The sequence below is a fragment of the Pelodiscus sinensis genome, chromosome 6, assembly GCF_052426305.1.
Source record: "Pelodiscus sinensis isolate ZL-2025 chromosome 6, ASM5242630v1, whole genome shotgun sequence".
In the NCBI taxonomy this organism is placed as follows: domain Eukaryota; kingdom Metazoa; phylum Chordata; order Testudines; family Trionychidae; genus Pelodiscus; species Pelodiscus sinensis.
This window is the reverse complement of record NC_143057.1, coordinates 51499546-51643724: the sequence shown is the minus strand read 5'-3', so window position 1 is coordinate 51643724 and position 144179 is coordinate 51499546. Positions and strand designations below refer to the sequence as shown.

At 44.1% G+C, this 144179-nt stretch overlaps 1 protein-coding gene across 2 annotated transcripts; it reads left to right on the top strand.

The window, feature by feature from the left end:
• The first annotated feature begins 73128 nt into the window (after positions 1-73128).
• Positions 73129-138695, top strand: SLC27A6 (solute carrier family 27 member 6). Of its 2 annotated transcripts, XM_006131869.5 has the most exons (10): positions 73138-74178; positions 83403-83609; positions 91034-91192; positions 91869-91993; positions 110955-111149; positions 123973-124063; positions 129149-129347; positions 130039-130136; positions 132060-132190; positions 138317-138695. In XM_006131869.5, exons 1-10 carry the CDS (start codon positions 73698-73700, stop codon positions 138491-138493), a joined length of 1863 nt encoding a protein of 620 aa, XP_006131931.2. In that variant the 5' UTR covers positions 73138-73697; the 3' UTR covers positions 138494-138695. The 2 variants fall into 2 exon arrangements, with proteins under 2 accessions (XP_006131932.1, XP_006131931.2); XM_006131870.5 differs by lacking the exon at positions 83403-83609 and having other exon boundaries at positions 73129-74178.
• The last annotated feature ends 5484 nt before the right edge of the window (positions 138696-144179 follow it).

Sequence of the window (144179 nt, the reverse complement as noted above, 5' to 3'; positions counted from 1 at the left end):
CCCAGAGGGAAGAAACACAACAGATAATCCTCACATGATCCCTCCCCTGTCACGCCTCTCCAGAGAAACAGAGGTTAGGGACACCATCCCTACCCATCCTGGCTAATAGCCATTGATGGACCTAACTTCTATGAACTTATCTAGCTCTTTTTTGAATGCTGTTAAAGTCCTAGCCTTCGCTACATCCTCTGGCAAGGAGTTCCACAGGTTGACTGTGCATGGAGTGAAGAAAAATTCTCTTTTGTTTATTTTAAACCTGATGCCTATTAATTTCATTTGGTGACCCCCAGTTCTTATATTGTGGGAATAAGTATATAACTTTTCCTTATTCACTTCTTCCACAACAGTCATGATTTTATAGACCTCTATCATGTCCCCCCTTAGTCTCCTCTTTTCTACGCTGAAAAGTCCAAGTCTTTTTAATCTCTCTTCGTATGGGACCCATTCCAGACCCCTAATAATTTTTGTTGCCCTTTTCTAAACTTTTTCCAATGACAATATATTTTTTTTGAGATGAGGCGACCTCATCTGTATGCTGTATTCAAGATGTGAGCATACCATGGTTTTATATAGAGGCATTAAAATATTTTCTGTCTTATTCTCTATCCCTTTTTAGATGATTCCTAACATTCTATTTGCTTTTTTGACTGACACTACACACTGAGTGGATGTTTTCAGTGAACTATCTACAATGACTCCAAGATCTCTCTCTTGAATAATTGTAGCTAAATTAGTCCCCATCATATTGTTGTTCTCATACAAAGACCATTTCAGTGCATGCATATGTGGCACAGCCTTCTTCAAATTAATACCCATATTTAGCAAAAAAAAACCTCATGTAAAATGTTTTTAATGAAGGGCATGTAATTTTCAAAGAACACAACTTGCTTAAATCAAAACATTTCAATAAAATACAATACAAGTTCTTCTCAATGAGGGCTATTTCCATACCAAGGAACCAAATTTGCAGTATATATCACACAGACAGACTGACATCTAGAACTTCAAAAGGAACATAAGATCACTGGAGAACAAATTATGATTTCCTTCCCCCCAACTGATCCAGCTGTAGATGTTGCAGTAAGATTGAAATATTAAAAAGTATCCATTTTGCCACTCAAAATGGATGTAGTACCTATTGTCCAAGAACTTTCCCATTATGTTATATATTTCAGATATGATATGAGCCATTATATTAAACTAGACTCAGAAAAAATGTGATATTTAATTACTAGTCAAATTGTTTCTTAATTGTTCTTGCTGTTATCAATATATATATGACAGCTCAAAATCAAACCACTTTTTTTTATGTTTTCAGATCTTTCAGACTATGCATTGACTTTTCCAAGATGCAACACTGACACTATACTATACTATAAAGAAATTCTCTATTCTGTCACAAAATTAATGAACCATTGCCCTCTTCTGGTTAATCACAAGTTGCAAATAACTGTTCTGGGTGATATATGAAGAAACGTGGCAGTGTATCTGATCCTCTGGGTTAAAAACAATGTATGTATATGTGAGTTTTTGTCTTGGTATCAGGATGAAGCATTAGTGTATAATGCAGATTGTATTAAATTATACTTAGCGGTAAAATACGAAAGATCTTGAGATGCTATATGGCCATATTAAAAAAATTCACCATGTCTATATTTTCCAAGGTGATATAATATTTGAGCCTACCATACACTGGAACCCCCTGTCCTGAGCCTCTCACATCGCCAAACTCCTGCACCCCCACATCCTCAGTCTTTTACCACAACACTCCTACACCATCCACACACCACAAATCTGTGTCCTGAGCCCATTATACTCCTAACCTTCCTGCCTTGAGCCCCTCCCATCCCCCAACCCAAACTCCTGCTCCCTCACATCCACATGCCTGTGGCTTGCTCAGTACCCCAACCTCCACCTGACCCCAACATTCCCCAGCCTGGAGCCCCCACCCTGAGCCAGCATCCCCTCCTCCACATCCTCCTGCCTCCAAATTCCCTCCCAGATCTTGCACCTCTCACCTCTTCCCACACCCAAACCCCTCATTCCCACCCCTGAGCCCACACATCCTGTCTCAACCCAGTGAGGGTACAGCTAGACTGCAGGAGTTTTTCCGGGATTCCAGAGGTATCCCAGAAAAACTCTTCCGCATCCAGGGATGCGTTTATTCTTCCACTTTTTTAGCGGAAGAGCAAACATCCTCTTTCCAAGAGGAATAAGAGGGTTTTCAAAAGAAGGGGTTTTTCTGACATTTGGTCCAGTCTAGACAGGCCAAATGTTGGAAAAACCTCTTCCTACAGGAGAATTGGGGAAAAAAGCAGCAGTATAAGGGTTGGGGATAGCAAGTGATGGAGAGGAGGAGAATAGAGAGGGCAGGGTGGGGCTTCAAGGACGGGGTGGGGTGGTAGATCTTGGCCTGTTCTGTCATTTAAAAAATGATCTTGGGTGTAAGAAGGTTGGAGACCACTGCTGTAGGCTATGTGGAGTACAGGTTTATAAATCATTTGGTATTCTAGGAATGTAAATATTATCCAAAAGTCTTCATGTGAATAAAAAAGTTAGAATGACAGTTCAAGCATATTAAAATATAGTCTATCCTTTGTTACCCTTGCATGAATAAAAGCAGAATCCAGCCCATAGTCTCTTTAAAATACATTCAGGAGAAAAAAGAGTAGTTGCTTAAGTTGCCAAATTAGGTGAAACATTTCGGATCAGTGATAATGCACTTTTTTTACTAACAATTTATTAGGAATAAAAATTATCTTGCACTTAACTATGTATTCTTTTATAAACAGGTTACTTAACATTGTATGTGATTATAGTAAAATTAGTTGGATGCAAAATGACAGAAAGAGTAAGTGTATGTCTAGACTACATGGCTCCATCGACGGAGCCATGTAGATTAGTGTACTCGAAAAAGGGAAATGAAGTGGCAATTTAAATAATCGCCGCTTCATTTACATCAAAATAGCTGCTGCACTGTGCCGATCAGCTGTTCTGTCGACCACAGAGTGTCCAGACTACCGCGCTGTGCCGCCTAACAGCTGATCGGCACAGTGCAGCAGCTATTTTGATGCGAATGAAGTAGCGATTATTGAAATTGCCACTTCATTTCCCTTTTTCGAGTACAGTAATCTACATGGCTCTATCGATGAAGCTATGTAATTTAGACATACCCCAACATTCTAATGCTTGCTATTTTCAGGGATCCGGGGAAACTATTTTCCATCATATTCAGTCTTGATTTGGTATTTTGGCTCAAGATAGTACACTAATACTCAGTAATTACTAATGGAATGTAAATGTGAAGTCCATGTGTTTGCCTAGGATACCAGATGTTAGTAACAGGGTGTGTGTGTTTCGTTAGGTTTTTGTTCTTTGACATGGCTATTCCTTAACTGCATCCTACAGCATTTAAAAAGCTGCTGTTGTATGTAAGATCGTTAGTTTCTTCATCACAGAGTTTTTGCATAATTATAGGATTTTTATTAATTTCTGATCATGATACATAATTCTGTGAAAAAGTGAAGGGGCCAAATTCACCTTAGGTAAAGTTCTCCTGGGTTCAATTCAGTAACCTACATAATTGACAGTTGGAAATCTGGCAGTACAACAAGGACTTACATGATCTGGCTTCAAGCTCTGCCCTGTCCCTTCCTGTCATGGAATCAAATTTCACAGTGAAGTATTTTCCTCAGTAACTCCCCCTTCTTCGGGAAGCTGGTTTCTTAAACTTCAAAACAAATCTACCATTCAGCCTTCCTAGATCACTCACATCCTAATGCAGAGGTTCTTAATCCTAGCCTTGGTGAGGCTTTCTTCCTCATGGGCTTCCTTCTTCTCCAATCTTTTAAGTTTGTTCCTGCTCCCTGTGGGTTTCTCTCTCAGCCTTTCTACCTACTAACTCTAGGAAGTTCCTACATTTTCTCACAGGTGCTATTCTTAATGGTCTTCCCACTCTTTAATAGACCATTTGCTTATAAGTCTATTCTCCCTACAACAGCTCTCCACAGAAGAACACAGGCAGCCTTCATATTCCCTGGTAAGCCTGATTCTTAGTCACATGTGCCTCTCATTACTTTTGTGCTCTACCAGGGAAGGTGAGCTAAGTCTGGCACAGGTGTAGTTGAGCCCATCTCCTGTCAAGGGCCAACTTACCCAGTGACCGGGCCAATGTAACATTCCAGATGGTTCATAATCAACAATCTGACAAATCTGCCTTATGAACAGGAAAAAAAGATTATCTATAAACCAATAGCCATTTTGCCACCATTAATCGAGTCATATATCTAAAGAAATTACAACCTAAGGATTATCTGCAAATTGAGCTTTTTTACTATTCCATATTCATTATTTTTCATGTGATTTATCACCTGTGTTGTTTCACTCTACAAAAACATTCTACCAATACAGTGGATGCAAAAGGAAGACCAAAGACATGATAGGGATGTTACTCAATGAAGAGGGAGAAACAATTACAGATAATGTGTAAATGGCAGAGGTGCTTAATGACTTTTATTTCTGTTTTCACCAAGAAGGTTGATGGTGACTGGATGCCTAACATAGTGAATGCCTGTGACAACGGTGGTGGTGGTGGTGGTGGTGGTGGTGTGTTCAGAAACTAAAACAGGGAAAGAAGAAGTTAAAAATCACTTAGGGTATGTCTACACTTGCCCCCTAGTTCGAACTAGGGAGGCTAATGTAGGCATTCGAAGTTGCAAATGAAGCCCGGGCTTTATTTGCACGTTCCCATCTGGTCACCATTTTTAAATTCCACTAGTCCGAAGTAACTGCCCGCGGCTACACGCGGCAGTGAAATGGTAATTTGAACTAAGTCCTTACTTCTCATGGAATGAGGTGTAACAGTTCATTCGAACTAAGGACTTAGTTCGAATTACCGTTTCACTGCTGCATGTAGCCGCGGGCAGTTACTTTGGACTAGTGGAATTTAAAAATAGCGACCGGACAGGAATATGCAAATAAAGCCTGAGATATTTAAATCCTGGGCTTCATTTGCAACTTCGAATGCCTACATTAGCTTCCTTAGTTCGAACTAGGGGGCTAGTATAGACATACCCTCAGACAAGTCAGAGGTCTTCAAGTTACCTGATGAAATGCATCCTATAATACTGTAGGAGCTGACTGAGAAGATATTTGAGTCATTATCTTTGAAATGTCATGATAGACATGAGCAATTCCAGAAAACTGGAAAAGGGCACATATAATGCATATCTATTAAAAGGGAAATAAAGACAACACAGGCTATGTCTAGACTGCAGGCTTCTTTCGAAAGATGCTCTTTTGAAAGCATCTTTCGAAAGAGCATCTTTCGAAAGATCGCGTCTAGACTGCAGGCGGATCTTTCGAAAGAAAAATCCGCTTTTTCGAAAGAGAGCACCCAGCGAGTCTGGATGCTCTCTTTCGAAGACAGCCTCTTTACATTGAAGAACGCCTTCCTTCGAAAGAGGAGCTTTCGAAGGAAGGCATTCTTCCTCGTGAAACGAGGTTTACCGCCATCGAAAGAAAAGCCACGTTCTTTCGAAATAATTTCGAAAGAACGCGGCTTGAGTCTGGACGCAGGGGAAGTTTTTTCGGGAAAAGGCTACTTTTCCCGAAAAAACCCCTGAGTCTGGACACGGCCACAAGGAATTACAAACCAGTCAACTTAACTTCTGTACAAGGAAAGATAATAGAGCAAATAATTAAGGAATCTATTTGCAAACATCTGGAAGATAATAAGGTCGTAAATAACAGTCATCACGGATGTGTCAAGAACAAATCCTGTCAAACCAACAATCTTATGGGTGTTGGGTTATTTTTTTTTTTTGACAGGGTAACAAGCCTGATGGATAGGAGGGAAGTGTTAGATTTGGTATATCAAGACTTTAGTAACGCTTTCAATACAGTCTCACATGACCTTTGCATTAATAAACTAGGGAAATACAACCTACATGGAGCTAGTATCAAGTGGGTACATAACTCATTGATTAACCATTCCCAGAAAGTAGTCATCAATGGTTCACAGTCAAACTGGAAAGGCATAACAAGTGGGGTTCTGCAGAGATTAGTTCAGTGATCAGTTCTGTTCACTATCTTCATCAATTACTTAGATAATAGCATAAAGAGTGCACTTGTAAAGTCTGCGGACGAGGTCAATCTGGGAGGGGTTGCAAGTCCTTTGGAGGAGAGGATGAAAATTCAGAAAATGATACAGACAAACTGGACAAACGGTCTGAGGCAAATAGGATGAAATTCAAAAAGACCAAATGCAAAGTACTCCAATTAAGTAGAGTTAATAAGCTCCCTGAGAGTTAATAAGCAAAAAATTAAAAAATTAAAAAAAACAGCATGGCCTCTTTAAGAACAGGGGCTGGGCTCTTGTCAGCCGACAGTCGGGGTAGTGAGTGGTGTGTGTGTGTGTGTGTGTGTGTGTTCTATTATACACCCGAGACTTCAACTGCTAGGACACAGGGTTCCTTCGCAGCAGGCAGCCCAGAGAGGCTGACAGGTGCCCCAAAGTTTACAGCAGAGCTTATTATACCCGAGACTTTAACTGCTAGGACACACAGTCCCTTTGCAGCAGGCAGCCTAGGGAAGGCTGACAGGTGCCCCACGGATCTGTCCCCTAGAGGCGACATGATCCAAATGCCCAGCTCTGTCTGCGTCTACCTCTTTGACCGGCTGGAGTTCTTTTGATTGTGTCTGGTTCTGTTACAGCAACAGGAGGAATCAGTTTAAAGCTTAAACAGTTACAGGTTTATTAAAAAGGCTTATAAAGCATATGGTTACAAAGGCTATTGTTCTACTTCTTAACTGCTAGCAAATACAGATCTTAAAATGGTTACAAAGGAAAAGGGAAAAAAAAGGAAAAATAAAAATAAAAATAAACAAAGAAAGCAAAGCAAAAATAATGGTACCAAATGACAGCTTAATCTTTAAAGAGCTCTCAGTCTATGCATGCACTAAGACAAAGGACACATACAGGTACAATTTTTACCCCCTTCTGCATCTCTCGATTCCAGCGTGTCAGGCCAGGACCAGTCACTCAATCCCCAGGAAAGATGAATACCAGGCTGGGTGTCCCCATGTGGACCTTGAGAGGCAATTACCTAACCCAACCAGCAGGTAGATGGTAGACTGACACTCAAATAAGTGTGCTGCTAGGCCCCATCTTTATACCCATGGGGGCACGTATCCTCTTTCTTATCTACGATGCCAAATTGTGCTGGTCCGTCTTTGTGACGCCAGCTCTTACAAGGAAGTTATGAATATAATTTACACTTGTAAGAAAAATAACTAAATTAGGAATGCTGGGCAATCTTTTCTCAGCGAGTGATTTCCCCCCCGCCCCTACCCCCCGAGGACGGTTGTGTGAGCGTATCAATATCAGTGCTAGCCAAGGGCAGTTTCTGCTGCCCTTGCAGGTCAACAATTGGCGTATCAGTTTACAGCCATCCAGGGTCACAGCAGCCAGCATATCCAGGCCTTCTGTCAAGGCTTCAAAAACTATGCTGATTTTATTGCTCTCTGTGCCCTGTGCACTCTGAGGCACCTAAAAGGGGCAAGCACTATGGATGTTGCGTGGGGGGAGGGGTTCCTGTCTGGCTACAGCTCTGCCTCTCCTAACAGGCTGTGGGCAGCTGGTGACCATCTTCTTTCCCTGCTCCGGACCAGACAGCTCCCCTGCAGAACAAGGTAAGTGAGTGGGGGTGGAGGGGTGGGCAGGCCGGGCCTGGTAGCTGAGTGTAGGGTTGCCAGATGTCCGGTATTTTCGCCTCCTGGCCAGGGGAAAAAATCAGAAAATACCGGACATTTTAGGTGTCCGGTATTTTCTGATTTTTTTTACCAGACTGGAGGCAAAAATACCGGACTGTCTGGATCAATACTGGACACCTGACAACCCTACTGATTCCTAGTGCTACCTTTCAATGATTGCTTCCCTCTTCCTTTATGGATTAATTAGCTTTCACTTCAAACACAAACTCACCTGTAATCGTGCGCTGATTCAGGTGCTGAGAGTAAAAAGATAAAATTTAGATTAAAAAAATTAGACTGATTATCACTGGACAAAGAAAATTTACTAAATTAGAAAAGGAACCCTAATGCACAATGCTTCCACGACAAAGAGGTAGATTGGATTATGTAGTTAGTCTTTTCCATCTCTAATTTCTAAGAACAATATTCCTTACTAAGTCTGGGTGGGTACAACTCCATTGGTTTCACAGAAGCTCAGTTCCATTATGGCAGCAGTGAATTTTTCTACCCACAAATTGCACACGTGAATTTAGAAGCATTTTTAGGCCACTTTAAAAATATGGTTCTAATATTGAATGGCTTGGAAGAATAAAAAAATGTTTGGCTGTCGAGAGATCCTGCACTGGAATACCGACCCTGCCACCGGCTGATTGGACAACTCACTTCACTTTTCTGCCCTTGTTTCCCCATCTATCAAAAAGGGATAACAGGTACTCTGCTGAATAATATAACACAGGCTAGTATTCCATTACATACTCCCTTGTTTCACGTGTGTTTTGTGAGGATGCACGGTGCATGTAACATGTAAAACACTGCAAAAGTGCTACATCTGTTTAAAAATAAAAGCCTACATTTTAATATAATCAAGGAAGTGCAATCATGGACCTGCCCTTTCAAAGGAAAGCGCCTATGGAAAGGGCTCTGAGAAGAATCTTCATGGTGACCCTTCCTAATTGTTCCATCAGACCATTTGACTGGGATTTACCATCCAAGATCATATATACCCCTGAAGTAGACTATGTAAATGTCTATGTAAATGTGTGCAGTTGTAGGATGCATGAGCTGGATCTCAATTAGAACTATTTAAATACATGTTCTGTTGTTTCTTTAACCTAAAAAGTTGTGTGAGGTGCTTGGGGGAAGAGTTAATTTTTCACCTCCTGGAAAATAATGCTAACATATGGCTGATGAACAATACTCTTTTCTAATATGTTGATACTTTACTGGACACGCTAGAAAATGCTCCTGATGATCCTGTGTCATCTCATCATAGAGCCACAACCAGCACAATGAACACAGACATATACATTTTCACATCAGGAGGGAGGTAAGATTTTGCCATTAATACAAGAATACAATATTAAAATAGCCTCTGAGATAAACTGATAGGCATATAAAGATTTCATTTTGCAATAAAGCTATTAGACTCTGTGTGTGTGTGTGTGTGTGCTTGACAGGGATAGCAATGCATTTGTTTACTTCTGAGCATAATGCATCTTGGACCATCTTCTGTCCTAGTGTAAGCAAACACAATTCCATTCAAGACAATGGAGATTTGCCCATTTATTACTATTAGTAGTACAGTAGACTTCCGATAATCCGGATCTTTTGGGACCTAGGTGATGCCAGATTATCAGATATGCTGGACTATCAGGAGGTACTATAAGATGGTTATATATATATATATACACACACATACATACATACATACACACACACACATACACATACACACTGTATCTAGTATATACTGTATATAAAGTGTTTAACCCTTTTTATTGTACATAGTGGATACAGTATACTGTAATGTTTTATTTTTTTAACCCTTTTTTACCCTTTTTGCTTGGTTCAGCTGCTGCTGCTGCGTTGTGACTCGTTTTTGCCGAAGCTCACTCACTAGGCTCTTGCCATTTTGATGCCGGACTATCGGGAGTACCGTACAATTGGATGCTGGACTATTGGAGTTTTACTGTAGTTGTATTGCAGTAGCATTAAAGCTTCAGAACAAGGCACAGGCCACAGGGCCTCAATGTGGTAAGCACAAAACCATAAACCCTGTCCTATACAGATTACAATCTAATTAGCTGTATTGTAAAGAAATGCTTAGCTGGAACTTACAATAGAATGGATCTAAATGGATGTTTTCAGTTTCCTCTGTTCTCATACCCTTTTCCTCAACTAGGTACAACCTATATTTTAAAGAAGAAATTTTAAGTAATTGAGGGTATGTCTACACTACCACCCTAGTTCGAACTAGGGTAGTAATGTAGGCAACCGGAGTTGTAAATGAAGCCCGGGATTTGAATTTCCCGGGTTTCGTTTGCATCTCGCTGGGTGCCGCCATTTTTAAATGTACGCTAGTGCGGACTCCGTGCCGCGCGGCTACATGCGGCACGGAGTCCGCACTAGTGGATATTTAAAAATGGTGGTGCCCGGCGAGATGCAAATGAAGCCCGGGAAATTCAAATCCCGGGCTTCATTTGCAACTCCAGTTGCCTACATTACCACCCTAGTTTGAACTAGGGTGGTAGTGTAGAAATACCCTCAGTTTTGGAGTAAATGTAGAAAATATGACATTGTTCCTGCATATAGAAGAACATTGCAGTTTCCTTTGTTACAACCCTATAGTGACTTTTTGTTTGTAGTTATTATATAATTTTTATAATGTTATTGCATTTTATTAATGGAATAGATTCATCACCATTTTCTTAGTATTGTATTCTTTTAGTAACCAGTGGGGTCCTACTTCTGCTTCCAGTTTTACCACTGTAAATAATTACTCAATTCAACTACTCAGTGGAATTCCACTAATATAAAACTGATCTGACAGGAGAATCATGCCCATGTTTTAGCTTCGACAAGAATCCAAATGGCCATTCAAAAGGAGCCTTGACTGTTAAACATTTATTCTGAATCACAATGTAAACAGCAAAGGTTACACAGTGAGGACAAAAAAAATCATTCATTACCAACAGGATTTACTAAGAAAACAAGGGTATATGTCAGTTAAAATGATTAACCACATAAAAGTCCAATGTTGCAAACTGGCAACTTATTGTTAGTGTTCTAACACTATTTTATCACTGGAGACCATGTGATAGAGAAAAACCATTAGTAATTATATATGTGAATTCCTCCCCATCTTGATTACCAAATGGCTCATAATTGTGTTTGATTGCATCTGTATGTGTTTGTTTCACATGCCTAACAACCAGAAATGAAGAGAACAGAGCTGATTGAATAAAGTAGGGAAATATGCACTCCAAACACTTGCTGCTAGTAATAGTGAGATGACTGATGGTGCTCTTATGAGATCCCACCACATTAATAAACACAATGCTGTTCTGCAGTCAATCTCTGATCCCAAAATTGAAATGGAAAACTTCTTAAGGCTCAAACCATCATTCACATAATAGTTACTGAATTGGGGTCCAGAGCTGAAAACTGCACTTTATCACATTGGGTATGTTAAAGCATTAAAAGCCATTTTGCTGCTTCCCCAGCTTCTTTAATACAAATGTTCAGATTTGTAAAGTCTGTGTTTATTAATGTCTGTTACTATAGTATCTAAGGCTCATAAACTGCAGAGTTGGTCATGAATTATCACTTCTGTTTTCATTTGTACTCTAGTAGTGTGTTGTTTAGGACCAATGATCAAAGTTTCAAAATGTTTCTCTTTGGCTGTTCACAGGCAGAAGATGAAAGAAATCTAGTACTGCAGGAAATGGCCTAAGATGTCTGGAAAGAATTCTCGATGAGGTTTGGCTAATGTAAAAATTTGAATTCTGTGGCTCAATAGAAGAAAATATTACTTCTGGTCAACTACATACATAAAGCAAGTGCATGGGTCTGTCTCAAAGGCAAAAAGACACATTTTTTCTAGACTGGCAAACTTTCTCCTTTTTCAAAGGTACAAATAGAAAGAGAATAGGAGATGTATGAAGAGCACACTGATTATTGCTATGACAAAGTTTGCTTATGAAAAAAACAAAAACACCCCACCAAACTCTCATCTCATTCTCACCTGTGTAATTCCATTGAAGTCAACAGAATTTGGCCTAAAATATGCAAAAATATCCTTGTTCTGTAGAAGTGTTCATTCACAAGATCCACTGAAAATGATTTTCACATAGAGTACATGCTATCTTAATTGATGAGAGTCTGATACCCAGTGTAACATTCAATAATAGCGCAGAGCAGACTTTTGATTGGTGCACAAGTTTGGAAATCTGAAAATCTAGATGTAGAACTAACTCACACACTGATTTGTAGTTTGACTTTGGATAACATCACTTAATATCTTTGTGCTTCATTTCCCCATACTTCAAATAAAATAACATCAACCACCAGACCAAGAAGGTCTTCGAACTCTGAGAAAAAGAGAAAAACGTAAATCTCAAAATATTTTCCATATAATTCTTATATATAAGATGCTGGTTGCTCTTTTCAAAGCAGTATAGGACATATAACCACAAATCTTCCACTGACATAATACAATGAAAATCTCAACCACTATTCTTAATGGCACAAATTATTTCCAGGATGATTTACTCTGTTTTCAAATTGAGATGTCACAAAAGCCTTCCTACCATCATAATAATAGAATATATAATAGTTTTGATTTTTCAGCAATTTTAACTTTGTGGAAACAAGGATGAAAATAGGTAACTCTGAACCATCAAACAACTACTCCCTGACTTGAATATCTTTGAGCTACCTGGAAATGCAATTTGTTTTTGTTTTTTCTGATAATCTTAAATATTCAAGACTTGTGTTCCAGTAGTGAAGTGCATCATTTAGAAATGGAAAGCAAGTCTGGGTTTTCTTTGAAGCAGAATCATTATTTTGCCTCTAATCATAGCTTTAAAAAAATACTGCAAGTGAGAATACTCACAAACTCTAGATTTTTTTCTTTGTTGTCCAGCTTTATCTTTACTGTTGTTTGCCAAGAAATAAATATTTTTTTCATTATCTGACAGCAGTGAGGCTTTTCCTCACTGATATATTGGCAGTACATTTGGGACCTGATCAAATAAGAATCTCAATTGGAGACTTTCCATTAACTTAAATGGGGTGTGGAGAAGCCTTTTGTTAAATTCTCTGAAGTCGAAAAGTTTTTCTTGAAATATTTTTTTAAAATTAGTTCTTGCATTCTTCTGAATTGCTGAAATATGATGTCTGGAAATAGAAACCTGTGAAGGATGAACTTGGACGGTGTTTAAAAGTGCACACAGGTGAGGAACAATAATAATTGTTTCCATGTCCCAATGCATTTGTTTCTATATTGTCTTATTTAAAGAAAGCCAAGCACACGAATAATATTGACACTGTTATGTTGGCATCTTTCTTCACACTGTAACACCTCATATACAAATAACTAGAGCTATGTGAATAACTGATACTTTAAGTCAATGACAAAATTGGAAACAAAAACAGTTTCTGAATATGTTTTTGTCAAAACAATATTTAAACAAATGTTTTCAAGTCCAATTCAATGTTCAATTTTTCCTTATTTTTAAATAAGATCATGCTAATCACCAGACTGAAGCTACATCTACATGCAAAAACTCCTTGTGCAAGAGCGCGTCCATGCTGCAAAAGCGCATCAAAAAAGAAATGCGCTTTTGCGCAAGAGAGCGTCCAGACTGCATGGACACTCTCTCAAAAGAAAGCTCTGATTTCTATTCACAGAATAGCTAGTAGAGCACCTGTGCTTTTTTCTATTGGCTCTTTTTGCGCAACCCCCCCCCCCCCCCCGCAAGACCTCTTGCACAAAAAGGAGTTATTCCTTGTAGAAAGAGAAATACCTACACCACAAAAACCCCTCTGTTCTTTTGATTTACTGTAAATTTACTTGCACAAAAACGCAATTGAGATGTGGACGCTCCAGGGTTTTTGCGCAAAAACCCTGTAGTATAGATTTCATACAGTGGAAGACAGCTCCAGCCCAGAGTATTTGGTTTAGCATTTTGATAAGTTATGTGTAAGTTTTGTAATAAAAGCTCCAAACCAAATTAGGCTAGTTACAGCAGTATAAGCTGCTTGGATTCTTGTAAAAAAATCATGTTAATTATTTTATTTTAAACATTCTCAGACATAGCAAAGATAAGGTATTCAATAAATGTTTTGCCTGAAACCATCTGTCTTTGTCACTAGGGTTTTGCTAGGAATCATACAAAACTTTCTGGTCTCAGAGATATTACAGAAATGTGCTGTTCTTACAAACTTAGCTAGTGAAACTTGCTGTATTTATTTGAATTTCACACTGATATTTTAAAAATTTTAAAAATTACTTTGAACACTAAACTCAAATTAAAATTGGGAAGGCATGAAACCATAATCAAAATCTGGCATAAAAGCTCATCATGAAAAAAAAAAAGAGTTTTGCATAGCTCATTCTGGGTTGTGGAGTTTTTTGAAGTTTACATCCTATACAATGTTACCAGCTCCAGTCCTGAGCTCTAACATGATTGCCTGTCCACCTCCCGGAAACAAAAGTTCAAAATAATAATGGAGAAATTAACATAAGAGGCTTTTATGCCACTATGAAGAAAATTACTTGTTTGACAAGGTCTGTGTACATCTGTCCAGAGGGAAAAAATTAAAAAAGCTTCCAAATATTTTTTTTATTGCAGGAACAGCCTGAGAAACATGCCAGTATCCACCATAGCTACAATACAATGAAAATATATTTAGAGATGTAGGTACTGACCAGATTCCAATGAAGTCAATGGGAGTTTTTCCACAAACTTAAATGAACATAGGAGCATGTTCTTGAAGCTCAACTGTGTCTACAGGTAGCAGGAAGGAGCAGTGTAAATGTTGCCTACTGGGAGGTCCTGGAGGATTTCACTGCCTCCAAGGAGAGAAGAGGAGTGAGAATGCATTGTCCTATTGTGGGATAAAATGTGTGCTTTCTCCTCCACACACAGCTCATATGGAGAGAAGTTGGGCCTTCTGGAAAGGTTATATTAAGAGCAGAGCTAGCCTGTAGGAATCATTTCATTCAGAAATAAACAAGAAGCAGAGATTCCTCCAGAGAGGCCACAGTCTATTTATGCACCTCTCATTCCAGAGGGAGAGTCTCATTCCAATGGTGATAGGGGCTGTCGTTGGAGAAGCCTCTAGACACAGAAGCCCTAGCAGCATGTTTCCTTTGGAACCGCACTGTCAGAGTACAGAGACATTCAGTCCCTCTACCAATGGCCCTGTACTACTTGTATAGTATTTTAAATCCCTCAAAATCTGGTGGCCTATGGGCATATATCATAGTCCATTCAAACAGAACTTTGTGGTGATTTCATCCCCTTTTGGTCCTTCCTGTGTCTTTTTCCCACAGCATAGGATGATCAGGCTCAAACTCTGGATCACATTATTGCATCAGGTTTTTAGGAAAGAGAGAAGTAATGCTATGCTCCCCTCTACCATTCACTTCTCCTGATCATGCTAACAGGGCAGGAAGAGTGAGATTGGTGTTTCTAAGGTGCTTTAAAATATAACATGCTATGGCTTAATCTCATTACTATAAAATCTTTTTTGTTCCCCGGGTATAAAGGTGAAGCTGGCCTTCTGGTTGTCTAAGTGATTCTGTTCCAGTGGCTGGCTATGCTGGAAATAAAGAAACCTCAGTAAGGAAACTGCTAGAAGAGATGTAAATTTTGATATAGGGGAGCTCATGGTGATAGTCCAGGCTGGCTTTATCTACTTCACTAACAGGGGATGGGAAACATTTCCAGGTGTAGTACTGAGTTTATAATAAGAGGAGTGAATTACTATTGGATGGACTCACACATACAGTATTTGGTTACTGGGTTTCCCAACATACATTAGTATTTGCTGAATATCAGGTTTGCTTTGTCAGGCACATTTAGGTCCTGATTCAAAGCCCACAGAAGTCTTTTAGTGGGTTTGGAATCAATCTGTGATATATAAGTTAACGGGTGGAAATAGTAACCCAAACAATAAGATAATAAGCTGTGTTTTCTGCTGAATGATTTGTTTGATTATTACTTCCTCCTCCCAGTCCAACCACATCCAGTTTGTCTGTTTTGTCTACCTGTCTCTCATCTTGATTATTAAGTCTTAGGGGCAGGAAGTGTCTGCTTCATTACAAGTTGCACTAGGAACAATCTGGCCCTTCTCCTTGATACTGTAGCACAAGCACATCCACAATATATCACCAGTGGCAGTGACCATCTGATTTTTATTATCATTTTTGAGTGAGTGCCATCAGTATGCTCAGTGTTTTACAAAAGAAAGATAGAAACAGTACCTGGACCCAGAAGATTGGAATTCAGGTTAATTTTTGGGGCACATAAAACACTGTGCCCAGAAGATGTTTATATTTCAATGTCATGTGGTTAATGTTTAACCTGGGATATGAATGTCTTATTACAGTGGGTTGGGCTTAGTGGTCAATGATTAGCTCCAAGTCTTTGCCTACTTTAAGTAACATTTAGGTATTCCTTTCCCATATCATCCATGTCTCTGCATCTTCTCCACAAGCAGCATTCCGTTTGTTCTTGAGCCACACTGACCCTACCCTCAGAGGTTATATCTTGTAAATTATAAATAGACCCAGCTGGTATTATACATAGGTAAGTTTCAAAGAAAGAAGAAGTTAAAGAACAGAAAAGGCCAGACCTGACCTGTTGCATGGAGGGGAGAACCTGGTGCATGCCTACCTTGTGTGTGCCAGGTTGCAGCGTCTTTTCTGGCTCCTCCAGAATCTCCTGTTGAGATTCTGGCTGCACATTTTCATGCACCTGTTTATTTTTGCACACCCATGGCTCGGCAAAATTGCGAGACCTCCTCATCAACCTCCAAAGGCCACTATCGACAATACTAGGAGGAGGATGCTAGACGAGGGTGTGCTCTACATGTGTGGGGCATATTTCTGCTCCCTGATCAGCCGCATCCAGGCAGAGTTCCTCTGGGCAGCATCTGCTGACTCCCTAGACTTCTTCAAGGAGCAGTAGTCATTGTCTGGGGTTCTCTGCTTGGTGTCCACCTGTGGATCCCACATTTTGAACCTCTTACCCTGGTTTTCATTAGCTGTCCCCTGTATTTACTTGGAACCCAGGTCCAGTGATCCTTTCTGCCAGACTGGGGGAGGGGCCTTTAGAAGTGGACAGGCTTGCACCCACCCACCTCCCAGGATTCTCCAGTAAGATCTGTTGTATGAGCCCTCAAGCAAGAGATGGAGAAAAATGGGGGCCTTAGGACAAAATTACAATTCTTGAACTTTTGCAGTGCAGGGGTTGCTCCCTGTCAACTTCCCACAAAGGGGCAAAAAGGCAAGGAAAGGAGAATGTATGACAGGGCACTACTAATAGTACCCTGATTGCTAGAGCCTGCATATCTGCAGATATCTGCTTTATGTCCAAGGTATCTACACCTACGGATATGAATGTGGATATCTGCGGCTCATTTTTGCAGATACAGATGTGAATGCGAATATAAATTTTGTATCTAGAACCTTGCAAATTTGTGGATCTCTGCTTTATATTCATGGGTATCTGCATCTGTGGATGTGGAGATCCCTGGTTCATGTTTGTGGATACAGATGCAGATCATAGAATCATAGAGCTGGAAGAGACCTCAAGAGGTCATCGAGTTCAGCCTCCTGCCCAAGGCAGGACCAATCCCAACTAAATCAACCCAGCCAGGGCTTTATCAAACCGAGACTTAAAAACCTCTAGGGATGGAGATTCCACAACCTCCCTAGGTAACCCATTCCAGTGCTTCACCATCCTCCTAGTGAAATAGTTTTTCCTAATATCCAACCTAGACCTCTCCCACTGTAACTTGAGACTATTGCTCCTTGTTCTACCATCTGTCACTACTAAGAACAGCCTTTCTCCATCCTCTTTGGAACCTCCCTTCAGGAAGTTAAAGGCTGCTATCAAATCCCCCCTCACTCTTCTCTTCTGCAGACTAAACAAACCCAAATCCCTCAGTCTCTCCTTATAGGTCATGCGTTCCAGCTTCTCATCCACTGTAATCCCCAGGTCCTTTTCTGCAAAACTACTACTTAGCCATTCGGACCCCAGCCTGTAAAAATGCTTGGGACTCTTCCATCCCAAATGCAGGACTCTACACTTGTCCTTGTTGAAACTCATCAGATTTCTTTTGGCCCAATCCTCTAATCTGTCCAAGTCACTCTTGACCCTATGCCTGCCCTCCAGCATATCTACTTCTCCCCCTATCTTAGTGTCATCTGCGAACTTACTGAGGGTGCAATCTATCCTCTCATCTGGGTCATTAATAAAGATGTTGAACAAAACTGGTCATAAAACAGATCCTTGAGGCACTCCGCTAGAAACTGCTCGCCAACCTGACATTGAGCTGTTGATCTCTATCTGTTGGGCCCGACAATCTAGCCAGCTTTCTATCCATTTTATAGTCCATTTATCCAATCCATACTCCCTTAACTTGCTGGCAAGAATATTGTGGGAGACTGTATCAAAAGTTTTGCTAAAGTCAAGGTATATCACATCCACTGGCTCTCCCATATCCACAGAGCCAATTACCTCATCATAGAAGCTAATCATATTGGTCAGGCACAACTTGCCCTTCATGAATCCATGTTGACTATTCCTGATCACTTTCCCCTTTTCCAAGTGCTTCAAAATGGATTCCTTGAGGATCCCCTCCATGATTTTTCCGGGGACTGAGGTAAGGCTGTAGTTCCCTGGATTGTCCTTCTTCCCTTTTTTAAAGATGGGCACTACATTTGTCTTTTTCCAGTCATCCGGGATCTCTCCAGATCACAACGAGTTTTCAAAGAGAATGGCCAAAGGCTCCACAATGACATTTGCCAACTCTCTTAGTACTTTCAGATTCATTAAATCCAGGCCCATGGATTTATGTATGTTTAGCTTTTCTAAATAGTTCCTAACTTGTTCTTTCCTCACTAAGAGCTGTCCACCTCCTTCCCATACTGCGTTGCGTAGTGCATTTGTTTGGGAGCTGACCTTGTCCATGAAGACAGAGGCAAAGAAAGCATTGAGTACTTCAGCTTTTCCCACATCATCTGTCTCTAGGGGTGATGTTTTTTTTAAAAAAACTTCCCCTGCGTCTAGACTGCTGCCACATTCTTTCTAAAGTAAATTGAAGGAACGCGGCAGTTTTTTCGACCACGGAAAACCTCGTTTTACGAGGAATAACTCCTTTTTTCAAAACTGATCTTTCAAAAAAAGGCACTATGCACTGCAAACTGCTTTTTCGAAAGAGAGCATCCAGACTACCTGGGTGCTTTGTTTCAAAAAAGCAGATTGATTTTTCAAAAGTATTGGTTATAGTCTAGACGCTCTTTCGAAAAAGGCGTGTAGTCTAGACATACCCTTTGTTACCTCCCTCATCCAGTAAGTGTCCTACACCCTCTCTAATCACCTTCTTCTTGCTAACATGTCTGTAGAAACCTTTCTTGTTATCCTTCACATCCCTTGCTAGCTGCAATTCCAATTGCGCTTTCGCATTCCTGATAACTCCCCTGCATTTTCAAGCAATATATTTATACTCCTCCTTAGTCAACTGTCCAAGTTTCCACTTCTTGTAAGCTTCCTTTTTGTGTTTAAGCTCACCAAGGATGTCCTCGGTAAGCCAATCTGGTTGCCTATCATATTTGCTTTTCTTGCTGAACATCGGGAAGGTTTCTTCCTGTGCCTTTAATAAGGCTTCTTTAAAATATTGCCAGTGCCCCTGGACTCCTTTCTCCTTCATGTAAGCATTTCAGGGAATCCTGCCCATCAGTTCTCTGAGGGAGTCAAAGTCTGCTTTTCTGAAGTCCAGGGTGTGTATTTTGCTACTCTCCTTTCTTCCTTTGGTCAGGATCCTGAAATCTACCATCTCATTATTACTACTTCCCAGGTTTGTCACCCACCTCTACTTCCCCTACTAGTTCCTCCCTGTTTGTGAGCAGCAGGTCAAGCTGCACATGGCCCCTGGTCGGTTCCTTCAGCACTTGTACCAAGAAGTTATTCCCAACATTCTCCAAAAACTTCCTGGATTGTCTGTGTACTGCTGTATTGGTCCCCCAACAGATGTCAGGGTGATTAAAGTCCCCAATGAGAACCAGGGCCTGCGATCTGGAAGCTTCTCTCAGTTGTCCAAAGAAAGCCTCGTCTACCTTATCCACCTGATTCGGTGGTCTATAGCAGACACCAACCAAAACATCATCCCTGTTGATTCCACCTCTAAACTTAACCCATAGATTCTTAACAGTCTTTTCTCCCTCTAAATACTGGAGCTCCAAGCAGTCACACTGCTCTCTTACATACAATGCAACTCCTCCTCCTTTTCTCCCCGACCTGTTCTTCCTGAACAGTTTATACCCTTCCACGACAGTGCTCAAGTCATGTGAGTCATCCCACCAAGTCTCCGTTATTCCAATCAAATCATAGTTCTTTGACTGGGCCAGGGCTTCTAATTCTTCCTGTTTGTTTCCCAGGCTTCTCGCATTTGTGTATAAACGCCTTAGATAACCAGTTGATCGCCCTACCTTCTTCATCCGAATCAGGAGTCCTCTTTTGTTGCTCATTCCTCCTTGTGTTTCTTCCTGGTATACAACTTCCTCATTTACTTCAGGGCTTTGGTCACCGTTCCCCAATGAACCTAGTTTAAAGCCTTCCTCACTAGATTTGCAAGCCTTCCCGCAAAGATGCTCTTTCCTCTCTTGGTTAGGTGGATTCCATCTCTTCCTAACAATCCTTGCGCCCAGAACAGAGTCCCATGGTTGAAGAAACCAAAGCCCTCTCTCCAACACCACCTGCACAACCACACATTTACTTCCTCAATTTGACAATCCCTACGTGGACCATTTCCTTCAACCAGAAGGAGGGACAAGAACACCACTTGCACTTCAAATTCCTTGATCCTTCTTCCCAGCGCTACATAATCTGCTGTGACCTGCTCAAAGTCATTCTTGGCTGTATCGTTAGTTCCTACATGGAGAAGCAGGAAGGGGTAACAATCCAAAGGTTTAATCACATTCAGAAGACTCTTGGTCACATCCTGAATACGAGATGCTGGTAAGCAGCACACTTCTCGAGATTGCAGATCTGGTCGGCAGATGGATGACTCAGTCCTTCTTAGCAGGGAGTCCCTGACCACCACACTCGTCTTATTTTTTTGGGGGTGGTGGTCGTGAAACCACCATCCCTAATACTACGCATCCCATGCCTTCTGGTAAATGGTGTTCCCTTCTGATTTGTTCCCTGAGAGGTCCCTGCCAAAGCATTCTCCACTGCAGTGCCTGTGGAGAGAGCCTGAAAGCAGTTACTTACCTCTACATGAATGGGGGATACCTGAGTTGGCCTTCTTGTCCTTTTGTATCTGTGCATGAGGCTCTACTGACCACTGATGTTGCTGCAATATGAAGATGGCTGTAAACTCAGCTATGAGCAATTAAATACTTTTTTTGGGGGGGGGGGGGGCGGGAGTATTATGAGCACCTGAGTGATAATTGCGGAGTTAATAATATAATTGGAGGGGGATATAAATGGAAAGCATGGGAAATAAAGGGAAGCTCAGAAGGTGAGACTGGGCTGAGGAATGAGAAGTATTCCTATGCTATATTCCTGAAGCATGCTGTTGTACTTTTCAAGGAAGGACTAAATACACACGTGGTGAAAAGATAATAACCACGTGTTGTGCACGTTTGTAACTAAAGTTAAATGAACTGCTCAGGCAGTGTAGTATGCTGAGCAGTGACAAAGGGAGCATCTTGTGCCAGAAAGTATGCTACAGCCCATCAAGGGATGTAATGGACCACATTCTGTCCCATGTAGCACTGAGCTCTGGGAATCTTTCTACAGTTCTTTACTGCCCCCAACAGGAACTGGGTTTTAAAGGTGCTAATTTAAACCCCAAATTAGGGTAAGAGAAGAATGAGACTACAATACAGAGCCAGACAAGGGAAGGATGAGGGAGAAGACATGACGATCATTTGTAGGGGGAAGGGTAATATGTATTAAGAGGAAAGAAAGAGGTTAGTGAAGGACGTAAGAACTGAGGAAAGCTTTTTCACTCATTTACCAGGTATATGGAAATGAGTAAAAACGATAAAAAAACCTGTTAAAGCTTAGGGTGATCGCATAGCAAGTGTGAGAAATCAGAATGAGGGTAGGGGTAACAGGTGCCTCAATATTGGGAGTGTGGCTATAAAATCAGGACATCTGCTCACCCTACTTGAGCTACTTTGTAACAGGAAGAGATGTGCTGGTCTAGATGGAGAATCCTTTAGAACAGCAGTGCCCTCTACTGGGAAAAGTCTTTTGAACAGACTTCTTTATGAGGAAAATATTATTTCTATTTGTATTCCTATTCATGAAGTGCCAAGATACTGACGTATAAAAAACTAGATAAGACTAGATGAATAGTGTCAAGGCCTCACTGCACATTGAAACAACTCTAAACATGAGAAAATTTCCATGGTTCCATTGGACAAGAAGACAAACTATGGGAATCCACTCAGAGGCTTCCATTCCTTGTGCACACTGGAACGGTGTAGATCTGGTTCCATTTATTTGCACTCAGTAACAGCCTGGATTCATGCCACTTCATTTTATTAAACAAAAAGCCTAGTAAAATATAGATAATACTTTCATACAAGCAGTGTCTGACATTGTAAAGAGAACAGTTCTTGTTTTAAACATTTGGAAGTTAAAATTTTAAAAACAGGAAATTTAGAGCATGATTAGGAATTTATTTTATTCTGTATTTATGAAAGGGAGTTCAGACTAGGATGGTGAGAAAGTTCATAGCCTCTAAATAATTTAGAAGGAGGGTATTTCTTTAATGATCTATCTTAACTACCTCAGGCTTTTGAACAATGTTGAACCTACAGCACAAGTTACTTATGTGAAATTACTTGGTTTGTCTCAGTGTGGCTCCTATAATAAAAGCTTCCAATGGAGTGAACTAATTGGCAAACTTATTAGCAAATTCAGTAAAGAGGTCAAGGACTTAATAGGCATAGAGAAATGAGGGAAGGGAAGAAAAAGCAGGAGTAAATTTTTCACAGATTAAAAGAAAAACTTGAAGAACTGAAAAGCTGTCTGAGAATGAAGACTAACAGAAAGCCCTAACTACATTTAAAAAGGCCACAAACAAAAGGCTTTCAAATTTTTCCTTAATGTGGACCACATTTTAGCAATTATTCTACCATATCCTCTCATTTGCTACTGTATATAGTTCTTCTCCATTCATTTGTAATCACAACTTCTCTGCAGCATCTATAGCAATTGTTTACATAGACAGTAACATTCAGAAGAGTGTGTTTTACTGCTTACTGTATTTGCAATGCCTCTGTTGAAATTTAGTGGCTAGAAATAGGACAGCCAGCACCATGCAATCAGTCATCTGTATGCAGACTATCAGGAAGTACTCCATAGACCACAGTTTGAACTTCTGAATTAGAGCTGCTCCCCGAGTTATGAACAAGTTATGGACCAACACTTGGTCCGTAGCTCGAAGTGTTCGTAACTCAGATCCCATAGAGTTACATGGCGACCGCGCTGTTCGTAAGCGCGGATCACCGTTCGTAACTCGGATCCGCATTTACGACCGCTTTGGTCGTAAGTGCGGATGATGGTAAGTGGAGGTGATCGTAACTCGGGGAGCAGCTGTAACTTTCTTTTTTAGAAACATCCACTTGACTGGATTTTTAAATAGAGATGAATTTTTTTTTCTAAATATCCAATTACTGTACTCATTGCATTATTATTAAACTCATGCATGCCAAGCAGGTAACCAAATCTCCCATAGTGTGCTGGACTAGATCTGTTGGAGACCAAAGAAGGTTAAGGATTGTAGTGATTCAAGGGTGGTCCCCATGGCCTGGTGTAAACTACAGTGGAAGTTTGAAATAAGATACACAACTACAGATACGCTGGAGTCGATATATCGTAAATTGCATTTTCTTGCCACCCACACAGCAGGAGCATGGTGACAGCAAACTCTCCCATCAATTTCCCTTACTCTTCACAAAAAGAGGCATACCAGACATCAGCTGGAGCTGCCCTCAGTGTTTGATGTGCGGGACCATACTTGATCTGCTAAATCAAACATCAGAAGATGGATCTCTGGAGTGTCAATCTTCCATGTAGTGTAGTCGTGACCTATGAGTCTTGTACTGGAGGAGGAGGAGGCTCTCAGAACTCAAACATGAAGGGAAGGGATGTGTGGAGATTGTCCCCCCATCCTCAGACTGACTGGGGGTTATTAGCTTCCTATTAGGGGATTCTCCCTTCCCATATACAATATGTCTTTGGGAAGTGGAGAAATAGTCCGCTGATCTTTCTCTCTCCCTTGTTTACCCTATTCCCCTGGGTCCTATAACATCTGAAACAGTGGGGCTACATTTCTACAGCTCTAGACAGATGCTTTTTGAAAGAAAACAGAATTTCTAGGTTATGACGGGGTTAGCAGAGCACTTAATTGGGTACACTTTGTAAAATATTCAGCACTTTCTTGTAGTATCAAAACTTTAAATAATACACATTGTTCACTAACTTATACACATGCCATACAATTACAATAGTCAGTACAGCTAGTGTGACAGGGTCAGGCCAGGGAGCTGCTGCAGAGAGGAGAAAAGGCAGCCCAAAAGGGAAAAACTCCTGTTAGAAAAGCAGAGAACTGCAGCACAATTAGGTGCAGCTGGGAGAGAGCTGGCTCAGGCAAATTGGGGCCAGCTGACTTCTCTGCTGTCTCTCTGAGGGCCTTTAAAAGCCTCATCAGTTGGAGGCTGGAGAGGGGAGTGAGAGGACAAAAGGAAGGTGGTGGAGAGACAGAGAGGAAGAAAAGGAGAGAACAAGTTGGACCAGCATTAGGTGAAGGCAGCAAGGGAGGGAGCCTGTGGGCCCCTGGCTTGGGCTCCCTACCACTGAGACCCGCTGCAAAACCCCTGTAGTGGCTTGGAGAAGAGGGGCCCTTGCCACACGTGGTGCCAGGAGTGGGATCTTGGCTGTGAGGCCTCACAGCAACCCAAATCTAGCTAAGTTGGCCCCTCGCAAAGCAAAGTATCCATGGAGGACCTGGTAAAAGCACTGGTGCAGGCCACGGCAGCTCAACAAGAGGCTACTCGGGTGCAAGCAGCTGCCCAGCAGGAGTCGGTGCGGCTCCAACAAGAAACCAACCAGTTGTTGATGAGCCAAGTAGCCCAGGAAAGGGCCACCCTGCAGGAGGTGGTGACCCAGCTGAAAGCCCTGACAGTCCAGGTACGTGATCAAGATGGGGTTCGACCCTTGCGGGCCAATTTCTACTTACAGAAAATGACAAAAGATGATGAGGTCGAGGCCTACCTCTTGGCCTTCGAAAGGACAGCTTTGCGGGAGGCCTGGCCTCAAGCTCAGTGGGCCAGCATTTTAGCCCCTTTTCTGAGCGGGGAGGCCCAGAAGGCATACCTTGACATGGCAGAGGAAGCTGCATCCGACTACCCCCAGCTGAAAGCAGAGATCCTGGCACGGGCTGGGGTCACGGTCGCAGTGAGAGCCCAGAGATTTCACAATTGGCGATATCGAGATGACCAGGGCCCCAGAACTCAGTTGTTTGATCTGGTTCATCTGGCCCGGAAGTGGCTGCGGCCCGACATCCACAACCCCGACAAGATTATCGAGGTGATCGTTCTTGATCGGTACATGAGGGGTTTACCCCCAGACCTTCGGGAATGGGTGGGCCAGATTGACCCCACGACATTTGATGAACTGGTGGCTCTCGTTGAGAGGCGATTGACAGCTAAGGGACTTTCCCGCAGCCCCAGAGTCGAGGTGCAGCAGAGCAGAAGGTCCACCTTCCCCCCAAGGACCCGTGCCCCTGAAGTTTCCGACCGAGTCCAGACAGGAAGAAAAGAGGCGGAAGAGAGGCCGGGACGGGCAAGAGACCTTGGGGTCTGGACAGGAGAGGGCCAGGGATCAAGACCCAACAGCCCAAAACGAAAGGGGCTGTCCCGCCCAGGTTATAGGTGTTATGCCTGCGGGGAGATAGGGCATATTGCGGTTCAGTGCCCTAACGTAGACGAACCTATGCAATGTGACCTGGGGAACCTACAAAGTGTTCTAGTTAACCTCGTAGGGGTAGCAGTGGGCCCTCATCAGTATACCCAGCCCGTGAAAATGAATGGGGTAGAAACCACTGCCTTAGTAGATTCCGGGAGTGCGGTTACATTGGTCTCAGGGAAGCTAGTGGGGCAAAATCAGCTGACTCGAGCCAAGTACACTGGAGTATCTTGTGTACATGGGGATACTAGTTATTACCCCACCATCCCTGTGGAAATAGAAGTACAAGGGCGGGTTACAGAGGTAACCGTGGGGGTGGTCCCAAGGCTCCCCTACCCGGTGGTCATTGGGCGAGACTTCCCCAGGTTTAGTGACCTACTACCTCGGGACTGGGAGGAGGAGGATAGCTCCCTCCCAGCCTTCCATGAGTTCTCCCAGGACCTGTTCTCGGTGCCTGGGGAGCCCCGGAAAACCCGACGGGAGAGGAGGGCCTCAAAGAAATTGGGGACCATGATCTTGACCCAAGGTCGGAAACAGACACGGGTAGAAGGGGAGGCCTACCCAACTACTAGAGCCGAAGCCCCAGGACAGGATGAGCCTGAAGCAGGGCCCAGCTCATCAAGGGAGGAAAGGGGGCTAGGTTCCCTGGAGCCTGAGCAGGTGAAATCCCCAAGGGAGACCTTTGGGCAGGACCAAGCCAATGATCCACTGTATCAGAATATCCGTAAGGAGGTGGTTGAAGTTAATGGGGTCCCAGTGGAGGGGAGGAACAAGGGCACGGGGCCCTTCTATATAATCAAGGGGGACCTTCTTTATAGGGTAGTTCATAGACAGGGCCAAGAGGTGGAGCAACTCTTGGTACCCCGGAAGCACCAGAAGGCAATACTGGAATTGGCACACAGTCATCTATTTGGAGGACATCTAGGGGTGGATAAGACCCTGGACCGCATTCTTCGGAGGTTTTTTTGGCCTGGGATCTATGTAGAAGTCCAGAGGTATTGCACTTCCTGCCCGGAGTGCCAACTACATGGGCCCCGGCCACACCTGAGGGCCCCGTTAGTACCCCTACCAATAATTGAAATCCCCTTTGAACGGATCGCTATGGACATAGTTGGCCCACTAGAGAAGTCTGCCCGGGGCCATCAGAGCATACTAGTTGTAGTGGACTATGCTACTCGATACCCAGAGGCAGTGCCCCTACGCAACACCCTATCCAAGACCATCGCTAAGGAACTAATTCAAATCTTTTCTAGGGTAGGGATTCCTAAAGAAATCCTAACGGACCAAGGGACCCCCTTTGTGTCCAAGCTTATGAAAGACTTGTGTACCTTGCTCCGCATACGGGCCCTGCGGACCTCGGTATACCATCCTCAAACCGACGGTCTAGTTGAACGGTTTAACAGGACACTAAAAAGTATGCTCAAGAAGGTGGTAAGCCGGGATGGCAAAGATTGGGATATGCTACTACCCTACCTCATGTTCGCGGTAAGGGAGGTTCCCCAAGCGTCGACTGGCTTCTCCCCGTTTGAACTTTTGTATGGGCGTAATCCACGGGGCATACTAGACCTTGCTAAGGAAGCCTGGGAGGAACAGCCCAACCTGGGGAGAAATGTAGTTGATCATGTGCTCCAAATGAGGGACAGGATAGCCAGAGTCACCCCCATAGTGCGGGAGCACCTAGAAAAGGCACAGGAATCCCAACAGGTCTATTACAACCGGCGAGCAACCGCCCGGAAGTTCCAGGTGGGAGACCGGGTGATGGTGCTAGTGCCGACAGCGGAGAGTAAGCTCCTAGCCCAATGGCAGGGGCCATATGAAATAATAGAAGCAGTGGGAGAGGTAAACTATAAGGTTCGCCAGCCTGGCCGGCGAAAGCCTGAGCAGGTATATCATGTCAACCTGCTAAAACCCTGGCGAGACAGAGAAGTGGCCTTGGTTGTGCTGGGGCCACCACCCCAAGGGGAAAACCCACCAAGGCAGGTGGGAATATCTCCCGAACTGACCCCAGACCAACAGGCCGAAGCAGCCGACATGATTGAGAGGAATCAGGATGTGTTTTCGACAGAACCAGGTAGAACTACGGAGGTTTACCATGACATCATCACAGACCCCGGGGTGAAGGTGCACGTTAAGCCATACCGGATACCTGAGGCAAAACGAAAAGAGGTCCAAGCTGAAGTGGAGAAAATGCTGAAGCTCGGAGTCATTGAAGAGTCCCATAGCCAGTGGTCTAGCCCTATTGTTATGGTGCCCAAGCCAGATGGAAGCCGGCGCTTTTGCAATGACTTTCGAAAATTAAACGAAGTATCCAAATTTGATGCCTATCCCATGCCAAGGGTGGATGAACTCATTGACCAACTGGGCAAGGCCCGATTTCTGTCCACCCTCGATTTGACCAAGGGTTACTGGCAGATCCCCTTAGCACCAGGGGCCAAAGAAAAGACAGCCTTTTCAACTCCGGAGGGTCTCTTTCAATACACGGTCCTCCCTTTTGGTTTGCATGGGGCTCCTGCAACGTTTCAAAGGCTCATGGACAAGCTGTTGCGGCCTCATGCCAAGTACGCAGCTGCCTATTTGGACGATGTTGTGGTCCACAGTCCTAACTGGGACACACACATTGAAAAAGTAGAGGCAGTATTGGAGACATTAAGAAGAGCAGGACTTACGGCGAACCCCGCAAAGTGTACAATTGGACTGGCTGAGGCCAAATATCTCGGGTATATTGTGGGAAGGGGGGTAGTGAGGCCCCAGCTCAACAAAGTGGATGCAATACAGAATTGGCCCCGACCAACCCGGAAAAAGCAGGTCAGGGCATTCTTAGGACTGGTTGGGTATTACCGCAGGTTCATCCCCAACTTTGCCTCCAGGGCCTGCCCTCTGACCAACCTGACTAGAGCACGTGGTCCCGACATTGTAAAGTGGACCATGGAAACGGAAGAAGCTTTTAAAGATCTCAAGAATGCCCTCTGTGGCAATCCAGTTCTCATAGCCCCTGATTTTAAGAAGGAGTTTATCTTGCAGACGGATGCCTCCGAAGTAGGACTGGGAGCTGTATTGTCTCAAATGGTGGGAGAAGAGGAGCACCCAATCTTGTACCTCAGCAGGAAGCTTCTGCCGAGGGAACAAAACTATGCCGTGGTAGAAAGAGAATGTCTTGCAGTAAAGTGGGCCATGGAAAGCCTTCGCTACTACCTTCTCGGGCGGAAGTTTACCCTGGTCACCGATCATGCGCCTCTGCAGTGGATGCACCGAAACAAGGACAGAAATGCGAGGGTTACCCGATGGTTCCTGTCCCTGCAGCCTTTCCACTTCCGTGTGCAACACAGATCAGGGACCCAGCATGGGAATGCAGACGGGTTGTCAAGGGTGCATTGTTGTCCGACCCAAGTAACCCAACCCCATGGGGTTGAGCAGAGGGGGGGGATGTGTGACAGGGTCAGGCCAGGGAGCTGCTGCAGAGAGGAGAAAAGGCAGCCCAAAAGGGAAAAACTCCTGTTAGAAAAGCAGAGAACTGCAGCACAATTAGGTGCAGCTGGGAGAGAGCTGGCTCAGGCAAATTGGGGCCAGCTGACTTCTCTGCTGTCTCTCTGAGGGCCTTTAAAAGCCTCATCAGTTGGAGGCTGGAGAGGGGAGTGAGAGGACAAAAGGAAGGTGGTGGAGAGACAGAGAGGAAGAAAAGGAGAGAACAAGTTGGACCAGCATTAGGTGAAGGCAGCAAGGGAGGGAGCCTGTGGGCCCCTGGCTTGGGCTCCCTACCACTGAGACCCGCTGCAAAACCCCTGTAGTGGCTTGGAGAAGAGGGGCCCTTGCCACACTAGGCACAGAAGTCTGTTGTAAATAGACTTTATGGGAGGTCCCCAAAGACAACTTATGGAAGCCTACACGCAAATCTGGTAATTTACTTAGCCTTCATTCAGTAAATTATGCCTGACTGTCTCCCTTCCCTTAATGGTTTTCTTTTTATCTCTACTGTCACATGAAGAAAAAAGTAATCAAGACAACAATGTAATCCTACATCAAACTGGCCCTGGACAGAAGCCAACTGGAATAGTTATGAAAGGCCACATTTCATTTCCAAAAGCTATTCATTTATTCACAATTCTGTTTATCATACAGAAACAAAGAGATGTAAACTCACACATTAAATTATCATTGAAATAAACAGAAGTCACTGTGAACACTATTACAAGACAGCAAGAAAACACCCTAGAAAAGAATGTTTGAAAACAAGTTTCATTACAAGTCTCAGGGAGGTAGTCATATTAATCTGTAACGGAAACTTTTTTTAAAACAAGGAATGATCTTGCAGCACGTTAGAGACTAACAAAAACATATAGATGGTATCATGAGCTTTCATGGGCACAACCTACTTCCTCAGATGAATGGAGTAAGAGATCCTTATTTATTTGTACCCTGAACCCCTTACTCCATTGATCTGAAGAAGTAGGTTGTGCCCATGAAAGCTTATGATACCATCTACATCAGCATTTCCCAAACTATGGGCCGCGGCCTGGTACTGGTCCACAGGAAAAAAATACTGGACCTCATCGTGGCTGCCATGGTGTTCCGGGCTCCCAGAATGCCTGTGCAACACCGGGTCCCCCAAGCCCTGGGCCGGGCTTGGCGGAGGATGCAGCTGGATGTTCCGGGCTCCCAGCAGAGGCGTAGCAAGGAGGAGAGGGGGGCAGTTGCCCCTGGGTGCCACGCTAGGGAGGCGCCGGGCTGGGCTGTGGTGGTGGGGGAGGTGCCGGGCGCTGGGCTCACCTGGACTGCAGAAGGAGGGAGGTGCCAGGAACCCAGTGCTGGTCTCAAGGGGAGGGAGGAGCAGGGAATCAGCACTGGGCTCAGCATGTCTGCGTGGTTTGGGGGAAGGTGCAGGGAAACAGAGTTCAGCTAGGCTGCGATAGTGAAGAGGTGTGGGGTGCTGGGCTGAGCTGGGCTGGGCTGCAGGGGTGGGGGAGGGGAGAAGGTGCCGAGCTCAGAACTCAGTTTGGCTGCAGGAGGAGGGAGGTGCCGGGAACCAGGGCTAGACTCAAGGGCTACGTCTACACTGGCCCCTTCTTCGGAAGGGGCATGCTAATTTTGAAAGTGGGAATAGGGAAATCCGCGGGGAATTTAAATATCCCCCGTGGGATTTAAATAAACATGGCTGCCGCTTTTTTTCCAGCTTTGGGAAAAGCCGGAAAAAAGCGTCTAGACTGGCCCGATCCTCCGGAATAAAGCCCTATTCCAGAGGATCTCTTTGAAGTAGGAATAAGAGAGCCTCCAGAATAGGGCTTTATTCCGGAGGATCGGGCCAGTCTAGACGCTTTTTTCCGGCTTTTCCCAAAGCCAGAAAAAAAGCGGCGGCCATGTTTATTTAAATCCCCCGCGGATTTCCCTATTCCCACTTTCAAAATTAGCATGTCCCTTCCGAAGAAGGGGCCAGTGTAGACGTAGCCAAGGGGAGAGAGGGAGGGAGGGACAGGAAATCAGAGATGGGCTCAGCAGTTCTGTGGAGCTTGGGGGGAGGTGCAGGGAAACGGGGTTCAGCTGTGCTGTGGGGGAGGCATGCAGGGAACCACTGCAGGGCTCAACTGGGGTCAGGTGGATGGGGGAAGGCATAGGGAGTAGACGGGCAGCTCAGCTGGGCTGCGAGGGGCTGCAGGGAACTGGTGCTGCACTCCCTTGGATTGTGGGGGATGGTTTTGGAGGAGGTGCAGGGAACCAGTGGGGATGGGCAGCTTAGCTGGATTGCAGGGGATGGAAGTGCAAAGAAGCCTAGTGGGGGCGTGGGGAAACCAGGAGCCCTGAAATGATCTCCCCTGGCCCAAAATATCCCTCATCTGGGACCAGTCAGGCCAGACCAGGGGGGTCCAACTCCTACACAAGTCCCCTGCTTGCACCCTACCTCCTAGCCAGATACCCTACCCCCAATCTGCTCCTGCTCCTGCCTCCTGGAGTCCCAGTGTGGTGCCAGGTCCCCCAAGCCCTTGCCCAGGCTGGGCAGAGGATGCAGCCGGATGTTCTGGACTCCTGGAGTGCCCGTGCGGCACCAGGTCCCCCAAGCCCTGGCCCGGGCTGGGCAGAGGATGCAGCTGGGTGAAACAGTGAACATTTATTAATTTTTCATTCTTTCTTTTTTGTATGCATTTATATTTTTGGGCTGCAAAAAGCAGTACTGAAAAATACGGGTTCCAAATAAAGTAAAAAGTTTGGGAAACCCTGGTTTAGCCAGCTTTCTATCCATCTTACAGTCCATTTATCCAATCCATATTCCCTTAACTTGCTGGCAAGAATATTGTGGGTGACCGTATCAAAACCTTTGCTAAAGTTGGCACTGGGGGCTTTGGGAGGACCAGAAACAGCTTGTTTGCATATTCATCATTTTCTTAATGAATATGCAAATGAATGTTACCGATCATCCAAAAGCTTGTGAATGGATTTACTGGTCCCCGTGTCAAAAAGTTTGGGAACCCCTGATCTACATTGTTTCATTACAAACAACTTTCAGGAGGAACAACAACAGTTCTAGTGTTGCTACCATGGTTTGCCAATTTCATGCAGATATCTCTCAAGGACTATGGACAATACACTCCACATTTTTAAGGCTACTGAAGCATTTTTTCATATTTTGTAAGTATAGCAAAAGCTTCTGATGTAATGTAGTGTTTGCAGATAGCATTTCAAATATTATTATACATGATGCTTTTTATGCAGAATAATGCATATTTGCTAATACAATTACAAGGCTGTTATTGAACTCAAAATGAGGACATCCTTTCTTATTTTACATCTATTTTTAACAGCTAACCAAGGTTGAAAACAATTTTCCATGAAAAGAGTTAGCTTGCCATTAATGCTTTGATAATGTTGATCATTTCAGACATAATGCATGATTCTGTAACCAATGGGTATAGGGCTTAATGTCAGACATAGATCCATTAAAAATAAAGAAATGTGGTGTGGCATCAAGAAGATGCCCAATGCCACATCAGTGGGAACAGAAACAGTAATATGCACTATGCTTGGTAACAGCTGTTATCTAGTCCCTATTTTGTACAATCAAAAGCAGAATTTAGATGAAAAGCTCTTTAGGGTCCTTCTTTTTGTTCTGTGTTTGTAAAGTCCCTAATGGATAGAGTCCTGGTTTGTGCTAGGGCTCCTAGACACTATAGTAATATAAAGTAATACTTATTGTTACAGTAGAGCCTCAGAATTATAGTTACCAAAGTTACAAACTGACCAGTCAACAACACAACTCATTTGGAACAGACAATACATAATCAGGCAGCGAGGGTGGGGGAAAGAGGAGAGCAAATACTGTACTACAGAGTACAGTACCATGTAAAATATAAACTACTAAAAAACTGACGAAAACATTTTAAAAAAATATTTCACGAAGTAAGAAACTTAGCTTATTTTGTTTAAATCGAGATGCTAAAAATGCTAAAAACTGCATTTTTCTTCAGCACAGTAAAGTTTGAAAGCTGCATTAAGTTAATGTTCAGCTGTAAACTTTTGAAAGATCAATGTTTTGTTCAGTGTAACAAAGAACTCCATTCCTAAGATTTTTTGTAACTAGAGATTCTATTGTACTATTAATTATTAACTTGTTGGAAAGTATCACTGATTGGAATTCAGAAAGAGTGAGGAGGATTTATATGACTTGCTTTGAAAATTCCTTTTAAACTCTCACACAAAATAAGTTAGGCGAAGGAATTAGCCTTTAACAATGCTATCATTCATTTAGATCATCTCAGTGAATGTAAGGTGGCAGCGTTTCAGAACATTACTTACTGTTAAGGAAATAACTAGCCAGTGAGTTTTAATACATAAATGAATGGAGATTCCTATCTCCTAGAACTGGAAGGGACCTTGAAAGGTAAACAAGCCCAATCCCCTCCCTTCACAGCAGGACCAAGTACCATTCCTGACAGATTTTGCCCCAGATTTCTAAACGCCTCCTCAAGGATTGAACTCACAACCCTGCCTATTAACAGCATGCTGAGGTGAAAACTACATGGCTGCGTCTAGACTGGCATGATTTTCCGCAAATGCTTTTAACGGAAAAGTTTTTCCGTTAAAAGCATTTGTGGAAAAGAGCGTCTAGATTGGCATGGACGCTTTTGCGCAAAAGCACTTTTTGCAGAAAAGTGTCCATGCCAATCTAGACGCGGTTTTGTGCAAGAAAGCCCCGATCACCATTTTCACCATCGGGGTTTTTTTGCGCAAAACGGTTCTCAGCTGTCTACACTGGCCCTCTTGCGCAAAAGCATTTGCACAAGAGGGCTTTTTCCCGAACGGGAGAGTCATTGTATTTGCGGAAGAACACTGACAATCTTAATTAGATTGTCAGTGTTCTTGCGCAAATTCAAGCGGCCAGTGTAGACAGCTGGCAAGTTTTTCCGCAAAAGCAGCTGCCCATAAGTATTTCTTAAATGAAAGTAAATTACTTCCTCTAAATTATCCACAGTCTCTAACATTTACTTACGAAACCCATATTGTATTTCAAATATTTGGGTCTATCCTGGGTTCTAATTCCAACATGTTCCAAAGGCAGGTGCCCAAATTTAGCCATCTAAAAAACATGGAGACATCTTTTCAGAAAGGCTAAATACTTGCACATCCATTTAGCTTCCATATGGATTTGAATACCTAATTTTAGGCATATACATTTGAAAATGTTGAGCTAGGTGCTTTTAAAAATCTTAATGCACACAACCCATAAAATGCAATAAAAACAAATGCTTTCTATATAACTATTAACATTAAAATACAAATACTATGTTTAGTGACAGTTAGATTGCACCCCTTCCACTCTGATACTAAGGTAACCAGAGCAGTATACGGCCGTGTCTAGACTGGCCAGTTTTTCCGGAAAATCAGCCGCTTTTCCGGAAAAACTTGCCAGCTGTCTACACTGGCCACTTGAATTTCCGCAAAAGCACTGACTTCCTACTGTAAGAAATCAGTGCTTTTTGTGGAAATACTATGCTGCTCCCATTTGCGCAAAAGGGCCAGTGTAGACAGCTGAGATTTGTTTTCCGCAAAAAAGCCCTGATCGCGAAAATGGCGATTGGGGCTTTTTTGCGCAAAAGTGCGTCTAGATTGGCCACAGACACTTTTCTGCAAAAAGTGCTTTTGCGGAAAAGCATCCATGCCAATCTAGACGCTCTTTTCCGCAAACGCTTTTAACGGAAAACTTTTCCGTTAAAAGCATTTGAGGAAAATCATGCCAGTCTAGATGTAGCCTACATGTTTAACATAGGAATGGCCATACTGGGTCAAACAAATGGTCTCACTAGTCCAGTGGTTGTCAAAGGGGGCCATGGGCCCACCCGGGTAAGCCACTGATGTGCCCACAACATTTTGTTTACCTAAAATCTCTATAGGTACAGAGCCTCGCAGATGCTATTGGAGTCCTGTGCTGCCCTGGAATGGCCTTGATGAGAAGACTTTCCTTTTTATCTCATGACTGCTTGCCTTTTGTATGGGATTTTGTCAAGTCCAAGTACTGTACACTGTATACTTATATAGAATAGAACCCCAGTTGTCTGGAAATGAGGCCTGCAATAGAGCTTATCTGAAAGCAGGTTTCAAGGGAGCCAGAATCCAGGCACTGTAATTTGTGCACCTGGCCTGTCAAAGGCTCTCTGATTGATTGGCTATCCTGCCTGATTTTTCCAACTAATCAACAGACCAGCTCTTAAGCTGGGAAGCAACAGCAGTTCACTGGCTGATCAAAGCATATGCATATGGCTGTGATAGCTCCTGCTTTGGCAATACTGTACCTATCAAACCTGCACGCTCATGCAAAGAACTTGACAGTGATTCAGCAGTATTAAGGTAAAATAACTTCCCAAATTCAAAAACTTCAGAGGGGCAGCAGAGTTAGTCTGTAACAGGAAAAACTTAAAAAACAACAAATAGTCTAGAAGTACCTTAAAGACTAACGAAACATGTAGATGGTATCATTAGCTTTCATGGGCACAGCCCACTTCTTCAGAGGACAGGAGTGTTAGAAGTTCAGCTCTAAGAATAAATAAGGAAAGGAGGAGGAGGGAGGGAGAAAAAAAATGGAAAGAGAGAAAAAGGGAGAGGAAGAAAAACAAGAGAGACTGTCTTAACTACCATAATACAAAAGAGACTGTCTGTTTTTTCTTCCTCCCCACCTTTTTTTTCCTTCTCCCCTCCCCCCCTCCACCTTATTTATTCTTGGATCTGGACTTCTAACACTTCTATCATCTGAAGAAGTGGGTTGTGTCCACGAAAGCTAATGATACCATCTACATGTTTCCTTAGTCTTTAAGGTACTACTAGACTATCTGTTGTTTTTAAAGTTTTTCCCAAATTCACTATGTAACCCTTTTTTCCCTCGCAGGGTTACTCGGGAGCAGGTCACACTCACAAGTGTGTCTGGGAATCTGAAGGTCTTAACATAAAAGAAGATCATGAGTACCCCAGTGGTGATTTTGTTTAGTTGGGGAAAACCTATCCACCCCCTTTCTGCAGTCCTTTGCTCATAAAGAATATACAATGGTGGTACCTCCACCTGGCTGGCACTGTACTCACTTAATGGTGAGCCTTGGGAGCCTCCAGGAATAAAATTATTCCAGCAATAATCTGGATCTAACTCCAGGACAACAATTATAAATAATATACATCTAATTGATTACATGAAAATGGACACACTTTTACTTAACAACTCAAAGACACAGGGTTTAACAGTTTAACAGTGAATAACAGCAATTAACAAAGCATACAGAAGTAACAGGAACTTATCTAGCTGGCATTTGCACGGCCACCATCTATCCTACCCTAGGCTATGTCTAGACTGCAGGCTTCTTTCGAAAGAGGCTCTTTCGAAAGAGGCTCTTTCAAAAGATCGCGTCTAGACTGCAGGCGGATCTTTCGAAAGAGAAATCCGCTTTTTCGAAAGAGAGCACCCAGCGAGTCTGGATGCTCTCTTTCGAAGACGGCCTCTTTACATTGAAGAACGCCTTCTTTCGAAAGAGGAACTTTCGAAAGAAGGCGTTCTTCCTCGTAAATTGAGGTTTACCGCCATCGAAAGAAAAGCCGCATTCTTTCGAAATAATTTCGAAAGAACGCGGCTTGAGTCTGGACGCAGGGGAAGTTTTTTCGGGAAAAGGCTACTTTTCCCGAAAAAAACCCTGAGTCTGGACACGGCCCTAGAGTGTGAACTCCTCTGGACTCTGAGACCAAGACCCTTGCTTATGTGGGTGCACTTGAAGAGCAGCGGCTGTAGTTGGAGACTCTCTGTAGGTGGTATGTATATATGTGAGTCCAAGCTCTGGTTCACTGGGCTGGCCTCTCTGCCTCTCTTTGGACCCAGAGTTAGCCTATATCTCTGAAGTCTGTCCCAGGCAGCACTTTCCCAAAGAACCCAATTACTCACAGCCTCCTTCTGTGTGCTGGGGGTAAAGCAGTCCTTCTGAGCCACAGGCACAGCCAGAGAGTCTCTCCCCTCCAGAGCAATCAGAAACAGCCCAGTTCCAAAGGCTCTCAGTACCAGTCTGTAGCTGCAACATAACAGCTCCTGGACTGGAATAAAACTCCTCCACAGCAGCCTGGCTCCCTTCTGTTCCAAAAACAATAACAAGTCCACAGACTCCTGAGAGTCTCTCTCCACAGGGAGAGCCTCAGGCCAAAACTTCCTTCCTGGTTTTTCTCAAGGGCTAATGGGAATTGTAGTCTTTAGAGCTAGATTTCGGCATACAGGATCCTCCCAGAAAATGTCCAAGGCACCTTCAGTAAGGGGACTACAACTAGATACATAATAGTAGAATGTGCTAATCTATCGAAGTAAATATTAAGAGCATGTGAGCTGGGCTTCATGGTCAATATTAGTCAATAAGTGTAGTGCAGGGTATAGTCAAATTATTCAACGCCCTCTTTAGAAAATGTCAGGGATATTATAGTGCAACAGAATTATATGGATTAAACTAGGATGACTACAGCTACTGCTTCCATAAACCTACAAAGTATAAAAGACTATTACAATAGGGTAATTAAACTACAAAACAAAAAAAGCAACCAACAACAATAGATGCCCAAGGATGCTAAGATGAATCAGTACAGGTACACAATTACCACCCTATATATGACAGCTAACTAGGCTGATATTGCAGGAATGAATGAAGACTATCCAGAGACAGAGCAAAATCTCTACATTTTTAGGTAAAAAGTCATGTGTAGTAGGCAGAGCTGTAAGACTCATCTGTGCAATCAAAGTTCAACACAGGGCCAATCGGGAACAATGGTAGGGTGGGGTGGGGAGGGAAAGAGAGGGAGGTGAGGAGAGCCATTAGGCCTAGGCCTCAAGCTCAAAGGGGACCTCAGATTTAGACATTTATTAATTTTTTGGCATTGATAAGTTTCACAACTTGTTTTTAAGCATTTGTTTAAAAAAATTCAAATTATGTCTCATTCGGGGTGGATTAGGTTTTTTTTTTTGGTGGTTTGTTTTGTTTTCATGTGTCATAATTTTTTATTTTTCTTATGCCTATGGGCCTCAAAAGCTGTAAGTAGCCTGGGCTTCTCTGGACCTCTCAGAAGGCCTGGTTAAACATATTGTTAAGCACTGGGCTGGATCAGGGTGACTGCACAATGCTTGGTAGGATCAAATCCTGAAGCCACTACTCTCTCCTCCATGAAATCTCTTTAAGCTTGCTTTTACCATGATGCCTCCAGGAAACCACCAACTGAAAACTCTCAGATAGATGAGGAGGATACAGTGAACTTCAAAACAAACCCTAAAACAAACCAAACAAAAATTGCACTCCACACTTAAAATGAACTCCAAACTATCAATCCATGGATATAATTAGCCTATGGATTTGCATGTTCTGCTGCTATTATCCTAGTCTAGCCCAGGGGTGGGCAATAATTTTTGAGCAGTGGCCACTTCAAAATTTTTGAAGTAGTTGCGGGCTACTGCAGAAGAGGCGGGGCCTCAAACAGAAGGGGCAGAGCCTTTAAATAGCAGGAGTTCCCAGCCTTGCTGCTACGATGTTGCTTGGGAGCCAGGGATGCACGGGCCCTTTCAACTGCTTCTATTTAAAGGGATTGCGTGTTCCCTGTGGCTGTTGCCTGCCAACCGGGGGGAAGGTGCAAGCCCTTTAAATAGAAGCAGTTGAAAGGGCTTACGTGGCTCTGGGTCCCAGGCAACGGGCTGGGGGCGGGGCCTTGAACAGCCTCGTAGGCCAAATTCAGCCTGCTGAGTCGCTTTTGCCCACCTCTGATCTAGTCCCTTCTATTCCACTCCACAGTTTGCAACACTCCCAAATTTGCATCTTGTCTTAAATTATGTTACACACTGTTCAATGCCAGGACCATGTCTTACTATGTATTTGAGTAGCAGCTAACATATTATAGTGTGCTGCTCCAGATAGACCCACTAGAAGCTACCATAATACAAATATGTAATAAGAGTACAAACTACAGAATATGACTGTACATTGGTTATGCCAAGATTTAATTGAGGCTAACGTTACATGGGTAATGAATACAAGCGTCAATGTTCTACAACTCTGTCCAAGGAGATTTCACACAAATAGTTGATTCTTTTTTTGGATATATTTATTTTTATATTTAGCATAAAAGATATTCTGAACTTTCATTCATTAATACTGCATGACATTTACAGAGCTCTGCATTTACAATAATCAGGGCTCAACAAATAATACAATCTACTCACTCGTGGCGAGTAGATTGTAACCCAGAAGAGCCGGGTTCGGGCTATCTGTGCATGCGCAGATTGCCGGACAGTGCGGCTGGCGAGTGGGGCTCGCTGCGATTTCGGCGAGCTCTGACAATAATCATGAGTATCATTCTCAGAAATTACAAGCAGAGGTTTGCTTACAAATCTAGCTCTCCTGAAAAAAAAAAAGGTGACTTCCAAATTTCTTTAAACATGTATTGATAATTACAACAATACTCCTTTCACATGATTGGGTAGAGAAAGCAGATCTCATTTTATGATATTTCAAACCTATTATAACTAGAAAATTTTTAGGGTAGGAAACCTTACATGCATGCAGAATTAATTAATCTATATGTATATTTATATAGTACAGGCAGTCCCCGGGTTACGTAAAGATAGGGACTGTAGGTTTGTTCTTAAGTTGAATCTGTATGTAAGTCGGAACTGGCGTCCAGATTCAGCCGCTGCTGAAACTGACCGCCAGTTCTGACTTACATACAGAATCAACTTAAGAACCCCAAGCGTCCCCAAGTCAGCTGATGCTGAAACTGATCAGCAGCTGATTCCAGGAAGCCCGGGGCAGAGCAACTCTGCCTCGGGCTTCCTGTAGTCAGCGCTGGTCAGTTTCTGCAGCAGCTGACTTGGGGACGCCTGGGGCAGAGCAGCTGGGGTGCCGCTGGGCTGCTCCAGTAGCGCCGCTCCTCGGCGCTACTGGACCAACCCAGCAGCACCCCATCTGCTCTGCCCCAGGCGTCCTGATTCAGCCGCTGCTGAAACTGACCAGCAGCGGCTGAATCAGGACCTGGGGCAGAGCAACTGGGGTGCTGCCGGGTTGGTCCAGTAGCGCCCAGAGCGGCGCTGCGGGACCAACCGGCAGCACCCCAGCTGCTCTGCCACAGGCGTCTGGAGAAAAGCCTAGTCTGCTGGGGGCGGGGGCGTACTAGCTGCGCCCCCGCCCACCCCAGCAGACCAGGAAGACGCGGGCAACGGACCGAGACGCACCGCGGTCCCGCCGCCTGGGTCCTCCGCGGCTTTGCTCCCAGTCTCCCTGGTCTGCCGGAGACCAGCAGACCAGGGAGACAGGGAGCAAAGCCTCTGAGGATGCCAGCAGCGGGACAGCCGCGGGGCGTCTGGGCTGTCCCGCTGCCGGCTTCCCCGAGGCTTTGCAAAGCCGCGGGGGGGCTCGGGCAGCGGAGCAGCCCAGGCACGCCTGGGCTGCCTCGCTGCCCGAGCCCCTCCACGGCTTTGCTCCGCGTCTTCCTGGTCTGCAGACCAGGGAGACGCGGAGAAAGCCCCGGAGTACACGGGCAGCAGGACCTCGAGGTCCCGCAGTCCGTGTCCTCCGGGGTGAGCCCCGTTCGTAACTGCGGATCCGACGTAAGTTGGATCCGCGTAAGTCGGGGACTGCCTGTACAGATATATTTTTATTTTTGTGACCCAAAATGTACTTTTTTAAATTCACATGGTAGTAAAAGATTCATCCTCTTTTAGAAAGAGATGCATCTTTCATGTTGTGGCCTTAGTTTCCTTTAACTTCACTTGTAAATCAAACTGGCTAACCAGTTTCATAAACTTGTTTATCAGCTCTTGATTAATCACTGTAATGCTGAATGGTCATCCATTACTTTACATATTTATGTAGGACACAAGTTAAGTCTCAGGATCTCCGATAAATTCCAGCTTTCTTTTCATGCTCTGTGAGAAGGTAGGATTTTTTTCCCCTTAAACAAACCTCTGCTCTAATCTGAAGTGATGTTTGAATGCTTTTGGATGTTTCTGCAACAGCTGACAGAAGTAAAGCTTAACCCCCTGAGTAAAAAGGCAGTACATCTGGTGAGTTTCCCTGACACTGAATAGTTTAGTTTTTTCACCTTGGGTATGTCCTCTTTAGCCCTGGTTTACACTAGGGAGTTATTTTGAAATAACAATCAGAGTGTCCACACTACCAAGCCCATTATTATGAAATAGGAGGCTGATTATTTCAATATAACAACTCCGGCTTTCCATGAGGAATAACACTTATTTCAGAATAGTTACTTTGAAATAACAGTAGTGCAGATGCTCCACTACTGCTATTTCGAAATAACTACTCCTCGGAGTTATTTAAAGTAATTACTCCACAGTGCTTCCTGGGGCTCTAAGTCGAGATTCAGGGAGCCTGTCTTGGACTAATTTCAAGGCTTCCCTCTATTGTGGACATGCTATGTTGAAATAGTTATTTTGAGAGTTATTATTTCAAAATAAGTTATTTCAAAATAAATTCCTTGTGTAGACATGGTCTAACAGAATCCTTCCAACTTCCATGCTGGATTCACTGACCTCTTTTGGCCAAGACTGAAAAGAAGGGTTCAAAACAAGAAAACTCTTGCCATACTCTGGTCTCCACAAAGCAGAAGTGCTAACTGAGTTGATTGAGTCCCTCACTGTAAAGCAGGGGTGGGCAAAAGGGCCTCCATGGACTGGATCCAGCCTGTCAAGCAGGTGGATCCGGCCCACAGAGGCCCTGCTGCTCCCCCACTCCCAAGCCAATTAGGGCCTGGGGGCAGAGGTAGTGCCTGAAGCCTTCTCCAGTCTGCCCCCACCTTGCTTGCCCTGCTTTGAAGCGCCACATGCTGCTCGCAAGGTGGGGGCAGACCTGAGAAATCTTTGGGCCCTCCCCTGTCCCCAGGCCTTAATTGCCTGAGGGTGGGAGAGCGCGCAAAGCCTCCTCCCACCCTGCCAGGAGCACCCTCCCACCCTGCTTTGAAGCACCACACGCTGCTTGCAGGGCAGGAGGGAGAGCGGAGGAGGCTTCGCACGCTCCCCCACCTCCAGTCCAATCAGGGCCTGGGAGCAGGGGAGCTGTGTGAAGCTTCCTTCGCCCTGCCCCAGCCCTGCAAGTAGCCCACGGCACTTCAAAGTGCCATGTGCTCCTCTCAAGGAGAGAGGAGGCTTCTTGCACTCCCCCGCCCCCAGGTCCCGATTGGCCTGGGGGTGTGGGAGCATGCCAAGCCTCTTCCAGGGCATGGGTGCCTAGTAGGAAGGGGGGCTGGGGTGGGGTAGCCCTGCCCCTTCCTGTTTAGGCCCCACCCATTCCAGGGTGGCCCAGGGCTACTTCAAAAAATTTTGAAGTGGCCCCCAGGCAAAAAATTATTGCCCACCCCTGCTGTAAAGCTACTGGAAACAGAGACAGTTTGTGCTGCACATGACTTGCAAAAAAGTCCTTGCAACTTCCTCTTCTAATATACCAACTAAAACTTAGATCTGGTATGTATGGTAATAATTGGGCCTTCAAGTTTACCCTTATTACAAACTCTACTGTGAAATGAGAATGAAAATTCATAAATATCACAATAACATATAACAAATGTTGATGGGAAGAGGCAGATGGAGTTTCCCAAAGTGGAGGCGAACCCTAGCCCTACTCTATCTCTGTCTCCATCCCTGGCCAAAGCCCTGATCTCTCCTTCCCCCAACACAGCCAGAGCTCCAAGACCCCCTGCCTCCCACACATCTGGAGCAACAAGCCCCATTTCTGCCTGAAAAGGAGCTCCAAGCTTTACTCCCTTTTGGCTAGAGGAGCCCTGAGCCTTCCTACTTGTTCATATGAGCTGCAGGCCAGCATCTTCAGGAACTCGTACCTGTACCGGAGGCTTCAGGCAGGAACATTTTTCCCCCATCGCCAGTTTGCGGTTGGGGATGTGCACATGCCGGTGTGCATAGTGGCTGATGCCGCCTATCCCCTGATGCCGTGGCTGATGAAGCCCTACACCGGCCAGCTGGATGCGAGCAAGGAGCAGTTTAATGCTCGCCTTAACCGGGCTCGCAACCAGGTCGAATGTGCGTTTGGCCGTTTAAAGGGCAGATTCCGGTGCTTGCTCACACGCCTCGACATGGGGGAGACCAACATCCCCGAGGTGGTGGCTGCGTGTTGCGTCCTCCATAACCTCGTGGAGAGGAAAGGGGAGGCCTTCCTACCAGGGTGGGGGAGAGCTGCTGATGCCCAGGAGAGGCTCTTTGCCCAGCCCCGGACAGCTTCCATCCGCCAGGCTCACCGGTCTGCAGTTGGCATCCGGGAGGCCCTCCGGGAGCAATTCCCCAGTGGAGGCCACTGAGTGCACTGAGGGGCTTCTGCCTGGGGACTGGGCCCTGGCCCCCAATAGAAGCTTCCCTCCACAACCCATCTCCTGACCCAGTTTGGACACATCACTTACACCAGGGTGTGTTTCAAAATAAAATGTTCTCTTTCCTTATTTATAATTTTGTACATATTATCAAACAATGTGGCAAAATAACAAAAAAAAATTTCATTTTTGTTGTTGCCAAACTATATACAATAAACAAACAGTTCCTTTAACCCTTTGTTTGTGCTTAATAAGTGGGGTGATGGGGGTGATTGAAACCTGGAGGGGGGAAGGGGACTGGAAACCTGGAGGGGGGAAGGGGATCAGGTTGAACGGGGCTTGGCAGATTTCCCTTTCCTGGCTGGGCCTCGTGTTTGGGGTGCTCCCCGGCTACGGGATCGGGTGATGCACCTGTCGGTTGGCTGGCTGCTGGGGGGCTCTTGGGACGTGGAAGCCTGGGGGAGAGGAGGGCCAGGGGGAGAGAGGGGCTGGGGAGCTGGGGGGGGCTGGGGGAGAGGGAGGTCCAAGGGGGGAAAGGGATGCTGTTGTGGAAGGGGGGTTTGGTGGGGTGGGGTCATGGGGTGCTGGAGGAGCAGGACCAGGCACAGCAGCAGGCAAGCCGCTGACCTCCCTCAGGGTGGCGTACAGCACCGTGCGCTGCAGGACCAGCTCATTCATGAGCCGATCACGCCACCGCTCCTCTGCCTCCGCCCTCTGGAGCAGGATGGCGTTCTGCTCCTGCACAGCCTCGACGTGCTGCCGGAGGATGTCGGCGTAGACACGCCTGTGTCTGCGGCTCCCATGTCTCCGAGGTGGAGATGGAGATGGAGGTGGGGCTGGGGTGCTGCGGCCCTCTTCCACGGCTGGTCCGGCTGTGGAGGAAAAGAAGAAGACACAATCAGTCCTATAAACTGGACTCTGTAGCACTTACAATACTAACAGGATGGTTTATTAGGGGATGAGCTTTCCAGGGCCAGACCCACTTCCTCAGATCAGAGTAACATGGCTACATTTCTATCACAATCAGTCATGTGTGCAACAGCTGTCCAAAAGGGCATGCCCTCTCCCTTGAGACAGGGGAAGCAGACATTCTGAAGGTCACACTGTGTGTGTGTGTGTGTGTGTGACCTGGGCATCAGCCTGAGCATGACAGGTTTCCCTTGTGCATCACCCACTGTGCACCCACCCACCTACCTCCCCCCCCCCCCCACGGGTGTGACACAAACTCACTGTACTCACCTGCTGCTTCCTCTCCCGCACCAGATGACGCCTGGGAGGCCTCAGAGGTCTGGGTGACTGGCTCCAGGGTGAGGGTCGCCGTCTCCTCGGTGTCCTCCTCCTCTGGGCCCATGTCCCTGTCTCCAGACTGCTGTAGCTCCCGCTCTGGAGCGTCCACCACCGGGTCTGCCAGTCCGGACTGCACGAACCGCCTCTGCACTGCCACCCAGGATCTGGTCCAGCTCTGGGTAGTAGGGGCAGTAGTGGGGGGCTGCCCCAGAACGGGAGCTCTCCTCCCTGGCTTTGGCGTAGCCCTGCCGCAGCTCCTTCACTTTGGAGCGCACCTGGTCCTGGGTGCGGGGGTAGTGGCCCTTCTGGGCCAGGGCTTCAGCCATGCGGCCATAAATGTCGGCATTTCGCCGCCGGCTTTTGAGGGCCTGTAAGGCCTCCTCCTCTCCCCACAGCTCCAGCAGGCTCTTTATCTCTGCGCCGGACCAGGATGGTGCCCGGCGCTTGGAGCCCTTGGCTGGGTCCCCAGAAGGCTCGGTGGAAGGGCCAGGACGCTCTTGGGGCTGTGACATGCTGCAGCAAGGTCGCCGTGTGCTCTGGCTCCTTGTCTGCAACAAGTGGCTGTGAGGGTGCGCCTGTCCCTTTAAGGAATGGCTGCAGCCAGGAACCACAGACGTGCAACCCATGGCCCAGATTGTCCACCAGGGCTTGTTCCTGGAGGCCAATAATTTCGAAAGAAAGGGCTCCCCCCGTCCAGACTCACGTTCTTTCGACGGATCTCCCTCAAAAAAGGCGTTCTTCCTCGTGAAACGAGGTTTACCGCCGTCGAAAGAAAAGCCGCGTTCTTTCGATTTAATTTCGAAAGAACGCGGCTTGAGTCTGGACGCAGGGGAAGTTCTTTCGAAAAAAGGGTACTTTTTTCGAAAGAACCCCTGAGTGTGGACACGGCCTAAAAGTTGACACCAAAGAAAGAAGCTGCTTTTCACTCCCTCATTTGTGTCTGTTTGTCTTTTAGGAAACTGGATCAGATTTTAACTTCAGCAGCAACACCAATAGCTCCAGCCCAGCCCAACTAACAACTTCTATTTTCCCAAAAAGGAGAGTTTTACTATCAACTTTTTTTATCATCTGTAAGATTGTCAAGTGGATGTTCCTGCTAAAAGATCTCCAGCTAAAGGAGGAAAGGGAACAAGGGATGTTTTTAAAATGAAATCCTTATTAATACTTCACATTTTAAATGCTTTAACTGTTTTTCCATCTTTTCTCTGTCTTAAATAAAATGTTAAAAGGATTTGTAATGACGTGCTTGCTATGATGTCTAACTTAAACCTTATTTAACATTGTTTAGTGTTGGACAGAGGCCAGGCCATGTTAACACCTTTGACTCTCTGGGTTTATTTGTTCCATCTAAATTAATACAATAGCTTCCCTGCTCCTTGCCCCAATTAAATCTTTTCTGTAGTGGGAATTGAAGAAGAATTGAAGAAGAATTTTTCCCAGAAATTATGTGGCCATTTTATCCAGCTTTAAATGAGATGCTCTTAACCAGATGTAAAATAAAGACACATACGGAACTATTTAAAAGAGGATCCACTATTTGCCTGGTGGGAAATTTGAGTTATATGCATACCTAACCCACTTCAAATAAGGTACTGGAGGGTCCTGGATTGACCCCTCTCCATGAGGCTGGTGGTGATCCTGCCATAGATGTTGGCACTCCTTTTCTAGGTCTGGAGGTCATGGAGGATGGATTCCTCTCTCCACACCTCAATGAGGTCCAGGATCAACCATGCACTCCAGGCTGGAGCTGTTCTGCACCCCTGGGAAGTGGAGGCCATGGGAGCAGAAGTACTCTCAGCCGGAGTATTCGAGAAAACGTTGGGGGCACTCCTATCATCGTCTGCTGAGGTGTGCTGCTTGCTCACCAAGGCTTTGCAAAGCTGGCCACTTGGGACAGGCCATTCTATAGTACCCAGGGCTTTTTGAGATCAGCAAGAGAACAGCCGAGACACAAGGTATGGACAGAGCAGTCATAGTGGACAGTTGCAGGAGACCTCCTGGAGGCCAATGGAGTTAGATTTCTGGCAACACCGTGCCTACATTAGCGTAACTTAACCACACACAGTCGGGAATAGTGTTATTCCTTGTCAAAAGCAGGACTTCCACTATCCCTAAGGGCAGAGCAACAGGCTTGGTAGTGTGGACGAATCATTCACAGAAGCATCTTTGGAGGGCTAAATTTGGTGTAAAGTCCTAGTGTAAATCAGGACTAGGAGAATCCTGCTTTAGGCTTAGTGGTAGGAAGAAGTCCAAGGAGGTCTCACGAACTTCTCGCAAGGACTTCTAATGCTTGAAACTTATGTGCTTTAAGATCCTCTAGATTGGCCCTGGGTTCAATTACTAGGCACTAATAAGATGGTGTGAACCCCCCAAGGAGGGGATGAATAACTAGGAGCTTTGAGGAAAGGGCATATGAATCATTAGGCCTGGCATCAAGGCTGGTGGAGTAGTCAGAGGGATTGGAAAGTCATTATGTGTTGCTCTCCATTACTCCCAAAGGGGTGCAACTAAACTGTAACAAAGCCAAAAGACTGAATTACAGGAAGAGAAACCACTATAGTGACCATTGGCAAGGGGTCTTCACCCCTCTCCCGGAACCAGCACACCATATCGCTTCTGCACACCAACTTTCTGCCTTGACCCATCTCCCAGAGCCAGCACCCATACACCCTCCTGTACTCCGAATCTCTGCCCTAACCCCAACCTCTTGCCCCAGACTGGTGAAAGTGAGTTAGGGAGAGAAAAGGTATGGAGTGATCAAGGCAGGGTGGGGAAAGATGGGGTAGGTGTTGGGTACTAAAAAGTGGGAGACCACTACTCTAAGTGATCTAGCACCATATTCAACAAGGTGGGGTACACTTCCACTAGTTTTCCAAAACAAGATGTCGCAAAATATAAAATTACACAATAAGATGTTCGTTTCCCAGCAGTCCAGACAGATTTTCAGCAGAATCTAGGGAACTGCAGATACGGGGAAGGTGTAGCAAGATGTCTACGGCATGGGTCTAGCTGATCATAAGAACAGCCATACTGGGTCAGACCAGGTCCATCTGTCCCAGTATCCTGCCTTCCAACAGTGGTCAATGCCAGATGCCCCAGAGGGAGTGAACAGATCAGGTAATGATCAAGTGATTCCCTCTGCTGTCATTCATTTCCAGCCTCTGGCAAACAGAGACTAGAGACACCATTCCTACCTATCCTGGCTAATACTCCTTGAGGGACCTATCCTCCGTGAATTTATCTAGCTCTTTTTTGAACTTTGTTAAAGTCCTGGTCTTCACAACATCCTCTGGCAAAGAGTTCCACAGGCTGACTGCGTTGCATGAAGAAAAACTTCCTTTTGTTTCTTTTAAATAGGCTACCTATTCATTTCATTTGGTAAAGTTCTTACATTATGGAAATAAGTAAATAACTTTTCCTTATTTGCTTTCTTCATACCTGTCATGATCTTATAGAGCTCTATCATATCCCTCCTTAGTCTCTTCTTTTTGAAGATGAAAAGTCCATCTTTTTAATGTCATTTCTTATGACACCCATTCCAAACCTCTAATCATGAGGCAACCACATCTGTACACTGTATTCAAGATGTGGGCGTACTATGGTTTTATATAGAGGCAACAAGATATTCTCTGTCTTATTCTCTATCCCTTTTTTCTCTACCTGCTACTCACAGTGCTGCCTTTTCCTTTTCCTTTTCCTTTTCCTTTTCCTTTTCCTTTTCCTGCTACTCACAGTGTAATCACTGAAAGGAGCTTCTGTATCAAGGTGACAGATGAAGTGGCCTGGGACATATGGGGTGGCACCACTAGGGTGTTCCCTGTAAGCTGTGAGCTTGTGCAGCTGCTCAAGAGAGACTCAAATGCCACTCAGCGGATTAGCAAGCCCCCAAAGCTAGATTTTTTTTATTTCTACTGATAGTGCATATAAAGTTATTCTGCATATAGATGGAAAAGATTAAAGGGAACATTGGGTGGCACCCACGGTAGCCACATTTGGAATACTCTTCTGTTCATTAGTGCTACGACACCCAAATCACCTTTTCTCTCTGGCTCTTTGATGGCTTTAGGGTCGCCCTCTTTCCAGATACTTTAAGGGCAGCAACAAAGAAAAAAGGAGGTAGCTGGAAAGTCAGACATAAAAAAAAAAGTGGGTCTGCACCACTGAGGTCAATGGGAATTTTGTCTAAATTTAGTGAAGCCAGGATTCTACAGGATTAACCCGAAATATTTCATGATGGATGCACAGAGTTCAAACTTCTGAAAACTTGACTGCATGGAAAAGAAAAACATGTTCAAGGGCAATGAGGAATTCAAACAGAAGGTCTGCTAGCTCAAAGATTAAGCAAAAACAATTGAGGCACAATATGATAGATGTGTTCAATTTAAGTTATGACATAAAAGCCTTCAGACTGAAAACATAGGCAAGTTGAAAACTATCTGGGATCTTAGGCCTGCCTGAGGGCACAGAAGGCAAACACCCTGTACTAATCCTCTGGATGATAGCCCTAATTGCACTTTCACTTAGAAATTCAAGATGGTGAAAGATTCCATCAGTGCCTGTTCATGAGCCTGGCAATCAGAATTTTCTGTAACTTTTTTGTGATCTTCAACATGTTTCCCCAAGCTCTGTGGGTAATATTTTAGACTAGATTCTATCACCTTTACCCATGTCATAGAGCAACTTATATCTTTAGCAGCCAGCATGACTATTTGAGAAGCAAGATATGCTTTAGTCTGAGGAACAGCGGTAGAACCTGGCCCCATAAATGTCAGCAATGACCTGGCAAACAACTTCAGACATATCTCTGATATCTGCCCTTTCAGCAATTAATGGAGAAAGGGCAAGATCACTGCCCAACTTGAGCAGCTGTGCAGGGCAGTAAAATGGTATAGTGTCCCCTCGTTTACTTGCATGGGCCATTTATATTATGAACTGCTTGTGCAGAGCTGCTATGCTGTCCCTCAATGTATGTCGTTGATAGAGGGCAGAAAATTGGTCTGCCCTCCAATGTGCAAGCCAGCATTGCATATGGAAGAAGAACTGCAAATTGTGATCAACAGACAATCTGAAGCTTATGACCAAGATGACTTCACTACAAACAGGAATGTTCTACCTCACTTTAAGTCAGAGCTACATAAAAATGAAGCTGAGTAAGAATGAGGGGAGCCAAAAATCATGCTAGTAATTAGAAGCCACAGGCTGTCAGGTCACAATACGACCTCTAGAGCCGTGAACAAACAGGATTATGGATTCACTTTGACACAGAGATGATAGGGATAGTTGTTTTATTAATTACTCTAAGTCACTAATACTACAGGGTTACTGCTGCCAAATGGCTACGCAACATGACAACTGTAAAGTGACATTACACACCAACATACGCAGAACAACGCATAATACGGATTAACGGGCACTTAGAAATGCTTATGTCCCTCCAGACTGTGCGGAGTCCTGTTCCCATTACCTTGTGCTCTGGCCACAGTGGACATGGCTCCAGCATGGGGGAACTCCGGGGCACCCCTCGAGGTTGGGGTCCTGGGTGAGACTCAGCTAGGGGTGGGACTCCCAGTAATCTTATATGTTAGCTGTTTATTGAATGTGTGCAAGCTGTCCTAATGCCACTCTCAACATTCCCACCGGGCTGGGAGCCGAGGTTATGTTATTCATCCCATACTCAGCTCGCAGCTAACAAGCATAGGGAGTTACAGCGGATGAAGGCCATCTGATAGAGAACATCTGGTGATTGTGCTCCTAGGGCACAAGGTTACCAGGCTGTGTACAGCTAGGATGGAAACTTCCATCCTGGGCCGGCTGAGGTGCAGGCCTCCATATGGCTTTAATATGACACAGGCAAGCAGTTTGACATTGATCCTAGAGTCTGTTTTGATTGCATGTCTGGTTGCTCTTTAGTAAGAGCCTTATGAATGGGGTTAACTAGCTTCCTTTCCTGATCTGCCATCTCCGTGAAAGAGAATGAACCACCTAGTCTCCTTAGGTCAATAGGTAGAGCCCGGCATGGATATCAAATTGGAATCTGCAACTGCAAAAATGATTTGCAGTTATCTGCATTCACATCTGTGGATGCAGATACCCATGGATATAAAGCAGATATCTACAAATTTGCAAGGCTCTAGAAATAGGAATTCTGCTATCTGGGGTTGATTTAGAGATCTCCTTAAAGGTGCCACTTGGTTGAGTTTGGCTGCCCCCTTCTTGGAGCCTGTGTAGGGACAAATGTACACGAGTATACAGTTAAGGGAATATGTCCAAACCCCTAGAGCAGGAGAAACGGACACAGTCTGACTCTGATTTACATTCTGCTTCCTGGGCTGCTACTGGAATAGTGCAACAATATGAGCGTCATGGTCAAGGCTCCCAGGGTATGTCTACACTACCCTCCTAGTTCGAACTAGGAGGGTAATGTAGGCATACCGCACTTGCAAATGAAGCCCGGGATTTGAATTTCCCGGGCTTCATTTGCATAAGCGGGGAGCCGCCATTTTTAAATCCCCGCTGGTTCGAACCCCGTGCAGCGCGGCTACACGGGGCTCGAACTAGGTAGTTCAGACTAGGTTCCTATTCCGAACTACCGTTACTCCTCGTGAAATAAGGTGTACCGGTAGTTCGGAATAGGCACCCTAGTCCGAACTACCTAGTTCGAGCCCCGTGTAGCCGCGCTGCACGGGGTTCGAACCAGCGGGGATTTAAAAATGGCGGCTCCCCGCTTATGCAAATGAAGCCCGGAAAATTCAAATCCCGGGCTTCATTTGCAAGTGCGGTATGCCTACATTACCCCGCTAGTTCGAACTAGCGGGGTAGTGTAGACATACCCCCAGAAAGCTATGATTTAGTCCTGAAGACCAAATTCATCCCTGGGGTGAGTCACTACAATTCCCATTGATTGTCCCACAGACTTTTTAATCATGCTGAGATTATTTAAATCATACTTTAATAGATTCTTCTGAGAAGTGTTTAACCATCTTTATAAAGAATTTCATTGCATTGAATAGCAAAGTTCTACTCTATTAATTTTGTCTTTGTAGTGCGTGTGGATTTTTTTTAAGTTTCTTGGTCTTAAAGTAATATAACTATGGACTTACAAGAAATACTCATTGCAAAACCAGACATGTTCCTACCTAGCAATCTCAAGTAACTCCCATTTAACATCTGTCTTCCATTAGATAAATTATTCTCAAATTACAGCTGCTCAATTGTGTTGTTACTCTTATAAACTTAGGGTATGTCTACACTACCCCGCTAGTTTGAACTAGCGGGGTAATGTATGCATACCAAACTTGCTAATGAAGCCCGGGATTTGAATTTCCCGGGCTTCATTAGCATAAAGCCGGCGCCGCCATTTTTAAAAGCCGGCTAGTGCGAACCCCGTGCCGCGCGGCTACACGCGGCATGGGCTAGATAGTTCAGAATGGCTACGTAGTTCGAACTATCTAGCCCGTGCCGCGTGTAGCCGCGCGGCACGGGGTTCGCACTAGCTGGCTTTTAAAAATGGCGGCGCCGGCTTTATGCTAATGAAGCCCGGGAAATTCAAATCCCGGGCTTCATTAGCAAGTTCGGTATGCATACATTACCCCGCTAGTTCGAACTAGCGGGGTAGTGTAGACATACCCTTATAGTTTTTAAAAAGGCAATCTCTGCCATTAAAGGTGAGTATGTTAATATAACAGCTTTTTCATCATCTAATGTTCAGTTTCTGCACAGACAGGAGGAATTTCGGGACATTTTGTGTAAAACCTTATAGCCCTCTATCAGAGGTTACTTGCAATAGCACTCCAGAGATGCACCATCACCTTATGCCCCAACAAAATATTAATTGCTAAATCAGGTGCCCTCTCCCTGCAGCCCCTCCCCCACAGGCATCAGTCATCCCTGTCCTATATAAATGATTCAGACAGTAACTTATGATTCTTTTAACACTGCTATCCTGATCCACACACATTTGCAGAAGTCCAATAACTAAATAAGATTTACTGACTGCTAATCCAACATATACAATCACAGAACTCTAGAACTGGAAGGGACCTCGGAGGGTCATCAGTTCCAGTCCTCTGCCCTCATGGCAGGATCAAGCACTGTGTAGATCATCCCTGACAGGTATCTGTCTAAACTGCTCTGAAATATCCCCAGTGATGAAGATTCTACAACCTCCCCCTCCCAGGCAGTTCATTCCCGTTTTTAATCACACTGACAGGCAGGAAGTTTTTCCTGATGTCCAACCTAAACCTCCCTTGCTACAGTTTAAGCCCATTCCTTCTTATCCTATCCTCAGAGGCCAAGAAGAACAATTTTTCTCTCTCATAACACTCTTTTAGATATTTGTCCCCTTTCAGTCTTCTCTTTTCTAAACTAAACAAGACCAGTTCTTTCAGTCTTCCCTGATAAGCCATGTTTTCTAGAACTTTAATCATTTTTGTTGCTCTTCTCTGGTCCTTCTCCAATCTCTCCACATCTTTCTCAAAATGTTGTGACCAGAACTAGACACAATACTCCAATTGAGTCCTAATCAGTGCAGAGTAGAACGGAAGAATGACTTCTTGTGTGTTGCTCACAACACTGCTATTAATGCACTCCAGAATCATGTTTGCTTTTTTTGCTATCTAAATAATGTTAATAATATCTAAATAATGTTAAGAAATGTTATGCATTGCTGATTATAACTAGCTATCTTAATTGATCACTTCATGGAAAGATATAAGAGTTACAAATTTTAGTACATGGGAATTTGCTCCTCTCACAAAGGAATTAAAGTATTAGTAATTAGAAATATTTACATCCCCACACTAGAGTAGTTTAATAGGTCAATAAATCAACAAGCTCAATATTAAGCTGTCAGTTTAACAAATGTCAAAAGGATATGCATGCACTTCCTTAATAGAACTACAATTTACTATATATGTAGGACAGCCAGAAATCCACTACAATGTATGTATTAATCTCTTTCACCACTAAATGCAGAGGTAAATATATAGTCTCATTTCTAAGACTAGAGATAAAAGCAGCCACAGTTATGGTGGGATTTATGAGAAGCAGTATGTCAGATACCAGGATCACAGGTATGGCACTTAGAAAATAAAGAACCTGCAATTAGTGACTATCTGTGAAAAGTCTGTTTGAAGTGACTTGCCTACCATAGCACAGGAATTTGTGGCAGAGGCAGTGATAGAATCAGCTCTCCAGAGCAGCATTCAACTGCTTTCACCATGAAACCATCTGTTTTCTTCCTCCAATCCCCTGCCTGACTTGCTACATACTGTCCAATTTTTGCAAAAATATGAAGTAACGATTCTACAGACAAGTCTCTTTCTTTGCATGCACACAATTCATCCCTAGATGAAAATGAGAGATTTCTTTTAAAAAAAGAGAGAACGAGCATAGAGGTCTCAGTTTTGAAAGTTATTATAATACTTCTGCCACTTTTTTAACAAAAAATTAATTTCTGGAAGTATATAGTCTTGACATTTACAGAACTTTCCATTTGAAAATGGATCACTTTTCCTATCATTGCTAGATTGTTCTTGTATTGGTCTGTAGTAACATTTGTGTAAATATACGGTGTAGAAGCTTGAATGTATACCTCAAATTGTTCTTTTCTATTAAATTGGAAACATTGCATTTGTCCAGAAGTGACCATTTTACTTTTTCTACTTTGCTTCCTCCTCCTGCCAATCTGGAGAGTGTTCCCATTTCAATGTATATTCAGTTTTTCTATCATTTTACAATCCCAACCTCCTTACCAGACTGTTTACTTTCCCATTTCTAAATAAATTTAAATTTCCATTGAAATTCAAGAAAAATCTAAAAGCATAAAGATAGAAATCACATGCTAGGCTCTGATGGAATCTACTCTACAAGTAACTCTGCACACTGAGGCCTGGTCTTTACTAGACCAGGCAGATCGTCTTAAGATATACCATCCAGCTATGCAAAATGCATAGCTAAATTCAGTTTACCTTAAGCCGAGCCATCGTGGCATCCAGACTACAGGAGGCTAATAGGAGCACAGCTTCCTTTACTCCTTGCAGAAGGAGGAGTATTGGACGTGGACAGGGGATGCCCTAGCATTCAATTTAGGGGTCTATATTAGACCCACTAAACTGAACGCTAGAAGATTTAAGTTGGAGGGTTGATCTTCTCTATAGTGTAGACATGCCCTCTTAGAAGAGTGCTTAGGGAAAAAAAAGTTGTACTATACAAATAAATGTTTCAAAACTGAACACATCACACTGTATAGTTATTTTATATATCTATTGGCTGTTGTAGGCACCCTGACTGGGAGTATGGAAAAAATAAATAAAATAGCTGTTTATATTCCAGACTTGTAGCTCAGATACACCTAAAATGGCAGCAGACATGGGGTACCTGTAACAGATGCTAGCATGACAATATAGCACGATGCAAATAAATTGCTAAGATAGGGTCTCATACGCTAAAGCTCTCTCCAGAGGATCCACCTCTTGGGTTCGGATATGGGTGTTTAGCTGGGACTCGCACTCTGTTGTTGAGGAGGAGGAATTGGGTTGACTTTCTATTTGTCCAGCATCAGGATCCTGAGGTCCCAAAATGATCCTGGCTGTCATGTGATAACTCCTCACTGGCCACCTTATTCTCATCCTCTAAGGGTATGTCTAGACTACACGCCTTTTTTGAAAGAATCTTTCGAAAAAGCCTCTTTCAAAAGAGAGCATCTAGATTGCACTAAGCGGATTGAAAAAGCAAAAAAACGAAGAACCCCTTTACTTCTGGGTGCTACTGCCTGCCCTTTGCAGAGATAAGTGCTTAAAGGGATCACCCTCGACAGACATTTCTCTGCTGCTGCTTCTGGCTTGCCTACCTCTGAGAGGGACAGTAAAGCTGCTGCAGTGCTTGCTCTGGTTGCTCTGATTTCCAGGACACCACAGCAGTTTAGCTTTTGGTTGTTTTTTCTGCTTTTCATCCTTTTTTTGATATGGAGTAGAGCTGCTCCTGGGCAGGCAATGGCCCCACGCAGCCATGCTGCAAATTCTGCTCCACCTCCATGACACTGTCATGATGCTCCTAGGCTATCTGGACTCAGAACCCAGCCTTGAGCCCCTCGTCCAGGCTGCGGCACCACTGGCCTTGCCACCCAACTTATTCCTGGAGTGGCGATTTTGGAGGCTGGACACCAGTTCAGACTGGTGGGACTGTCTTGTTATGGAGTGGTGGGACGACCAGGCTTGGCTCCGAAACTTCTGTATGCGGAAGTCCACGTTCCAGGAGCTGTGTACCTGGCTTGCCTCTGCCCTACAATGCCAGGACACCCACTTGCAGCCCGCCGTCCCCCTGGACAAGCGGTCGCTATTGCCTTGTGGAAGCTGGCCACCCCTGACAGCTACCGCTCTGTGGGACACCAGTTTGGAGTAGAGAGGTCTACTCTTGGGGCCATCTACCATCAGGAAAGGGCAGAAGGAGTTGCGGATGGGGTGGGAGTGGCAGAAGCCCTCCTGGCCTCACCTTGCCCTAGTGCAGGGGGACTGTCCACCTCGGAGACCTGGATACCATCCTGGCCAGATCTGCAGGGCTAGGATTCTTGAACTGCGGTGGAGCGCTCAATGGGACTCACATCCTGATCCGCGCACCACCCCATCAAGCAGCCCAGTACATTAAGAGGAAGGGCTACTTTTCCATGGTGCTGCAAGCCCTGGTCAACCACCATGGACAGTTAACGAACATTTGTGTCAGGTGGTCAGGCCAGGCACATGATGCCCACATCTTCCAGAACTCATACCTGTACTGCAGGCTGGGACATTTTTTCCATAGCGCAACTTTGCAGTTGGGGAAGTGCAATGCCTATGTGCATCATGGCCAACGCAGCCTATCCCCTTATGCCCAGGCTCATGAATCTGTACACTGGCCACCTGGATGCGAGCAGGGAACAATTTAAGTCCCACCTGAACTGGGATTGCTTGCAGGTGGAATACGCCTTTGAGTGTCTGAACGGGAGGTTTAGGTGCCTGCTCACTCGCCTGGACATTGGGGAATGCAACATCCCTGAGGTGGTTGCCGCCTGTTGTGTGCTGCACAAGCTCGTGGAGAGGAAAGGGAAGGCCATCCTCCCAGGGTGGGGGACACAGGGTGATGTGGAGGGGAGGCAGTTTGAGCAGCCCTGGACAGCTGCCATCCACCAAACCCACCAGTCAGGATTGCGCATTCAGGAGGCCCTCAGGGAGAGATTTTCCCAAGGAGCCCAGTGACTTTCCCCAGGGCCTTCCAAATGGGGGCTTGCTCCTTTCCCTCAGTACCTTGCCCCCCATCCCATCCTTGCCCCACTTTGTGGACAAATACATTGAGAGACAGGTCTGATTTTTGTAGGGTAAAAATTTCTGAGGCAGGCTATGATATTTTGTTAAGAACCCCTATTCTAAATTTGAAGTCTGGAACTGGCACACAGACACAGTACCCCGACCCCCATCCTCACCCACCCCCACCTAGCCCATTGGAGGAAGGTCCTCATAGAGCTAACGATCCAGACAACAGGTGAGAGACAGGACATAACACATTCAATGGTGCTAGGAACAAATGCTTACTGTTTCTGCTTTAATCGCCAGATGCATCACCAATGGATCACATCCGAGCAGAGATACCCTCCTGAAGCTGACAGACACATCGCCACTTAACACATAATTGATAATTGAGGTCTGCTTTGTTTAAATACTTGTTTAATTTGATATAAGTTATTCTGTAAGCTATGGGCGGAAAACAGTATGTAACCTTTAGATTATTGCTCTCCTTTTGCCTCATGATTAGCACCTATCCAGGAGTCCGGGATTCCCCTCCCCCCACCATCACTTCATCCACCCATTAAGCAGCCTATATAATTAGTTGTAACCTGTTGTCTGGCAGTGTTCGTGAAGCCTAACAAGCAAAGTGACACTCCACCAGCACTGTGTGTTAATAAACTCTTCTGCTTGCTTCATACACGGTGTCCAGAATCTGTTCCAACAGTTTGGGGGCTCAGCCAGGATCCAGGCTTATGAGCTGAACAGGGTCAGAAACTGACATCCAACCGGGGTGAGTATGTTTACTTTACCACCTCATTAGGCTAGGGATGGAAGTCTCTCTTTCCCTTCAGATACATCCTGGTTCTGTTCCAAATTTAATCAAAGAGAAACCTGGATGTGTGTTGGTCAAGCATAAGGGTCAGGCCGAAGGGTACCCTTAAAAAAGAGGGACAAGTACAAGAGGGTTGTGTACTGTTTAAGATAAGGGGTGTGTTACAGAGGGACTGGACAAACCACCAGGGAGCAACTGAGCTGTATGTTAAGTCCAGGATTGGATGGGTACGCAAGGTGGCAGGCAGTGCGAATTGGTGGTCCCACTTCCTCATTGTACGTAACATTGCAAGTCCTGATGGAAGTCCTTCAAAAGGCATATGACATATACACCTTCAAATAGTACAAATCCCTAATTAAGGCTGGCATTGTGTGCACTAAGACCGCGGTACAAGCTGTATACAGTAGGGGGAGATGTACATCCACAATTAAGGCTGAACCAAGGCCATGAACTTAAGGGCATGGCATCCAAGGGGGAGACACACATCCCAAAACCGGGAAACAAAGATGTATACAGAAGGGAAGACGTATATCCCCAAAAGGCTGACAACTGATCCGTGGGACAAGACAACACGAGATCCAAGGCAGAGACGTACGTTGTCAGTCAGGGCAATTAGACGCCACGACATCCAAGAGGGAAGACAAAAGTCCACCCTCAGAAATATTTTGAGTACAAGTTCACAAACCCTGGGGGCGGCAATTTTAAGGACACAGTATGCTGCAGCCAAAGGAAAGGAAAAGTTGGTCAAATGGTAAAATAATCAGGAAGGCAATAAAACGGACAAAGCAGTAATAGTGATGCTGGACACCCTCAAATTAAAGGAGCAGGAAAATACTACCTTAAAGCTGAAAAATGAGGCATTAATAAATAATAATCATAATAAATAATAATAATAATTAGAAAAACAGAAAAAGCAACACAGGCTGTCCAGACATATGATTTGCTCATACAAGTAAAACAGGAAAATGAGAAATTGGAAAAGGGTGTTAAAAACCTAGAAAGCAATAAAGCAATGTCTCCTGCTGTTAAACAACAAACTGCAAGCACTTTTACAATGCCTAAAGAGTGGGGGGAGAAATAGAAAAAGGTGGCACTGGCAAATTTAAAAGATAAAATGGAATCCACTGCATTGCAACCACATATGAGGGGCAAGCCAAAAGGGAACTAAGACTGGTGCCCAATTCTTCCCTCCCTTTAAGATCCTTTAAGGGTCTTAAAAGGATATAACATATAATACTAAAAATGTCTAGTAAAAACAAACTGGCACATTGGCACAAGATTCAGAAATAAACTCCTCATAAAGAGGAGAAGGCATGAACTATGTTTTGGAGCAAATATCGCAAAGGTTTAGGCATGGCCTATAGTCTGATTATACTCTAGCTTATGCTTATACTAGCTGGAGGTACCCGGCATTGCTCAGGGCGGACAGTTGGGTCCTGCCGGGGGTTCCCTGTGTGAGGGGCAGGCGGGAGGGGGTGAGAACAGGACCTAGGGTAGGCGGGGCAGCCCAGCTAGTGCCCGATGCTGCAGGTGCCGTGGGTGTCAATGACCCCACCGCCCACCTCGAAACTTTCGCCCTGCTACCTGCCACACCATGGGGCTGCGCTGGAGGCTCCCCTCTCCTGCGGGCTACGGTGAGCAGCTGCTGGGCTCTCTGCCACGCGACCAGGAAGCTGCACCAGACCCTGAGCCTATCCCAGCACCACCACCGCTGCCTCCCCGCTGGGCTCACCCCTCTGTGCCCACAACCGCCCCCTAGCGGTGGCCACAAGCTCCAGCCCGCTGCTCAGCAACCCCTGGCCACCACCGGAGGGGAGGGGCCCGGGCCGAGTGACATCACTGGAGGGAGGGGAAGGGGGCTCCCCCCATCCCGGACACACCTGTGCAGTGGAACGGCCTGGTAGAGGCGAGTGGGGCAGCTGCCGCTCGGAGCGCCACCCCTCCCCTCGCACTCCTGTTGCTGACCTTAGTGAGTGACTGTCCCTGCCGCTTCCCCGGGAAGCTGCTTCTCCCCGCACTGCCAACAGTATCCTAAAGCCTTCTCCTGGAAGAAAGGTTACCCCATGCAAAGTTTGGTTGCAGTAGCTCTTATAGTGCCCAAGTTATTAGTGCACAAACATACAAACATTCTCCTTTATATATTAGATTATGCAGAACTTGAAAGCAAATTGGCAAAACATTTACAAACCCTAATCTCACTCAAAGATACTGCTGCAGTCTGGCTGTTATGAAAAACCCTGTACTAAGGAGTTAAAAAAAATTATTAGCTGACTGCAAAAACGAACATTTGGATTTACCCAAATAAAGGAATCAGAAGGTATACCACCTTTAATTTAATAATTGAGTAGTGAAGTAATTTACCCAATGCCTCAGAAGTTGGTTTACAAAAGGATATGTAATTATTGGGTAACAGCAGGTTAATAAAGAAGTCAAAAGTAAAAAGGACTACAAGAGATATAATGTGCCATCCCCATGGGGGTAGGAAAATGTTTTTTTATCTTTCAGAACATCAGAAAGTGCTGGTACCAGCTGAAGAGCAACTGAAGAAAAAACTATGGTTCTACTGTCATGACATAAGTTGTGTTTTGTGTTCTAAGTTTGTCTTGTTTTGTGGCACATGTATTGCAACGTTGTATATTTTTTTTATGAAAGAACATTCTAAGCAAAGCTGAAGCTTGAGCTAGGAAAAAACTGTTCAGCAAAAGGAAAGGAAAAGGATTGGACTCAATCAAGCAGCAACTCTACAACTTAGTGGAAGGATAATAGTTTGGTAATTGTTTAAGCTAGGTGAATGCTAACAATGTTTCCACAGGTGAACAAGAAAAGGAACTAAAAGGTAACCATGAGGCTGTTCCTGCTGCTGCAGCTCCTGCTACCCCTATGGAGCCTAATGAAGAGAGCAAGGAGTGTGCCATGTAAAAAGGACTAGGAATGGGTTACCAATCCCCTTCCACCAGGTTTGCTTTGCTTTAATTGCCACACTAATGAAATATTTAGCCTTTGCAGAATTTACACACTAACCGTGAAATAAGTTGGCCAGAGGTAATAATAAATCTGCAAGTGAAACACAGGCAAGTGGGACATCAGAAAATTTGGATAAATCATATACAGATGCTCACATCAATAGGGAAACTAGTAACCTCACCATTTTAATAACAGCTGACTGCCCAGTCACCCGCTGGTGCCAGGTGCCCAAAGCCTTAGAAGACCTCAAGAATACCTGGAGAGAATCATGGAATTGCATGAGTTCCCCATTAATAATGAAAGACATTCTTAAGCCATGCTGTGGTCCACTGAGGGAAATGGCATGTGCAATCAAGGCAACCAGTGTCCAAGTTACCTCTAAAGGGGACAGCTAAGTACTGACAGCCAAGAAGGATACAAGGCACTGAGCTACCCCTCATTTAAACACAACTATTTTGCATACTGTAATAACAGTGGCATTGAAAACAAAAAACAAACAAAACAAAACAAAAACCCACACAATCCTTTGTATTAGAATTTGAGTGACATCTCGTAGTTAAGAAACCAAACACCGAGATCAAGTCATACTTTAATTACACCGGCATAGTGCCCAGGGAAGTTGGACCTGCTGACTCCAAATGGGGCTTCCTACTTAAAGCATAGACAGAGGTCGTCCTGGAAGCATAGCAAATCTTTGGGAAGCAATGGCCCATGCTGAAGTGCCCTCAGCTGAGAATGACAAACCAAGTTCTCAGGGACAAGGTTGAGCCACCTGACTGCATGTTCTACCCTGAGCAGATCCCTGTCCCAGAACCAGGATTAGTGACGATAGGACCATTGTTACCAGTCCTATATTGCCCTAGAGGGTGTAGGTCAGCAATGTGCCAATCTTACCAGACTAATGAACCAAACTGGTGAACACCTAATTCAGCAAAGGTGGGGCTTAGCAGATACTATCGCAGGCTGGTTTAGCACTGGAAACTCTGTCAGCAACACATATGTCATAGCACAACAAGCCGAGGAAGGGGACCATATTGAATAAAGGCTGGCAGATGCAGTAATATTCAACGCCCGGGGAGGTCTAGATACCAGCCAGGCTAAATGATTAATTTGAATAGCTTGAAGGATCTGTCGAATTCAGTATCCTCCACCCAGGGTACTGTAACAGATCTTCTGGATGGCCGAGTTCACCCGGCTCCTCAATACCTCCCCGTGGGAATGGGGAAACAGAGAATCCATGAGAACCCAAGGCAGATATGGATGGGCCATAGCGTAATCTTTAAACTTCTAGCACCACTGGGCATCCCTCATGTTCACTAGTGAGAATGGTGATCTCCCTGCCAGTTTGGAGGCGAGGTCATGTTACTGAAATAGAAGGTGTGGCATACTCCAAAGTCGCTGGAAAGGCACTGTACCCTAGTGAATGTTGCACCCACTCTGACAGAGAAATTCTATGTACATGCCCACATAATGCTTTAATGAATCTGTCTAGGTTCGAGGTGGCTGTAACCAAGAAATTAAGGCATGCAGAGCTGGTCCAAATGAACGGTACCTACTGGTGTGTGACTGCCCAGCGCTCCATCCTCTTTGCTCCCACCTCCCCTGCCCAGTGTGTGTTGCGACCTCACAACACTCACCTGATGTTCTCTTCCCGGTGTCCAAAGATGTCTGGAAGGCCTCCTGCATCTGGGGGACCAGCTCCTGGGTGAGGGTCACTGCTCCTGGAATTCTCCTCATCTTGGAGCTGCTGGTCTTCAGGATGTCATCCTGGAGCTGCGGCCATGCTGCACAGGTCTCTCCATCCCATGTTGGAACTGAAAGTTTTATTCTTTTTATATTTGTATTTTAGGTTTAGTAATATAGTAATGTAGTTTAATAATGTAGCAATAATATAGCACTAGAAGGTATATGTTAATACATATTTAATATTGTAGTAGGTTAAATCTTATAGTTAAGTATTTACTTTTTATATTTCCTTGTTTTAAAGTGTAGTGAGTAAAAAGATAGTTTGGTATTGTGTCTATGTTAATGAGATTAAAGGGATGTTGAAGGCTGAGGCCTAAATTGCTTGATTTACAATGCCTCTTTGCTTTGCCAATGCAGATGTTGATGTTCTGCCGCATAACCTTGAGAGCTCTTGTAACATTGCTTATGTGTGTGAAAAGGGTATGAATGTGTCGAGATAATGTGCAAAAGTTATTGCTCAGAACCAGATGGCCGAAGAAGGAGGTTGAGTGTGGGCGAAGACCAGACTACCTGGCGTCAAAGATGTGTGCCTATAATAAGGAGTGATTGGACTATTGGCAGATTGACGAGCCTTGAAGCGAACCTAGCACTCCCAAAAGACAATTGATTACAGGATGAGCCTTCAAGAGATATTTGGGAACGACTGACATCAACAAGATAACATTCCGGTCACAGGCTGACAGAGCGGAATCCATTGATTTCAACAGAGAAAAGGATTATAAAAGCAGAGTGCTTTGCTATGGAACTTTGGGTTTGTCTTGCCACCAACTCCAGAGGAGCATCAGATCAATCGACCGACAAAGGCACTGCTCCCCCTCTGTGTTCGATCTAGCTGGCACTAGATTGATACAGACTCTGGACTAACTATGACATTGTCTGGCAGGACTGTGTATGCATGGTGTTTGTGTGTGTGAGTGATTGAAAAGCATATGCATCTGTTATATTCTCAATAAATGCAGCGTACTGCCTTTTCCCCTATAAAAGATCTCGTGCTTTGGTTAAGCATAACACACAGACTCCACTACCTTTTCTGGTGACAGGGGCTCCACCCCTCCTCCCAGGATCCGGTCCAGGTCCTCATAATATGCGCAGTACTGTGGTGCTTCCCCAGAGCGGGAGCTGCACTCACGGGCTCTGACATACCCTGACACAGCTCCTTGACCTTTGTTCTCACTTGATCTAGTGTGCGGGAGTGGTGGCCTTTGTTAGTAAGGCCATTGGCCATTCGGGCATAAATGTCCGCTTTTCTCCTCCTGGACTGCAGGGCCTGCAGAGACTCCTCCTTGGACCAGAGCTCCAAGAGGGTTTTGATCTCAGAGCCAGACCATGATGGTGCCTGTGGCATTTGGTGCCCTAGCTTGGTCCTAGGATGGTCCTAGGATGTTCCTGGAAGGGCCAGGGGGGCCTCGGGGTACTTGTGCTTATGACATGGCTTCTGAGTGGGCCTACCAGGAAAAGCCAAGTGGTCAGGGTTGTGCTTGGAGCGGACTTCCTGCAACAATGCTTCTCCTGGCTGCCTGTGCCTTAAAAGATGGCTACTGACAGGAACAATAGAGGTGAAAGGTCTGGCAAGGAGTGTCCACTAGGGCTTTTTCCTGGAGGCCTCTTTTTTTTGAAAAAAAAGCTCCCCCGCGTCCACGCATGCCTTTTTTTGAAAGATCTCTTTTGAAAAAGGTGTTCTTCCTCGTAAAATGAGGTTTACCGCTGTCGAAAAAACCGCCGTGTTCTTTTGATTTAATTTCGAAAGACGCAGCGGCAGTCTAGACACAGGTGAAGTTTTTTCAAAAAAAGTTCACTTTTTTCGAAAAAAGCCTGTACTGTAGACACAGCCTAAGTCTTGCTGGTCATCCTCAGGGGGTGGGAGAATTGAGAGAAGACAGCAAGCAACAGATTCCACAAACTCTGGATTCCATGGTCTGTAGTTGTACAACATCCTGTACAGCAGTGTTCCCTCTAACATTTTCCATCCATGAGCAGAGTATGTTTTGTCTTGTACACCAATATTTGAGGTCATATATGCTTGTTCAGATGCATGCCACTGTGGCACCCAAGTTACTAACAAATACCATATCATTAGAAAGAATACTAAAACAAGATGCATGATTTTAAATATGTATTTAATATGAAATCAAATAAAAAGAAAAATAATACTGCAAAGTTTTCAGTAGCCATTTGGTATCTTACAAATATCTCTTCCTTTGAGGCACAAAACAAAATTGTCTATTTTCTTGTCATAACAACCAAAATATTTTATCATTAGTACTGACACATGAAATTGAAGAGTTGTTACAGTTTATGCTTGAAATTAAAGTTTATGTCTCTGGGCTTGATGCACATGATAAAAACTTTCACATCTTTATGTATGCAAAAGTGTAAATATGGTCTCTATTGTTTTTGTTACAGGCAGTCCCCGACTTACGCGGATCCGACTTACGTCAGATCCGCAGTAACGAACGGGGCTGCCCCAGAGTACACGGACTGCGGGACCTCGCGGTCCTGCCGCCCCTGTACTCTGGGGCTTTCTCTGCGTCTCCCTGGTCTGCAGACCAGGAAGACGCAGAGCAAAGCCGCGGAGGGGCTCGGGCAGCCCAGGGGCGCCTGGGCTGCCCGAGCTCCCCCCTGTGGCTTTGCTAGTACGCCCCCCCCCCCAGCAGACTAGGCTTTTCTCCAGACGCCTGTGGCAGAGCAGCTGGGGTGCTGCAGGTTGGTCCCGCAGCGCCACTCTGGGCGCTACTGGTCCAACCCAGCAGCACCCCAGCTGCTCTGGTCCTGATTCAGCCGCTGCTGGTCAGTTTCAGTAGCGGCTGAATCAGGACGCCTGGGGCAGAGCAGATGGGGTGCTGCTGGGTTGGTCCAGTAGTGCCGAGGAGCGGCGCTACTGGAGCAACCCAGCAGCACCCCAGCTGCTCTGCCCCAGGCGTCCTGATTTAGCCGCTGCTGAAACTGACCAGCGCTGACTACAGGAAGCCCGAGGCAGAGTTGCTCTGCCCCGGGCTTCCTGGAATCAGCTGCTGATCAGTTTCAGCAGCAGCTGACTTGGGGACGCTTGGGGTTCTTAAGTTGATTCTGTATGTAAGTCAGAACTGGCGGTCAGTTTCAGCAGCAGCTGAATCTGGACGCCAGTTCCGACTTACATACAGATTCAACTTAAGAACAAACCTACAGTCCCTATCTTGTACGTAACCCAGGGACTGCCTGTACTTGTGTCAAAACAAAATATTTAATTTTATGTTTCATAAGAAATTACTTCATTTATTTTCTAGTTACTGGAATGAGGCCCATAGCCACTAGTTGATAATGCCAAGCTAGATGTGGGAGCAGTTGCTTGCTGCTGGTCATCATGATAAACCTTTTCTTTTTCAGCCTCTACAATTCTTCTAGTGTTCATATACAGTGTCAATTGAAAGATGCAACGTTGCTGATGCTGCACCATGGGTTGTGCACTCATCTGTAATTGACTTCAACACTATTGTTCACATAGCAATGATACCTGTCCACATGCTCATGCAGAATTTGTATGTGGGTTTTTAAATATGGGATTAACTCTGATCCTGCAATATATGTGAAGCATGTGCCTTTCAAGGAACTATTTGGCCTAACATAAATTTGAGGTTAATTTTGACTAATTTACACCTTTGCAAATCCAGATTACTGCAGTATAATGAAGTCAATGTGGCCCGTTGTTTTAGAATTAATTCATGTTTTCCCATACTCAGGAGATCAAAGACATCGATAAACATAGTGAAAAAATATGGTTATATTTCTTTGTAATGCTCCCCTTTCCTAGTTCCTTATGCACACATATGTAACTGGAACAAAACACTTCAATAGTTGTTTGAAACATAGGATCAAATTCTCAGTTACATCCGTGGGCTCCTGTTTTATAGAGATATAAGTGAGAGCAGAATCCTTAATACAAAACACCATGCTGCCTATGTGCAATGTAAGAATTTTGAAATAGTTTCCCTTTTGTTATTTGCAAATCACTTCCTTCCTCACTTCATCTACCATCTCAAAAGAAAAGTTTAAAGTTTTAGTTATTCATGCCCAAAGAAATAAAATCTTTCATTGGTGAAACATATCAGCTTTATGAATGTTCAGAAAACTCCTACATACAAGGATTTTACTAAACTTCCAATAACTAAAAAGGCCCTGCCTAAATAGTGCCAAAATGCTAACTCCTTCTCTGTTCCCCTCTGCTGCTTTTAGTAGAAATGCCTTATCTTTATCAGTCATACGTCTACACAGCACAGTTTGATAAAGGCAGCCAGGGGGAGGAAGTGACTAGTCGACTATCCTGTTGACTATCCAATAAGCATTTGCTTATCAGATAGTTGACTAGTCCTTCACATCCCTATTAGAGTGTCCATGCTAAATAAAGCTAATAGAGTGGACTGTAAAGGATTAATGGACACAAATTAGATATTTGAAATGGTAATACACAGAAACCTGTTGGGGAATGGTTTGACTTGCCCAGGCGCTCATTAATATGGACCTAAAAATGGATATACTCTTAAAAAACAAAGCAATTTAAAAAACCAGCTTGAGAGTGAAAGTGTGGAACTTGCCTTTATTTGCAAATCAAGATGTGAACAGACATGAACTGGATGGGCCACTACATTCAACACCCTACTGACATGAAAAACTAAGTATCAGGCACTTATAGCCCACTCTGTTAGCCTCATTTAGCACAGACACTCTAGTTGACAAGATTTAGTGTATTATGATGGTCTGTCGTGTACACAAGTGTTTTCAAATGAGACTAACTCAACTTAATCGTATTTAAACCCCTGAGATAATAAGCCCTTAATTAAGTATTTTATTTTGAACATAATTTTTTGCAGTTCACTTTCCACACCTTTATAGCAGCATCCTCAACATTTAATTTGAAAGAGTTAAAAACTGTAGAGTATCTATAACGGTGTCGTATGTAAAGGAAGCAGATACACAAATCTGCATGTCTATTTACGTAACAGTTAGCTATGACAAACTCGACTCTAGTAGCTGCGTCTAGACTGGCAAGTTTTTCCGCAAAAGCGGCCACTTTTGTGGAAAAACTTGCCAGCTGTCTACACTGGCTGCTTGAATCTGCGCAAGAACACTGATGATCTAACGTAAGATTGTCAGTGTTCTTGCGCAAATACTATGATGCTCCCATTCAGGAAAAAGCCCTCTTGCGCAAATGTATTTGCACAAGAAGGCCAGTGTAGACAGCTAAAAACTGTTTTGCGCAAAAAATCCCTGATAGTAAAAATGGCAATCGGGGCTTTCTTGCGCAAAACCGCATCTAGATTGGCACGGACGCTTTTCTGCAAAAAGTGCTTTTGCGCAAAAGCGTCCGTGCCAATCTAGACGCTATTTTCCGCAAATGCTTTTAACGGAAAAACTTTTCCGTTAAAAGCATTTGCGGAAAATCATGCCAGTCTAGAAGCAGCCTAGTGTGTTTAGATTCTTCGTACAGAAAAGTCCCAACACTATAGACTTCTGTATCTACTTTAAGAATTCATTTTAACATGGGCTATTATTTATATTAAATCAGCACTCAATCAATTTATAATGCATCTAAAAAGATAAATTAAACATTCATGTTCACTAAAAAAACAAGGATTCCCATTCTTACGGGAATCCATACTGGCCAATATCTCACAGGAATTTAATGTTGGCAGCAGGAAGGAAGAATCGAAGTCTGCAGGAAGACATTCATCTGTCCTAACCATAAGATTATCCCTTCTCTTCCTGCAGTTTCCTGCTTCATCTAGTACAAACCTTCAATGGTCTCTGCCCCACAACTCCCCTCCCTGCCTCCAGCCATAGACAACACTTGAGTCAGCCCAAAATATAGCTAAGTGGTACATCTCTGAACCATGCCCTGCTAACATATCTACACTCACATGCTCCTTACCATCCACTTCCTCAGTGTCCTCCCATCTAGAGATGTTAAATTTCAATTAATCAGCTAATGGAGTAGTTGATGGAACTTCCACTGACTACTCTGGTTCCCTCTGCCTCTCTCCCTCTGAAATATACAGGAGCTGCCCGTGGCTCTTGTATATTTCAAAGGAAGAGAGGAAACCTCTCTGCCTTTGAAATGTACAAGAACTGAGGTAGCTCCTATACATTTCAAATGGAGAGAGACAGTGGGAACCCGCACTGGCAGGGAGCAAAACAGTCAGCGTTTCAAAGCGGCAGCACCGTGTGGCACCTGAGATCAGCTGAGGAATCCCTAACTGATCCCAGGCTTCACAGGGCACTGCTGCTTCGAAATGCCGTGAGGAGCCTGACATCAGGCTCCCCCTGGCATTTCAAAGTGGCAGTGCTGCACGGGGCCCAGGGTCAGTGGAAGAGTCACCTTTGAAGTGTAGTAACAGCTGTTGCCCCTCCTCCCCCAGGTGAGCACCAATGCCTCAGATGCCTTCCTGTGTGCAGAATGGGAACCCAGTGGTGGGGTCCTGGGCGCAGGGAGGGCCAGGCGCCCCCTGCCCCCTCCACGCTTGCTGTGTCGGGTGGGACGAGGCCAATAGATGGGCAGTTGTTACACTTCAAAGGTGGAGGCACCCTATCAACTAATTGAATAATTAATGCAAAATGCATCAGCTATTCGATTAGTCAATTACTCACAATTTAACATCCCTAGTCCCAACTGGACTGCATGAAAATAAATGGTAAGTTATACTCCAAATACAAATGGTTATTTTACTCCTCTGGACTGGAGTGGCTGAGCAAGAGGTGTGTTGCCCAGGTCCTGCAACCTGTGGGCTGATTGAGAGCCTGCAGGGAGGAATGCTGAGGAGTCCCTCGCAGATGGTACAGGAACCCTAGAGAGGACTGCAGGCAGATGACACTAGTGCGGATGGTAGGCAGTAGATGGGATGTCCTCTTCTCTTCTTCTGACTGGTTTGCAGATGGATCAGATCCCTCGGTGGTTTCAGGAGAGAGCTAATGACCCACACAAACACTTCCACTGAGGTGGACAGCACCCCTTCTGGGTTGTGTCCGGACTCATAAAGCCTCCAAGGCGGGAAACCCCTGAGGTGCTTTTTACCACATGATTCTCCTCCTGCTCCCATCCCCCCAGCAGAGACCAGTTATGAGGTAAATGGAAAAAGGCAGGAATTCTGGTTTATGCCCATTCTTATTTACCACTCTGAGGAGGAGAGCCCCTCTCTGCTCTGAGATCACTCAGTATACCAGGGCTACTCAAACTAGGGGAAAGCATATTAATTCTGCACTGATAGGATTTTTTGAAGGACCAGGAAAATGCATTGATTTGAAAAAGCTTATTTTGGTAACAACTGATGGCACTCCCTCCATGGTTGGAAAAGAGAAGGAGCTAATTTCTTTGCTGAAGAAAAATCCACAGTTTTCAGATTTCTTTTCATATCATTGCATTCTGCACCAAGAACAGTTAATGCAGCAAACTGAAGAGTTATCAAGAGCACAATGGATAGTGTCACAAAAATTGTCAGCTTCATTGTTGCAAATGCCTTGAAAAGTAGACAATTTCAAGCTTTAGCTGAGGAGTCTGAAACACTGTATGTTTTGACTATGAGACATTTTTGCTAAATGTGGTTTTATCACTGATATGACACGCAACTTAAATGCATGGAATCTTAAAATTCAAGGCAAGAAAAAACCCTGCTTCTCTGATGTGTGATGTTTCAGCATTTGAAAGAAAATTGGCCTTTTCTGCAGATCAGCTTCATGAGAAAGACTTAACTCACTTTCGCATCCCCAACTCGCAAGTGACACAGCTGAGTGAACATGCATCTTTTTTGCCTGATTTTTTTTAACAGAGTACATATCAGAGCTGAAAACTAAATTTTGTTCTAGTTTTCTAGATATCAAATCCCTGAAGACAGTTATTGAATTTAATGAAAATCCATTTTCAGTTGCGATAAAGGCAGTTTCACCTTCAGCAGTGAGATTTGGTGTTGAGAGGACCATATTTGAAGAAGAGATGATAGAGCTGCAAAACAATAGTATTCTAAAATCTAGATATAAGGAAGAGGACACTGAAACATTTTGGATGACCATGAAGACATGTACCCTGAAATGTGCCCAAAAAAGTGCTAACTTCTTTGGGTCTACATATGTCTGTGAAAGTTCATTCTTCTCCATGGGGATAATCAAGTCAAAACTGTGCACTTCTCTTACTGACAGACATCCAACCGACTGTCTCCATGCTGTTACAACAGAATACAAGCCTGATGTGCAGACACAATCTTCACATTGATTGTACTCCAATAAATTCCAGTACCATATTGGCAGTTTTTGTTTGATATGTTAAAATTGTGAAGCCAAAACAAAAAAGTAGTTAATATAATGGTCTATTTTGATATGCGTTTTAGTAGTTAAATTCCTGCACTGTCATTGCTTATTAAAAGTGCTGTCATCTTGGTGGAAATTAATAAATATTGCATTTTATTAATATCAACAGAACTGACGTAAATAGGGCTTGCATGTCGTGTAGTCTTGCCTTACTCTTTGTATTCATGACCGTCAGTGTGAAAGGAGCTATTTGCGTATATTTGCATATATAGGCAACTACACTTAAGTTGCGGCTCTCGGCATGTGCTGTATTTCTGGGGGCCCCAGGGCTTCCAAAGTTGAATAGTCTTGTGGTATACACACTCCATTTTGTTTTACATTAATAGCCCAGGAATATCATTTAACATTATCAAATAAACATACAATTCTTATAATTAACATATTTATATGATTGATTACTATTACCAGGAGGTCAGCCTACACCATGGGCCATAAAGATCTTCATTTCCCATAGAAGAGGGGAACATCAGTGACCTCCCCTTCAACTCCCAAAGAGCAAGTCAGCCAACAGCCTCCCCCAACACCACACCAAGAGGAGCTAAGGCAACCACTTTGCTTCCCTAAGGAGTCTATAAGAGTAAAGTGACCTGGTGCATTTTCCCCTCCCTTTGCTGTGAGAATAGGGGGCATTTGCTACCTCTGCTAATCTAGGGAGGAAGTGGGATGGGAAGAGGGTGGAAAATTACCTTTCTCTGTTTGGAGACTAAATGGGGGTTCTTGCTTGAGAGATACATCTCAGATAAAGGTTGGAGCATCCAGGGGTTAGAGTGAACCTCTGGGTTGAGAGGCTTACAGGAGGCAAGTTACTGCACTGAGGTGTTGGAATGGGATGGAGGAGGAACTGCCATGTTTGAAGGAACAGGGCTGAGATACAGGTAGGGTTGCCAGGTGTCCGGTATTGACCCAGACAATCCGGTGTTTTCGCTTCCTGTCCAGTAAAAAAAATTAGAAAATACCGGACACCTGAAACGGCTGGTATTTTCTGTTTTTTCCTCTGCCAGGAGGTGAAAATACCAGACACCTGGCAACCCTAAGACACACTTGGCAACTAGGCCCCACTTGGCAACTGGGGGGGGGGGGAGTGAGGGGCTCGATCAAGAAAACAAGATGGCCACCAGCAAAAAGACCTGAAGCAAGGGAAAGAAATGCCTTCCCTGGATCTGAGTGCTCAACCTCTCTGATCTCGCACGTAAAGGGGCCATGCTGTTTTAATGCTGTTTTATTTAATTTAATTTATTTATTTATTGCTTAATAACTTTCAGGGTCCATTTTTTTTTTTTTGCTTCACAACCTTGGTCTTCCCCCCTTTTTTGCTCCACAACCTTGGTCTTCCTCCCTTCCCCCGCCCCCCCGTGGTTTTTTGGGGGGGGGGGTTCGGTATTTTTGCTTAAACCATCTGGCAACCCTAGATACAGGGAGGAGTTGAGGCTATATTTGTTGAGGCTGGCAACAAACACCCAAGATAATAGGAGTATTTAAAAATACACTCTCGGTTATTTTTATTTACCTTGTAGTGCACTTGGGTCACATTTTCAAGCTTCCTCTCCACAACCAGGAGGGCCAGAAACATACTTGTAAAGCTGAGATCATCACATATGCTGTTGCATCTGACGAAGTGGATCTTTGCCCAGGAAAGCTTATGCACCAATAAATCTGTTAGTCTATAAAGTCCCACAGGACTTCTCCTTGTTTATACATAGGACGTTGGCTCCCTGTGGCCTCTGTTGTTTTAAAGGAGGAAATGTGATGTACAGCATGTCTCACAGCCTAGGATAGTGGAAGCGACCGTGGGCTTGGGGGCCGCAGCCGATGAGGGGGCAGCAGCACTGTGACCATATGTCCCAGGAAAGAGCTAAACCTAGAAGTTTCCTAGTAAACTGGGACACAAAGGGGAACACTGGTCACCTCTATCCACTTGAGAACTGTAGGTAGCGGCTCCGCCAAGGGGCCTGAGTAGTCCCTGTTCTGCTCCCCAGCTCCAGCTTGGCTTTGTCCGGGGCCAAGCCGCGTGCCCGGATGCCCCGCTAGCTCCCGAGCAGGGACGGAAGAAGGCGGCTCCCTTTCCTTTGCTACAGAGAAGCCCAGTCCCCCAGCGCTGCTTCCAGAGCAGGGCAAGGGCGGAGTGAAAGCGGCAGAAAGGGGCGGCTTCAGTTTTGCCTTATTATGCAAGGAGCCAGGGGCGCAGCGCGGGACTCCAGGCACAGAGACTCCCCGCCCAGCGCCTGCCTGACCGTAGCCCTCTAATCAGTGAGTGCCGGGGGGGCAGGAGGCAAAGCTTGGTCTAACCCGGGGCACTTGGGGTCCGCACTCCCTGTGCTCTGGCTGGTGCACGCGGGGGCCCCTGGTGCTGCTCTGCTCCGTGCAGGCTCGCGGCGCTTTCCCCTCGCTGCCTCTCGCCGCCTCTGCTCGCCTGGGCTTGGAAGTGCGGCGGGGGAAGCTCGCCTCGCGCTGCCTGGGGTGTCGGCTCCCTCCGCTCGGCGGCGCGCAGGGGCAGCCGTTCGTGAGTCGCGCTGCCCTGTGGGCCCTGCGGGTGAGGTGGGAGCCCCTGCCCCCATCTTCCACCTGTGGCGTTGTTCTGAGCCTTTGTGACGCGCCCGCGTTCCCTCAGCTGCTGGAGTTCCCGGGGGCCTTTCGGACTCTCCCGGCCTCGGGGAGCCGTTAAAAGCACCTGCCGGGTGCGCGAGGCGCTTGCAACAGGCGCTGCTGTGCAGCTTCTGGGCTCCGATGTTATCCTCCTGGGTAACGGGCGCCGCAGCCGGGATAGTCTTCCTGCACCTCGTCCAGAAATTCCTCTTCCCCTACTTCTGGCTCGACCTGAACTACCTGCTGAAAGTGGTAATCCATGGGCTGACCCTGGAAAGCTACAGGCTGCGCGGGAAGATTTTCACGGTGCTGGACCGGTTTGTGAAAGAAGCGGAAAGGCAGCCCCGCAAGCCGTTCATCCTTTACGAGGGGAATGTGCACACTTACCAGGATGTGGACAGGAGAAGTAACAGGGTAGCTCACGTCTTGCTGCAAGAGGGGGCTCTGAAAAAAGGGGATACCGTTGCCCTGCTGATGAGCAATGAACCCGACTTCATCCACGTGTGGTTTGGAGCGGTCAAGCTGGGCTGTGTGGTGGCATTCCTCAACATCAACATCCACGCCAAGTCCCTTCTGCACTGTATCAGTAGCTGTGAGCCCAAGATGCTAGTTGTGGGAGCAGGTATGTTATATCCCTAATGTGTACGCTCATGCTTTTAACCTTCTATACTTTATTTCACCTCCACCTTCTTTCATTGGAGACCTGGTTTTGCCAGATGCTGTAATATTTATAGCAAGCATCCAATCATGAACTGGTCCCCCTGGTGCTGTAAACTTATGAGGATGTTGTTCTTAACACAAGCAGCTTGCATTCTTAAAAAGTTGTGTGGCATACAGTGGAGGAGTTCCCCTGCAAACTTATAATAGATAACATGAAAAGTATGGTCTGTAATAGATGTATTTCAGATTCAGTAGTCAGGATTAGTTTACTTTGTGTTAGTTTAAAATTATGGGTGGATATTTGGTAGATGTTCAGAAGAGAGAACTTGTTTGACCTGAATGTACTATACAATGTAATTAGTGTTTGAGGCCAGCTCAAACCAAAACCAGGTATCCAAAACCAGAGTTTGATAAGCAAAGAGTTGCAGTATACAAACCAGGTACTAATTTCGCAGTGGTCCTTTATTTTTCTTCCTATGAAGGACAAAAGTTGTGTTTACAATGCTTTTCTCCCCCTCCCATGGCAAAAGTTTTGCTGTGGAAAACAAACACAGCTTTGCGCCAAGACTAAGCAAAATCAGACAAACACTTGTGAATTTTGGGGTTGGAAAGTGTTTCAAAACTTGACATCCTAAATAAGCAACTTTGTGCCATCTCTAAAATTACCATGTCCACTAGCATTCTGTACCTTGCTTCTGGTTTTACGTCTATTACTTAGACATTTCTAGGCTGATAGAGGGCTTTTGCACCCTTTTCACCTGACTGGTGAAGTTTCCTTTTACATACTACAGGCAATTCTAAAACTTTGTTATTTTTAGTTTCATTGTATATTTTTTACTACTGTTTGTGTAGATTTTTTTTAAACATGAGTGGAGAGGAGTGTTATTTAAGCAAGTTACTGTAATGAGAACCATCATAACCATGCAAATTCAGCAGGATCACATAGTCATTAAATTATTCTAATGGATAGAAGTTGATTTTTCTGATCACATTAAAAAATGTGACTGTGATGATGAAAGCAATTTTTTTCTCCTCATGATGATGAAATCAATTTTTTTCAAAGTTTTAAGAGCAAGACCCCAATATAGCCAAAAGCTTAGTAATTAAGACACTTACCTGTAACATGGGAGAGCCTACAAATTAGGTCACATGTGAGTTTGAGCACCCATATCCCAAGCGAGGGCCTTTATTACAAGACTTTGACTACTCAGTCTCTCCTGTTGGAGCTGATGGAGGATCGTAACTACATAATCACTGATCCAGAGTGTGAAAGAGATTGACTGCTTAGCATGGTGGCAAAGAGGGTCAGCTGTGAGGGAGAAAATGGGTCTGGAAGCTTCAGTTTCAATCAGCAGTTTGACAAAGAACCCACTTTTGTTAAAATCCTAACCACCTCTAACAATGAGCTGTTGAGATTTTGCTTTCACCACCTGTTTTATTCAAAAATGTATATAATTATCTCAATATACTAGTTTAAAATGGTTAATCCTGGTGAACTGAGGCTCTTTAGTGTTAGAGTGGAAGGAGGAGATTCACTTGTGAAAATCTGGTTTACTTACAACCAAATCCTGCTACCCTTCCCCATGCTAAGACTATAGGGACTGAGTAGTAACAGTCAAGATAAATGAGAAATTAATTTAAATCATGGTATGTGACAGCTCTGGAGAAGGGGAATGAGAGTTATTTTCCGAACTACTGTGACATAGAAGGAGCAGGATCCTTAGTGTTTAAAGGGGAAATTTTCTTCATAGATTTGATAATTCACATTTAACTTGATTAAAATAAATTATAAAAATAAGTATGAGACATTTAGAGCAGCAAAAAGTACTTTACTGGAAACTCACTTGGTCCCATTCCCGAGTTAGTGCCTCCTTCAGATATATCCCAGTTTTTTATCAGTAATCTACAATAAGTATTTGTTGTTCCTAAACACATTTCAGTGTCATTTAAGGGAGTCATGGCAGCTACATCTGATGACAACTGCAAAGTCCTAGAACAATTTGTATAATGGGGGTTCTGAAAGCCATTGAACCAAACTATAAACCCTGTACATGACAGAAGCCACTTCAAACCAGGGGTTTAAAGCACTACAAGCACCCTAGTTCCAGCACTTACGACTTCTTGATGAACACTGTAGGAACAGGGAGAGTCTCTGAGGGTATCTCTACACTGCATTCCTCTTTCGAGAGAAGAATGAAAATGCAGATAAATGAAATTGCAAATGAAGCACGGATTTGAATTTCCCGTGCTTCATTTGCATAATCGCATCTGGCCACTTTTTCGAAATACCTTATTTTGAAAAAAGAAACGGTGTCTAGATGTGGTTATTTAGAAAGAAAGCCCTTCTTTCAAAATAACCCTTACTCCTTAGGTTTAAGGGTTATTTCGAAAGAAGGGTTTTCTTTCGAAATAACCGCATCTAGACAGCGTTTCATTTATCGAAATAGTATATTTTGAAAAAGCGGCTGGATGTGATTATGCAAATGAAGCATAGGAAATTCAAATCTGCGCTTCCTTTGCAATTTCATTTGTCTGTATTTGCATTCCTCTCTCGAAAAAGGAATGCAGTGTAGACATGCCCTATGAGAGAACTAAATATATGGAGAGAATGTATCAAAATATAGGGAGTTGGGACTGACCTTTTATGATTAAAAGGAGCATTGGTTTTCACAGCTTATTTAGCATATGCATCAGAGTGCACCTCAAATATTTTGTCAGCAATATATCATAGATCTTTTTGAATGAATGGAATAACAATTTGGTCTCAATCTGACCTGCTAGTTATCACTGTTGGTCCATGTCTGACAATAAATAATTGCATTATTTCTTTGTCCGAAAATAGAAGAAACATCTTTTGTATGAGTAGCAGTGCAGAATGGTACTTTAAAGCAAAACAGTATTTTGCCTATTATTCCAATATCACAATTAGTTATTAATGTACAGTATTAAAGTTGTTCACATTGATCACGGACCTACTGCTCAGTAGTTTACAGGGAAACAGAGGAGGGGAAAATAGAGAAAAAGGAGTGGGGGAAATCTCCATTTCCATCAACACATGAATTTTCCCAGGGATGCCATGTAGTTAAGGCTTGTCTTCTCAGAGTGTATTATTCAAACAATACACAGGACAGTTATTTATTCTGTTTATAGTTAAATATTAGATTTAGTAATAACTTTGGAAGACAAACCCTATACATTTATTAGCATCTTACTAAGAAAAAAATAGCTTAAGTTCACAACTTATGACTTGCTTTGCTGTCTGCTTATGTGTAAGTACCAGGCACTACCAGAAATACTGTATTACATTTCCTCCAAGAGAGCTCTTTATTCTTGACACATGCATAATACAAATGTAAAATTAGCAGCAGGCTCTTTAAAGACATCTTGTGGAAAAATTCAGTATGAATTAACAATACATCAACAATGAACAAAGATAGTCTTGGATCTTTTTAGATCTGTATGAGTACAGTGGAGAATTTATCTGCAGTTCACATTTTTCATACTTTCCAGAATAAATCTAAGGTTTATGGCTCTTCTAATATTATGAAGATACTTAGCTTTTTTCCCCCGCCAGGAAATTGCTTTTTCCCCCTTTGCTCTCCTGAATAACCTGACATCTTTCAGGAGAATAAATGGTTACAAACCATTCAGATTCAAGTTCTGAGTTTTTAATACCAGAGTGCATATGAAAAGTCCTTTTGTAGAACTAACTCTCAGTAATATTCAATACTAAGTAAAGCAAAGCAAACTCATGTACAGCAAGAGAAACCTTCAATACCTTGAGTAATTTTAGAAGTGGAAACATCAAGGATATTTTCAGTCTTTGGTTTAATTACTTGGAACAATGTAAGGAAGATGTGCTTCAGTCTAGGAAGTAGGAATTACTGCCTGTCATTCTTGAATCCTAAATGACAGTTTAAATTGGACTATAACTGATTTTATCCCTTCCAAAGGATTGCCTGATTAGACCACAGGCTAATCTTTTGACCATAACATAGCTCCTTCTTGCTTGACTTGTCTGCAGTTTAAATTAATATAAATTATTTCCCATATATACTAAGAAATTAGTGTAAATCTACCACTGCACTGAAAAGTAAAAAACAAACCAGCATTATACCTGAAATCTGAATGATCAGAAAATAAGTGACCAATTTCTTAATGTTCTTTATGCTCAGTAGTCAGACAGGGCAATGGGTTTCAATAAATAAGCCAATGCTTTTGCTGACACCAATTCCATAAAATTGCAAACATTTCTAGGGATATGAAACAGGGAGAGAATGAATCATGGGTTGCTCTTTTTATTTGTTGTAGTCTGTATGTCTGTGCTCTTGAGAATGACATCTATTGTGTTTTCTGCCATGCTAGTTGCAAGGGGATAATTTTGGATTAAGACTGCCACCAGAAACACTGCAGCCATGCTGCTCTCGTGTAGCCTCTTTCTGCAGTGACAGAAGAGGTTCTTCTGTTGTTGTAGTGATTGTAAATCCACCTCTTCAAGAGGTGGTAGTTAGGTCAATGGAAGAATTCTTCCATCAACCTTTGTGTCTTCACTAGAGCTTAGGTTCTCATAAGTACACTGCACAGGGCATGACATTTTTCAGCTTTGAGTAATAAAGCTAGCCCAACTTTGCAGCCCAAGTAACCAGAACTAAACTGGAACAATGAATGCAGATTATCGTGTAAGAGGAGATCTGGAGAGAAACATTAAATAGGTATTGTAATGGGTTGGACTCATCAGTGCAGCCCTTTCTGCTAGTCAGTTCAGGAATTAGCTCAGTTTGCCAGCAGAATACCCTCTTCTGGGCATGTCTTTTTAGTTGTCCACTTTGCTGTCTCCACTTTGTCTCTGGACCCATATCACTTCCTGGACTGCAGCATTCTATTCAGGACGCTGTTCTCTAGCCCACCATTATGACCTCTTCCCTTCCAGGGGTAAAAGAAGTCGTCAGTCTGGCCCCATGTCATAGTGACAGACTGCAGTCCCAAGTTTATCCTCTCCCTCAGGGGAAAGTTGCAGTCCTTTATTTGGCTAGGCTCTCCAGCAGATAGTAGGGGGTCAGGGGAACAGGCTTACCCCCTACTCTGGGCTGCAGCCCAGGGACTTCTTCCACTCCCTTTTTTTCCTGGGTCGCTTCCCCATAACCCTTGTGCCCACTCAGCCAAGGTTGCAGTCTAGCAGTCATCACGTCAAATCCACGTAGGAGCCAATCCTTCTACCTTGCTAGTCAAGAAGAGACTGATCTTTGATCTGCTGAGCTACATAAGAATGGCCAAACTGGTTCAGACCAAAGGTCCATTTAGCCCAGTAGCCTGTTTGCTGACAGTGGCCAGTGCCAAGTGCTCCGGAGGGGGTGGACCGAAGACAATGATCAAGTGATTTGTCTCGTGCCATCCATCTCCAGCCTCTAACAAACAGAGGCCAGGGACACCATCCCTACCCCTTGGCTAATAGCCTTTTATGGAACTAACCTCCATGAATTTATCTAGTTTCTCTTTAAACTCTGTTATAGTTCTAGCCTTCACAGCCTCCTCTGGCAAGGAGTTCCACAGGTTGACAATGTGCTGTGTGAAGAACTTTCACTTATTAGTTTTAAACCTGCTACCCATTAATTTCATTTGGTGTCCTCTAGTTCTTATGTTATAGGAAATAATAAATAACTTTTCTTTATTCACTCTCTCCACACCACTCATGATTTTATATACCTCTATCATATCCCCCCCCTCAGTCTCCTCTTTTCCAAACTGAAAAGTTCCAGTCACTTTACTAATCGTTTGGGCGTACCATAGTTTTATACAGGGGCAGTAAGATAGTCTGTGTCTTATTTTCTATCCCTTTCTTAATAAGTCCTAACATTCTGAACCCTTTCCAAGGCCAAAATATCTTTTTTGAGGTGAAGTGACCACATCTGTACACAGTACTCAGGATGTGGGCGTACCATAGTTTTATACAGGGGCAGTAAGATAGTCTGTGTCTTATTTTCTATCCCTTTCTTAATAAGTCCTAACATTCTATTTGCCTTTTTGAACGCCGCAGCACACTGTGTGGACGTTTTCAGAGAACTATTCACGATAACTCCAAGATCTCTTTCCAGATTTGTCGTAGCCAAATTAGCCCCCATCATACTATATGTATAGTTGGGGTTATTTTTTCCAACGTGCATTACTTTACACTTATCCACATTAAACTTCATTTGCCATTTTGTTGTCCATTCACTTAGTTTTGTGAGATCTTTTTGAAGTTCTTCACAATCTGCTTCTGTCTTGACTATCTTGAACAGTTTAGTATCATCCGCAAACTTTACTACCTCACTGCTTGCCCCTTTCTCTAGATCATTTATGAATAAGTTGAATAGGATTGGTCCTAAGACTGACCATTAGAGGACACCACTAGTTACCCCTTTCCATTCTGAAAATTTACCATTTATTCCTACCCTTTGTTTCCTTTCTTTTAACCAGTTCTCAATCCATGAAAGGATCTTCCCTCTTATTCCATGACAATGTAATTTACACAAGAGCCTTTGGTGAGGGACTTTGTCAAAAGCTTTTTGAAAATCTAAGTATACTATATCTACTGGATCCCCCTTGTCCGCATGTTTATTAACCCCTTCAAAGAACTCTAATAGATTAGTAAGGGTACGTCTAGACTACATGCCTCTGTCGCCAGAGGCATGTAGATTAGGCTACCAGACATAGGAAAATGAAGCGGCGATTTATATAATCGCCGCTTCATTTAAATTTTACATGGCTGCTGCGCTGAGCCGACAAACAGCTGATCTGCTGTTTGTCGGCTCAGCGCGATAGTCTGGACACGCGGGTGTCGACATCAAAGGTATTTGTCGACCACCCAGGTAAACCTCATCCCAGGAGGCATACCTGGGTGGTCGACAAATACCTTTGATGACACCCACGCGTCCAGACTATCGCGCTGAGCCGACAAACAGCTGATTAGCTGTTTGTCGGCTCAGCGCAGCAGCCATGTAAATTTAAATGAAGCAGTGATTATTTAAATCGCCGCTTCATTTTCCTATGTCTGGTAGCATAATCTACATGCCTCTGGCGACAGAGGCATGTAGTCTAGACGTAGCCTAAGACATGATTTCCCTTTACAGAAACTCAACTTTTGCCCAACAAATTATATTCTTCTATGTGCTTAACAATTTTATTCTTAACTATTGTTTCCACTAATTTGCCCGGTACTGATGTTAGACTTACCGGTGTGTAATTGCCAGGATCACCTCTAGAGCCCTTTTTAAATATTGGTGTCACGTTAGCTATCTTCCAGTCATTAGATACGGAAGCCGGTTTAAAGGATAGATTACAAACCACAGTTAACAGTTCTGCAGTTTCCCATTTGAGTTCTTTTAGAACCCTTGGGTGAATGCCATCCGGTCCCGGTATTTTGTTAATGTTAAGTTTTTCTATTTGTTCCAATATAAAGCTGTCCTTTATATCAGGACGGGTCCAGCAAGCTGTCTTCTGATTGGTTCCCCATAAGCTCTTTCCTGATTGGGTAGGACTCTGAAGGCTCCCTCTAGCCTGCTTTAACCCCTCCCTGCTGGGCAGTTACCCAAGGCCCAGTGAGGAAATGTCTGCCTGGAACACCCAAAAGACGATAGCTAAGTAGTACTGCGGGAAGAGGGTTACTGACCACTAGCGGAACAGAAAATTTTTGTCCTTGGATAATAGGGTTGTTATTCATGTTGGAGCTCAAACTTCTCCAACACGAGGAGAACTTCAGACCTCTATGGCTTCTACCACTCAGAATGATTATAGCTTTGTTCCTTAAATCAAACTTTGGTTCATAGAAGTTGTAACTTAAGGATTTAGGTACTGAAATGTTTATAATCCACTCAGAAAAGAATATATAGAAGTTCCTGCTTTGGAAGATATTTCTTTGATCAGAGCTCGGAGGACATATGCTTGGTCTAGATAATGGGGGTTAATACTGCAGCTCATTGAAAATATACAACAACCTGACCAGAAAGAAAACAATCTTTTGGAGAAAATTAAAAATTCTTGGTTTCAAAGAAGCAAAGCAATGTGAAATGTGTAGAGGCCTTTCTATCTATGTATATAAAAAAACTAATGGAGAAATAAACACAGGATTGGGAATCAGGAGTAGAGCTGAGAAAATATTGATTCTAGGGTGTGTGTGTGTATGTGTGTGTGTGTGTGTGTGTGTGTGTGTGTGTGTGTGTGTGTGTTTAAATAGGAGCAAGGGTGTTTAAATAGGAGCAAGGCATCAGAATAGCCAGTAGGCATAGGGTTGGGGCACTCACCTAGGATATAGGATGCCCAGCTTCAAGTCTCTGGTCAGAGTCAGCTCCTAGGCTGTTTGCTGTTCTGGTGGAAATGTTTCTCTCAACTTTTTGTTCTGGACCAGAGAAACTTATCCTGACAGAGCATTGATCAAAAATGACTTAGTCCAGAAAAACACAAAATCCCCCAACATTTTGGTGTTATCAAATCAGTGTTTTCTAATGAAAAAAGTTTTGTTAGAAAATTCCTAGCCAGCCCAAGTCAGGAGTTCAAAGGCTAGCTCTGCTATTGACTCACCTTGAGGCCTTGGACAAGTCATTTCAACTTTGCTTCCCTGTGTACAAAAATGAATGAGGGTAACAATTTAGCTGTATACCTCACTGGACTCTTTGTAGATTCCTGCATAAGTAATTTTTTAAAAATGGATCACTTAGGCTCTTCTGAAAATGTTAATCAGTGGGACTACCCATCACTTTTTTGAGTATTAGGAAAATTTGCTTATCATTGTATACTGTGCAAAAGAGAAATGATTGTATACATTGTGACAATTATTTCATTTGTATTCCATTGTGGATGAAATTTACATAAATATTAAACTGTGCTTCTTATCTGAAACGTGACTGTAAACTATCCAAGATTAGGTGGGGCCAAGGCATGGTAGTCATTGCCACTGGGTTTTCATTGAGTGCTGGCTGAAATTTAAAGCATGGCAATGACAGCAATTATTATTTACCACTTTTCTACACGAAGTCCACTGCACCACCTGATTATATTCCCTTATTCTCAAAGAGGTGAGTGTGGCACCTTATATTTTGTTAACACAACTCTAAAACATGTAAAAAAAGTCACACTGAAAAACATGCTGACGTTTAGCTTTGTGTAAATACATTGTAAAATGAGTAACACAATGTTATTGTTATGTTTAAGATATGGTTGGAACCTTAAAGGAAATTCTTCCCAGCCTCGAAAAAGATATTGATGTTTGGGTAATGACAAAAGACTGCACTCTGCCAAATGTTAAAACCCTTTTAGACAAACTGGAAGCTGCATCTGAAGACGGTGTACCAGTTAATCTTCGCTCTGTAAACAACCTCAAGTCTTCTGTACTCTACATTTTTACCTCAGGAACAACAGGTACAACTCTCTTACATTTCCATCATTTCCTCAAACTGTTTATGAAACCATCATACATCAGTTAATTTGTCTGCATCAGACACCTTAAAAGTATCACCTTGGTCGATAGGAGAAATTATCAGAAGCTCAAGAAAGACAATGGTCATTTCCCAAGCTGTTGGCATAGAGGATCCCCCACCTTTTCACCTGCCCAGCTGAATTTCTTAAATCCTGGGGCAGAGCATTATGCCCTATTATTATTGATGCCTGCTAGTCAGCACTGCAAACATAACAATAATATTTTGGTTTAAAATGCAGCTACAGAGCTAATGTGTACAGGTATATCTAGATCTTTATAATATCCTTTCAAAACAAATGACTATGCACTTATTGTGAAGTGAGTGTTCTGTAAGTTGCTTTGAATGCAGGTCACCAAAGAGACAGAAAATAGGATTAAGTTACTAACCTCTTAGTTGAGAAACAGATGGCTGGGTTCAATACTATTGCTCCAGTGGCTAAGAGGTTAAGACTTTTAAAAAATTCTTATAATTGACATAAAAAGCGGCATGATGTTTTTAGGATAAACAGATTGGTGTTTCTTATTCAGCTGAAGACTCATTTGTGGTTTCAGTCATGAGATGTTTTAAAAATAACTTGCATCTCACAATCATGCCCAAGCGTGATTATTTTGTTGATTTTTATTTGCCTCCATGGGATCATACATTAGTTTATTATAGAACTAAATTCTATTTGTTTTTAAAATAGTTTAAAAAACCCACAACTTTTGTAAACATTATTCAGAGAGAAAATTACGTTTGAAATAATGGTGAAAAAATAATCCTGAGCTTGCTACTATCGATAGGAATGTAGTTCTGAATACTCTTAGCTAAATCACGTTATAGACTTCTCTAGGTTGTCTACTCTGTAACATAGTTCTTACAATGTCAGCTAAGGTCTACGTATGAAGCAGAAGTAGAAAAATTCAATGCATAGAATTAATCTAATATAGATTTAATCTAATATAGTTTAGTTACCTGCAAAGGTAAGAAAATGTGAGTGAGTGTTTGTAGCCCGTGCCCATACAACTTTATCTCTTTTTAATGTACAGTGTAATTGCAAAAACAATGGTTATATAGAATGGAAGAAAGTTAGAGGGGAACTGAATCATTATGTCTAATGCAATTAGATCCATGTAGTGCAATCTGATCCATTTATCCTTTTCATGCTTTCCAATAATATAAGAACACATGATTGCTGATATAATTAATAATCTAGATTTACTGGCCGAGTTAAGAGGAGTTAAAATCTTGTGCAGCTTTTAGTCATTTTGTGGCATCTAATGCCAGGGGAAATCAAAAGCAAATACAATGAAAGGGTTTTTCAAAGTGCTAGCTTATTTTGATCAATAAAATAATTTTGTATCTATGTATGCTAAAGTAAGGAAGGCTGATTCATAAAGGAAAGAATCTTTCCCTTACATAATGCATCACAGATCTAGCTACAGTATTAGGTAGGAATGGTGTCCCAAGACTCTGTTTGTCAGAGGCTGGGAATGGGTGATAGGGGAGGGATCACTTGATAATTAACTATTCTGTTAGTTCCCTCTAGAGAGCCTGGTGCTGCCATTGTTGGAAGACAGCATTCTAGGCTAGATGGACGTGTAGCTTGACCCAATATGGCCGTTCTTATGTTCTTCTTGGTAGTGACCTGAGTGCCCAGGTGAGCCTTCTTCTGGAATGTCAAGAGGAGGCCACTATTAGAGGCAGTCAGGAGGAAAAACTCAATGAATCTGGATATCAATATGGAAAATCTTTTGTTTGCAGTGTTTTATTTATTTATGCTTGGAAAGATATGTATTTGTGAGTGGCTCTCACCCCAAACACAGCTTTATAAACCTGGTTAGCTTACTTAGTACAAACTCCTAATTGGTTTTTAATTTTGTATATTTATGATTATCCATTTTGTAGTCCTTATCTTTCTGAATTTTAAACAGCAACTGCTAATGGTGTTCTGGTTCCTGAGAACAGCCTTTATCCAGGAGCACAAGAAAGGAAAAACAAGTTCTTCTAGAACTCTTTTCCAGAAGACAGATATCTTACTGCTTCCCACATCATCTGCTAAGGAACAGACATTTGGGAGGCAGGAAAGCCCTTGGATCTTATGGGAGAGAGATACTATGAAATCAGTGTCATGTGATGATGCTAAAGAATCACATAAAGAGGTGATTTCTTTCAACACTGAACAAAGATTAGAAGTAAGAAAAACAATATTGTTTTTCAAGTTTCTTCAGCTTCACCTTAGTGCTTGTGCCTAGAACATTCCTCAGTCTGCTTTCTATCAGACTTCCTTGGTCAGTTGTCAAGAAACTGTACACATCCACAGGTGGGGTAAAGTGTGTGAAAAGCCAAAATGAAATGGAACAAAGTCATGACAGCTGTGAGTGTCTGTTTGTAGAGCTGCCCAGGAAACAAAGATGGGGCTTTCTACAAAACTGGTTCTTGCCACGAGTTGTCTATATCCTGTACTGATCAGTAATATGGATGTTGGCTTCCCTTTTAAAGCACTGCACCTCTGATACTGCTGTGCTGCTATAGTGCTTTAATGAAGAAGCTTTAAGTTGATAGGAGAAAGCTCTCCTGTTGACTTCATTAATCCATCTCCCTGAAAAGTGGTTTCTGTCGGCAGGAGAAGTTCTCCCTTGGATGTAGTGCTTTTTGCACAGAGGATCAGGTTAGTGTAACTACATCACTGAATGTCATAGTGATACCAATCTAGGTCTGCAGTGTAGACCAGACTTTCGGTTACCTTTCCCAGAGCAGAAGCAGAGTTCTGCATAAGCTCAAAAGCTTATATTTTTCACCAACTGAAGTTGGTCCAATTATGGATATTAGCTCACCAAGGCTGTGTCTAGACTGCAGGTTTTTTCGAAAAAAGTAGCCTTTTTTCGAAAAACTTCACCTGTGTCTAGACTACAGCCGTGTTCTTTCGAAATTAAATCAAAAGAATGTGGCTTTTCTTTCGATGGAGATACTCCTCATTTCACGAGGAAGAACGCCTTTTTCGAAGGAGATCTGTTGAAAATAAGTGAGTGTGGACATGGCGAAGCCTTTTTTTCTAAAATAATGGCCTCCAGGAAGAAGCCCTGGTAGACAATCTGGGGCATGCCTTGCATGTCTCTGGTTCCTGTCTGCAGCCATTTTTTAAAGGGACAGTCACCTTCACAGCCAGTTGTGGCAACAAAGCAGCCAGAGCACACGGCTGTTCAAGTGCAGTCGTGTCCCAGCCCCAAGACCCTCCTGGCCCTTCCAGATAGCCTTCTGGGGACTGAACCAGGGGCTCCAAACGCCGGGCACCACCATGGTCTGGGCCAGAGCTCAAAACCCTTCTCGAGCTGTGGTCAGAGGAGGAGGCCTTACAAGCCCTGAACACCAGGCGGCGAAATGCGGACATTTTTGTCCGCATGGCAGAGGCCCTGGCCCAGAGAGGGCACCACCCCCGCACCCAGGACCAGGTGCGCTCTAAAGTAAAGGAGCTGTGCCAAGGCTATGTGAAGGCCAGGGAGGAGAGCTCCCGTTCTGGGGCAGCGCCCTGCTCCTGCCCCTGTTATTCAGAGCTGGCCCAGATCCTTGGTGGTGGGGAAGCACGCACACCACTGTGTCTCATCCAGTCTGGCTTGGGGGACCCTGTGGTGGACGCGCCAGAGCAGGACCTAGAGCAGTCCAGGGAGTCTGGAGATGGGGGAGATGGTGCTAGAGGAGGAGGACAGTGAGGAGACAGTGACTCTCACTCTGGAGCCAGTCACCCAGACCCCAGAGGCCTCCCAAGTGTCATCTGAAGCCGGAGACGAAGCAGCAGGTGAGTGCAGTGATGTCGTGTAACACACGGGGGGGGGGGGGGAAGGGAGGAGGTGGGTGCACAGTGGGTGATGCACAAGGGAAACCTGTTATACTCACCATGGACATCATGCAGCTGGCTATGCATGTGCCAACATGTTCAGCGGTACAGTGTGACACATGGGGGTGCGCCACGTGGTGGCATAAACCATGTCCGGAACACACCCAGGTGGGTTGTCAGTGTGAGGTCCCATTGGCACTTCAGGACCCCTGTGATGCTCAGGCTGATGCCCAGGACACACATGGTGTTACCTTCAGAATGTCTGAGTCCCCTGTCTGAAGGAGAGGGCATGCCTTTTGGACAGCTGTTGCACACATGACTGATTGTGATAGAAATGTAGCCGTGTTAGTCTGATCTAAGGATGTGGGTCTGGCCCACGAAAGCTCATCACCTAATAAACCATCTTATTAGTCTTTTAAGTGCTACATAGTCCTGTTTTTTATGACTGATTGTGTCTTCCTCTTTTCCTCCACAGCCGGACCAGCTGTGCAAGAGAGCCGCAGCACCCCAGCCCCACCTCCATCCCGGGGACATGGGAGCCGCAGACACAGGCATGTCTATGCAGACATCCTGAGGCAGCATGTGGCGGCCGTGCAGGAGCTCAACACCATCCTGCAAGAGAGGGTGGAGGCAGAGGCTCGGTGGCATGATCGGCTGATGGAGGAGCTTGTCCAGCAGTGCACGTCCCTGTGTACCACTCTCAGGGAGGTCTGTGGCTTGCCTGCTCCTGTGCCTGGTCCTGCTCCTCCAGCACCCCATGACCCCACCACACCAACCCCCCCTTCCACAGCACCATCCCTTTCCCCCTTTGTACCTCCCTCTCCCCCAGCCCCTCTCTCCCCCTGGCCCTCCTTTCCCCCAGGCCTCCCAGTCCCAAGTGCTCCTACCCTCTGTCGTCCAGCCAACAGACAGTCACCCCACCTGATCCCGTGGCCATGGTGGACCCCGAACACGAGGCACAAGCAGGAGACCGCGAGCAGGCAAGCACCATGCAACCTCATCCCCTTCCCCCCTCCAGGTTTCAAGCACCCCCATAACCCCAGTTAAATACCAAGCATTGTGTTAAAGAAAATGTTTATTGTACATAGTTTGTCATGAAAGTTTATTTTCTCCATCAAAATCAACAAAAGCTTTTTTATGTTTGCAACAGTTATACATTCTTTCAGTTATTGATATTTATAACAATAAAACAGAACTTATTCTTTTGAGACAAACCCTGGTGTTTATTATTTCTACAAACAGGGTCAGGATATGGGTTGAAGAGGGAAGCTTATATTGGGCCAGGGCCAAGCCCCCAGACAGAAGCCCTTCAGGAGAGTCAGTGGCCTCCAATAGAGAATCGCTCCCGTAGGGCCTCCCAGATGCAAACAGCAGACCGGTGAGCCTGGCGGATGGCAGCTGTCTGGGGCTGGGCAAAGTGCCTCTCCTGACCATCAGCACCTGTACCCCACCCTGGTAGGAAGGCCTCCCCTTTCCTTTCTACCAGGTTATGGAGAACGCAACACGCAGCCACCCCCTCAGGGATGTTGCGTTCCCCCATGTCTAGCCGTGTGAGCAAGCACCGGAATCTCCCTTTTAAACGTCTGAACGCACATTCCACCTGGTTGCGAGCTCGGTTAAGGCGAGCATTAAACTGCTCCTTGCTCGCATCCAGGTGGCTGGTGTAGGGCTTCATCAGCCATGGCAACAGGGGATAGGTGGCATCAGCCACTATGCACACCGACATGTACACACCCCCAATCGCAAAGTCGTGATGCGGGATAAATGTTCCTGCCTGAAGCCTCCAGTAGAGGTACGAGTTCCTGAAGATGCGGGCATCATGTGCCCGCCCTGACCACCCAACACAAATGTCAGTAAACTGGCCTCGATGGTCGACCAGGGCCTGGAGGACCATTGAAAAGTAGCCCTTTCTGTTAATGAATTGGGCTGCACGATGGGGCGGTGCACGGATTGGAATGTGTCCCCCATCGAGCGCTCCTCCACAGTTCGGGAAATCAAGGGCAGCAAAGCCTGCCACGACGCAGTTCGGATCTGCTAGACGGACGAGCCTGTTCAGCAGCTCAGAATTGATGGCCCTCACCACCTGCAGAAAGAGACAGACAACAAAATTTTAGAAGGGGTGCCTTATCTCTTAGGAGGAGAACCCACCACCCACCTTCCCTCTCAAACACCCCGAGAATCCCCTCCTCAGAACTCCTCCCTCCCCGGGCAGCTCACGGTGAGTGGAGGAGCTCCCTCCCATTCCCACTCCTACTCCACTTTGCCCTTTCCTGACAGTCTCCCTTCCCCTCCCCCCCCAAACTGTGACTGTCACCTGACAATGACTTACCTCCATCAGTATGGACCCAACAGTAGACCTGCCCACTCCAAATTGGTGTCCCACAGAGCAGTAGCTGTCGGGGGTGGCCAGCTTCCAGAGGGCAATGGCGACCCTCTTTTCCAGGGGGATGGTGGGCCGCAGATGGGTGTCCTGCCGTTGCAGAGCCGGGGCTAGCCAGGTACACAGCTCCTGGAAAGTGGCCTTCCGCATCCGGAAGTTGCGGAGCCACCCTGGGTCATCACAAAGCTCCATAAAGAGCCTGTCTAACCAGTCAGAGCTGGTGTCAAGCCTCCAAAAACGCCTCTCCACAAAGAAGTTTGGAGGCAAGGGCAGTGAGGCTGCATGACAGACATACCCTTCATACCTCTGGTCTGGGTCCAGATGGGGAAGTAGCCTCATGACTGTGTCATGCAGATGCAGCAACAGCGCTGGCTCCATGCCAAAAAAAGGGGTCTAAAACAGGAAAACCTCCAAACAAAAAACCTACTGGGGTGTCCCAGGAAGCTGGGAACTCTCCAAACAGGCACTGCAATACCTTGCTTACCTCCTAGAGGGACAGCAAAGGCAGCTGCAGGAGCAGAGCAACGGGTGTTCAGGGACATCCCTTTAACCATGCATCTCTGCAAAGGGCAGGCAGCAGGACCCAGAAGGAATGCTGCCCCCATGCCCTGGCAGAAGCGGTTCCGGGTGGCTTTTTCTTTAGAAAGAGCATCCAGCAGTCAGGATGCTCTTTTTCGAAAAAGCGGATCGATTTTCCGATCCGCGTATTGTATTCTAGACGCTCTTTTTCGAAAGACACTTTTTTGAAAGTTTCTTTTGAAAAAGCGTCTTTCGAAAGAGGCTTGCAGTCTAGACGTACCCCAACTCTTTGGATTTGACCATATGTCAGGCACGGAGCTCTTTCATATTTCCTCATGTCCTGGTCCATTTAATGTGGAATCACAGGACCCAGTGTACAGTGAGTTTATGCATCTCTGACCAGCGTACCTGCCCCTTAGTTTTATAGGACCAACAGATATAGTACCACATTAAACTTGCAAACATGTACTTGCAAATAAGTATCTATTTAGCTAAGTGGCTAGCTGAAAACATGGCTCTGGAATATAGAAAGATAACTAACATTAGTGTTATTGCTATTTCTTATCAAACTAGAGACCTCCACATTCAGCAAAGGTTAATTTTGACCTCTCTGTGATGTAGTGTTATGTCTTTTTTTTTTTTTTCATTGCAGGTCTACCAAAAGCTGCAGTTATCACTCATCTGCAGGTTCTGAAAGGAGCTGCAGGGTTATGGGCATTTGGTGCTACTGCCAATGACATTATTTATATAACTCTCCCTCTTTACCACAGTTCAGCTTCTCTCCTTGGCATTGGTGGATGTATTGTACTGGGTAAGCGCACTTCATTTTTATATCATTGTTGACTAAAGAATGAGTTAGTTTAGAACTGAGTTAATACACAGTGCAGAATCATTGCTATCAGTGGAGCTACTTAAACTTGTCTTACTATATCTGCCTTCTAAGTCAAAAAACAAATGATTCTGGAAATATTTTTTCTAGTTTTGTGATTCCTTTACCTTTTTTTCCCTAAAAAACTGTAGTATGGTCCATATTATTCACTTTTCTTTTAGGAAATTAGGTAAAATTCTGTTTATCCACTTATTTTCTTTTGGTATTAGGGTAACAAGGTAGCTGTCCCTTAAATGAAATTGGGCTCTGTATCACTGTTCCAATCCAGGTTTGCCTGAATTTTGTGTTGTGAGGAGGGTGGGGCTGCTCCTAGGAGTTATAAATGAGGCTAGGTCTAGACTATGGGACTTTATCGGAAAAAGTTAGGCAAACTGCGCTCCACACACAATTTTTAAGTTTTTTTTTTAATCCCACCTTAATACTGAAATTCCATTGTAATGGGCAATGCCTATGAATTTAGACCCATCAGTGAAACAAATGAGATTGACTTGTGTATTAAAATCAAAGTTCTGAAACCTTTACATGTTTCTGTAGTACATGTAGCAGGATTCTTGACAAGTTCACGCAACCAGTGTTTCCTTTTTATTCCCTTAATAAGGTGCAACTATTGTCTTAAGAAAGAAATTCTCAGCTAGTCAGTTCTGGAGTGACTGCAAAAAGTACAATGTGACTGTTATCCAGCACATTGGAGAAATTTGTCGTTACCTTTGCAACCAACCTGTGGTAAGTGGAATTAAAATTATGGCTATCCTAGCATTTGGTTATTCACTAATCTTTATCTTCATGCTTACTATTGTAGCTGTATTTATATTAAAAGGGAAATGTGAACAATAATTTAAAAGAAGAAAAAATTCTCTCCTCTTCCTCCTCCTCCTCCTCCTTCTCTCTCCCCCTCCCCTCTCCCCCCACACCCACCTTGCCTTTCTGTGCAAGGTTTCTGATGTATCTGTGACTGCCTGTAGATTGGTGCTAGGAAAACTGAACTGGCACCAAGGAATTGATACATCTTTAAACATGTAAGGGGAAAAGAAAATGTTCATGCTAAAAGTTTAGCAAAGAGTGAGTCTAGACTATCTACCTTAGCATTAATGCATTTTCAAAATTGTTTTGGGGACCAAATTAGACACTCTCACATTTTGTAGGCCTAACTTTGGCCCTACTAACTTTATTTTGGCTTGTAGACTATTTGTACACACAAGCCATCCTTTACTCTGTTCTTGAAGGTTTTAAAGGAGTCGCTACAGTTCAGAGACTCAAGAGAAAATGTTTTTAAATTCCTAATTAATTGGCTTACCCATCAGACTGATCTGCACTATTAAGGCTCAAAAAGGTGTCTACCCCTTCTAGGGGAGCACAGGGAGGGAAGAGGGAGTGTCTCTTTCAACCTGTCCTAATGCTGCAGTTGACCTTAGTGGGAGTTCTGTGACTATAGGGTCCCATTAGGAGAGTCTCATCATTGCACTAACCTCCTCAAAGGGGCAGAACCATGAATTCGCTAGCAGAGTGAACCCGCTACTTCTAGATCTGGAAGGCATCATGTCTGAGGGTATGTCTACACTAGAAAGTTAGTTCGAACTAACGGACGTTAGTTCGAACTAACTTTCCTATGCGCTACACTAGCGCTCCGCTAGTTCGAATTTGAATCGAACTAGCGGAGCGCTTAGTTCGAACTAGGTAAACCTCATTTTACGAGGACTAACGCCTAGTTCGAACTAGCTAGTTCGAACTAAGGGCTGTGTAGCCCTTTAGTTCGAACTAGTGGGAGGCTAGCCCTCCCCAGCCACTCTGGCCAAACCAGGGAAACTCTATGCCCCCTCCCGGCCCCGGACCCCTTAAAGGGGCACGGGCTGGCTACGGTGCCCGTGCCAGGTGCAAGCCTGCCAGCACCCAGCTAGCAGACCCTGCACCTGGCACGGCACAGAGCCACCCACCCGATGCCCCCCAGCCCACCCCCTCTTGCCGGGACCAGGCTGGCGGCTCCCGGGAGCTTGCCCTGGACCGCAAGAGGCGGGCACCTTCCTGGGCTAGTGCGGACATCGTGGACCTTGTCCACGATCTCCGCACTAGGCACAGGAAAGTGGCCGTCTAGGGCAGGAGAGCTGCCAGCCTGGCCACCCAGGACCAGGTGTGAATGAAAATCAAGGGGGTCCACTGAGACCCCCGACACTGAGCCCTGAGCTTACAATGGCCGTCCTGGGTCAGACCAAAGGTCCATCTAGCCCAGTAGCCTGTCTGCCCACAGCGGCCAACCCTAGGGACCCTGGAGGGGATGGACCGAAGACAATGACCAAGCCATTTGTCTCGTGCCATCCCTCTCCAGCCTTCCACAAACTTTGGGCAGGGACACCACTCCTACCCTCTGGCTAATAGGACTCCATGGACCCAACCTCCATGACTTGATCTCACTTCCCTTTAAACTCTGTTCTAGTTGTAGCCTTCACAGCCTCCTGCAGCAAGGAGTTCCACAGGTTAACTATTTGCTTTGTCAAGAACAACTTTCTCTTACTAGTTTCAAGCCTGCTACCCATTCCTTTCCTTTGGTGTCCTCTAGTCCTTCTTTATGGGAACTCAGGAAGAACTTTTCTGAATGCACCCTCTCCACCCAACCCCTGCTTTTACAGACCTCTATCCTGTCCCCCCTCCGTCTCCTCTTTTCTAAGCTGAACAGTCCCAGTCTCTGTAGCCTCTCTTCATCTGGGACCTGTTCCCAACCCCTGATCATGTTAGTTGCCCTCCCCTCTCCCAGCCTTTCTCTTCCCCTCTCCCACCTCCTTTTCCCAGTCTCCCCCAGTTTTTTTCAATAAAGACAGAGTCAATGTTGGAAGAAACGTTATCTTTATTTTGTACATCAAGAAGAAGGGGGGCTAGGGAAGGGCAAGTGGAAGGAGGTGAGGGAGGAATGGGGTACGAGCCCCCGATGGGGAGGACTGGGCTGGCTCTGCGGGCTTCTGGGGGTGGAAGCTCTCCTGCAGCCCCCAATTACTCCCTCTCCCCAGATGGCAGCCTGCGGCAAGTGCAGCCGGGCTGATGGCCGAGTGGTGTGATGTGCCCAGTGTGGGCACTCAGGGCACTCCAAGCCAGAACTTCTTTGCAAGCGGGGCACCCCTTAGAACTGTGTGTCCGGGGTGGGGGTCGGGACCCTTTAAGCGCAGCCCTCGGCTAGCCTGAGACAGTATCTCCATGCTCTAAGTCCTCCTTTTATGCCCTGCCGGCACTGCTTCCGGCCATCCTTAAGCCCTGTTCAGAGTCCACTCAATGTGGACTTACTAGTTCGAACTAGCAAAACGCTAGTTCGAACTAGTTTTTAGTTCTAGATGCGTTAGTTCGAACTAGCTTAGTTCGAATTAACTAATTCGAACTAAGTTAGTTCGAACTAGCGCTGTAGTGTAGACGTACCCTGAGTTTCCTTTGAGGTAGAGTAGTGACAATCCACAGTCCAGTCCTCTATCTTTAGCACATTGGTCACTATACAAAACTTCTTGCCTTGTAGAAACTGATAAACGTAGCATAGTTAAGTCCTCCGTTTTGTTTCAGCTATAAGGAGATATTATGTTAAAAAAGTGAAATATACTTGACATGTTCATTTATACTATCCATTAGAGATATTAGGTGTGCACTCTGTTGTATACGTAACTCCTATTAGTTGTCATGAGATATCTGTAGGTTGAAAGCCAAAATTGCTTTTTAGCTGGAAGCTGCATTCGGTGGTTGTATTAAATCATGCATGTCTTAAAAGAAGATTTCTGATTTTTCCTTAAAAAGAGCAAAATAAGGAAGACATAAATAATTAAAACAAAAATGCATATTCAAACCAGGGAGTTTGACTGACTTGTACACAAGTGCATGTGTACTCCTGAAAATATGGGCTTGAGTCTTTAATTCAGTTTGTAAAAGCAATTTGGGCAGTAACTGAAATTTTTGCTACATAGGGCGGCTGGACCAAATTCCATTCTGGGTTAAGTGGTCAATGTTTAGTGAGATTGCACTGGTAGTAGAACAGCTCACAATCTAACACTTTACGTTAAAGAGCAGAGCCTATGTTTTAGCTTTTTATAAAATTGTATCTAGCATATGATACAGTACAGCATTCTGTAAATGCACATATTATTCTAGCTTCATTATTTGATGTATGAATAATAAATGTGGAGATGGATTCTCCCTTGTACTTATACAATGCGATCAAAACACAACAGTGTTTGTTTAAAAATCTATTCACTTACACCTGTGGAAAGGAGATATTAGGGGGCATGGCAATGGAGACTCTGACACACAAGGCTCCTCTCCTGTATTCAGAATAGTTTATATGAATTCTTCAGTGTAGATCTCTACTACATCTGGGAGCAAACCTCCCAGCCTAGGCCTATGGACTAAAATCGATATGTAAATGATGCTATGATGTGACTTGGGTTGCAGCTTGGGCTCTCAAGTCCCATCTCCTAGGCATGAGAGTCTGAGCTCTAATCCAAATTGGAATGGGAAGTACGAGTCCTGCCAACTCAAGTCTGTGGACTTGGATTGGGAGGCTCACTCAAATGCAGTGAAGATGGTGGATTCTTGTAGTTGTGGAGACCAGGTACCTACATTGTGGTACAAAATTATAGACTGTCTGGGCCCTCCTGGACATAACTACATGGCAGACAGCTTCCCCGGACAAGGTGTGGGGGGACCCAGCTGCCTGAGATGAGGTAGGGCCTTAGGCAGAAGGGGTCGGGCTGGGCAACCAACCCTCAGTACCACCCAGACTATTTAATACAGATTGTACCTTCCTCATCCTGCACCCTCAGGACCTCAGTGGCCCTGGAGCAGGGGAGGTCAATCTGGCAGGAGCTCTACTTTTTCCCTGGCCACCCGGGGGCTCTGCTTTTCTCCAGGCAGCTCCACTGCCACCAGGGCTCTTCTCTCCCCACAGTGCAGGAGAAGGGGAGAACTCTACTTCTGCCTGTGGCTTCACTGCAGCTCAAGGCTCCCCTCTCCTCACAGTGGCCAGGAACTCCATTGCAATCCAGAGCCCCACTCTCCCCATAGTAGTTTTGCTGTTGCATGAGGCTCTGTGCTCCTGCTGGTGGCTTTGCTTTCTTCCCCATGGCTCTGCTGCTTCCTGGGGCTCAGCTACTGCCCAGCATCTCTGCGCTCCCCCCAGCACCCTACTGACACCGGGGGCTTCACGCTGCACTGAGCAGTTTTGCTGCTGCCCCAGTGGGCTCCATCAAGCAGCCCCACTGCTGCCGTGGAGCTCCACGTTCCACCAAACGGCTCTGCTGCCACTTGGGGGCTCTGTGCTCCTCTCAGTGGCTCTGCGCTCTCCTCCCCAGCACTTCTGCTATGACCTGAGGGGCTCCGCACTCCCCTCCGGCAGCTGTGCTTCTACCCTCCCCACGGTGACAGAGTGCTCTGCTTCCTGGACACCGGGGTCTCTGAGTTCCTCCCAGTATCTTTCCTGCCCCTGGTGCTCCCTCTCAGCCCTCTAATTTGGCAACGCTCCTGGACCTAGCCCAAACTTCTCCTCGTGAGCACTCACACAAATGATGTGGGACCAGGGATGTTGCCAGACAAGGAAAGCTCGGATGAGGAAGTTTCAACCTGTAGTAACTTCTCCAAACTAACATGAAAAACTCCTTTCTAGTCAAGTATCAGAGGTGTTAGTCTGAATCTGCAAAAGCGACGAGGAGTCCTGTGGCACCTTATAGACTAACTGAAGTGTTGGAGCATAAGATTTCGTGGGCAAAGACCCACTTCATCAGATGATTATGCTCCAAAACTTCAGTTAGTCTATAAGGTGCCACAGGACTCCTCACCTCCTTTCTTGTCAATCATCTGTCAGTGTATTTCAAAATCATCAGCAATGACTTCAACAGTGGTTCTGTTAATAGAAGAATATAAGCCAAGATTATTTTTCAGCACTACTAACAAGTTACTTTTAGAGCCTAGTCCAATGTCCACTGAGAAGTAAATGGAAAGACACTCATTAACTTCAATGGGCATTGGATCACCTGCTTTAGTTTTCACTTAGCTTTTCTTCAGTCTTGGCAAAGGCTATAGTAACTCAAAATAGTGACCTTTGGAGTATAATGGAATCTCAGAATCGTCTAGGAGAGTTGGCCTATATACTGAAGCTGTTTCATGTTAGAAAGTCTTCTAATGAAGACATTTAAATCACAACAGTCAGTCTGAAGATGTGTTTACACTGTGTTTGGAAACTCATGGTACCAAGTCTCAGAGCCTGGGTGTATGGATTCAGGCTTGTACTTTGGTACTAAAAACAGCTGTGAAGTCATTCAGGCTTGGGGTGTGAAGACCAGGGAGGGGACTAGCCTTCAGAGCCCAAGCTCTGGCCTGAGCCAAAATGTCAACAAGGGACAAACAAACAACAGTGTATACCCTGCCTCTGAAATAGGAGTAAAAACCTGTTAATCCAGGCAGAGAGATTCAAGTGAGTGAAACTGTTTACTATTTCAGTTTCACTAACAAGGACTTTATTTTTTTTAAAAGTAGCAACAACAGGAATTGAGCTTGTGCTGGTATCATAGGGTATGTCTACACTACCACCCTAGTTCGAACTAGGGTGGTTAATGTAAGCAACCGAAGTTGCAAATGAAGCCTGGGATTTGAATTTCCCGGGCTTCATTTGCATCTTGCCGGGCGCCGCTATTTTTAAATCCCCGCTAGTTCGGACTCCGTGCCCGCGGCTATACGTGGCACGGAGTAGGTAGTTCGGATTAGGCTTCCACGAGGAGTAATGGTAGTTCGGAATAGGAAGCCTAATCCGAACTACCTACTCCGTGCCGTGTGTAGCCGCGGGCACGGAGTCCGAACTAGCGGGGATTTAAAAATGGCGGCGCCCGGCAAGATGCAAATGAAGCCTGGGAAATTCAAATCCCGGGCTTCATTTACAACTTTGGTTGCCTACATTAACCACCTTAGTTCGAACTAGGGTGGTAGTGTAGACATACCCATATGGACTAAAGAGTCAAGGTGGTGATTGCTGTACATGAAAGACATCCTAAGTAATTCACATTAACATCTATCATATCTGCGGGTATGTCTACACTATAGAGTTTTTCTGAAAAAAACTTCAATTACGTCCACACTGCAGTCGCATTCTTTCGAAAGAAAATCGAAAGAACAGAAGGGTTTTTCTGGCATTGGTAATCCTCTTTCTACAAGGAAGAAGCCTTTTTTGTGAAAGAGCTCTTTCGGAAAAAAAGGCGTGTAAGGACGGGGAAGGAGGAGTTCTTTCAGAAGAAGAGTAAAGAAGAAAAAGCACAGGTACCCTGGTGGCCACTCCATCCATAGTAATCATAGTTTAAATGTGCGATAGTGTGGACGCTATCTTTCAAAAAAGCAGATTACTTTTTCAATGCACATTGGCGGTGTGGACGCACTCTTTTGGAAGAAGTTTCTTTGGAAGATCTCTTCTGAAAAGCTTCTTCCGAAAGAAGCCTGCAATCTAGATGTAACCTGCTAGTGTAGGAGCTTCACGGGGTAGCCGAATTAGTCTGTAACAGAAAGAAACAACAAATGGTCTGGTAGCACTTTATAGACTAATGAAACATGTAGATGGTATCATGAGCTTTTGTAGGCACAGCCTACTTCTTCAGAGGACCGGAGTTATGAGTTGGGGATATGAAAACTTGAAATAAATAGGAGAGGGGAAGGGGAGGGGGGAGAGAAAAAAAAGGGAGGGGAGTGAGAGACAGAGCATCATTAAGTATCTGGAGAATGCTCATGATACCATCTACATGTTTCGTTAGTCTATAAAATATGACCAGACTATTTTTTTTTTCCTGCTAGTATAGTGTTCTTTAAAACTGATACTTAATTCTAACTAACCACAGTTTATCTTTGAAATTTGCAGTTATGAGAGTGCTTATAGGCACTAATGGGAGCTATAGTGAATGAGGCACTTCTCTTCGCCTACTCAGACATAGCCTAAGAAGCCCAAGAATCCACCATATTCTTTTTCTGCTTATTGTTTTTTCATGCGGAACCCACCAATCTTGAGGAATCCCTATCCTGTCTTCTGCAACTGCCAAAAGAAATTTGTGTTCAGTACAAACCTTCTCACGTGTCTGCAAAATTGTTTTGCAGTGAGTGCTTTCCTGTGCTCATTCTGCATGCAGTGCTTTAGAATCATAGAATCCTAGGGCTGAAAGAGACCCCAGGGCCAACCCTAACTAAATCAGGGTATGTCTACACTACAGCACTAATTCGAACTAACTTAATTCGAATTAGTTAATTCGAACAAAGCTAATTCAAACTAGTGCATCTAGACCTAAAAACTAGTTTGAATTAGCATTTTGCTAATTCGAACTAGCATGTCCACATTGAGTGGACCCTAAACCGAGGTTAAGGATGGCCGGAAGCAGTGCCGGCAGGGCATCAGGTTAGGACTTAGAGCATGGAGCTGCTGTCTCAGGCTAGCCGAGGGCTGTGCTTAAAGGGACCCAACCCCCACCCCGGACAAACAGTTCTCAGGGGTTCCCCGCTTGCAAAGCAGTCCTGTCTTGGAGTGCCCTGAGTGCCCACACTCGGCACATCACAGCACTCGGCCATCAGCCCGGCTGCACTTGCTGCAGGCTGCCATCCGGGGGGTGGAGGGGTCAATCGAGGGGCTGCAGGAGAGCTTCCACCCCAAGGAGCCCGCAGAGCCACCCCAGTCCTCCTCATTGGGGGCTCGTACCCCATTCCTCCCTAACCTCCTTCCACTTACCCCTTCCTAGCCCCCCCCCTTCCTGATGTACAAAATAAAGGACACGTGTGTTAAAAAATAGAAACTCTCTTTATTGAACAAAACTCGGAGAGACTGGGAAAAGGAGATGGGATGGGAAGAGAGAGGGTGGGAGAGGGGAGGGCAACTACAATGATCAGGGGTTTGGAACAGGTCCCATATGAAGAGAGGCTAAAGAGACTGGGACTTTTCAGCTTAGAAAAGAGGAGACGGAGGGGGGATATGATAGAGGTCTATAAAAGCACGAGTGGTGTGGAGAGGGTGCATAAAGAAAAGTTCTTCATTAGTTCCCATAATAGAAGGACTAGAGGACACCAAATGAAATGAATAGGTAGCAGGCTTCAAACTAATAACAGAAAGTTCCTTCTTCACAAAGCAAATAGTCAACCTGTGGAACTCCTTGCTGCAGGAGGCTGTGAAGGCTAGAACTATTACAGAGTTTAAAGAGAAGTTAGATAAATTCATGGAGTTTGGGTCCATGGAGTGGTATTAGCCAGGGGGTAGAAATGGTGTCCCTGGCCTCTGTTTGTGGAAGGCTGGAGATGGATGGCATGAGACAAATGGCTTGGTTATTGTCTTCGGTCCATCCCTTCCAAGGTCCCTAGTGTTGGCCGCTGTCGGCAGACAGGCTACTGGGCTAGATGGACCTTTGGTCTGACCCAGTACGGCCATTCTAAGCTCAGGGGTCGGGGGGTCTCACTGGACCACCCTGATTTTCATGCAGACCTACTCCTGGGTGGCCAGGCTGGCAGCTATCCTGCCCTAGACGGCCACTTTCCTGTGCCTAGTGCGGAGGTCATGGATGAGGTCCACGATCTCCGCACTAAACCAGGTGGGCGCCCGCTTCTTGCAGACCTGGGCAGGCTCCTGGGAGCTGCCAGCCTGGTCCTGGGAAGAGGCGGAGGGCTGGGTGGCAGCGGGTGGCTGGTTCGTGCCGTGCCAGGTGCAGGGTCTGCTGGCTGGGTGCTGGCAGGCTTGCACCTGGCACGGGCACTGTAGCCAGCCTGTGCCCCTTTTAGGGCTCCGGGGCCAGGAGGGGGCAGACGAGTTTCCCTGGTGGTGCCCAGAATGGCCACCACGGAAAGCTGGGGAGGGCTAGCCTCCCACTAGTTCGAATTAAGTGGCTACACAGCCCTTAATTCGAACTACTTAATTCGAACTAGGCGTTAGGTAAACCTCATTCTACGAGGACTAATTCGAATTAAATGCTCCGCTAGTTCTAATTAAGTTCGAACTAGCGGTTTGCCTGTGTAGCGCCTATCAAAGTTAATTCGAACTAACGTCTGTTAGTTCAAATTAACTTTGTAGTGTAGATATACCCTCATTCCAGCCAAGGCTTTGTGAAGCTGGGACGTAAAAATCTCTAGGGATAGAAATTCCACCACCTCTCTTGGTAACTGTCAGCCGACGGTCAGGGCAGTGAGTGGTGGTGTGTGTGTGTGTACTATACACCCAAGACTTCAACTGCTGAGACCGGGGTCCCTTGCAGTGGGCAACCTGGAAGAGGCTGGAGGGTGCCCCAATAAGTGTACAGGAAGAGCTTATTACGCTTCAGATTTTAGCTGCTAGAATTTCATAATTCCTTCGCAGCGGGCAGCCTCGGGGAGACTGAGAAGCGCCCCAACTGAATTTTGCCACCTGGGTGTGACACAAATTCAAACGCCCAAGCTCTTCCTATACTATGTGTGTACTATACGCCTAAGACTTTAACTGCTGAGACCGGGGTCCCTTGCAGTGGGCAACCTGGAAGAGGTTGAAAGGCGCCCCAATAAGTGTACAGGGAGAGCTTATTACGCTTCAGATTTCAGCTGCTAGAATTTCATAATTCCTTTGCAGTGGGCAGCCTCGGGGAGACTGAGAAGCGCCCCAACTGAATTTTGCCACCTGGGTGTGACACAAATCCAAACGCCCAAGCTCTCCCTATATCTGTCCCTTTATGACCGGCTGAAGTTCTTTTGTTTGTGTTCGGTTCGGGTACAGCAGCACGGGTCCAAGTCAGAAGCTTGACACACACTGGCTTATTTATAGGAGAAAGAAAAAGAAAAGAAATAAAGAAACTTGGTTCAGTGTATATAGATATATATATTTTATAAGTGAATAAGGGCACCCCACTTGTTCCCAACTAACTTACAACAGAGAGACAATTAGAGTGTACACATAAAGAAAACACATTGCAGGTACAATTCTCACCCCTGCGTTCCAGACTTGGCATGGCCAGCGTCTTTCTCTCAATCCCTCGGGGAGAAGTAGGGCGAGGTTGGGCGTCCCACGGACCTCGGGAGACAATCAATACCTGCCAGCAGGTGTAGGTGATTGGAGCTCAAATTGGGTGGGCAACTCAACCCTCTTTATACCCCTTGGGTCACATGGGCTTCTTCCTGGTCTTAAGTGGCCAATCAGGAAAAATGGCTTTGAATGCCAAGTTTCCCACGAAGGGTGCAAAGCATAATTCACACCTGGGAAGATGCAGACAATGGGCACCTCTGGAACATCACATCACTCACCCAGGAATAAGAATAAATGTGCAGCCCTGCTGGATCCCAGAGGCAAAGCGTGAGGAGGCTCAAAAAGAAGTGAGGAAGATGCTGGAGCTGGGCATTATAGAAAAGTCCCATAGCCAGCGGTCCTGCCCGATTGTCCTAGTGCCTAAGTCTGATGGCAATCTCCAGTTTTGTAATGATTTTAGGAAATTGAACAAGGTGTCTAAGTTCAATGCCTACCCCATGCCATGCATAGATGAGCTAATCAATCGGTTGGGAAAGGCTTGGTTTCTGTCTATTCTTGTCCTAACCAAGGGGTGGGTACTGGCAGATTCCCTTGGCCAACGAAGCCAGAGAAAAGACAGCCTTTTCCACACCTGAAGGTTTATACCAATAAACTGTCCTCCCGTTTGGGCTACATGGGGCCCCAGCAACATTTTAATGGCTTGTGGATAAGCTACTGTGCACCGAACATATGCAGTTGCTTATCTTGATGACATTGTCATACATAGCACAGACTGGGACACGCATTTGGAGAAAGTAAAGGCTGTATTAGACACCTTGAGGGAAGCTGGCCTCACTGCGAACCCTGCAAAGAGTGCAATGGGGCTAGTTGAAGCCAAATACCTGGGATATATTGTGGGAAGGAGTGTAGTGAGGCCACAGCTAAATAAGGTGACAGCAATACAGAATTGGCCTTGACCAGACCGGAAAAAGCAGGTCCGGGCATTTCTGGGACTAGTGGAGTACAATTGGAGGTTTATCCCCCACTTTGCCTCCAGAGCTTTTCCCTTAACACACTTAACAAAGTCACGTGGCCCAGACATGGTGAAATGGACACCTGCAGTAGAGGAGGCATTCAGTGACTTAAAACATCCCTGTGAGGTGACCTGGTGCTCATAGCCCCTGACTTCGAGAGGAAGTCCTTACTACAGACTGATACCTCTGAAGTCGGTTTGGGTGCTGTACTGTCCCAAATGGGGAGAAAGAGCATGCCATCCTATACCTAAGCTGGAAGCTCCTCCCAATAGAGAAGAAATATGCTATCGTCAGGAAGGAGTGCCTTGCAGTGAAGTGAGCCATGGAGAGCCTGCGATACTACCTGCTCGGATGAAAATTTTCCCTCATCACAGACCATGCACCCTTACAGTGGATGCACCAGAACAAAGACAGGAATGAAGGAGTAATGCGGTGATTCCTGTCCCTACAACCATTCCACTTCCAAGTGCAACATAGGGCCAGAGCCAAGATCAGCAACGCTGACTGCCTGTTGAGGGTGCACTGCCTACCATCCCAAGTAGCCCAACCCCATAGTGTTGAGCAGGGGAGAGAGATAGGTTAGAGGGCTTAATGAGAAGGGGGAGAAAGGCAGCTCTGAAATAGCAACTGCCCTGGTTAATTAGGACCAGCTGGGACAGGGTGGCTCTAAAGCACTTAAGGACCAGCTGAGCTGACTGCAGGCAGCCTCGAGGGACCTGTTTAAAAGCCTTCCCTGTGGGGGAGGTGGAGAGGAGTTATGACTGATAAGGTTAGAGTGGGTGACACTGATAAAGAGAACGGTGGCATTGACAAGGGAGGGGGAAGGTGAGGAACTCCAACAGGGAGTGTTTGGTCTCCCTTCCCCAAGCAATCAGAGGGTCCAGCTGGTAACTGAGAAGGACTGATAACACAGCCCAAGCTGTCTATCCTGACAGCCATTTTGTCAAGGAACAGCCCTTCACAAAACTGCTGAAAGGGGTAAGCAAAATCTGTGTTGCAGTACTTAGACTGGAGATTGTGGACTGAACATGGGTCTGGAACCCAGGAGTGGGACTGACCCTGTCACAGCTGTCATTGCTCATTAAAATTGCTGTTCTATGGGTGGAAATCAGGTAAATATGGCATGTTATTAATATCAGCAGAACTGACTTAAATGGGGCCTGTGTGTTCTGTCACCCCAGAATCCCCTGGCATCTGCACCTTCCCTTACCCCTGCACTCTCCCCAGTGTTCCCTCTTCCCTCACTGCTCCTGCCCCCTTTGCCCTCTTTTTTTTCCCTGATGCCCATCCCCTCACCACTCTGCCCCTGTTCCCCTCACTCATGCCTTGCTCTATCCCCATCTTTGTCATGCCCACCCCTTCTTTCAAGCCTTCTCCCAGCACCTCCCCTCCCGCTCCAGCCCGCAATGCCCTTCCCCTCTCTTCTCCTCTCCCAGCATTACCCTGTCCCCCCTCCTGCCCTTTTCCTCGTTGTTTGCACTTGGCCCCCTGCTATTTGTCTCACCTCCAGCCTGTCTCTTGGGCTATGTCTAGACTGCAGGCTTCTTTCGAAAGAGGCTCTTTCGAAAGCATCTTTCGAAAGAGCCTCTTTCAAAAGATCGCGTCTAGACTGCAGGCGGATCTTTCGAAAGAGAAATCCGCTTTTTCGAAAGAGAGCACCCAGCGAGTCTGGATGCTCTCTTTCGAAGACGGCCTCTTTACATTGAAGAATGCCTTCTTTCGAAAGAGGAACTTTCGAAAGAAGGCGTTCTTCCTCGTGAAACGAGGTTTACCGCCATTGAAAGAAAAGCCGCGTTCTTTCGAAATAATTTCGAAAGAACGCGGCTTGAGTCTGGACGCAGGGGAAGTTTTTTTGGGAAAAGGCTACTTTTCCCGAAAAAACCCCTGAGTTTGGACACGGCCCCAGTACCTTCCCCTTTTTCCCCCTCCCCCTCTGCACAAGCCTCTTCCTCTCTCCCCCCTCCCCTCCATACAAGCCCCTTCCTCTCCCACCTTGTCCAAGCCCCTGCCTCCGCTCCCCCTCCCCTACCTTCTGCGGGGCCCGACTGCGAACCGCGTGCACCGCGGCGGTGGAGTGGTACTTTTCAGTTTTAAAATCCCAGGCGTAACATCACGTCATGCCCGGGTGTCTCCCCACCCACCTGCGAACGGCGTGCAGGGCAGCAGCAGCTGGTAGTAGTGCTCAGGTAAAGGCAGAGGGGTGCCGAGGGGTGCAAGGGTGCGGGGCCCCCTTGGGTGTGGGACCCCCTTAGGCGCAGGGCCCAATTCGGCCTAATCAGCTTAAGGCCGGCCCTGGCTACCTCGAATGCGCGGCCCGGCCAATTACAGCTACAAAAAGCCTCCGACCAGCGGCGCTGGGACGAGCTCAACACCTGGAGAGGAGTACCCACGGGGACACATCTCAAAGAACGATTGTTACTACACGTGGGCTGTGTCTACACTGGCATGAATTTCTGGAAATGCTTAAAACAGAATAGTTTTCATTATAAGTATTTCCGGAAAAAAAGCGTCTACATTGGCAGGCTGCTTTTCCGGAAAATCCCTTTTTCCGGAAAAGCGTCTGTGGCCAATGTAGACGCGCTTTTCCGGAAAAGAGCCCCGATCGCCATTTTTGCAATCGGGGCTTTTTTCCGGAAAAGACTACTGGGCTGTCTACACTGGCCCTTTTCCGGAACAGTGTTCCGGAATAAGGACTTATGCCCGAGCGGGAGCAGAATAGTTTTTCCGGAATAGCGGCTGATTTTGTACAGTAGAGCATCGTTGCTTTTCCGGATATTCAAGGGCCAGTGTAGACAGCTCGCAGCTTATTCCGGAAAAGCGGCTGATTTTCCGGAATAAGTGGCCCAGTGTAGACACAGCCAGGGTGAGTAACTTCTCCTTTTGCCCATCCACAGTCTCTGATCAAAGCTCCCAGCCATTGGGACTGTGAGTGTGTACGCAATGGCCTATCCTTACCCGAAGCCAGCATTTCCTGAATACTGGCCTAGTAAGAGATGACACACAGTCAACTAAATTAGTATACAGTTCTCCAGTTGCTCCAGCTGCTCTCCCTGCCCACAGAATATCTCAGGAAGCTTGTGGCACAGACCATTCATTCTCCCTTTAATGGGTTAATGTCACCATTATGAACTTGATTAAATTACAAGCCTTGTAACTTCAACAATTAAACCTAGATAAAGAATTGAAGTGTGTGGAGTTGGACTGCAGGGATGGTTGAACAGTATGCTTTTAGGACAGCCCCTACTTTTAGGAAAGGTCACTAGTGGTTTTAGTACCTTTTATGTGACTCCTTTGTGCCTTTGGAGGAATTGCTAGATACATCACTCTGTCTTGTACTGTTGATGGCATTAAAATTGTAGCCACAAAGAGACTTTGGGCAAGATCCTCAGCAATGTGTGTGTGTGTGTGTGTTTTTTTTTTTCTCCTTCAGAAAATCTGCCTGTTCAGAGAGATTTGGGGTCTAGTCTAGTTGCACTGAGTTTAGGGCCACTTTGTACTGGAGCAATGCAAAGCAGACAAAGAGGTTGAGGTTGGAGAGGATTATTGACTTTGCAATAGTTACTCTGGATTTCCAATGGTGGAAATAAATCTTTTCCCTTGTGTGGAACTGTCCTTCAGCATACCATCAACAATGTTCTCTTTATTCCTGACTACTATAAATAGAAACAGTTACCTGTTTCTAAACTTTATCTCTAAAGAGTTTCAATTTCCCTTGGCTTATGAATGAGCCATTCAATCTATGTATACATACTTTCTTTCTCTCTCAGTCCCTCTTTCTCTCTCTGACTTCTGTTTATTGTTGAACAAATTATTTCAATGAAAGGAGTTCTTTGTTTTGTTTTCAGTGGGGTGTTACCAAAATTCTTTAAATGTGAATGACTGAGAAATCAATGACCTCAACAAGGGGTAACTGCAGTTCAGCAACTGACACATTAATTTCAGTGTAGCAATGAAATCTGAAAGAAAAATAAGTTTTAAAAAGTTACTATATTAAATCAAATTGGCTAGTCATTGTCTATTTTATAGCATTAGAGGATAAACAGTTTTCTAGAAGCAAAATGAATCCCAAAGCTTTTCTATTGAAATGCAAGATGGTATTTAAATACTTCCTGCCGCCCCCTCGCTTCCCCCTCCCCCCAAATCTATTGGTAGTCAAACACTTCACTATTTGGTAAATTTAAAATACAGGTAAAAATCTCATTGCATCTTTCAAATGTGTGCAAAGCTAGATTGTGGTATGTGATGTGAAATCCAAATTTGACAAAGTCAGGCACTGCAGTATTTAGATCCTATTGTTGCTGATAATACCTTCTGTCAGTCCCATCATGCTGAATAATGCATCCTATGTTGAAAGAAGATAACAGATCAGCAGGGACAGGAAAAGAACAAGGTTGTATGGGACTTTATAGAAATGGTGGTTGCATAAGTCTTACTGCGAAGTGAGGTCACAGAGCAGTAGGGGAAAGGTAAAAACATGGAGGCCAAGAGAGCAAATAAAAGCATAGGTGAGTGGAACAGAGATTGCAATAGACAATGGATGCTTTTGATATTTGCATGCTTAAGAGATGCCAATATCAGGAATGGTCTAGATCAGACTTGGGCAAAATTTTTGAGGAACACATATTGTTCATGGAAATTGTATGGAGGATTGTGAATGCTCCTAAAATTTGGGGTTGGTGAGGGCTCTGTCTGGGAGTGTGGGGTCTGGGGTTGGGACAAAAATGAAGAGTTCAGGGTGCAGGAGTGTGCTCCAGGCTCGGACCAAATAGTTTAGAGGGCAGGAGGAAGCCTTCAATAGGGGCTGGGAATTAGAGCACAAGAAGGGAGGTGAAGGGATGGGGGAGGGGGGTGCAATTTCTGGGATGGGGTTGGATATGGGATGTTTACGATGCCCGGCCCGGAACATCCTCCTAGCTGGAGAGATTCAGGAGGTGGGGCTCAAGGTCAGGATAGAGGATCGAGGCATGGGAGGACTCAGGGGTGCAGAATCTGGATAACGTTTACCTGAAATCAATTCCTGAGGCATGTCCCTCTGCCCCTGCCCTCCTCGTTCCCATGTAGAGACTCAGTCACATGGCTCTACATGCTGCCCCATCTGCAGGCTTTCCCCTCTCCCTCCGAAAGTCCCACTGGCTGCTGTTCCCAGCCAATGAGAGATGCAGAGCTGGTGCTTGGGGCGGGGGTAGTATGTGGAATTCCGTTGCTGTCTCTGCTTTTGGGAACTGCTCAGAGCAAGGAAAGGCAAGCCCTCACTCCCACTCCCCAATGGGCCATAGTTATCCATCCCTCATCTTGATAATACTTATTCCTGCCATGAGTGCAGGGAACTGAAATAGATATCCTCTCAAGGTCCCTCCCAGTCCTATGACTCGACAAACTTGCATTAAACGTCGATTTATTTCTGGTTCTTTGAAGTGGGGTTCTCAAAACTAATAAAGATGTTTATCTTCTCTCATACTGTTATCCATTCTTAAAGGGAATGGATGGGAAAGGGGAAGAGAAGAAAAATGTGCACTTTGACCAACATAGTGGAATAGAACTTCCACAGTTTAAAAAAAAAAAAAAAGAAATTCAGAATTCATTTGAAATGTGTACTGAAATACTCTCTCCACTATGATGTTCTGAGGTCTAACAATGGAGCTCCATGTATCATGCTTACTTTGAAATTGTCTCCCTGTTTTCTAGAGTAGCCAATGTTAGTAGGGTTGTCTGACCTGAGTGTATCATTCATCAGCAATGCAGCAGTGCATTAGAAAAGCCTATTTATCTTTATAGTATTCTAGGTGAAGCTGGTATAATTAAAGTGTCCTTACACCTAAGATCCTATGTTTAGTTGCTTATAACATTGCCAAACTACCACTGTCTGTGCCGAAATTTCACAGGCTGTAGGTTTGCCTCAGCCTGACTTTAATTTCTGCAAGAACCCTTCAGCCATTTCCAAGATCAAAACTGGGGAGGAAGTATATTGTTTGACTCATGTATTTTAAAATAAACACAACTCTGGTAATCTTTTCTTTGAACAGTAGAAGTCCCATGCTTGGAAGCAGCATGTGGAAAATTAGTTGGGGCATGACTTTTTGCTGTCCCTATGAAAATGTGCTCAAATTTGAGGAATTTATAAGTCTTTGGGAAAAATTGCACTTTGTACATGCTTAGACTATTTTGATGATAGCAGTAAAAATCTCACAAAGTCTGTTCTCCTTGAATACGCTCAAGCCTCTCTCAGCTCCTAGTACTGACCAGGCTGCATAGGACTGAGCATGCTCCAGCTCAGAGCCATGAGGCACAGTTGGATTTTTCCTGAACTGGATGCTTCAAGCCATGGTGGTGCTTGCACTGAAACTGAGGACCAGGAGCCTGAGGTCTCCTATACTCAGTGTCCCCTCTGCTGGCAAGAGGAACTTACTGCTTCCAAAAAAACAGTACACACCAGCTTACTAGACCCATCTATGACCACTGCTTTATTTAACATATAACACTTAATGTCACTATAATCATACCTAAAAGTTTATTTAATGATTAAAAAATAAAGGGGGAAGAGTCCCAGAGCCCAGACTCTAGCTCAAGCCCAAATAACTGCACAACAGTTTTTAGCTCTGTGTTCTTAGTCTGCAGACTCAAGCCAACCACAGCCATGCCTAGGTCTTTTATTCCAGTGCAGATGTCTCCAATGCATTCTTTGTATGACTATAATTGTTGCAGTTTCACTCTTGACTTACTAGCTTATAGTGGTCTCTCATAAAATCCTATATTTAATTTATGCTGTCATCTCACTTAGGGAGATTAAGTATTACCAGGCCCAGTCATTCAGGAAATGGGTTCAGCTTTGAAATCGTGAGATTTTTTTTTTTTAAATGAGGTGGTTTTTTTTTAATTTTCCTTTTTTAGTGTTGGAGCCTTTTGGATACATTTGGATCACGTTTCCAAGCTTTTCCCTGCAACCATAATCACTAGAAACTTTATTCTAAATAAAAGCTGAGATTCTCATGTGATCAACTGAATCCAAGACCTAGTATTTTAATAAAAATGCCCAATATTGTGGTTCCATTGAGAATCATAAGAGTTAGCAATAATAAGAGATTGCCATGTATAAGGAGGCCAAAATAGGCCAAGTAACATTGAATAAAATTGAGAGATTATGAAGCTCACTATTGGAATTGCTATAAGAGAGATGGATCAGATACTCTAATTAGAACATTATAATATACTCTAATTATAATTTGCAATTTCATAAAATCTTGGCCACTTCTACATTTAACTTTTGAAGTAACATGGAGGAAACTGAACATCTCAACGTAAATCTGTTATGCAATTTCTGCTTTCCCTATTCTTTTACTAAATGCCTCGTCAATGTCAATTTTAAATTAAAAATTGTTCTAGACCGAAGAATGATAGGTTGATTTTTCTAAAAACTGCATATATTCATATTCTCTAACCCAAGCATCCTTTTTTTAATACTCATTTTAGGCAGCATTATAATCTTTGCAGTCAGTTGACATGCATATTTATAACACTGGTTCAATGTTTGCTGAATTACAGCTGTATACTAGATATAGTTCACAACATTAGAAATGCAATATAATTTACTTTAACTTAGTTTCTCTTTTGCTTTGTTGGACTTCTGTAAGTTTGCACATTTTTTTTCTTTACTATCTGGTACAATGAAATACCTTTTCCAATACTTTACTCTTTAAATTTTTAATTTATTTTTTAATAGAAAGAAGGAGAAAAAGATCACAAAGTTCGCATGGCAATAGGAAATGGATTAAGAAGTGATGTGTGGCAAGAATTTTTAGTCCGATTTGGTGACCTCAAGATGTGTGAGTTTTATGCGGCTACTGAAGGAAACATTTGTTTCATGAACCACTGCGGGAAAATTGGATCTGTGGGACGTACCAATTTCTTTTATGAGGTAACTCTTTCATATTTTGTTTTGGAAGGGCAGTGATTCTTAAATCAGTACCTAGATCAGAAGAAGTGAGGCCTAAAGTCAATGAGTTGATGATGCAGAATCAAGTCCTGATTTAGATTACTGCAAGTTTATTTGAGAGTGTTCAGGTCTGCCAAAACCTTGTGTAAACTACTTGTGTGCTAATGGCAAACCATGGAATTTTTGCCCGTAAATTTTCTAGTGTAGCCAAGGCTTAAATGAGTGAAATTCCACCACTTTGAGAGTTTCAAGAAAGTTCTGAACTTCAGTTCTGCATCCCAAATCTGTGTTACTACCCAAGAGACTAGATTAGAATTATTTAATGATTTTATTAACCAGTGAAATATACGTATAAATGGAAGACTGGAAGGTATACCTGAGTTTTAAATAGACTCCATAATACATTTTCTAAGACCCAGATATTCCCTTCTGCTAGGAAATGAATAGGGGCAAATCAGAGCAGAAGTCCTCAAAACTGAGAAATGGGGAACCATTGGCTCCCCAGCATGTGTTCTCTGCTCATCAGGAATCTGTCCTCTGTCAAGTTCATCTACTTCCATGACTTTTAAACTTTAATTTTCTGGGTCAAAGCCTAGTGTGGAACTGGAGATCAAGTACTCTTCAATCCATGTTATCTTGCAGACCCCGGGGGTATTCTGCGAGAGCTCCTTTCTGCTGTGACCCACTCTGTGACTTTGACTACTCAGCTGTTGAACAACATTATCTATGGGCATCATGGTTCCTGGGTGTTCTTGTAGTACTGACACTCCCACACTTTCAAAAATCGTAAGATAGGTGTAGTGAGGTGGAGTGGCCACCCACTGACCTGGAGGGGGAAAAGCCCCCCTCTGTGAGCCCTCTTGGACAGAGTCTGGCCTACCCACTGCCCTTACTAGAAGTCAGGAGGTGTGGCTAGGACTATAAACCCAGCCTAGGACCTCAGTCCAGGCCCAGCCATCAGAGGAACCAGATGCCTGCCCCATGCTCCCAAGCTGGGAATCTGAGGATTGGCCTGGACCACCGTACCTGCAGGAGGCTGAGGACTGGCCAGGACCATCAGAACTCCTGATGGACAGTGACTGGGAGGAAGGTCAACCCCTGCCAGAGCGTCCGAGCCCAAGCACCCCAGAGGACTTGCCGGAGGCCCTGATAGAGGGAGAGAACAGAAGAAGCCCAGGGATAGCCAACTATAGCTTGGTGGAGCCAGAGCCGGTCGTCATGTTGCAGTCCAGATCCCCACTGACTCATCAGCAGACTCCCACCCACTCCACTGCATTTTAGCCCAGGGCCCTAACGGCACTAGAGCAGTCTCTCTCCTTCCACTACTTCAGGCCAACTGCCTGGGTCACTACTTCAGGCCAACTGCCTGGGTTTGTCAAGTCTTCTCTGCCCCGAACAAGGACACCCAACTGATTGTTTACTCTGAGCTACTGACTGTATAGACTAACTACTGTTTGTTTGCCACCCCACCATGAACCAGGGCCTGGGCCTCTGACTGCTTGTAGTGCTGCCCTCCCTGCACTAGGCCCTGGGCTACTATGTACCCTGCCACTGACTGTGTTTGCTGTCCTGCCCTGAACCAGGGGTTATGCTAGTAACCCAGTAAACTTGTATATGGCTCTGCCTTGAACCAGGGCCTAATCTTCCATGACCATTTGTTTGTTACCCTGCCCTGTACCAGGGTGTGGGCCTCTAATTAAATAAACTGGCTTATTGACTGCTGATCTGGTCTGATGGCAGGTCTGAGACCCAGGACCATAGGGACTCGGTGGATTGAGGCAGAGTGGTTGCACACTGATCCAAAGGGGGGAAAAGCCCCTCCATGAGCCCTGATGGGTTATAGTAGAATTAAACAGCCAGAGATTATTACAAAATAAAGCCTCAGGAAATAGACATATTATTAGGGTACACTTAATTCATGTTTTGAAGCTTTCCACAGCACTCAGGATTCAAATTGTGTGGGTTTTTTTTGTTTGTTTGTTTAATGAAAGGTAGATTTTTATTTTCAGTCCAATCTGATTCCAACACGTGGGACTCTACGAAAAACAGTGGTGGGGCTGACAGACTTGCTGGACCCTGGGAGCAGTGCTGGGGTTAGGTTCCCCCAGGAACTCCTCTGCACCTCTGGAGCACATTGTAAACGGCTCCAGTGGCAATGAAAAGGGCCTGGGCCTCTAGCCATTGCTGCTGCCATAGTAGTGGTGATGGCAGCAGCAGCCAAGAGCCCTGGGCCCTTTTGAATCACTGGACCTCAGGACAATTGCCCCCTTTGTGGGGCCTGAAGATCATGAGACTTAATAAAATCATGAGAGATGGCAACACTGAACAGACCCTTGGTTTAGGCTGCACAGTTAGGAATACATTTTTCATGTCTACATGCTAATGTGAAAAGTTTTGACTTAATACTCAGTAATAATAAAGATGAACTACTAGCTCATCTAAAATATCTTGCTTATGGGTAATGTGACTAGTGCAATGAAATTTACAGTAGTGCATGACTAATACATTGTGGCCGTTATACATCAAGTTTGTTTTCCATACTTCTAAATTTGAAAGAAAAAAACAACCTTAAAGAACTAGCATGACTGGAACAAGGGTGTGATATACAAAAACTCTAAGAAATATTTCCTGTCCACAGTTGTGACCAAGTCAGAGTTACAAAACACGCATACCCCATCACATGGCAAAAGTTAATATTCACTGAATCTGTATTGTTTGTTACTTTAGATTAAAACTAGCATTTATTGCATGGTGCATGTGTTGGCATTTCACTCAGCTAGACAGTAAAATGTATGACTGGTAAGAGGGAGGGTTTGCTCACATCACCTGTATCATCCCTTCTCCACAAAAGAGGAGGTGAAAGGGAGTTATGGGAGAAAGTGAAGGGTGCTTTTACAATAGTATGCTGAGATCAGTGTACAACTTAATCATCCCATTTGAAAGGACCCTGAACAGTTCAATTTGGGCATATCACCTGAACTCTACACTTATAAGCCTAGTGGCACTTTATAGGCTAAGCCTCTTAGCATTGTTAAAATCAGGGGAGTTTAATAGGTGCTGGTGATATATTTTGATAAACATCCCCAGTGTAGACAGTCCTGAAGGATGAACTCTTGGGTAATTTTTATAAAACTGCTGAGATTCCAGAATTCATTAGGCTTTAAATCTATTAAATTCTATTGTCCAAATTATAACAGCCCAGTGAATCAAGTTTTCTCCACATGTATGTATGCATTCAGTAGCTGTTGTATATGATGACCTAATGCTACCTTTTAGGACACAATCATATCATCACCTTAAAAAAAGGTGATTTAACAAAGATATTGTTGATAAAGCATACTTGGTTGCTAGGTAAGGTTGCCAAGTGTCTGGTTTTCACCCAGACGGTCTGTTATTTCTGGCCCCTGTCTGGTTAAAAAAACCAAAATTTTACATGTCCAGTATTTTTCAATTTCTCTCACATCTGGCGAGGGCAGGAGGAGTGGGGTTCAGGATTTCTTGTGAAAGTATCTGGCAACCCTATTGCTAGGTGTTAGAGCAACTCAGAAGAATAGATTAAAACACAGAGAAACTGTTATCTCTGGGAGTAACTTAGATACAGTGAATGGGGGGAGGGAGTAGAGGGGTAGCACATGGACTTAGCACAGAGAAGCTAACCAAATAAAACAAAAAAATAACGTGATTGCAACTAGACATTCTTCTGTTTGCTGATGATCACTTCAAAGTCCAGTCCATTTCCTTGCCCAGTATTTCTTGTAAGCATGATGTTCTGCCTGTCAATTCATCTTGTTTCCCCCAGCTCCTAGCTTAAAACTCACACAAAGAGAGCAGCAGGCAGGTATACCTATTCAATTTAAATTTCAATAGTCTTTCCCATTGGCTTTCCTGGCTTCCTGCCAACACCTCCTAGCTACCTAAGGTTAACCCTTTAGTTGCTGAATGCTGGCCAGCATTCCTCTGATGCATCACAGGGCTAGATTCACAAGGAAACTTAGGCCTGGTGATACTGAATGTTGATGGATACATAAATAAAATCAGAATACCTCCATTTCAACAGGAGAAACTGAGGGAGCCTTACATAAGAATATCCCATAGACCACTGGATAGGGCACTCATCTGAAAGGTGGTAGATTCCTGTTCAAACCTTCTTCCACTTCAGGGGCAGGGGAGGACTTCAACCAGAGATGTCCTAGGTAAATACCCTTACCACTCGGTTAAAAGTTCTGAAAGACTTGCTCTCCCCAATCTCTCTCATTTTGTATGAGCTTACCTGTTAGGGGCCTGATCTTGAAGGTGAGGTCTGAGTTTGCTTTTCTAAATCAGGCCCTGGAGGTGATTAGGTCGAGGGGGGGAGGGAACCTTACCTACCTGCTCTTGGTCAGTGAATATGGTATTTTGGGCATTTGGATAACTCCCATGCAGCTGCAGTGCTCATGCTTATAGGTAGAAACATAAATTCATTTACTGCAAAAAATTCAGGTGCTGAGTGATTTTTGGATGTCTCAGAGGTGTGTGTTCCTATGGGCTGATTCTAGGATTTAGGTGCCCACAGTGGCATACAGTTAAGTCCTTTTGTGAATCTAGTCCCTAGTGCAGTGTCACACAACCTCTGATTTAACTACACAGGCTGCACTTGAATCCTTAAGTATTTTCCAGGTGTTTATTGTTGGGTTCCATGTGGAAGACAAACCTCTCATGCCACAAGGGAATGATCAGGGAGGAATTCTGCAGGGATATTCTGCAGGGATATTTTGCACATGCTTCCTTTTTCAGAACTTTCCCCTATGGGTTTTCCTACAGTGGGATGATCCAGTCCAAAATATGTACACTTTGTTTTCATGCCTTCACCTACAATGCCTCTCTCCAAAATAATGTTCCCTTTCTCTTTGAAGAGAAGCTTTTTTGTGGAGCCATACTGTATTTAGTATTTTATAAATCATTGTAGTTGCAAATGGAAAAATCAAAGGTAAGGCAAGAATCTACAAGTTAAGGGCCTGATTTTACCCCCATAAGCAGATCTGCTGAAATCATCTTAAAATGGTAATTCCCTCACTTCTCTTTTTGACACATTCCTGTTCAAAAGAATAGATAGCTCCCCCTTCTGTTATGGCACTGCAACTATTCAGAGGAAGTCTAACCAAGGTCTCTTATCTCGGCAATGGAGGACAAAAAGTGAAGTGTAGGAGATGGAAAGAGGGAATGCATGTTACAAAAGTAAAAGGTCACTACATGTGGGTAGTGTATGGAATGAACATTCACACTACTCCTTTGTTTTATGTTTCTGTTTGCTCTATCATTGAGTACTGATTGATACAAATAGTTTCTTAATCAGAATACCCTGGCCCAGTTTCCTTGAATACTGAGGGGTTTCCTAAAAACAACAAACCTTATAAATCACTGATTAGCAAACATGGTTTCAGAAATGTAGATGATGCAGTTGTTTTATTCCACTTTGAGTGCTACCCACTGAACATGAGAGCAGCTCTGACTTTGAAAAGTATATCTATTTAGATGGGGGAGCTGTCAGATGGCACAAATTGAAAGATAGCTGAAAATGGTTTGAGGAAAGATGTGTTTGTAGTATATACAAGAGGCCTCACTTGAGTCCTAATGTTTATTATACATTTCTGCTAACAGTTGAGCTGGTGGGAGCAGATAACTTAAGTGATATATGAAATCCAAGCAGGGGAACTGAATACACACATGCTAATTCTCTCACATGAATGGGGGTGAGGAGAGATCTTCAGATACTCATGAGATTTCATTCCCTAAATTGGAATTAAGAAGTTGAAGATGGGGGAAAAAGAAAAACATCTATGAGCATTTGCCTCCTGTTTTACCCCCTCCACACCTTGGAATTTCTTTCTGACACCTACCTATTGGAGGCTCCAGTGTCTTTTCTCACTCCATTGTCTATTTGCATTTAAATTGGTGCAAAACAATAGGGTGCGTCTACACTGCATCCATAGCTCAAAATAAGCTACTCAATTAGAGCTACGCAAATTGTAGCTTATTTCAAGTCAATTTTGAAATAGTGCAAACTTACAAAATAAGCTGTCTACACAGCACCAAATTACAAAATAACCTGCTATTCTGAAACATCCCTTATTCCTTGTGAAATGAGGTTTACAGGGACATCAGAACAGTGAGCCTATTATATTCTGAAATAACGGTGTAAGCCTGTAGGGGTTGGGGAGGGGCGCCACCCCCTTGGGTTCAGTAGGCAAGCACTCTACCCCTCTACCCCCTGCTTAGTCTCTTGGGGAACTAGCTAGGCTCTTCAGGGCTGGTGGCCGATCAATAAACAGTCCAGGGCCCTGCTTGGGGCAGGTGGTAAACGGGGAAATCATTCTGAGCCCCAAGCCTTGGTTCGGGGTGGGGTGACAAGTAAAGAGTTCAGTGGCCCAAGCCTCAGTTTGGGGCAAGACAGCAAAGAGTTCCAAATGCCAGGTCCTTGCTCAGGGCGTGACAGCAGGCAAACATACAGTTCAACAGTCCTGGTACATGCACCCAGCTGTCTGCTGCTGGGTCAGCGAGGATCTGCTGTGAAACATGCTGCCCTGGTTCTGGCTCAGCCAAACAGTGGTCCGTTACCCCTGGGTTTCTTCCCTTCTTCCCCTGGGGTAGTACCTGAACCTGGTGCAGGTCTTCTGGGCTTCATAAGTCTGGAACCCCCAGCCAGGCAAGCAGTCCCTCCAGGTCACCATCCAGTAGGGGCCCTGGCAGCCCAGGCCAGTGTTCAGCCTCTCATGGGTCTAGCGCTTCCTCTGGTACGCAGGGGAGGCTTCTGGCTCCCTGCAGTGCTGGGCTCACTCTGGCTTCTCTGGCAGGGCTTTTATATCTCTGCCTCTGCCTCGTGGCTTCTAGTGACGTGGATTGTCAAGGCCAAGTGTTGCCCACCAAGGCTGGGGGAGGGGCTTTTAGAAGTGGGCAGTCATCAGCCCTCCCACCCCTGGGGTTTTCAAATAGTGCCCACACTACAAACGGGCTTGCTGTTAAGACGTGGGATAACTATTTTGGGATACTCCGGTATCCCAAAATAGCACTGCAGTGTAGATGTAGCCATAGAGAATAGGTAGAGGTGGTAGCTAGAATCTTTTGAACTGGCTTTTTCCTTTTTATCCAAATTAGTACCCCTCGCAGTTGTAGTAGGCTGAGACTGCTTAAACTCAAAGCATTTCTTTAATTCACATTAGTATATAAAACCTCGTTGTTGTAAGCTTAAACCATCCATTCATAGGAATAGGGGAGAAATATAGGAAAACCTTTCCCCTATGGATGTGTTCTCATAACTGTTGACTAGGTTTTCCTGCATCATCTTCTGATGCAGCTGGTCCTGCCCATTATCAGGCAGTGTATAAAATGATATGGTTCACCTGTCTGATTCAGTTTGGTGTTTCCTATAGTTGTATGTATTGAGCTGATGTGTGGAACTCTATCTAATGGTTAAATATAGATAGACAAGGTAACAGGTTAAAAGTGGCAAGACTGATTCAGGCTCCCAAAATAATGAAAGCCAATGTATGTCTGTAATTGCCTTCTCTTAAGGAAAGGAGGCAAAGTATAATGTGTGATTGATGTTCCATCTGCTGTTATATAGGTGATGTGAAAGATTAAAATACCAGGCACCAGAAAAGCAAGTGAGAAGACAGAAATAAGTAATTTATTATAATTTATAGTCAGCCAAAAAAAGTAACTGCTTGGGAATGTGCCATGCGTCCAGAAAGCCACTGAATGTGAGTTGCTAACTGGAAATTGGTGCTCTTGTCTGGGAATAATTTATTGTATTTGTACTGTGTACGCTCAAGGTACAACGGGGTGAAAGCACAGTTATTCAGTCTATTTGTATCAGTAGATTCATGTGAATAGAATAAATGCAGTAGAAAATGGGAGCCTATAAATGCTTAAGGAAAGAAAATTAGCAGAAGCTTCTGAACAAGACTGCACGGAGCAGCTTCATATTTTATGCATATATTTTTAGGGGGAGTCTACCAAATTCACAACTATGAAAAACGTGTTACTGACCACAAAATTTGGTTCTTCCCCTCTCCCTGAAATCTGGTCTTTTCTGTGCTTTTTACCCTGTACTATACCAATATGGGGGAAGACCAGATTTTTTCAAATTGGGAGTCCTGACCCAAAAGAGAATTGCAAGGAATTACAAGGTTATTTTAGGAAGGGGAGTTTGTGTTATTGCCACCGTTCTGCACTGCCTTTACAACTCTGTTGGCTGCGTACTCACATTTGAAGAAGGCTGCCTCCCTTACTTCTGCCTTCAGAGCTGGGAACTGGAGAGCAGCGGTGGCAGGTTTATATAATTTTTGGTGGTGCACTGTGAGCCGCACCCCCTGACCTCCAATTATCCAGGCCTCTGGAGGTAACTTGCTCAGGGGAAAGATGGACACATGACCAGAAGTAAAAGGTGTCATGTTACCCCTCTCGAAGGACTTTTCCCACCATCCTCCTACCAACAGGTATTAGTTTGGCCCCCACCAACCCCCTCCCTCATGCAACTATCCTGCAATTGCATTAACTCAATGTGTGTGACATTAACTCGGGGGCAGAGAGGCTGGGGGAAGTGTTCCCTCTAAGGCTATGTCTACACTCGCAGCTTCTTGCACAAGTACAGCCATTCTTGTGTAAGAACCCGCAGAGCATCCACACCTGCCTGCTCTTGCGTAAGGAATTTACAGTACGGCGTGGTAAGAGAGGGCATCTTGCACAAGAGCTACGCTCTTTTCTAACAGATGTAAGCTCTCTTGCACAAGAGGACACTGTGGACGCTCGGCAGGGATTTCTTGCGCAAGAAACCCCTATGGCTAAAATGGCCATCAGAGCTTTCTTGTGCAAGAGAGTGTCCACACTGCCATGGATACTCTTGCACAAAAGCACAGCTCGCACATGGCCGTGTGGACATGTTCTTGCACAAGACTTCTTGCACAAGAACCTTTGCACAAGATGTTCTTATGCAAAAAGCCGCGAGTGTAGACATAGCCTAAGAGTTTCCTCCCATGAGCAGAATGAATTTTGTGTTGTGCACCAGTACTGAGTTCATGTGACTTGTTTGTATGTGCCACTGTGGCACCCAAATTATTAATAAATATCTTATATTCCTCTACCTTTTCTCTCCACTGCCATGTCTCCTCCCTTTATTCCATAAGCTCCCCTGGTACCTGCTGCCCCCCAACTCCTCACCCTTCTCTGCTGTCCTGATTCCTGCCCTAACAAAATTGAAATAGCGTGTCCCCACTATGGGCAAGCCTCAAAATTAGTCCAAGGCAGGCTCTGTTATTGTGGACGTGCTACCTTGACTTAGAGCCCCAGGAAGCACTGGGGAGTAATTACTCTGGGGAGTAGTTACTTTGAATTACTCTGGGGAATAGTTACTTCAAAATCGCAGCAGTGGAGCATCCACAATAACACTATTTCAAAATAAGTGTTATTCCCCGAGGAAAGCAGGAGTACAGATTTCAAAATAACCAGCCTGTTATTTTGAAATAAAGGGCTTGGTAGTGAGGATGGTGCACTTAATATTTTAAAGTAAGGCGGGTTATTTCAAAATGACTCCCTAGTGTAGACCAGGGTTCACCACAAAGAGAACTAGCATGGAATAAGTATTTTGGCTATTTCCCTGTGTACAGAAATATGTAAATGAAGCAGTTCATTTTATAAACTCTTCCATGGCATTCTGCAGTAGATTACCTCTCAGATCTCCAACAGAAAAGCCAAACTAAAGGCAGAAGCTGACTTTTTTTTTATTGGTTTACTGTGAGTTTAAAATATAATTATTAAAATTACTTGAATTAAAATACTGTAGTCAAAAAAAGCAAGTGTGACTTTGAGATTATACTTGGCTAGAAAAAAAGATGGCCCTATGGTTAGGCTATTAGCATAGCACCTAAAAGACCCAGGTTCAATTTCTTGTTCTGCCACAGACTTTTTATGTGACTTTGAGCAAGTCTTAGCCTTTCTGTGCCTCAGATGTCTATTTTATAGACAGAGTTAATAGACCTTGCCTACTCTCAGTGGTATTGTGAAGATACATGTAGTAAAGATTGTGAAGCACTCAGACACTTTTGTAATTTGGTCATATAATTAAATTTAAATAGTTGAACGAAAATTACAGCAACATAAATACAGGGCAGTAGTGATTCAGAGTATGATTGGTTTGCATTTTAGCTGGTTGAAACGTTCATATGTAGAATAAAATTTATTTATCCAGAAATCTTTTAAAATGCTACAGATTAAAAACCATCCGAAATTAGATGAATGGCCCGCTGCATTACAGTATGTAAAATAATAGTCTAATGTTTGTATATAATCCTTCTTTTTCATTAATTCAGAACAGCCAAGATGAAGCAGACTTAGGTCTGTAACTGCATCAATATGATGCAATACAACTTACTTTGCCAAAGTGATTGCAATTCACAACCTTTAATACAGAAGGAAAGCAGCTTGCACGTAGACAGATTTATAGTATTACAGATGCTGAGGAGTAGATTCAGTAAATCTCAGTTCACGTGTCTAGTATTTGGATCCGGACCTGAGACAATGCACAGTAATGGACTGTGGAAAGGTGCTGTTCTTTAGCCAGATTCTTTTGCTTCATTCTCTGGGCCACAGTGAAATCCAAAGATAGATCTTTGGTCAGGAAAAATATCAGGTAATCTCAACATTTCCTCTGTCAATGAAACAGGTTTGCGCTTGAGTGCCTAATGATGGAATTTACATATGCAGTCAGTTGCTTTGCTACCAATATATTGTAGTCTATTACATTGTAAAGCATCTTCAATATACCTGATACAAAAATACTGTTTTTTAACTAAGTTCCAGTCTGATTCAGTTTCATATAACAAAAGGTGACAGTGTGCAGTTGCTTTCACTAATCCAGCATCCAACCACCTCAGACCTGATTTTTATTCTAAATTGTCCCTAATGTGAATTAGTTGGTGCTATTAAAATTCAGGCATCAGTGACAATAAAATGAATAGTGGTGTGATCAAGTTAGTAGATGATTAAGTCATTGTGCTATTCAGCCAATTAACTGAAGGCAAATGAGCATTATGTTTTACATCTTATCCATAACTTGAGATATCTTCCTAATTCCATTCTATTGGATTTGCATTTTTTTGTTGGAAGAAAAACAAGTTCTATGATTTAAAAATATATATTTACAATTATTTTCTTTCCCATTGGTCATGTCAGAGCTGCTTCTGCAAAGATTGCCATAAATCCTTTGCTAGTCCTGCTTTTACAAGCACTACTGATGCATTTCTTTAAGACACCAGAGGCAGACTAAATGTGTGCACTGAAAGATAAGTGAATATCTGATAAGTAATTCTCCCTGTGCATATGATAACACAGGGGCGGATGAGGGTTTTGCGGGGCCCGAGGCAGCACAATTTTGCAGGGCCCCCCTTTGACACGGCGCATGCGCCATAGCAGGGCCTCTTGAAGCGCGGGGCCCAGGGCAGCCGCCCTGCTCGCCCTGCCCTATATCTGCTGCTGTGATAACAGACTCTAAGTCTGTTAGAAAAACTCCTTAATACCACTCTGGCAGTGTAAAGGTTCCTTAGGCCATGTCTACACTACAGACTTATATTGGTATAACTGTTGTTCAGGGTTGTGAAAAATCCACACCCCTGAATATCATAGCCATATAATACCAATCTGACTCCTCATGTAGACAGTGCTATGTTTGGGGAAGAGCCTTTTGAGGAGGTGAATTAACCCATCAGCATAGGAGCAGCTTCACTAAAGTGCTACAGCAGCACAGCTGCTCTGTTGGATATGAAGACAAAGCCCTAAATGTAGATGAAAATGAGGTATTGTGTATTTAATGAGAACAAGTGCCTGGGTTTCAAATGTTGGGAAGAATACAGGGCCTTTCCTGCCTTCAGGGCCAGATATTCTCTGGTCTGAGGAAAGAGAAGTGTCTAGGGAGCCTTTCACCCCAGCTCTAACCCTGGTGTGCAGTCCACACAGGGATCAATCAGAATAGCAATGTATGTGACTGGAGGAGTGTAGAAACTCCTGTCCCCCTATGCCTTCAAACAGAGGAAGTAAGTCCCCCTGAGCAGGATTGGTGCCTTGAAGTGAGAAGGCTACATTTAGGGAAGTAGAATATTCTAAAGTCATCTCATTCAGGTAGCACAGGTCTACAGCTTTACAAAAATGAGGCTTTTGCCATACTCTGGTACTAAATGAAGTGAGAGTTGTTAGGATCCAAAGGAGTGTTGCTTTTGGTTCATCTGCAATCCTTTTCTGACACTTTAATCTGCTGTTAATGAGACTTCCCAAAATCTGCAACTTCAAGCATCCTTGTTAGCAAACAATGTTAAAAACCATGGGCTAGATCCTCAGCTGGAATAAATTAGCATGGGTCCAGTGAAGTAAATGGAGCAACACTGAAATATGCAAACTAAGGCTCTGGTCCCAGAAGTAGTTTTTGTAGCAGATACCACTATTAAATACTGCAGCTGAAGTTGCAGATCTGGTTCCATAACCACATATTGGTGCTGATCCTGGTACATTACTCCAATGGCAAATAAGGGCCATAGTTGTTCCACAAGATGCAGTATGAAAATGAGATAGTTTTACTCTTACAAGGTTATTAAAATCAGGTGTTGCTTTTTTCCAGTAATAGCTTGCACCATTTTGGACAGTATTTACATAAAACTGCTTTTTACCTTTAATAGAAAAAGATTTGAGTGCTGTGTCAAAAGTTGTTTTATTGCTTACTTTTGCTGCCACCAGATGTCGCTATGTAGACATAACTGATTGCCCATCTATGTTCTCTTTTCAGCTTTTTTTCCCTTTTGACTTAATCAAGTATGATATTCAGAAAGATGAACTGATTAGAAATAAGCATGGTTGGTGTGAGAAGGTTAAGAAAGGTAAGAATTCATTATAACAGGACATATCCAGCCCATAAATAACTTACAGGTTTTTTAAAAATGAAGTGTGTTAATGTTACAGGTGATAAAATACTAACACCAGCTAATAATAGCCTATAACACTATGCCTATCAAATCAGCAGGCTTAATGAGCTAAGGGGGTATATTAAGTAACTCCATAAACTTTAGAAGAGTAGCTGAGTTAGTCTGTAACAGGAAAAACTTAAAAAATAATAAATAGTCTAGTAGCACCTTAAATTCTAACAAAACATGTAAATGGTATCATGAGCTTTCGTGGGTACAACACACTTCTTCAGATGACTGAAATATTAGAAATCCAGATCCAAGAATAAATAAGGAAAGGGGGGAGAGAGAAAAAAGGAAGGGAAAAGAAAAAAGAGAGAGACAGTGAGTAGATGATTCAAATAGTTACAAAGAGACCGATTCAAAGAGACTGATAAGAACAATTAGCACCTCCATTGTTTGTTTGGTTGGTTAAGTCATTAGGAGGTGGAAGGTAGTGTGGGAGCCAGCCAATGTCCCTATTCATACCATTTGCATAAGAATTAAACGTGTAAATGAAGTTAAGTTCCAATCCTTCCCTGTATATTTTGCTTGTGGAATTGGCCTGAAGCGACAGAGTGAGCCCTTAGTGAGATTCATTGGCCCTTTTTGCCACCACAATCGTTGGACACATAAGTAGGGAGTGGTAAGTAGGATTAGGGAGATGATTTTACCTCTGTATACATTAACAATGAGAGAGAGGTACTGTATGCAGGTCAAACTTCCATATTTTAAAAAGCATGTTGTAAAATTGGAGAGTGTACAAAAACAGAGGGCTGCAGAAAATGCCTTGCTATGAAAAACTGAACACAAACTCTGTTTTTTAGTTTTATCAAAAAGATTGAGAGACAATTTGATGTGTATAAAGAGAAAATAGCAGGTACTCACAGACTCTTTAATCTAGCAGAGCAAAGCATGACAAGAACCAATGGCTAAAAGCTGAAGTCAGACAAATTTCATTCTACTATATATTTGAGAACGTTTGTGTGTTTGTTCAAGAACTCCTCTTAAAGGTAAGAGCTAGGACCACCAAATTCAGTATATAGCTTCCTCTTACCATAACTCAAAGCAAGGTAAGGGTTTGGTTATGCCAGGAAAATAGGATGTGACCAGAATGGGATTGCTTCTCATAAAACCATACAGAAAAGACAGCCTCAGGTAGGTGAAAGGGGATGGCCTGGGGCATGCTCCCCCCCTCTGCCATCTAGGACTGTCCCACCTCCAAGCCTCCCACCCCCATGCACTCTTTAGGGAGACGGGGGCAGAAATTTCCTCTCCCCCACCCAAATTTGTACAGGAACATTGTTGGCTGTTCCCCCTTAGTCACAGAGCGAGGGGAAAGTGCACAGTTTACTACATTTCCTCACTCTGTCTGGGGAACACAGGGGGGGGAAATGAATTGGACTCTCCACAGCTGGGGGGCATCACCTCTTGCCTGGCTGTGCCCACAGGAGCTGAAACCACCATAGAGAGGTGCTTCTCACCTGGCCCCAAGCTACTGCTGTGAGAGAGGGCTGAGGTTATCCTCTCTTCTCAAGACTGACTGCATACTGAACCCCTTCATCCCCTGCCTCACCTCAGAACAATGATTTAAATGAAGAAAACCAAAAATTAATTGAGTTAACGACTTGAGCAATGCCAGGTAAATCTTTGAATTAGAAATGAGGCATAAATTGTTAAGATTAATTGAAGCAGTAGGACAAACTGCAGAGGGAAATGGTGGATTACATGTTAAAGGTAAAGATATCATCTTGCCTCTTTATAAATCCATGGTACACTCATATCTTAAATGAAAAGTTATAGGACTCAATACTCGGGTAACTGAGTAAAATTAATGATCTATGACATCAAAGAGGTTACACTAGATGTTCTAACAGTCCCTTCTGGTCTTAAACTCTATGAATCTAAGAAAAGCAGGGAAAAACCTTTTTATGGAGTCTTGTTATGCTTTCTCCAGCATTTGGCTCAAAATTCCTTGTAATGCTCATCATCCCTTTGGAGTATATTTTTATCAGAATACTTTTCTCTGCTAGAAAAATGTAACTCTTTTACTGTTCAGAGAATGCTTCTTTCATAAATATGAGACCTTGTAGTTAAAGCTTGGGAGGGTAGGGGTTACTCCAGAGTATTCAGGGACAGAATCAACCATTTCAGGAATGCACTGGATAGTGTGTCCAACCAGTCAATAGAAGCGTTCCATATGTAACAAACGAATGCACCCCCAGGCACTCTGTGTGCAATAAGCAGACTTATTTCCTTTCCTAATTTCCCTTGTATTTTCTGAAAATACATTTGATTCATTTTCATATGTTAACTGAAAGAAAAGAGATTCTGTGTAATCCACTTTACTTTTTGGACTTAAGTACAAAATGTTGGGACACAGTATTCTTGAAAAATCAGACTATTAAATATGAGCTTAATACCTCATTTTAGCCACACAGTTATGCAAATCCTGACTACTTTCTTTTGAGTATTAAAAGGAAACTAACATAGACAATTAAAAATTCAGTAAGAAAAGTGAGGTCTAATCTTTCTTCGAGGGAGGGGTATTTTGTTACCAGACCAATCATATGGTGAGTGATATTCCTAAAAGATAATAGGGCCTGATCCTTCACCTTCTTGCAACTTTTGCTGTGATACTTCACTTGTAAAGAGTTAATGGAATAAGAGGAGGGGTTTCCTCCTGGATCAGTCAATGGTTAAGACTAGGGATGTTAGCATATAGTTGTTTAAAGGATTGACCGATTAGCCTGGGCTTATTGGTTAACCATTTAAACTGCATGTGCACACACACCCCTTACTGTCTCTGTATCAGAAGCAGCAAGGGGGGAAAGGTGGGAGCTGCCTGTCCCCGCCCCTCTCCACTCCCAACCCACACTGCTGCCTCTGTATCAGGCAGGAGCTGTATGCGCAGGGAGATGGTTTTAAAACCAGTTCCCCTTGTGTACCAGCTCTGCCAGTCACCCCATGCAGGCTGCCAGCCTTGCCCCTTGGGGGGAGCATTTTAGTAACTATGTATCCGCTAAAAATTGTTGCAGCTACACGATTTTTAAAATAACCAATATGTAACATCCTTAGTTAAAATAGAAAACAAAGAGTAGGAATCAGCAGTTAGTTTTTAAAATGGAGAGGTAAATAGTGGTGTCCACCAGGGCTCTGTACTAGAGAAAACACTGTTCAGCATCTTTGCAAATCATCTGGAAAAAGGTATAAACAGTGAAATCGCAAAACTTGCTTGTGATGCAAAACTACTCAAAATAGGTAAGCCCAAAGCAGACTGCAAGCCATTAGAAAAGAATCTCCCAAAACTGGGTGACTGAGCAACAAAATGACAGATGAAATTCAGTGTTGATAAATGAAAAGTAATGCACATTGGAAAACAATTCCAATTATGCATAAAAAAGTGGGGTCCAAATTAGCTTTTACCACTCAAGAAAGAGATCTTAGTGCCATTGTGGATAGTTCTCTGAAAACAGCCACCGAATATGCAGCAACATTCAAAAAAGCTAATGGTGTAGTCAGCAATCATTAAGAAAGGGGTGGATAATAAAACAGGAGATATCATATTGCCTCTATATATCTATGGTATTCTCACATCTTGAATTCCATGTGCAGATCTAGTTCCATCTCCCCTCCCCCTTATCTCAACAGAGATATCTTGGAATTGGAAATGGTACAGAAAGGCAACAAAATGATTAGGGGCATAGAAAATGATTTTTCAGCTTGAAAATTAGATGACTAGGGAAGGAATATGACAGAGGCCTGTAAAATTATAACTGGTGAGGAGAAGATAAATAAGGAAATGCTATTTACTTCACATAACACAAGAGCTAAGGGTCACCACCAAATGAAATTAATAGACATCAGGTTTAAAATGAGCAAAAGAAATTATTTCTTCCACACATGTTTGTGCATTGTGTGACTTCTTTGCCAGAGGATGTTGAAGGACAAAACTATAACAGGGTTCAAAAAAGAACTAGAGGAGTCCATGAACGATAGGTCAACCAATGGCTATTAGCAGGGCTCGACGAACTGCGGCGAGATCTTCTTGCCAGCCCCGCACCACGCATGTGCCAGACTGGCACTGTGCATGTGCGCAGCGCCGGTGAACGGGGCAACTGGCTGAAATCTACTCGCCACGGGAGAGTAGATATAGCTATTTGTTGAGCCCTGGCTATTAGCTAGGACAGACAGAAATGCAAAGTCATTCTCTGAAGCAGTGGTCCCCAACCTTTTCGGGCTGCCGGGGTCGGGGGCGTTCACAGGCCACGTGCCCCGGGGTGGGGCTGCACATGAGCCTGGGGCAGGGCCGCGCATGCGCCGTGCGCCCAGAGGGGTGGGACTGACACATGCACTGCACGCTGGGGGCTGGGGCCGCCTGGCCTGGGGGTTCCATGCACCCGGGCCAGGGGCCGCCCATGCACCAGGGGCCGCCACCGCACTTCTGCCGTGCACCCGGGGCAGAGGCCGCCCATGGCCCATGCGCCCGTGGCCAGCACCGCATATATGCCACGCACCTGAGGGTGGGGCCGGCCCAGATTGTTTGGCAGGCACACACAAATGGCTTGGCGGGTGCCATGGCACCCGCGGGCACCACGTTGGGGACCACTGTCTGAAGTATCTCTCACTTCCATTTGCCAGAAGCTGGGAATGGGTGATGGGGAATGGATCACTTGTTTACCAGTTCTGTTCATTCCCTCTGAAGCACCTGGCACTGGCCACTATTAGAAGGCAGGATACTGGGCTAGACAGACCATGGCTCAGACCCATTATGTCCTTTCTTACAATGTAAAACACTACATTTCCTATTTGGCAATAGTTTGCATACACTGGGACAGCTGCAAAAGTGCAAGGCAGTAGAGCATAAAATATATTGGTTGTTGGCTCTCATACACCAATTCCACTATATCAAGGAGGGGATCTGGTATCTTAATATTGTAAGTGTAGGATATGTAGTCATTTAACAATGTAAATTAACATGTCACATCTTACATCACTATTCACCTTAACTTTTCTCTGTAGGTGAGGCTGGTCTTCTCATTTCCAAAGTGAATGTAAAAAATCCTTTCTTTGGTTATACTGGGAGCAAGATACATACAGAAAAGAAATTGCTCCATGAGGTGTTCAAGAAAGGAGACCTTTACTTCAACACCGGGGATCTGATGGTTCAAGACAAAGAGAATTTTCTTTACTTTTGGGACAGGATCGGGGATACCTACAGGTACAATCACCGTGTCTTTATTACAAAGCATTGGTGCGTGCGATAGGATTATATTGCTTGATCTGTTTTCCTTCTCTCTCCCAAGAGTCTCTGATTCAGATCCATTCTTGAAGTATCAAGCAGGGCTAGTGTTTAATTTTGTGAGCAGCATACAACCTTATATAACTTTATTTTGTGGCAGATTTTCACTAAACAGCCCTCATGGTCCTTCCTATGAGCATTCTAGCAAATGGTTGCTGTGTTGCTGAGCAAGGAGACTTGGCATACGGAAGTAGAAAAGTGGGGAAATTTATCAAATACAGTAGATGTCAACATTTGGTAAATTTAGCAGAATATAAATTTTGAAAATTTCAGATTAGGATAGGATTTACTTCTGTTCATTTATTTATTTTTAAATGCAGCAGTTTTAACAAAGCTTACTCTTATGGTGATCAGAGCAACATACTAACTGAACATGCTAGGGTATATTAGTCCAATGCAATCAATTTGTATTAAAGGTAATGTTACTATTAATTTGTATAATAGTGAAGGCTCACGTCTGGAGCTTCTTAAGCACAATAATGATACACATAAATAATAATATGAATGTCACCTTCCTCTAAAGATCTTATGCCATTCATCAAGAGTATATTGCACTCATTTGTTTTTATGAGGGCACAGTGTCTTGTTCTCCATTCCCCACCCCGTTTAGATGGAAAGGAGAGAATGTTTCAACCACTGAAGTTTCTGATGTCATTGGTATGTTGGACTTCATTCAGGATGCCAATGTATATGGTGTTCCTGTGCCAGGTAAAAACCTTTTATTTCTAGAGGCTTTCCTTAAATTCATTCTTCTGCTCCTCTTAACTCTTATGTTTGGATTTACAAAGCTATACAATCACCTTTAATTCATTTGGCTATTTAACATTCAACTCTCTAAAAAGTTCTCAAGGATAACTCTGATAGCAAAAGATTGTGGATCACCCAGTTAATCCTGTACTTTGTGGAAATGAGACACGCATATTTTTGTATTATAAAGGCTATTTTCCTATGAATTTGGGTCTACTACATAACTTGAATAGCTCCTCTGAGCATCATTCATAAGGTATCTAAGAAACCCAAACATCTGTATGGAAAAATAGAAACATTGCAATAGAGCAAAGGAAGCAAAACACTTGTAAGCACATACATTTTAAAATAATCCACAGTAAACCAAACATTTGAGCTAGCTTGCTTTCATAATTAACTCAGTGCAGTAAACTAGTTCCAAGTGAGAATTATTAATAGGAATCTAAAAATAAATGAATAAAATATGTAAAGCAATATGATTAGAACCAAAAATTGCCCAAAACAGTTTGGGCCTGATTTCCTTTAATGCTAATTCCTCTTTACATCCTATGTGGAGAGTAAAGGGGTTTGTAAGTAGGTCAAATGTAATTTACTCCCATTTTAAATCCCCTTTAATGTGCAAAACCAATGTAAAGGAGCCTTATTGTAACTGAAAATCAGGATTACTGTGGTGTCCATTGTATATTCAACATTGGTCAAATACCACAGTTTTTACCTAAGTTAAAAAAGGGAATATTAACAATATCTTACATGCCACTTTGGGCCAACTTTTGGCCAATACTGAATTTTTAGTGTCATGGAGTGTGTGTGGACCCTGCACCCCCACCTGCAGCCAGATGTGACTCTGTCAGCAAGTAGAACAGAAGGTTTGTTTGTTCACAGGGACACAGCGTAGCACAGACTTGTTAGCACAGGAAACAGGAGCAGTCAATACAATCCATCTTGGGGAAGGGAGAACCAGTGCCAGGGTCCTGGGCCCCCTCCCTGAATCCTAAGCAAGCCAAGACTCCCTCTCAGACCCAGCCTGCAGGCAGCCCTGCCTCCTCCTTTGTCCAGCTTCCTGGGGCAAAAGATGTTATCCAGGTGCACCACCCAATTAGGCACAGGTTACAAGAGAGCCTGATCCATTGTCTACATGTTGGGCTGGACAGCCAGGAGCAGCCTCCCCACAGTGAGAGTCACACCCAAAACTCCCATTCCCAGCTGGGCACCAGGGCTGTGCCCAGGGAAACTGAGGCACACACAAAAAGTTACAACAGAGCAGCACAAGACCGTAGAAAGCACAAACAACATGACAAGCGAACAGAGTGAATACAGTCCCCATTGCGTCACATAGTGGCAGCTACTCTCCGTGTATTAAAATTAAGACTACATTATGGCAGGGGGATATGTTTGTTATGAGTTTAAGGTGTTACTTTACTCCAGAGTGGCAGAAGCACTCATCTGGAATATCCTGCATGACCTGCGAGTGGCTAATAAGTAATGCAGAAAACCTACTCCAAAAAAGTTCTAATAGTACTTGAGTTACTTTCCAGTACTTGATAGTTATTTTCAGACATTCAATTTTACCCATAAAATGTGTGACAAAATATATAATATGGTAATGAGGTACAAGGGACTCCTTTGAGACTGCATACATAGCTCACTTAGGGTTCTCATACATGAATAATGTAGACATTCCACATCTATTCCAGTAAAGCTTTTGTGTCATGTTGTGTATTCGTTTGCATATTATCATTTGATTGGAATGTAAGATGACCTACTTATTCACACAAGTTTTCGATATATTAATATTTCATTTTTAAAGTAAAGTTACAGTAAAATTCAAAGTGTTGGACATATGTAGAATATATCTAATTTAACCTTTTTTTCCCCCCTCCACAGGTCATGAAGGAAATGTGGGAATGGTCTCTGTTGTATTAAAGCCTAATAGATCATTAGATCTGAAACAAATGTATGAACAAGTTGTGATGTATCTTCCAGGGTATGCTTGCCCAATATTTTTAAGACTCCAGGTAATCTATATTCATTGAGTAGTACACAAACATCCACATGAGAACAGACTACTAACAAAGATGATAAAAGGCAATATGGTGGATTGAAGGAGAGGTATCATAGAATACTATGACTGGAAGGGACCTCGAGAGGTCATCGAGTCCAGCCCCCTGCCCTCATGGCAGGACCCAGTACTAGACCAACCATGTCTAGACCATCCCTGATAGACATTTATCTAACCTACTCTTAAATATCTCCAGAGATGGAGATTCCATAACTTCCCTAGGCAATTTATTCGTGTTTAACCACCGTGACAGTTAGGAACTTTTTCCTAATGTCCAACCTAAACCTCCCTTGCAGTTTAAGCCCATTGCTTCTTGTTCTATCCTCAGAGGCCAGAAAGAACAATTTTTCTTCCCCCTCCTTGTGACACCCTTTTAGATACCTGAAAACCTCTATCATGTCCCCTCTCAATCTTCTCTTTTCCAAACTAAACAAGCCCAATTCTTTCAGTCTTCCTTCATAGGTCATGTTTTCTAGACCTTTAATCATTCTTGTTGCTCTTCTCTGGACCTTCTCCAATTTCTCCACATCTTTCTTGAAATGTGGTGCCCAGAACTGGACACAATACGCCCAACTGAGGCCTAATCAGCGCAGAGTAGAGTGGAAGAATGACTTCTTGTGTCTTGCTCACAACATACCTGTCAATGCCTCCCAGAATCATGTTTGCTTTTTTTGCAACAGCATCACACTGTTGACTCCTTTTTAGCATGTGGTCCACTATAACCCCTAGATCCCTTTCTGCCATACTCCTTCCTAGACAGTCGCTTCCCATTCTGTATGTGTGAAACTGATTGTTCCTTCCTAAGTGGAGCACTTTGCATTTGTTCTTATTAAACTTCATCCTGTTTACCTCAGACCATTTCTCCAATTTGTCCAGATCATTTTGAATTATGACCCTGTGTTGTACCAAATAAAAGCAAGCAGGATCTTATGACGGGGGATAAGGCAAAAAGCCACATTTATTGTAAAGATAATAAAAAAATAAAGAAAAGATAGAAGCAAACAACGTTGTTTAACTACTTATTCCTATCACTACTTAACCCTTATACACTTTTATATATATATATATATATATATATATATATATATATATATATATATATAAAACCATTTATTCATACATCCATTTATTCAAGTTCTGTGTATAGTTACCAGCCTGGAAGTTGCTTGTGACAGAATACTGGCCAGGTATTTTGTACACAAGTGATGGTAGTGGGGAGCGAAGTCCTGATCAGATGCGCATCTGAAGCTCCTGGTAGGCTGGCAGCAGAACCTTGGACTCTGATTCCATAGTTTTTTAGTCCAGTTCTTATGGGAATTTCTTCCTATGCCAGTCTATGGAAATTGCTGCATCATGCTGATGTTTCCAGGGTGGCTGCCAGGTGCTTGTCAGTGATCTCATCGGGTGGACCTCCAGTACTTGGTTTTCTCCACTTGACACCTTTTGGTTGCACTGGCACCTGACGCCTTCTTCAGCCCTTTGCTGCTGTATTCTCAGGCTGGCACCTCTCAAAACCATTCATTCATCGTCCAAGCACTCTCTCATACATTCATAAAGTATTTTGTATAATAATAAAAGTTGTAGTTACAAAAGTTTCTGGGTAGTATTGCTTAAAACATTCTCTGAGTGCTGAGTAAAGTTACAATGTTTAAAGAGAACAGGCGTCAATTATGTAACAATGCCCTTAGTCAATTACAGGGCTTGGCTCCCATAGCAGAGTTAGTGGCTTGACAATGCATTGTTACAATGTATCTCTGCAATGTTAATTTCAAGCAGCCCCTTGCACAAGCTTGAGCATGCCCTGGAGCACGGAGGGGGGTGGGGGGGCTGTTTCTGGCTACATAGGATTATATTCTTAACAGTTCTAAGTTACATGACCTAATACATTATATTCTAAAGGGGAAATAATAATAAATCTAAACATTTAACAGTCTTAACAAATAATAATAATAAGAAGAATCCTAATAAATCTAAACACTTTAAGTTGTGGGGAACAAATTATGGGGAGTCACTTCCATTTGGGGGGAATCATTTTCAATACATTAATATGTTATCCCTACACCTGTCTTCCAAAGCAGTTTCAATCCCTCCCAGCTTGGTATCATCTGCAAATTTAATAAGCGTACTCTTTATGCCAGTATTTAAGTAGCTGATGAAGATATTGACCAGAACCAGTCCCAAAACAGACCCCTGCGGAACCCCACTTGTTATACCTTTCCAGCAGGATTGTGAACCGTTGATAACTACTCTCTGAGAACGATTATCCAGCCAGTTATGCAGCCACCTTATAGTAGCCCCATCTAAGTTGTGTTTGCCTAGTTTATTGATAAGAATATCATGCAAGATCATATCACATGCCTTACTAAAGTCTAGGTATACCACGTCCATCACTTCTCCCTTATCTACAAGACTCGTTATCCCATCAAAGAAAGCTATCAGATTGGATTGACATGATTTGTCCTTTACAAGTCTATGCTGGCTGTTCCCTATTACTTTATTATCTTCCAAGTGTTTGCAGATGATTTCCTTAATAACTTGCTCCATTATTTCTCCTGGCACAGAAGTTATACTGACTGGTCTGTAGTTTCTTGGGTTGTTCTTATTTCCCTTTTTATAGATTGGCACTAGATTTGCCCTTTTCCAGTCTTCTGGAATCTCTCCCGTCTTCCATGATTTTCTAAAGATGATAGCTAAAGGCTCGGCTACCTCCTCTATCCGCTCCTTGAGTATTCTAGGATGCATTTCATGAGGCCCTGGTGACTTGCAGGCATCTAACTTTTCTAGGTGATTTTTAACTTGTTCTTTTTTTAAAAAAAAAAAAAACCTTCTATACCTACCCCCTTTCCACTAGTATTCACTATGTTAGGCATTCCTTCATCAGACTTCTCAGTGAAGACTAAAACAAAGAAGTCGTTAAGCATCTCTGCCATTTACAAGTATCCTGTTACTGTTTCTCCCCCCTCACTGAGCAATGGGCCTACTCTGTCCTTGGTCTTCCTCTTGCTTCTACTATATAAAATGTCTTCTTTATGCCTGTAGCTAGTTTGAGCTCATTTTGTGCCTTTACCTTTCTAATCTTGCCCCTGCATTCTTGTATTGTTTGCCTATATTCATCCTTTGTAATTTGTCCTAGTTTCCATTTTTTATGACTTTTTTTATTTTTGATCATGCATGATCTCCTGGTTAAGCCAAGGCTGTCTTTTGCCATATTTTCTCTCTTTTCTACGCAGCGGAATAGCTTGCTTTTGGGCCCTTAATAATATCCCTTTGAAAAACTGCCAACTCTCTTCAGTTGTTTTTCCCCGTGTTGCCTCCCATGGGACCTTACCTACCAGCTCTCTGAGCTTACGAAAATCTGCCTTCTTGAAATCCATTGTCTCTAATTTGCTGTTCTCCCTTCTACCATACCTTAGAATCACGAACTCTATGATTTCATGATCACTTTCACCCAACCTGCCTTCCACTTTCAAATTCTCAACCAGTTCCTCCCTATTTGTTAAAATCAAAACTAGAACAGCTCCCCCCAGTAGCTTTTTCAACCTTCTGAAATAAAAAGTTGTCTTCAATGAAGTCCATGAACTTATTGGATAGTCTGTGCCCCGCTGTGTTAGTTTCTCAACATATATCTGGATAGTTGAAGTCCCCCATCACCACCAAATCCTGTACTTCGGATGATTTTGTTAGTTGTTTATAAAAAGCCTCATCCACCTCTTCCGCCTGGGTAGGTGGCCTGTAGTAGACCCCTAGTATAACATCACCTTTGTTTTTTACTCCTTTTAGCCTAACCCAGAGACTCAACATGTTCATTTCCTACGTCCATCTCCACCTCAGTTCAAGTGTGTACAATATTAATATAAAAGGCAACACCTCCTCCCTTTTTCCCCTGCCTGTCCTTCCTGAGTAAACTGTACCCTTTTATACCAATATTCTAATCATGTGTATTATCCCGCCAAATCTCTGTGATGCCAACGATGTCATAGATGTATTTATTTATTAGCACTTCCAGTTCTCCCTTCTTATAACCCATACTTCTTGCATTTGTATCTAAGATACTGATTTGTCTCCTAGTTCTGCCTTGTCCCTCCTTTCTTTCTGCTATTATAGTCCACACTCCCTCCCATTTCCGACCCATCTCCCAAGTCTTCATGTTCTTCATTTACCCATGGTCTTTGGTCACTTGTCCCCATTGAACCTAGTTTAAAGTCCTCCTCAGTAGGTTAGCCAGTCTGCATCCAAATACGGTCTTCTCCTTCTTTGAAAGGTGAACACCAGCCCTGCTTAGCAGTCATTCCTGGAATAGCATCCCGTGGTCAAAGAAGCCAAAGCCCTCCTGGCAACACCATCTTCGCAGCCAAGATGCACCTCTAGGATGCACCTCTCTCTGCCTGCGCCCCAACCTTTGACAGGAAAGACTGAGGAGAATACCACCTGCACTCCAAACTCCTTCACCCGTACTCCCAGAGCCCTGTAGTCACTCTTGATCCGCTCAGTGTCACACCTCGCAGTATCATTAGTGCCCACATGCATGAGTAGCATGGGGTAATAGTCAGAGGGCCGGATAATCCTCGACAATGCCTCTGTAATGTCTCGGATACAGGCCCTCGGTATCTGATGATGTATTACACAGATGGATGCAATGACCAGTCCTGTGTATCCTCTTCAATAATGATCTAGAAAGGGGGAATTACACATCTTAATAGAATTTGCAGATTATGCCAAACTGGGAGGAGTCATGTACAGCTGTCAGAACAGAAATAATACAAAAGCATTTAGAGAGATTAGAAACATGGACAGAACAACAAATATCCAGATTAGTAAATGGGAACAAAGGCATCTGCAGAAAATCTGAAATCTATATAGTTAATAGGAGGGGGGAGAGAACTGGGAAAATAATGTTGAAAGAGAAGAGGTGATAGTGGACAGTGAATTAGACATGCATTTGCAATATGACATAACAGTAAGGTGCAGGAGTTAATGCTACAAATTTCAAAAGGGTGTTCATAGCAAGGGGAAAGAGGAATTATGTTCAGAAAAGCAAACTAGGCTAAACAGGGAAGAAAAAACTTGTTGACAGATGTATGAGATTCTGACTAGCCCTTCTCCATCCGCAAGGAAGTGGTGACTTGAAAAAATAGACTAGACAGAACTAGGGATGCAAAAGTTTAACTGGTTAGCATCATTCTAATGGTGGTGACTGGAGCAATCTTTGGCCACGGGGAGCCCAGGCCTGCTGTTGACAGTGGCTGAGAGCTAGGAACCATTTAATTGGTTAATTAGGATTACATTCCTAGACAGAATATTACAGAATGAGTAGTAGAGGGCAATCCTTCACTAGCAAGTGGATAGACTAGATGAGCCAATGTGACTTTTCCATCTTCAGTTTTTGTGAAAGGTATTAGTAACACACCTCCTAAGGGAACTTACTTTGGGAATTCAGAGAGGCTTATGTACATTAGAGACTCTTGATTGATGGCAGTGGGTACTATGTGAATATCTTCCTAAACTTTTCTCTTTGTAAGCATCCACAAATGTAGAGTAGTTAGGAAGCTGCACTATTTCAATGAAATGTGGGGGGCCCCTTACAAAGCCTTTAATCTGACACTCCAGATGCAAGGTCCAAAATACAGTTTGCAGCATTCTTCCCTCTTGTTTCAAACTCTTGTGCTATACCATCATGGCAGTTCTGTGGCTCAGTCCTTCAAGAGGAAGGGAGGAAGAAAATGCCTCTAATATAATCTGTTTGTGTGAATATTTAACAGAGGAAGAAGGAAACTTGGAATGTGACCCACGCTAGGCTACAATAAAAAGACTAAGGCCCAGATTACATAAGAGGTTAAATGTTGTCACCACAGAGCTGTCAGTCAGCCAACTACACTTCTGCTTTGCTCCGCTCCATGTGGTTTTGAATCATAAGCAGTATATTTCAGACTAGTCGTGGGTTAGTTACTTAAGGGATGGAAATTTGGCATCATTGGATGAACCAATTTTACACATAGATCAAATAGGCAGATTTCCAGGAACACAAGAGAAAAAGAATTTAAATATTTCCACTGAATTTCAAATAACTTTCTTTCTTCCCTAGGAAATAATGGAAGTTACCGGAACTTTCAAACAACAAAAATTTAAGTTGGTGAGCGAGGGATTTAATCCATCTTCAATCACTGATCAACTGTATTTTTTAGACCGTTCTAAAAAATCTTACGTTCCACTAACCAAAGAACTTTATGAGAAGATCTTTTCTGGGCAGCTGAAACTTTAATTGATGTTTAAACTATTAACATATTTGTTAACTACTTTGTAAGACACAACAAAGACATTAAGTAATATTGGTATTCTTGATATTTTGCAGCCATCTCTTTGGATTCAAAAGTTTCATTACACCGTTCATTTTTTGTCATTACTGAATGCTAATTGTTTTCTACCTCCTGAAATACCAAATATTAAAATTACTTTAAAACATATTTGAAATAATATTTCTTTTGTGGATATGAATATCTTAAATCTATATCAGTCTGATATTTACAGAAAAAACTACACAAATATTAGAAAACTTAATGTTAATATTGTTTCTTGAGAGAATATTCTGCTAACATTTATTTCACTGTAGTTAATTGTTTCTCTGTAAATTTAATAAAGGCTAAAGATATTTATAATACAATAAAATTAAAAGAACCGAAGAAACGTAGGGAGAGAAAGGACAAACTAATTATCCTGCTCTATGAAAACACTGACTTAAGTTGCTCAGTTTCAATACATGAAAGGCATACAGTATACATTTTCATCTCCTTTCCCTCATGGCATCTGGATCCTGGTTCTGTCCTCATCTGATTTCTAATCCATTTACCTTGGGCATCATATTTAAATTCCTTGTTCACGCTCGAGATGCAGGTTTACTGCTCTAAGAGCCCCAAGGAAATGGTGATCTCTCTCTGCCTTTTTTCATTCACTTCCATACATGGAGGGAACTATCCCCTTTTTGACTTTGCTTTCCATAATCCAATCTTAAACACACACATTCCTAGAGGCCGACAAATCATAACACTCCCTTCAAAGCAACGTCAACAATATACATGGGAATAGCTGGACACCAAAAAAAACCCTGAACAAAATATGGAACTAATGAGATACATGGCAGCTTCATTGTTCAATGATGTGTTTTTGTTGCAATCTGTTTCATTTCCTTCATATGTACCTTGTCTCTTTAGATCAGTGGTCTGCAACCTTTTTAAGCACAAGATCACTTTTTGAATTTAAGTATAATCCAAGATCTAGCTCATACCCAAATACCCTTGCCCCGCCTCCTTTGTGCCCCTACTCTGAGGCCCCGCCCCCTGCTCACTCCATCTTCCCTCACTTTCACCAGGCTGGGGCAGAGAGTTGGGGTGCAGGCTCCGGTCTTGGATTAAGGGATTTGGATTGCGAGAGGGGCTCTGATCTTAGCCTGCGGCAGGCAATTGGGGAGCCGGAGGGAGTTCTAGGTGCAGGCTTTGGAAAGGTGTTTGGATGCAGGGGTGCTTGGGGCTAGGGTAAAAGTCTGGGGTGCAGGAGGGGGTTCAGGACTGGAGTAGGAGTTTAGGATATGGGCTCCAACTGGGCCCTGCTTACCTCAGGTGGTGGTATAGTGGTGCTAACTGGCCCAGCACCACTCCCAAAAGCAGCCAGCAAACCACCTCCATCCAAAGTCCTGCTGTGCCCTGCTCCGTTCTGTGGTGATAGGATACAGAGTGGGAGAGGGGGCACCCTGACATCAGCACCCTCCTCTCCCATGCACAGCACAGAACACAGGAGGCTCCTGAGGGTGCAGTTTCAAGGCAAAGGGCAGGAGATGCACAATAGTGGGGGGAGGGACAGCTGAAGTGCTGTGCTTGATAACCTCTTGGCCAAACCAGTCAGGATCACTGGTTCCAAGGTCTACCTGTAGATCCTGATCTACAGGTTGATGAACACTGCTTTAGATTATAAACTCCTGAGGACAGTGTATACCATTTTGTAAAGTAAGTAGCACTCTTTTGGGATGGATAAAAATATCCATGCATTGATGTGTGTAGTCCTGGTCTAGGACATATAGCTGGGACAAATAAATTGGAAGTCACTGCCAACTAATGGTGAAAATTGTTCTTAAGACAAATATACAGAACAAGAATATTAGCTCTTCAAAAGATTCATCTTACTTGTTAGTTAAGTGCCATGTTTTCTTAGTAATTGGGATTTTTAAGTATTAATTTTTTCAACATACATGATAAAATACTGTTCTTTAGAATTTTAAAAATAAAGTGTAAAAAGAATTAAGCAAAAGGAAGGAGCAGCAAAGGAGAACCCCTGATTCAAGCAGAGAAGGTAAGGCAATCAGCTAATTATCTAAGGTGTTTGTAAGAAGCCTGAGAAACAAACAGGAAGAATTAGAAGCCCTGGCACAGTCAAAGAACTATGATTTGATTGGAATAACGGAATCTTGGTGGGATGACTCACATAACTGGAGCATTGTCATGGATGGGTATAAACTGTTCAGGAAGGACAGGCGGCGGAGAAAAAGAGGAGGAGTTGCACTGTATGTAAGAGCAGTATAATTGCTCAGAGCTCCAGTATACAGCGGGAGAAAAGCCTGTTGAGAGTCTTTAGGTTAAGTTTAGAGGCGGGAGCAACAGAGGTGATGATGTGATTGATGTCTGCTATAGACCACCAGATCAGGTGGATGAGGTAGATGACGATTTGTTCAGCCAACTAAGAGAAGCTTCCAGATCACCGGTAATGGCTCTCATGGAAGACTTTAACCATTCTGACATGTGCTGGGAGACCAATATAGCAGTACACAGACAATCCAGAAAATTTCTGGAGAATGTTGGGGATAACTTCCTGGTACAAGTGCTGAAGACACTGACCAGGGGCCATTCACAGCTTGAGCAATTCTTCACAAACAGGGAGGAGGTAGTAGGGGAAGTAAATGTAGGTGGCAACATGGTCAGCAGTGATCATGAAATGGTAGATTTCAGGATCCTGACCAAAGGAAGAAAGGAGAGCAGCAAAATACACACCCTGGACTTCAGAAAAGGAGACTTTGGCTCCCTCAGAGAACTGATGGGCAGGATCCCCTGGGATGCTAACATGAAAGGGCAAGGAGTCCAGGAGAGCTGGCAGTATTTTAAAGATGCCTTATTGAAAGCGCAGGAACAAACCATCCCGATGCACAGTAAGAAAAGCAAATATGGTAGGCGTCCAGACTGGCTTACCAGGTCTCACATTATTGGATTTTAAAGTGAGCAGAGAGTTCATTCTTGCACCCACAGGTGGCATTTGCCCTAAATTGTGTTCAAAATGGGTCATGTGAGGTAACAAATGAAAGCTTATGCTCTGCTGATTCTATGTATGATACCCATGTACATGTATGACTTTTGTATGTGGAGTTATGAATATGGGCTCTGTTCTTGTATTGTAAGTGTTCTCTGTCTGGGAGGGAGCAATGTACCTGGACTGCCTATTGTAAGGAAGAAAATACAGGACTATGTAGCACTTTAAAGACTAACAAGATGGTTTATTAGATGATGAGCTTTCGTGGGCCAGACCCACTTCCTCAGATCAAATAGTGGAAGAAAATAGTCACAACCACTATTTGATCTGAGGAAGCGGGTCTGGCCCACAAAAGCTCATCATCTAATATACCATCTTGTTAGCCTTTAAAGTGCTACATAGTCCTGTATTTTGTTTCAGCTACACCAGACTAACAGGCAGGGGCGGATATACGGCAGGGCGAACGGGGCGGCCGCCCTGGGCCCTGCGCTTCAGAAAGCCCCGCGCATGCGCTGTGGCGCCGCTGCGCATGCGCCGTGACAAAGGGGGGGCCCCGTGGAATTATGCTGCCTGGGGCCCCGCAAAACGGTCATCTGCTCCTGCGAACAGGGCTACATTTCTATCACTATTGTAAGGAAGGATTGTTCAGTGAATAGCTGTGCTAATTAGCACTGCTCCATGGATGATGGCTCTCAGAATGGCCAATACACACCTGAGGAATGCATCTGGAAGCCTGCAGACTAGCCAGTGCATAATGGCTACTTGCTTGTGAAACAGAGATAGGTCACTTGATCATGTGACCAGCTCTAGTTTGGGAGACACCATGAATATAAAATCCCATGAGGCTGTCTCCATCTTGTCTTCAATCTTGCTCCTGATTCCAGATGCATCCTTGCTAGGGACAGAGCCAGGAAGGATTGCTAACCCACACTGTTACAGGATGTGCACCAGAGACTTTTAAGGTAGCAGTTTGTAATTTCTCTGCTAAGAGCCTGCATCAAGAACTTGGTGATTGATGTATATAATGTATTCTCCTTAACAATCGTACTCTCAACCTTTCCTTTCTTTTTTAATAAACCTTTAGATTTTAGATTCTTAAGGATTGGCTCAGCATGCTCGTGTGGGTAAGATCTGAAGTGTAAATTGGCCTGGGACTGTGGCTGGTTCTTTGGGACTGGGAGGATCTGTTTGGAGTTGGTGAGATGGGGTTTTATAACCTCTCACCTTTGTGTAAAGTCCGGGGCTGATTGTGGCACAGGGAAAGCTGGGTTGTCTGAGGGGTTTTGCTTGTGAGGCTTCCTGCTGGCCAGACTGGCAGCTGAAGTGCTCTCTCTGACTGGTTTGTGGCCTATTTGGGAAAGGTCTCCAGTCAAGGGCTGTAAGAAGCCCTGGTTTTGCCCTCAGCAGTGCCCAGGCTTGGCCTGGTCCATCACACCAAGGAAATCCTTGGTGAACTTAAATGCAAAAAGGAAGTGGAAAATTGGACAGATGATCAGGGAAGAATATAAATATATTGCTCAAGAATGCAGGGGAGTAATCAGGAAGGCGAAAGCACAATTGGAATTGCAGCTAGCAAGGGATGTGAAGGGTAACAAGAAAGGTTTCTACAGGCATGTTAGCAATAAGAGGGTGATCAGAGAGGGTGTGGGACACTTACTGGATGAGGGAGGTAACCTAGTGACAGATGATGTAGAAAAAAGCTGAAGGCTTTTGTTGCCTCTGTCTTCACAGACAAGGTCACCTCCCAGACTACTGCACTTCTAGGCCAGGAGCGAACCCTGCTGCAGCTCCCCGCTTATCGACTAGTCGATGGAAAATCCATCAATTAGTTGATTAAACTAAATTTAACATCCCTAGTCCTGATATAGTTGACTCAGTATAGCTATATTGGAAAAGCTGTTCTAGTGTAGATCTGCTATCTGTATTTACTCTAATGGATCAAAGTCAGTCAGTCAAAGTGGGAAAACCCCTCAAGTTCAATGTCGAATACAGACAATATAAAGCACATTTTGCAAATAGGTGATTGAAAGTTTTGATGTATACGATCTGAATCCTAACATTGAAAGATTTCTGATTAAATAAGCCCTTTAATTCAAAATGACCTGCTTTGTGCAAATATCCAAAGTTTTCAAAAGGGTTAGTGACCCTTCAATCACAACTCTAAGGACATGTTTATACTAGGAAATTATTTTGAAATAACTACATTTGAAATAACTCCCAAAATAACTGCAGGTTGGATCTCACTGGTCCAGCACCCTCAGAACCCGACTGGTCCATAATGAGGGGATTTGCCAGACCGAGGAAGGTCCCTCCCCTCATGGCCCATGATGGCACCAGGCTAGGGCCCCAACCCCACCCCCGGGTTCTCTAGATGTCACAGTCCCCACTACTGCCAGGGTCGGAGTGCGATGGCCAGAGCTGTGCAACTGGGGAAGAGCTCTGTAACTGCCTGGCTCCACAGCTGAGTCCAGAGCCTCACGGCCGGGGCAAAGCTCCCTGGCTGCCGTTGAGGCTGGGACTGGAGCTCCCCAGCCACAAGAGCCAGAATGGGGTCAGAGCTGCATGGCCCTTACCTGGCTAGAGCACCCTAGCCACTCTGGGTCCAGGGAGCTTTGCTGGGGCCGGGCCAGAACTCCCTGCCATGGCACCAGTCTGCCCCC

What these genes read in the sequence shown, in the direction of transcription:
- SLC27A6 (XM_006131869.5), top strand. Translation starts at nt 73,698, where the DNA reads ATGTTATCCTCCTGGGTAACGGGCGCCGCAGCCGGGATAGTCTTCCTG. An exon ending in GATGCTAGTTGTGGGAGCAG is followed by an intron (nt 74,179 to 83,402) that starts GTATGTTATATC and finishes GTTATGTTTAAG; the next exon opens with ATATGGTTGGAACCTTAAAG. An exon ending in TGGTGGATGTATTGTACTGG is followed by an intron (nt 91,193 to 91,868) that starts GTAAGCGCACTT and finishes TCCCTTAATAAG; the next exon opens with GTGCAACTATTGTCTTAAGA.